Source organism: Saccostrea cucullata, unplaced genomic scaffold (assembly GCF_032062105.1).
Source record: "Saccostrea cucullata isolate Sc308-1 unplaced genomic scaffold, CSIRO_AGI_Scuc_v1 ctg1496, whole genome shotgun sequence".
NCBI lineage: Eukaryota > Metazoa > Mollusca > Bivalvia > Ostreida > Ostreidae > Saccostrea > Saccostrea cuccullata.
The window spans coordinates 22275-163490 of record NW_026919925.1 but is presented as its reverse complement, the minus strand read 5'-3'; the positions used below and the strand labels follow the sequence as shown (position 1 = coordinate 163490).

The window sequence follows — 141216 nt, the reverse complement described above, 5'->3', positions numbered from 1 at the left end:
AAACATTCCTTAAATATTCACTGTAATATGTGTCATTTTAACGTTAAATTTATTCCTGGCAGTGTGAACTAATACATTTTGGTAATCTGTATTTGCCCCACAACAGCATGCTTAAAGGATTGCAGAATGCATTGTTGATGTCATTACAGTGTATGTTTATGTTTTCAATGCTGATAAATATGGTGCATAGCAAATAAAATTATGAAACAAAATTTAGGTGGTTGTTAATTGATTGGGTTATGATTTATTATTAGTACAATTTTAATCCCTCAAAAATGAAGATCTAGGGAATATAAATCTTTTGTTTTGTCTGTTTGTCAGCAAAAACTTTAACCTTGATTAGAACTTTTTACGATTAAGGTAAGAGCATTCAATATTTTATGAGTATATTCCTTGTGATAAGCTATTTCTGTTGACATCAATTATTTAAAATTTGAAATAGCATTGTCCGTGAATTTTTTTTCTTCTGAATTCAACCTTGGCTTAAGCATCTAAAACATTTGTTGTCATTACTTTGACATTTTTGACGTGGGAGATTGACCTTCTTTTGAAATATTTAAACTTGCCACTCATCCAAAAGAGTGGGACAGATCAGGCATTCTTTAAAAGGGCTAGTATGAGATGCATCATCAATCCATGTTTTAAAAGCAGTATTTGTTTTTCAGTATTTTTCATTTATTTTTGGTATGTAAATAGAAACCCTTCTTATAATGCTTTCTATATAATTTGTTTGAATGCTGATAAATCTAAACTCTAGATATTAGCATTCAAAAATCTAAAGCGGGTCCAAAATGGCGGCTGTCTCTGTCAACGCCGACATTTCGCAATAGTGGTTTACGGAGGCAGCCGAGCTTTTGCTTGCACGAAAGTAACATAAGGATAAATGAAATGTATAGGAATACTTGGATTGTCACATCGTAGTTACGTTGCAGATCTGTGCCAAACTAACGTCTTCTATAATTGGTTTTGGCTGGTTCTCAAAGTAGAAAAAGAAAAGACTAAATGTGCAAATTAAAATTCGATACCTTCTATCTTTTGTGCACCACGGAAAAACAGATCTTAAATCATACATATAAATAAAACTTTCTGAAAAAAGAATATCAATTATATCAATATCAAGTATAAATCTCAACCACTGTTTTTATTTGCACAATTGTGTCATATTAACCTTATAATAAAGCAAAAATAAGAAAAAGATTTTTTAAAGATCGCTTCATGGAGTTTATTTTAGCATTCTTGTCTCAAAAACCTGATTCAAGTTATTGAACGTAAATGATATCTGATTCCTTGACCGTCGTACTTGTAGGGCGACCCATGTTTTTCGGCGAAACATTTCAACCTTTTTTCGATTAACTTATCGGGATAGTTCACATTGAGGATAAACAGGAAATTGAAAAAAAAATTCGTTTCATCGTTTTAGTGTCACATGCATATATACAATATGGAATTTGTAAAATGTGTTAAATATACTTTCTAAACTTCGAAACGTAGGCTATAAGAACGTGCTTTTTTTTAATTTCATTGAAGCTATCACACCTATTTATATAGAATATTCCAAAGAAAAGGTGCGAAGATTAACTCGTGGCGTTCGGCGCTAAATTTTAAATAGTGACCCGCCTTTGATAATTTTAAGAGAGAAGCACTGTTTCGTGAATATATATAAGTAGATTTAGAGTAGAGGTCCCAATAGCATAATATTTAGAGCGTTGGAATTTCATGCTGGCGACTTGCGTTCAATCCCCCTAGCCTTGTGTGCATTTTTTTTTTTTTTACATTTTCAGCTCAACTTTACGTTTTCTTTCCGGAATCGGACGGAAGACCTCTCGTTGCTCGCAACAAGTTTCTTTTCTAGTTATTATTAAGGTCTTCCGTTTCCAACGGAAGACCTTATTGTTTTCGTTCGGTTTCTTTTTCCCTATTATTATTATTATTTTTTTTTTTTTCTTACCGATTTTTGTGCAAGCGAGTTCTCGGAAACGGCTTGGTCGATTTTCACGAAACTTTCAGATCTGATAGATATTGGTCTGAACCTTATTGGAAATTTTTTTATAAGTACGTCGTCACTTCCGGTCGGGAGATATGGACGATTTACTGATTTTAAGAGGTCAGCTTGTCCGGGCAATCACTAAAAAACGAATGAAGATATTGACTTGAGATTTTCAGTGAAGGTAGAGGAAGGATTGCTAAATTGCTTTTTTAGTCTATATCTTTCCAGCGCAAAAGGCGTTGAAGCTCGCCTGAGCTCATTATAATTATAATATTTCTGACCATCAAATTTTGTGCACGTGATTTCTCAAAGACTACTGCCTGGATTTTTATGAAATTTGCAGGAACAATGTGTTGCTGTCTGCAGTTACTATATCCTGGAGATTTTTTGGAAATTCCTTTCTGGTGCCAAGTTACGGACAATTATCTGATTTTAAATTGACATTTTGTTCGTGGATAATCTAAAGAACGGTTAAAGATATCACTGTGGAACTTTCAGGGATTATAGATCGTGATAAGAACTATCGAAGACGCGATCTTTTGTACGTCGTCTCTACTTCCTGTCGTAACGGCATGCAAAGAAAAAAAGTCAAATTTTTAAACTTTTTTGTTTTTCAATATTTTCAAATCATATTAGTATGGTTGATAGAAACATTTCTCATTAGGCTGAATATATAATTTGTTTGTAAATTGATGAATTCGAACTCGAGATACTAACTTTAAAAAGTCTGAAGCGTGATCTTAATGGCGGCGGTCTCTGTCAATTCCGACATTTCGCAATAGGGGTTTACAGAGGCAGCTGAGCGTTTGCTCGAACGAAAGTAACATAAGGAGCAATGAAATGTGTAGGGATACTTTTATTGTCACGTCGTAGGTTCGTTGCAATTCGGTGTCAAACTACATTTATTATCCAAGGTCTACTTACAAGTCTTCTTTAATTGGTTTTGGTTGTTTCTCAAAGTAGAAATAGAAAAAAATTAATGTGCGAACGAAGTACAATTATATCTATATCTTTTGTTTTGCATAACGGTAACACATAGCTTAAATCATAGTTAAAATTAATAGTTTTTCAAGAATGTAGTAGGTAAAAAACGTGACCACTGTTTTCCCATGCACACTTGTGTCATATTAAATCAATAGAAAGGACAACTGATACAATAAGAAAATATTTTATTTTTAAAGATAACAATTTTTCAAAGACCGTTTGATTGACCTATATAAACATTTTATTTTCTCAATGCAAGTTATTGAAGATAATAGAATCTTATTTCTTGACCTTCGCAGGGCGATCGAGGCATTTTTTTTCGGTGAAACATACCACCTTTTTCATGAAAGTGTAAGTAATCGGCATAGTCAACTTTCGTGATTGAAAATTGAAAAATTACCAATTAATAGCTGTTTCGCTGCTTTAGTGTTATTTGCCTATATACGATTTGTTTCATGTGTGTGTTATACTTTCCACACCTCAAAATTTAGGCGATAAGAACGCTCTTTTGTTATTTGATTGAAGCTATCTCACCTATTTAAATGAACATTCCAAGAGAAATTCGCTAAGATTTACTCGTTGCGTTTGGCGCGAAATTATGAATAGTGACCCTTCTTTCATAATTCCAAGACAGATTAACTGTTGCAGAATTATATGTACATACAAGTGAAGTAAGAGTAGTTGTTCAATAGCGTAATCGATAAGCGTATTGGATTTTCACGCTAGTGACCCGTTTCAATTTCCAATGTGTCCAAAATATGTTTAATCCATTTTCAACTCGATTTTATGGGTTATTTTTCGGAATCGGACGGAAGACCTACTCGTTGCTTGCAACGAGATCGTTTCTAGTTCTTATTATTATTCTTTTTTTTAAACAAAATTTTGTGCAGGCGATATTTCGAAAACTATTCAGCAGTTTTTCATGAAACTTTCACAAAATATGTGTCATTATATGAAGTTGTTACATTCGAAGAGAAATTTGGAAATTCGCTTCTGGTGCCAAGTTATGGACAATTTCCTGATTTTAAAATGCGATTTTGTCGCGCTCTTTTATCGAAAATGGCTGTGGATATAAACTGGAGACTAATTGGAGATGATAGATCATGACTTTGTGGTTTGCAGAATCACCTTTTCTTGCGTCGTCAGTATTTCCGGTCGGTATGAGATCCAAAGTTTAAAAAATCGTATTTTCTAACTTTTTTTCAGTATTTTTCATTTATTTTTGGTATGTTAATAGAAACCCTTCTCATAATGCTTACTATATAATTTGTTTGAATGCTGATAAATCTAAACTCTAGATATATGCATTCAAAAATCTGAAGCGGGTCCTAAATGGCGGCTGTCACTGTCAACGCCGACATTTCGCAATAGGGGTTTATGGAGGCAGCCGAGCGTTTGCTTGAACGAAAGTAACATAAGGATAAATGAAATGTAAAGGAATACTTGGACTGTCATGTCGTAGTTACGTTGCAGTTCTGTGTCAAACTAATGTCTTCTATAATTGGTTTTGGCTGGTTCTCAATGTAGAAAAAGAAAAGACAAATGTTCAAATGAAATTCGATACCTAATATCTTTTGTGTACCACGGAAAAACAGATCTTAAATCATACTTATAAATAATATTTTTTAAAAAAAGAATATCAATTATATCAATATCAATATCAAGTATAAATCTCAACCACTGTTTTTTTTTTTTTGTACGCACAATTGTGTCATATTAAACTAATGATAAGACAAAATAAAAAAAAACAACTTTTTTAAAGATCGCTTCATGGAGTTTATTTTAGCATTCTTGTCTCAAAGACCTGATTCAAGTTATTGGGCATAATTGATATCTTTTTCCTTGACCGTCGTACATGTATGGCGAGCCATGTTTTTCGGCGAAACATTACAACCTTTTTCGATTAACTAATCGGGATAGTTCACTTTGGGGATAAACAGGAAATTGAAAAAAAGTTAAAAATTTATAAACGTTTCATTGCTTTAGTGTTACATACATATATACAGTAAGGAATTTGTTAAATGTGTTAAATATACTTTCTAAACTTCGAAACGTAGGCTATAAGAACGTTCTTTTTTCAAATTTCATTGAAGCTATCACACCTATTCAATAGAACATTCCAAAGAAAAGGTGCGAAAATTAACTCGTGGCGTTTGGCGCTAAATTTTGATTAGTGACCCGCCTTTGATAATTTTAAGAGAGAAACACTGTTTCGTGAATATATACAAGTAGATTTAGAGTAGAGGTCATTTTAGCGTAATATTTAGAGCGTTGGAATTTCATGCTGGCGACTTGTGTTCAATCCCCCTTGCGAGCAATGTTTTTTTTTAGCTCCATTTTACGTTTTTTTTTTATTCCGAAAACGGACGGAAGACCTCTCGTTGCTCGCAACGAATTTCATATCTAGTTATGTTCCCCAAACGAAGTTGGGGAACATATTGTTTTTACTCTGTTTCTTATTATGTTCCCCAAACGAAGTTGGGGAACATATTGTTTTTACTCTGTTTCTTATTATTAAGGTCTTTCGTTCGGTTTCTTTATCTTATTATTTAATTATTATTATTTTTTTATTATTATTATTCCAACCGATTTTGTGCACGCGATTTCTCAGAAACGGCTCGGCCGATTTACATGAAATGTTCATATGTAATAGCTAATCAATCGATCTTGATAGCGTTTTTATGACGTCACTTCCGGTCATGAGATATGGACAATTTTCTGATTTTAAAATGCAATTTTGTCTTGATTTAGTAGCGAAAACTACTTAAGATATGAACTGATGATTAATTGGAGATGATAGTTCATGATTCATAGCGTTGCAGAATCGCCTTTTCGTGCGTCATCAATACTTCCGGTCGATACCGGAAGTGAAATGATTTGGGTTCCACGACCCCTGGTAAAACCTCACGAGATTTTTTTTCTAATTTTTTACTGAATCGAATGATCTTTATGAAAATAATTTTATACATACCAAGCGAAATGAATTTTGGATTCCCTGAGATATACAACTGGTGAATAATAATATTGCATGTAAAATCTTCAGTTATATATTGATTAGAAGAATATCAGTTTCCAACATGTCATATTGATTTTCACTCTAATTACATTTTGAGCATTATCAGAAAAATTTTGCAGAGTCAAAAATGTGTTAATATATAAATTTGTGTCTCTTAAATTTTTAAGCAACAGTAAAAAAAAATCAACGTTCATTGTATATTCAGGTATTCTTCTTTTATTATTTTTCATGCATCAGTTTAAGAAGTATTACATTCTAATTTTATCTTTTTATGCACTAGTTATAAAAGATGCGGGGGTTAGAGTTTTTGTCCTGTTCATCCGTCCATCTGACTGCTTGTCTGCTTTTCTGCTTCTGTGACTTAAGAGTTTGTCTAGCAATTCACTTTGAGAAAATTTAGCTCTCTCTGAAAGCTGCAATGCAGGGCATCAGTGTTTCACAAACACATCTTGTTACAAAATGGTATCCGGTTCCCTAACTTCTTTAGCAGCAATGAATACAAAGACGGTGCTGTTACTTGTTGCAATTTTGTACATGATCATCATAACCAGAGGTGACTCTCCAAAACCAAAGACTTTCCGCCATGACTACGCCACCTACAAAAATGTTTGCCGGGAAATGGATTGGGTGCCAAAGTGTGATTGTCAAAAGGAAACCAAGAAAGGTAATAAATTTTTAACAAAATCATGTTAGGCAGGTTAGGGCTAAATTATATAATTATAAATATGATAATTATAAATGTAATATTTCGGCGGATACATTCATAAACTATACCAAGACCTGTCTCTTTAAGCCAAAAACGTGATATTTGATGTCTAGATTCTGACGTCACATGTTAGTACTATTTCATTATCAAATTAAACCGAAACATTAATGTACAGTTCTGATTTTAACAAAAAACGCTTTTTTTTTAATTTTATCTGTAATATATCTTTTAAATCAAGGCGACTTATTTTTTTTCTCATTTTTACGTCGATTGTACGCATGTTTTTGTTAAACGGGCTGTTTCTCGGACATGGCTGCGTGAGAACGCAGGCACGTAGCATCGTTTTGGAAAGTGGGGGGGGGGGGGGCCATCAGAGAATTTTTTTACTAACCTGAAAAAGTTGACAAGCAAAAGAAAAAAAAAGAAAAGAAAAATTAAAAGTTGCCCAACCTCGACAATCCTATTTTGTGTGTGTGGGGAGGGGGAGGGGGTAGTGGCCAACTTTTTCAAAGCCAAGTCACTTTCAATTCCAATTTTTTCCTACAATTCTTTGATACAAATATAGTATAGGAAAAAAAGTGGGGGCCAACAATCCATTCAGTGAACATTTTCTATAGTAAAGGTAATGTTGGGGCTTTGAAAAAAGTTGGCCACTACCCCCCCCCCCCCCCCCACACACACACACACACAAAATAGGATTGTCGAGGTTGGGCAATTTTTAATTTTTCTTTTTCTTTTTTTTGCTTGTCAACTTTTTCAGGTAAGTAAAAAAAATTCTCTGGTTGCCTCCCCTTTCAAAAACGATGCTACGTGCCTGCGTTCTCACCAGAATAACAAACTAGAAAGGCTGCTATTGCATGCAATAGCATATGTCACCCCAAACTGGACAAGACTCATTTTTTTCATCACTAAAACAATACCAGCTTTTTCAAAGCCAAGTTCAATTCCAATTTTTTCCTACAATTCTTTGATACAACTATACTATGGTAAATCAAAGTACTGAAAGTACTGAAAAGCGGTTAGCATGCTTTCATGGAATTTGACTGTACAGTGTAAAATAACAAAAAAATGCATTGAGTGATGCTATTAAAGTAAGCATGCATATCTTTGTCCAATGTCATCAGCGAAGAAGCAGACACACTGACTTTTGTAGTACTTAACTAAATGGAAAAACCAATAACATCCCAGACTGATGTCACAAATGTATGTTTCAAAATATCAACCTGAGATTTTCAGTTTGAAAGACAGGGAGTTCAATTTCAAAAATTTCTTCCTAATTGTCTCCATTGGTGGCGTCCAAAAGTGCTAAGAACGAAAAAAAATATGTTGATGTTGCAAATTTAATTGTCTTTCATGCTCTATTGATTCTGAAATTAGGTAACTGTAAAGCCTACTATAGCAAACAACTCAAAAAGAAAATAAAACAAGTAGAGCTTTTCAAAAAAAGCTTACCGTCTTTAGCAACATTTTCAAATAGTAAACAGATCTATACTTCTTTTTAATTTCTTGATTTTGTATTTCTAAATAAGCTTTTTACGGGCATTAGCCCTACCACGGTTGTCGCTCGGTCATCTCCGTAAACGTTGACTTGCCGAGAGCTTTCGGCAAACCTCAGCTGATTCCCATTCACTCTTCAAACAAGAAAGGGGAAAAGAATAATAACAAATTGTAAAGCCTGCAAGCAATAACTATCAAATTTTATTTATAATGAAATTAAAGAGACCTTTTTATTTATCGCTATAAAACATATCATGTTATTAAGAAATAATTACTGCTGATTTTGTTGTTCGTTTTGTCATTTTTTTAAGATTGGAAATCTTGCAAAATTGTTAAGTCGTACGAAAAATATATCATCAGAAAGTTATCTCCCTTGCCTTGAACAGCATTTCAACCAATGAAATAATTGAAAATTTTCTCATCATGCAATTTCTACCAATCACAAAATAGAGGAAGTGCATAGTCCGACGACTGTAAAAAACTTTAACTATACAATACCGTCTTCCAAGGAAGACGGTGATGATAATTCAAATTCTTAGGATTAATTTATTTGGAGTTCTGTACATAGATCTTTAGCTGGCTAGTCTGAGAAAAAATGGATGGACGAGCAGAGAATTTGTAAATTAATTTAATTTCAGAGGGCTTCAGTTTCGTAGGCTCACTGCGGGACAGCAGGTGTGACCTGTTATTGGAAATGCTTACTTCTCCTAGGCACCGGAACTTTCAAGGATCCGTTTTTCTTTTGAGACCGATCACTGTTCATTCTGTATTTTGATACAGATACTGAGTACATCTGTTTATTAATAGTATGAACTATTTCTCTCACAGGAAGAAAGACAAGTAAACAAGATAATAAAGTTTTAAGAAATAAGAAATGTACACTGTTGACTTTAAATACAATAAATGTTCAAATTAGTAAATGGTACATGACAATAATTCAAAAAAGAGTCTTGCAAGCACGATATATATAAACGAACATATACTGAGTATTTGGCAAATATTTAAATAATGTGATCGTTTATAATCGTTTGTAATAATTAGACTGAGTACAGTATTTATCCCTGGAAACAAAGCTTTCATCATCTTTTAAATAATTTCAATTGAGAAAAAAGGAGAAGAAAACAAACGTTTCATTATGGAAGTAATCTATAACTGTACAGCTTACAGATGCAGGGTTCTCCATGAGCTGTTTTACTGTGTTGCTCCCGACACAGCAAAATTTTCTCCGACACAGTAACGATTAAAATTTTATGCATGCGAAACGGTAAAAAATTTGCCGATACAGTAATATATGTGATAATCAGAAAATCAAAACATATAAATTCTCTCAAACTGAAACTTTAATCAAACATAACATTATACCGAAATCATTAAATTGATAAATTGTTTTGAATTTTCAAGGAACTCGTAAGAATATCATCCTGTCCTGAAGTTTCCCTATTTTTTCCTTTGCAATTCGGTAATTTGATAAAAAAAAAAAAAAAAACTGACAAAAAATTACAACAAATTTACTTTCAAAAGTGGTAATTAGTTTGATTGTATCGATCAGAATTTCCCCTGCTTTTCATAGCAGGTGCTTTAACTTTTATCAATATGTATGACGAAAATATTTGTACATCGAAATAGTGATTTATTTTAAAAAGTGTGCGCATATATTCCTATATAATTTAATGAAAAGTAATTCAGTTGCGAATTTGATCTCGAAAATAGCGCGAAATTTTAGTGCTTCACGTAAACTCTGCAACACAGTAAAATTTCAAATGATGGAGAACCCTGCAGATGTATTCAGTTTTTTTTTTATATAAAAGGCTTTCTTCATGTACTAGTATTACTTAGGTTAATTAAAGGGATGGCTAAATATTTTGGCAAGGAAAATGAAACTCGATCGAGAGATTCTCCGATGTTTTGCAGTCTGTAATAACCTTCAACCCCTTTAGCCAGTAATTAACCCGTCCTTTCTGTGCCAGTAGCATAATTCGATCAAATATTTATTGTTCATGTTCATGAGGGGTGCCTTATAATTAATCACAGGCATCAGTAAGTCTCTAAATTAGCCAAATATCGAAACATTCTACCCCTCTATATACAGTTTAAATACACAAGGTGTGCAACGCCATTTTGACCCCCTGTTCAATTCAGGCTTCAATTTAACACATAAATCGGATATGCCTACTGGTTTTCGTGTAGCATTGGGTTCAAATATGATATGTCTCGCTATATATTTCTTCCTTAAGTTTAAATCCAACGCGTTGATAATGTTATCAGCTAAACTTCATGCTGACTTCGAATTTCGTCACAGGGCCCGATCGCCATCAGCTGACGTCACGGAAATTTAATCTCGACACCAAATGCTCCTATACATAAAATTTTAAAATACAACAATTATAAATTTATTTCATTGACAAACAAAATCAGATAAAAATTAAAAACCGAAAGATTATGTTGTTTTGATAGTCTTGATTTTATTTAACATATGTTATATGTGTTAGAAACAAATCATAGGTAGATCTAGAGGCTTTGTTGAAGTTTCTGTTGTCGATAGGTAGCGCCTTATGGATGTTTCCGGTGTCGATACATGCCATAAAGCGGTTAGCGAAGCTAACCGCTTAAAAAAGTGGGGAGCCAACAATCCCTTCAATGAACATTTTCTATAGTAAAGGTAATGTTGGGGAAAAAGTGGGGGGAGGCCCGCCAGCCCCCCCCCCCTGTTGCTACGTCCCTGGAACGTAGCTTAATTAACAAGCGATGCATTGTGAGCTCGAGTCCAGAAGTAACTGCGGAAAAAATCATTTGGAACAATGTTCAATTTCGAATTTTTTATTCAGTGGTGAAGATCTTTCATCCATGATATCTAGAAAGAAATTTATTTCATTAAGGTATTACAAGCTTCATTGCGCCATATTTCAATATATTTCATGACTCGTTCGCAGAGAGTCAAGGTCTTCGAAAGATCTATGAGTTAAACAGGCTGTATGAACAAGATTGTGTTAGATTATTTAAGGATTGCATTCATTTCATTTTGAGATCGACATTGTAATTAAATCTGCAATATAATATCCTTGAACTATTCGATCTGTATATCGATTCTCTTATTTTGTGTTTTTTATGGATTTATGATCTTCAATACTTTTCGTTATCTCCATATATTTCTTCCTGACATCGTCTGCTGTGAGTCAGGTTTCAGTAGTTTGAGAAGGTAACTTGGAAAAGGTAATACCTGTTCCCTCAATCTCGAGTCCATAAATAATTCCATCATTTTCAAATTTAGAAGACTTCACCCATCCTGAAAAATCTCCATCAACTGTCAATTGAATTATTTCGATTTTTTTCTTGCACATGCATTTGTTTATTTACATAGTCACGCGGTGTAGGAATACATAGTGTGGATACGAAAACAATATCCAATGAGTTGTATCCACGGGATTAAGAGCTGCATTATAATATGTGATAGTAACATCATATGTTTAATCTCTATTTAGACATCTTTGCTAGCCAAGGGTTTCTGATGTTCTACTCTCATCATAAAAAAAAATTTGCATACGGTGTTAAAAATGTTTTTCTCAAGCTGTGATTGGGGTGATCAACAACGATCGACAAATCAGCAATTTTTTTGGTAAAAAACAATATCCAAGGTCAGGGCATATTTTGACTCTTTACGTTCGAGAATGAAGATGTGCACTTTAAAAATAAATACCTTCTTGTTAATTAATCTTCAGAAACTTTCATGATTTAAAAAAAAATTGAGAGTACCTGTTCAAATTTGAGATAACATGACAAAAACAATCCCTTTTCCTAGCACCATATGCCAAGGGTTTATGAGGAGAGCAGCGTATCAGAAACTCTTGGCAAACGAAGATAAAATTTAGTTAAAAGATGAAGAAGAATTGAACCGAAACATAAACTGTAAAATCACATATTTTCATGGAGTCAAATGCTCGAGGTTTGGGAAAATAATATTGGTTTGTGGGGATTTGACTTCGTTGTTGGAGAATGTTTAGGAGTTAATGCATATGAAATTATACATTTTGTGGTGGTCATGAATTCGTGGGTGTCTCCATACATCGAAAACAACGAAAATTACATCCATACAAAAGTTAAGTATGTCACAGTGTTCTGTACATATGAATTTACTTATCTGTTTTCTCCATTCGTTTTTAAAGGCAGTGTTGCATTTTCGGTTTATCAATTAGCTGCTAAAAGTTACAAAGAACACGAAACGTTGATCTATGATACAGTTCTCGTTAACGACGGGAATCATATGAGAGGACAACAGGAATCTTTACCGCACCTTCTGACGGGACATATGGGTTTACCTGGGCAACATTAACCGAGCCAAAAAAAAGGCTCATCATATCCTTAGGGTTAATGGTCAATACAAAGGATTTACAGCAATAGACAACTCCGACACGTCACAGAGACTTTGGAGTAGCGGCTCTAATACAGTTCTAGTTCAACTGAAGAAAGGTGACAAAGTCAGCATTGCTTCCGGATATAGGAGCTGCACGTATGCAAGAGAGAAATTTACCTCATTTTCTGGATGGAAGATGCACTAATTGTTTTGTTTGAAATGACTTCTCCAGCTGAAATTAAATTCTAAATGTAAAAAAAAAACAATTGTTGTTATCTTTAACGCTTCCTCAAATGCTCAATTAAGCTTCAAGTTAAGGGAAGATGCATTGATAACAAAAAAAAAATACTGGTTCAGTGATTGCTTAATTGCCGTTTGCCTAATACGTATAATGTACGTTGAAATGTAGTAAGAAAGACGACTTTTTTTAAACGATAGGTCATCTTTTGTAAGAAAACCTAGGTCATGGGTAGACATACATTCGATATTTAGAATGTTGACATGTTTATGCATGGTTATTGTTAAATAATTAGTCCAACATTTAATATTCAGCAAGAATTTTTCATGCATTATAAAGCTGTGATTAGCCAAATATCTCAGAATTGACAACATTTTTGAAAAAAAAGCCTTTGTTGTATCCTTAAGCAAGTCTTTGCATTTTCGCTTGTATATGTTTTTATCAATTATTAGTATGTCCATCAAAACTTATAAGAAGTGCATATATAGATAGTAGATTTGGCATTCTTGCAGACTGACTGTTGAAAAGGAGCGAAAAACATGATGTGTTCGTGAAACACTGATGTCCCCCGTATGGCAACATAGCAAAGACTAAACTTTTCTTCAATGCAAATTTAATTTATTGGTACCAAAGGTAGGGTATTTTCACTGGAAATACAATGGTGAATTATGAAAGTAGGCCAAGGTTAAAGTTTTTTCATAAGTACAGAAATTTCCAATGTCAAGGTCAAAAGATCAAGTTAATGGTATCCAATGAAAAGTCTTGCCACAACATACATATGTGAAGTATGGAAGCCCTACCCCTACCACTTCAAGAGTTATGGTCAAGGCTAAAAAAATTAAAAAGTAGGTCAAACTCCAAGGTCACAGGGTCAAAGGTCTTGCTATCAAATGAAAGGTCTTGTTACAAGGATTAAATATGTAATGCCGGATAAAATATGTATGCAATTATGAGAGCACTAGCCATCATTTAAAAGTTATGGTCGAGGTTTGTTTTATAAAAGTAGGTCAACCTGTTTTGTCCATAGTATTAGTAATTTATCTTTCTCAATATGGTCTTTGTATAAAAATTTTGGAAACTGGATTTAGCTGCAATACGGCCAACTAAATATCACGTTTTTGCGAAGAAAAAAATCATTTGATAATTTTCGTTAATACTGCTTACTATCCAGCTTCATTACACTTACTCTTTACATTGTACCCAATCCTAATAAAAACTGTGTTGGAATTGGTTGCACTGGTGCTTTATTGTATTAAATGTAACTTGTTCCTTACGTTAAGTGTTTTCCATCCAGTTTATAAACTGAACATAAAACATTATAAGGTTTTTGAGACTAAATTTCATGCAACTCAATTAACATGATTAAAACATTAGCATAAATATATTGTGCTGTCTGCACAAATACCCTTACCTGCAGGAAAACTGAATGGTATATGCTCCTGGTGTGTATTGTTTGTATATCTTAAATCATTAATTACGGTAATGTTTTCATCACATATCATAGAATAAGGAGTTCAGAGGTTATTGATTGTATCAAGAACCTTCTCTAACACAGATGATTTCGTATAAAACTATTTTAAAAATTATCACCTTTGCTAATTTTGAAATATTTAAGTAAAAAGAACATTTAAAATTCCACGGAAATATATTATGTTGTAATACAATCTTAAGTTTAAAAAGATTAATATTTTATTCAATATTATACAATTATTGCTGTTTTTGAGGTCAATACAATGATTTAGCCATCTGAGGAGTACAATATTCACCGAGCCCGAAGGGCTAAATCATTGTATTGACCGAAAAAACAGCAATAATTGTTTTATTATATGATACACTGATAAAATGATACAGCTCATTACTTTTTTGCATTTAATTAAGTCCTAGCCAAATACAAGAGAGAAGCAGAATTAAAATGTGAATGAACCTTACCAGTCGGTTCAATTTGAAATGTTTTTTAAAGCAATTTAAGTTACCATGAAAAAAAATATATAATGTCAGTCTTTTTTATAGGATAGATTTTGAAAGGAATGAGTATCATCAGGGAAAATTGACAGCTACAAAGTAAACCAAAAAAAATGTTGTTCAGTAAAAGTTTTTGGAGGGGGGGGGGGGTGCATCCCCTCCTACCACCCTCACCCTAAAATATATATTCGCTTATGTTTTGTTCACATAAAAAAATCATAGTAGTTTAAATAGCTTTCCAAAACAATTTGTATCAATTTGGAATTCCCCAATCTATTTTTAGATCAATGTGGAGGAAATAAATCCTTGTATTGACCTGGAACGTCACGTGCAGGTCAATACAACGTAGTATTTTGCTAACATAGTTGGATCTCAGCCAATCAGGGAGATGGAAATTATTCAATCATATAATAATACCTTGTATTATGCTGTATTTGTATATCTATACAAAATATATAGAGGATATTCAATGTTTTGTAGTTGAATATGGAATTTATTTCACGAGTGGGACAGGATTTTTGATATTTCCACGAATGCGAAGCACGAGTGAAAATATAAAAAAAAAATCCTGTCTCACGAGTGAAATAAATTCCATATTCAACTAAAAAACATTGAATTTTTCTGTTTATTACATTTTTAAAGAAAATATTTGATTTTTCCTTTTCCTCTGTCTTTTTGTAATACAGTTATATGCTACATGAAGTCATAGTTGAGCGGTTAAGACGTCATAGCTAAGTGAGGTGAAAACACTTTAAACATGGATTTATCAACATATTTTTTTGTAATTTTAGACAGTTTTATTCGCTGTCAGGATTATTTATTTATTCACATCTACCTTATATTAGGTCTACACAGGAAAAATGTCCACATGTGTTAAACATGTGTTTGATTTCACATGTGTTCAACACATGTAATACATGTGTGTAAATAAACACATGTAAAATATGTGTTTCATTTATATGTAAAACATATATAATATACACATGTAAATCACCTGTGAGATAATATATATGTAAAACACATGTTTTCACCACATATGTATAACACATGTAATATATATGTAATATGTGTGTGCAAAAATACAGATGAATTATACATGTTTAATTTATATGAAATATATATGTATTCATAGTTTTTTTTCTCATACGTGTGGAGGATAGAGCCAATTAGGTAAACTTATGCTTTAACTGTATTTTGTTATTATACATAGGCACATATGATCCACATTTGCCTTTCATATAATGATCATATGAGAATCATATGTATTCTGCATATGAGAATCATATGAATACCTTGACAGTTATCATAGTTACATCAAATATGAAACAGTGATCATATGAATCATCGCTTTGGTAGAGGAAGGGATAAATGAATGTTTTTAAAGGGTAGGACTGGAATATGAATAATAAACAATATTTTATCTCTCTGCATTGACACAAGCCTTTGTGATAAAATTCCTTCACTATTTAAAATCTTTTATTCAATATCAAGTTGTATATTAATACGCTGTAATAATTCTATCTACTTCTTCGAATTTTCATTTCTGTGGTTTTCAATGAGTAATGGAATCCGAGCCAGTGTTACCAGTTAACGCGAGGAGTGATGTCCCTTCAGGTACAGACCATTCAGGTTGGCTGCATGGCAATGATTATACCACCAAGCCCCTCCGTACGCATTTTGACAACCGTTGCTGTCTTGATGATCTCGAGTATCAAATGGTCGACCGTTATGTGTTGCCATAGAATCGCCTTATAAAATATATTAAATATAATTATTTATTCAAGGTTTGGATTATATATTGATAAATTACAAAATACATTTTTTTCATTTAAGTTTTCTTGACTATTCTTACTATACTGAAATAAATTTTCAGGATTATGTTACCTATGCTACTATACGGAAAGCTGAAACTCGCATTTTTAATACGAAATTGAGGACGAGAATCTTGAAAAGTCAACAAATAAACATGTGTTTTGAAGTGACACATGAATTTACAACCGTACAAGATGTCGGTTGCGTTGATTTATTATTAATTATTTTTGAATGATGCTTTATCATGAAATGGTGTTTTTAGCATACAGCTTATAAATTTTTCGTTGTAGTTATAAATACAAATACAAGGACAAGAAAACGTAGTGTAATATGTTTATATATTAGAGGATGTTAGAACGAGTTAGAATTTTGATTGAATTAATCATGGTAACTTTAAGGTCAAACATTGTTAAGATTTTTTAGCAATTTAGTGACTTATTCTCATGAAATAAATAAAAATAAAATTTTATTCACCTGACCACAAAACAACAAGTTCGATCATTGATCAAGAATATTTGTCTTATAACTACTATATCTCATTTCAAAGCAAAAAATGACGTTTTCAGTTTGTTTATGCAGAACTGTATAATTGGAGAGAAAAGTGTTTGTTCTTTTTTTTTTGAAACACAAATCAAATTGCCCCCCTCCAAAAAAAGCAGAGAAAAAAAACCCCTGCGGAACATACTTAGGCAGCAAGACTGGAACATGCTGCTAAACCAAATAGCATTTCAATTTGATACAATAAAACATACACACTGGATGAAAAACTGTGACTTGGATTGGAAAAACCATGCTGGGTGTCTAGTCAACTCAAGTCAATTGGACAAAATGTCATTTCGAATTCAAAAATGGTTCAGTTCACCACTTGGGAACAAAAATGAAATGGAATATATATATATATATATATATATATATATATATATCTATATATATATATATATATATATATATATATATATATATATATATATATATATATATATATATATATATATATATATATATATATATATATATATATATATATATATATATATATATATATTCCATTTCATTTTTGTATATATATATATATATATATATATATATATATATATATATATATATATATATATATATATATATATATATATATATATATATATATATATATATATATATATATATATATCTATATCTATATCTATATCTATATATATATATATATATATATATATATATATATATCAAATCAATGCCTCCTACAGTTTTCGAGCTATTTGGACAGATAGGTGAAGCGGTCCAAAATCTCGCTCTGCTCTGCATGCAAACATTTTTATACCGTCTTAGCTTGAAAATGATAAAAATGGTCTGGAGGGTATACCGTCAGGTTTTCAAAAAGTTAATCATTTTGAGAGAGTAGTAATGCTTCTAATTCATTGTTCTACAATTATGGAAACGACATTCTGACCGCCATGAGAGACACTGCAAAAATAGGAGATCAAGATTTGTATTGAAATAAGAAAATACAGTTGACCTTATTTCACTTAAGCTCAAGTTATGTAACATGAATACCAATTTTTCTCTATTTGAAATGTTATTATACAATGATTTGGGTATCACGACTCCTGGTAAAACCTCACAAGACTTAATTAAATTATATGTATCAAATTAATTTCCTAAACACTAAGTGAATGGAATTTTGGATACACTAAGATAAAGCGTGTTAATTATGATATTGCATGCAAAGTTTTCAGTTATATATTGATTTAAAGGATAAAAGTAACCGACATGATATTTATTTCAATTTTGATTACATTTTGAGCATTTGCAAGGAAACACAAAAGGGCGTCAATTTATCAATATGGGTCTCTTACTTTTTTAGCAATTAAAAAAATTAACGTTAATTGTGTTTCTAGGTATTCTTCTTTCTATTTATTTTCATGCATCAGTTTAAAACAATGTTTAAGGAAGTATTATAATATTATTTCATTTTTATACCTCTGTAATCAAAGATCCGGGGATTCATAGTTTTGTCCTGTCCATCCACCTGTCTTTCTCTTTGTCGCTAATCTGTTTGTCAACTTATCTGTTTGTCTGCAAATACTTTAAACGTGCCCATATTTTTTGAGTGGGTGGGACTATGCCTTTCATAATGCACAGGATTCTTGTAACAAAACCTTTCTGAAGGTACCAACAAATTCACCGTCTCAAGCCACGGTCCGGAGTCCGCATATAGCTCTCTCCTACCCGTGGCTGCTTGATCAGAAAAGGTTGCGTAATCTTGAATATTTACGCCTCTCTATTGTGACGTCATATTCAGTCAGTGACAAGCTTTGTTTCCATCGCAATTGAAATCAACAAATGACGTCAACAGTATACAAGAAATATTACCTCTACTGCGATTGGATATTGAAAGGTCGTGATCAAGTTCATCTTCCGACTATGCTTTACTCGCATTGGTCAATATTTTAATGAGCTACGAAGAATTCTTGCTTCGTTCAACCACGGCCAGAATGAGAGAGGATCGTATATTTTGGCTGTGGTTTGCGACGATGCAACAAATTTGACGTCCTGACCTTGAAATTAGAACCACTCTAATCGAAAATTTTCAAACTATAACATCTCTTATAACTTGTACAGTTGAAAACGGGGGTTTTATACTTAATATGAGTATTTATTTTGACAAGACCTTTTAGTGGGTATAAATATTTTTTTAACTTTTGACATCATGATTAGAGATTGACCCACTTTAAGAAAACCTTTATTCTTGGCCATAACTTTTGAACAGTTAGTACTAGGGGTTCATATTTCACAGGTATATTACTTGTGAAAAGATCCTCCTTTTGATACCAACAATTTTGACTTATTGTCCTTGACCTTGGATAATGTTTTGCCTTTCACTTTGAGAAACTCCAACCCCTCTCTATGTAAGCTGCCAAACGGGTCATCAGTGTTTCACAAACACATGTTGTTCAGAGTTGGTAATTAGTTCCCTAACTTTTTAATAGCAATGAATACAAAGACGGTGCTATTACTTGTTGCAATTTTGTGCATGATCATCATAGCCAGAGGTGACTCTCCGAAACCAAAGACTTTCCGCCATGGTTACGTAACCTACAAAAATGTTTGCCGGGAAATGGATTGGGTGCCAAAGTGTGATTGTCATAAGGAAACCAAGAAAGGTAACCAATTTATAACAAAATCAGATTTACATGCATATCAGGTCTACTTAGCGTAAGACACAAAGTACATGCACATTACAACTCCTTAGCTCCTGACCTGTATCTTGGCAAAATTTACATGCCGTGTTACAACGCACTTTGAAAAATTACGCACTTAGAAAAAAAATCAAAGTGCGTTAAATTTGGGACCAAATAAACGCACTTTGAATAAATAAATTTATTTTCAAAGTGCGTTAATATCGACCATATTAAAGCACTTTGAAATAAAATGTGTATAGTCGATATTCTTGCAAATCTTAGGTATGATAAATAATTGAACCTGTTGGATAACTTTTCGGTGATAAGGTCACTTCAAAATGTGAAAGTGAGCAATTTTGATTTTTCCATACTCGAAAATTCTTTCTCTCTCAAATGTTTTATTGTACTTATTTTTTTCAGTTTGCATGCATTTAGTTTTTGAAAGTTTTCAACGTCACACTATTTATTCAAATACTTATATTTGGGTGTAACATAGGCATCGGTACCGGAAGGGGGGTGGGGGGCTTAGTAGGCACACAAATGTTTTACAAAGATATACATAATAAAGGCATTGAAAATTTAGGCTTACCTTTAAGGGGGTGGGGGGTCCACTTTCAAATTGCTACCGCCGGCTATGTATAAAAAAGAGTTGGAATGAGAGACCCTTTACTGGTCTTCTCCTGGTTCTCAGTGAAGTTAAATCAATGCATGTAAATTAACAAGTTTAGAAACATATAATTATGACAAATAATACTTTCAATTATTAAAATGTTAGTCTAGAATTTTTGTTTTATACATATTTTTTTTCAAAGTACGTCAAATTTCCCATTGGTAAAAAGATATTGATCTACATGTACACTCTTAACGCACTTTGAAAAATTTTTTCAAAGTACGTTGAGTATGTCCCAAATTTAACGCACTTTGCAAAGAAATTTCAAAGTGCGTTGATTTTGTCCCCATTTTAACGTACTATGATTTTTTTTTTTCAAAGCGCAATGCCACAATGCCAGCATAATGATCAAGAAATCAAGTCTTCTAACTTTTAAAGAGTCTTTAATACAGAGAAAACAAGTATTAATGGAAATATTCAATCATCGTCGCTAACCAAAAGTTTCTGATCCTCTACTCTTCTCAAAAAACCCTTAACACGATCTTTAAAAAAATGGATTTTTTTTCCTCTTTATTTTCGAGAATGAAAAACGCAAGTAAACAATGATCACAAAGCATAGACATGGTGTCATCCAAGATATGTTCAAAATTTGATTAAGAATCTAAATTGAAGATTTGCACTTTGAATAACAAATGATAAATAATTACTTCCTTTAACTATTCTTTTAAAACTTTCATAATTTAAATACATTGTTTTTCTTTGCTGATGACGTAGTCTGCGTGTAACTGTTCAAATTTGAGATCATTTGATTAAAACAAATCCTTCAGCACCGTATGTCAAGGATTATGAGGAGTGTAGTGTACCATCAAAACCCTTGGCTAGCGAAGATAACATTTAGAGAAAAGAGGAGGAATCAAACCGAAATAATACTCTGTACATATGAATTTACCTATCTGTTTTCTCCATTCGTTTTTGAAGACAGTGTTGCATTTTCAGCTTATCAATCAACTGCTAAAAGTTACGTGGATTTTCGATACAGTTCTCGTCAACTACGGGAATTCATATGAGAAGACAACAGGGATCTTTACCGCACCTTCTTACGGGACATATGGGTTTACATGGTCAACCTTAACCGATCCAAATAAAATGGCTCATCCCTTCCTGAGAGTTAATGGGCACAATAAAGGATATATTGCATGCAATAGTTTAGCCGCTGCAAAGAAATTTTGGAATAGCGGCTCTAATACGGTACTAGTTCGACTGAAGAAAGGTGACAAAGTCAACATTGCTTCAGGATATACGAACGAGATTGCAAGAAAATATTACACTTCGTTTTTTGGGATGGAAGATGCAATAACTTTTTTGTCTAATTATAAAAGATTTTTATTAGATTATATAAGATGTAAATTAAAGAAATGTTTGTTTTAATCTTTAACACATCCTCAAACAAAATTTATTACCTCTGTTGTTGGCAGCTATCTAATTGGCTCAATTAAGATCACATGTCAAGTTTAAAAATTCTATAATTAATAGACTGGATGTGCCTCTTTTAAACGTAAAAAAAATTAAAGCTTAGATATTTGGTATTTCTGTGATTCAAAACGTTCCTCTATGAAGCAGCTGCTATTCGAACTTGTAATGTTACAATGCTTATGTGTATTTTAAGATATTTCTTTTTAAATTTGACTAAAACTAGAGGTACTGTGAAAATGAGCTCACTAAATGATACCCCCCAAACGTCCTATATGATTATAATGGAGTTGAAAGTATTGTTATGGAAACCAAAAATATGTATCAGATCAAAAAGTAAAAAGGAGGTGCACAATGGCAATATGTAATAAAGATTCTGTGAATGTTTCAACAAATTTCGTTCAGTGGTATGAGAGGAGTTGCGGATAAGAGATGGATACCCCAAAGAGTAACAGACAGACGGACGGACGTGAATACAGAAGGAAATACAGACGGATGGACTGACGGACATACCGATTACCATATTATCTTCGCCTGTTATGCAAATTATCCCTTGTTTCCCACTATTATTGATGTCCCTGACATACCCTCCTAACTAGACAGTGATTCCTTAAATCAACAATAATCTTTTTCATTAAAACATGTACGTTAATTTGATGTACAAGCATGCCTTTCAACTCGAGAAAAAGTAATCCACAGAATTTACAGTAACACATCTTTTTCATATTTTGATATAATTATATAATAAGGGACGTAAATGATAATCTCACAACAAGACTTATTATTTCAGTTTTTTTATCGTCAATATATCGTATATTATATAAATTTCTTTAGAAGGATAGTTGGTTGTGGGCGTTATTAGATCATTTAAGCCTTCTTATAATGGTATCTGTATAAAAATGTTAAAACAGTAATGTCATACAGTAAAACTCGTTTAATACGAACACAGATATTGCGAATTCATGGATAAAGCGAAGTTATTTTGGATCCCCAGCTATATAATTTAACAAATTCCTTATATGGATATAACGAACTACGGACATAGCAAAGTAATTTCATTGGTCCCAGTTACTCCATTAAAAAGGAATTTTTTAGACTAAAATTCAGAGTGCAACACGATAAAGATGACTTTATACATTTATTTCATGATAGTGAGAGAAATATGAAGACTTATTCAGCCAAGAAAAATCATATTCCTCGATGGCTTTGCCCGAGGGAAATATGATATTTCTTGGCTGAATAAGTCTTCATGTTTCCCGAACATTCATGCAATGAATTGTTTATTATACCGAAACAAGCAAAACCTTTGAAATAAATATAAACTTTCAAATTCGGAACCGCTCTCAAATTCACTTTCATTTTTTTATGTAAAGTTACCATGAAACCTACATTATCATCAGTTTTGTGACGTATACCAGGCTATTGTGACGTCTACTTCTCTCATGAGTTTTCGTTCAACAACGAGAACTATATTGCGGGAAAATACACTAGGTGTTCGGAAGAGTTGGAATATGATGAAAAGCGTGCCGACGGCCGGGTAATGTGAAGTTTTCCGGTCCGATCACGTGATAACATAGAACCAATCAGATAATGCGTTGTGTAGAATATTTATAATGAGGTATAATAATAACATTTGGTTCACATTTGTCCTTACCTGCAGAATAAATTATATGGTATGTGCTCCCGATTTGTATTAATTGTGTGACTTTAAAATCAGAATTACGGTTCGTATTCTTCATATTTCAAAGATTTATGACCTCAACACTTAATGATCATCAGATTGTTAATTAATAATATTTTGTTTAACGTCCCTCACGAGAATTTTTCACTCATATGGAGACGCCACCACCTGCTTGTGGAGAGCTACAAATTTTGTCCTATACTCGGCACTCAGGGCCATGAGCAGGTAGGGATTTTTTCGTGCCAGCACCTACTGCGACACGGGACCTCGATTTATACGGTCTCATCCGAAGGACCGGTCTACACGTCCCACACTTGGATTCGAACCCGTGACATAAGGACTGACTCCTTACTTCGCGACTCTAGAGCAGACGCTCTAATCACTGCACCACGCGGGCGATAATAATCGGTTTGTAGGTTTGTAGTCTGTTCTGCATCATAGAAAACTGAAACCCCTTGACAAGCGAAATTTCAGTAAATAAAACAAATATTTATGACATTTGTAATTTTCAAAGATCTTTTGACCTAGTTTCAGTTTTAAGGAAGTACAAAACACCCATGTATTCTATTAAAACCGCGGAACATTAACTAGCAAAATTTGAATATACAGCTTACGTCATTTCTATCTAATGCAATCAAAACATTCAGTGATAGACAATGAAATGGGCGGGTACAATTCGACGCGGACGTGCGGAAAACATCGGATTGAAATTACAGATCGAAATTCATTTTCAATCCACCTCAGCTACGCTAGAAGGCACATTATAACTGATTGACCCAGAAGACAAATAATTTCAATTTTGGTACAGTTTGAATTTTTTTGTCCAGTGTTTTAAATAAGTTAATATCTAAGGAAGAAATATTTCATTTCTGTTTGGTAAATATATGTATATCATTGTGTTTGGGGGAGGGGGGGGGCTGTTTAGCGATTTTTAAATAAAGTTGTCCAACAGTTTTCAATGAGAATAATTCTAAAACTCATGCACTCTTATAATCCTAGTGTTAAGCAATGACCTGACTCGACAAACCCCCCCTTTCTAGAATCTAATTTTCCTCAAAAATAATCTTTGTCTTCTATGATCTTTCGCGTTCTTAAAATTATAAGCTAAAACTCATATTAATTCGAACTTCAGACAATATGTATTTGGGATTTGAAACTAGTTGATTTTTGGATCGTACATTCACTCTTTGCTGTGAAAACAGCTAAGGTGGATTGAAAATGACTTTCGATCTGCAATTTCAATCCGATGTTTTCCCAACGTCCGCGTCGAATTGTACCCGCCCATTTCATTGTATATCACAGAATGTTTTGATTGTAACGGATAGAAATGACGTCAGCTGTATAATTCCAATTTCGCCAGTTAATGTTCCGCGGTCTTAACTGATTACTTAAAAAGTATTGGAGAAAAAAGAATAATTTAATATTTTGACAACAGTGAATGACCACTGTAAGAAAAATAGTAAGTTGTGGCATATTCTCGTCATATTTTGTGGAAAAAATCAGAGAAACCTGTATATTGGTCACTCGAGAGCTTACATTTTAGAATGTATTCATGCTATCTAAATGCAAGACACAAGCATAATTTTATAACAGTCTGTTATTAAATGCAGTGTACTTTTTGTTCCATACATAGAAGAGGGCTAAAAGTTGGACACATATATAAGGTCTCCATTCCTTATGTACTATAAAGGTCAAGGTCATATTAAAGGTCAAAGGTCAAATATTGTGACGTCATCTGTTGATTTTCTTTGTAAAAATTGAATCATACATTTTCTCGTAAGACAACTTAAAGCTGAATACGACTCGTAAATAGGCATACTCCATTTTCGATAGCATTATCTACGATACATCAATACTCGTCGCATTCGTTACACCTGACTGCTTTATTGTCACGGGTATCGGCGTGGAATGGCGACCCGTGTTCGTGCTGGTTATCTTGCATTACCTTTGTTTATATTTTATTGCAGTTACGTTTATCTGTGTTTTGTATGAATACTGCACTGACTTATACAACTACAATTGTAAATTTATTTAGTATCTTATTTTCCTGCATTAGACGAAGTATTACGTAATTATTTTCGCTACCGAGATCTGTATAGCACCGGTGTCGACTGATAACACTGAAGAGTGACTAAGTTCTGCCCTATTTATAGGGGTCTGCAGAGTAGCGAGACTCGGGAACAAAAATGGCGGACATATTCCTTTTACGAATCGTGTTCAGCTTTAAAGTGTAGAATTTACATGTGAATTTTCGATTCCGACGCTATGCATGTTCTATTCTTAGGTATAATTTTACTCAAATTTTCTAGTATCAATATATATCTTACTGAGTTTAAGTAAGAAAAGTTTATCTTTTTAAACAGTATTACACAAATTTGCAATAGATCAATTGATAATTTTAAAATAAGGTTCATAATCAAAATATCAAAGTTTCAGAAAAATTGAATTAGAGGAAAAGTTGGCCTTTCTTTTGTGTCCTACCTTAAGTTCAAATACCTTTTCTATTGCTTATAAATTTTATGACAATTGGATTTTTTTAAAAGATCTTTTAACCTAGTTTCAGTTATAAGTACAAATACCCTTTCTATAATTGCTTTTAACTGTTTAACATAATAAAGCTGTAATAATTCTATCTACTGTCTCCGAATTTTCATTTCTGTGGTTTTCAAAGAGTAATGATACCCCAACCAATGTTTCCAGTTCACACCGTCAGCAAATGAAGAATGATGTCCCTTTAGGTATAGACCATTCAGGTTGGCCTGGTGACAATGATTATACCACCAACCCCCTTTGTACGCCTTTTGACAACCGTTGCTGTCTTGACGGTCTCGTGTATAGAATGGTCGACCATTATGATATGTCAGAGAATCGCCTTTTGAAGATATATATGTGAGAGCGATTACTAAAACAAGCTTATTCTGTTAAACGTGATTTTTAGACATTTTTTTTAAGAATTTTATATTGTCTTGCATGAAAATGGGTAATTCTTTTTCTCAAATAGAAAAACTAAAAGTAATGCATCTTTAATTTTTTGGAAAATTACCTGCGTTTCCTTCATATTCCCCGACAGTCAAACGGTAGCTAGAGGCTTCGTTACCGAGAGAGAATGTTCGATAATAAGCATGTCTTCTTTGGTTTTTAAAGTCTGACAGATCCACTCTCAGCTCATACCAACCCTGAGATATCAGTTGATGTATTCGTTGGTTACCTGATTTATAACAAAGTAAATACATAGGGGAAAATATTACTAGATGTGCATGTTATTAAAATGAATACCCGGTATTTAATATTCATATTTAACATGTTTAACTTTTCACGTTGAAGATAAAATAACATTGAATGTGAAAAATCATTGACAAAAATGTAACAAATTAAAATAAAGAAAAGTTACTAAATTTAGAAATAATGTAAAGATGTTAAACTTAATTACATTAATTTGTAAATTATTATTACTAATGTAATAGATAAATCGATTTCAGAGAGAGAGAGAGAGAGAGAGAGAGAGAAAGACAGAGAGAGAGAGAGAGATTCAGTCTAAGGCACAAATCATATGGGACTTATGAATAAAAATTGTGATGATTTCTCAAGAAATTCTTGTTACATTATTTTATTTCATTCTCTCGTTTGTTTCGGTATCTATTTACTTCACCATTAATTGATTCTTATTACAGATTAAATTTTGAAGAAAAAAGACGTTAAAAAGTTGATAAATACATTTCTTTTGAAAAATAATGAAGATAAAACAGTGAGCGCGACCTCACAAAAAATTTAAACAGTAGAAATATAAAATTAGAGCTTAAAAGTGGACTCCTTGTACTTACCTATCCAATGTTCGTCACTTGGAACACCAAAACCATACTTGTATTCCTTCCAATATCTGTTGAATCCAATTTTTCCACTCTGTCGTCTTTGAAAAACCTAATATCATGAAAAAAGATAAACAAAAAGTGGTCTTTTTCAAGATTAATCTTTAAACAATAAAAATGTATAAAGGGGTATAATTTTAAATTCAAAGTTAACACCAACCCCTGAAAATTCAAGAGGTGGGATTAAGTGCTTATGGGGAGTGAGCGTCCCTTACTGACCGATCACAAACGCACTAATCCCTTTGTTGTATTGAAAACGTAGACGGAACATTCTATATTCACATTCAGTTCAATAAAATTAAATCAAATATTGATTTTACCGTCCAACCGCCACCAGAAGTCGTCACGTCACAATAAACTTGAAATCCACCGGTCCCCTTAGGATAAATTTTGTACACACCGCTTTTAGTATTATTCGACCAGAATAAATCTTGGCAATCCTTTGGTAAGAATGGCACTACAAATACATTTATCATTCAAATAGATTTTTCCCAGCAACTCTATATATTATCTGTTATTTCTTTTGTTTAACGACTTTGCGATTTCAATTTTTATTATTTGTATTTTTCTCCTTGAAATTTATGTTCAAGGTCAAGTACAATTCAAATTAATCAACATTCCTTTAAATTAAACAATCTCAGAATATACTTACAAGATGCCAAAGTTAAAATATTTTCCAGAATTATGAAAAGCCATGATAGAATACAGATGGCGAAAACAGAAACTTTTTCCTCACCGAAGAGAGAAAAATGAATTATTTTAATAATCAACACTTACATGTAGACGGCATGTGTTGTGAAGTGTGCTTTTGACACCTGAATTTACAGGCGCACAAAATGTTTGTTTTCATCCAGTTTTGAAGTATATTTAAATAGTGCTTTGTCTTGAAACACGGGAGTTGACAGACTGCAGGATTGAAATTTTGGATGTTGTTTTTATATATAAATACAAAAACAGTAGGACCTTGTCATAAATTTCATCCAGCTTAGTTTTAGGGTTGCAAAACAACAATAAGCATCTTACAACCACAACACCGAAGTAATAAAAAGATATTTTTTAATGATTTGTATGTTGTTTGTATGCTGCTCTATAATTAATCAAATTTAAATAAAACACACAAACAGTCAATTTATTAAGTATTACTTTGAATTAGAAATATTGATTTAATCTTTATATTATTGTAGATCACTTAATTTTCGCGACACCTTATTTTCGCGAGATAGTCATTGACTCTTTATAAGCGAGACAAAATTTTCACGAATTGTGGTCATTGCTCTATATAATCTTAAGGAATTCTATTATACGCGAGAATTAAATTTTCGCGAGCATACCGTCTCGCGTAATTACGCGAAAATAAAGTTCTCGCGAATAAAAAGTGTTTTACAGTATGTGTTCAGCTAATTAATAGACAAGTATGTGAATAAACAGTTGTGAAAAATTTTTATTAATTGTTTGTGTGTTTTTATTCCAATTTAATTTATTATATATAGTAGGTTAGGTAATAAAACACTTATTCAATGACTACTCGGTGAAACAGCCAAACTGTTGTCCAACAACAATTTGACTGTTTACCTCGTAGTCATTGAATAAGTGTATACTGTTAAATTAAGAGAAAATTACTGTTCGTGAAATTTACTGGAGATTCCTGTGTTCAGAACAGGTTAAAAAAAATGGAAGTTTACTGCATGATGGACAACTTTTAAAATAAATTGATATGTCAAGCATTTTAATAACAATATTTTTTGGAACTTTATTTCAATGACAAAAAAATGATGAAAAATTATTTTGATTTATCTCGATATATCACAAAGTCAATTTCCTTGAGTTAAATTCGAAAATGTCGTCGTGGAAATGCATCTGGGTTTTATAGTTTGCGTTTTATTATCATTTTTGAAGTAATACGAGTTCCCTGTTGTTATATTATTGTCTTCCATAAAATGGGGTTGTCAGAAAAAATTAAGTTTTTCATGGTTATATACATTGATGAAATTATTGAATTGCTTTACTTCAATCCTTTTAAGCATGATTAAAAGTGACAATACGGCGCATCTCTTCAAAATCAGACTTGTTTAAATTTTCCTATAGGATTTTGAATGTTTTTTCATACTCGTAAATGTATACACTTTCAGAAAATTACAAATTTCATTAGTAAATCATTCTGATTATTTCATTAAAATTAATAATTATTTATGGTCCATAAATATTTACATCGCAACGTGTTCGAGGTTCCACATGCCATGCTATCCATGCATGCGTATGATTTTCATAAACAAAACAGCATGGCAAGAGAGGGAAACCCGGTAGGCCTGCTACATTGAGGAAGTCGACCAAAATGAAAAACAAAACCAAAAATAGGGCTTTAAAATAAAAAGCAACTTTCCTAACAAAATTTTACTTGGGAAATTAATATTGTCATTGGATGACGAAGAAACGTGATCTCGGTGACATTCACGTGGGGCTCGCGAAGGATCTACCCTACATGTTTGTTGATACTTGCTATCATTTCTCGTATCTCCATGGCTTTCAAAGAAAAAATCAGTGTAAACTCAACGTAAAAATGCACTTATGACATATGAAAATTTTGCCATTTGAAGTGCAAATTGTATTGGAACTGCAGAAAGATATTTTGTTTGACATTTTGCCGCGATGACGTATGATTGGTGGATTTTCCTTTCCTGCATCCCAATACACAAAACGTCAACATTTGTACTTTATCATGTTCAATTCGTCTGAATGCAGACTAATATGTTAACTATTATTAATTTACCGGAGAGATACGATATTCCATTATAATTGTAAACCCTACATTGTATGAACGTGTCCGTGTCATTTTAGAATTCACGTGGTACAAGTAAACAGATCCAAGTTGTACGACCCTTGATTTTCCGGCAGATTCTAATTACGTTAATTTTGTATGAGGAAAGAATATTAATTTTATTTTCTCAAATGCTTACTTCAATTTTTTACCTTATTCCTAAATAATATATTGGGTAAATTTGAATGAAAAAGCACACGATTTGCAGCCCTATTGCCGCTTTAAGGACTGTTATGAAATAATTTGCTGAGAATATTTTTCACTGGTTTATTCAAGGAATGGTTCAGTATTCTATTCTATTCTATTCAGTCCGTGCTCTGCCCAAGCGAACACCCTTTTTATTCATGGACTAGTTAGCATGAGACTACATGGTGCTGATGGTGTCATAACAGTATTACACTTTGGTTCACGTTCACGTCAAATCATGGATGACGCAAAATAATCCCGGAATCTTTCCTTCCGATTCGGGCATTTTGATACGAGACTGGAGCTGAATTTTTTTATGAGATGAAAAACAACATGTAAACTTCCTGTATTAACCAGATTTATTAAAATTTAGGACGTGTTGATTTTTCTATATACTGTCAAGAGTGGGGAGTGATTAGGCCTTGGACTAGATTTTCAAGCACCTGCTCGACTTCGACCGAAACAAACTTGCGTGCCTTGCTGGATGGCTATGTATTTTTTGGTACTAAAATCTTTATAAAGAATGGTTTTACAAGATCTGAAAAGGAAATTTCTCAGAAGTTTGTTTTGAATTAGTTACATCTACTCAAACTTGCGCATTTTTGGTAAGAATATATAGCAGAAATTAATACTGTTGTGACACCTGCAGTAAAACCGAATTTTGTACTTAGAAATATTGTAGTCTAAGAATTAAGGTTTTAATTTGTGAGTTTAGACGGAAAATGAGAAATAATGGCATTTTTCAGCCGTCATTGCTGTTCGTTCATGTTTAATGGAGCATAGAAAATTAGTCCAGATTTCTTCTAAATAAATAAATTATGTTGGCCACACCACGGCCTGTTTTGGATGTATCGAGTGGAGAGAAATGCATGAAATTTAGAGGACAGCTTAAAAAATACCTTGCCATCACACTCGTTAACATTATTTACTCATAGTTTATTTTAAAATCTATAAATTAAAAAAATTTAGACCACACTCGGAGCAAAATAAAAATTCTGAATATGTGTAAATATCGGTTTATTTGGAACACATTGGTAACAGATAAAGAAATCCGGTCGGAAAAAAAAATTATTGAGGCAAATCAATCGTAATTAAGCAGAAAACGCCTTAATATTTCAATAATATTTATTAATTCGATGCCCATTTTAACCCTACCCCCCAACCTTATGACAAAAACTACTTCTTTCGCCCTGTTATAAAAAGCAAACTTATTTTGAACAAGTTTTCATCCTCATGTGAATCAGTATGCATCTATTAGAAAATTAAAACGAAAAAACCGCACAAGTTTAACGCGGAAGATCATTACATACAGTTCAGCTTTTGCCATATTTTTAGAAATCCGTGCTCACCGCGAAGCCCCCTGTCACAGAGTTTTGCCCGTAATTTTCCTATCTTGGGACGGATTTTTATGAAACTTGGTAAATACATTAAATAATCATCATAGATTGGAAAAATAGCAATATATCGGCAAGGAAAAAATTTAAGTTTAATTGCAGGTGTCATAACAGTATTACACTTTGGTTCACGTCAAATCATGGATGACGCAAAATAATCCCGGAATCTTTCCTTCCGATTCGGGCATTTTGATACGAGACTGGAGCTGAATTTTTTTATGAGATGAAAAACAACATGTAAACTTCCTGTATTGACCAGATTTATTAAAATTTAGGACGTGTTGATTTTTCTATATACTGTCAAGAGTGGGGAGTGATTAGGCCTTGGACTAGATTTTCAAGCACCTGCTCGACTTCGACCGAAACAAACTTGCGTGCCTTGCTGGATGGCTATGTATTTTTTGGTACTAAAATCTTTATAAAGAATGGTTTTACAAGATCTGAAAAGGAAACTTCTCAGAAGTTTGTTTTGAATTAGTTACATCTACTCAAACTTGCGCATTTTTGGTAAGAATATATAGCAGAAATTAATACTGTTGTGACACCTGCAGTCATTTCAATCCTTCCAATGTACTGAACAGTCATGAAATCAGACGAAGACTATTTTTTAATCTAAAGTAAATTTGAGAGGTTCAGATGGTGTTTTGAATACCTTTGAGCTGAAAGCTATAGAAAACTACAGAATTTTGATAAAAGGTTGGGAATTTGTCATAATGTTACATGTTATAGGATGATAGTTTGATGAGGATAAGTGTTGGATTCTTCTGGAATTTCATTTCCACAATACTTGGAGTAGTGCTTAAATTGGTAAAAAGATTGGCGGTGGTCTGAAAAACTAGCTCTAAAAACATTTCATTTCAAGATCTGCTGTAAAAACGGTGTCGAAAAATAGATGGACTGTCAATTCAGATGTTTTGGGAAGTACGCCGGAAAAGTATGAAACAGAGATCAACCTCGAACAATCTAAAGGGATTTACTGAATATAAGAATAAAAAAAATTATGTGAACAACGGGTAACAAAAACTGTATAATTTTTAGTATACATTTGCCAAAAAAGGCGTTTGAACCTTCAAGTAATAAAATATCAATATATTTACCACTGATTATTTTTACTACTGATGAAAAAAATAAGATATTTTCTCAATATATGAAGAAATTCTTTATAAATGAATCTTATAACACATTTAATAAAGATTATTAAAATAAAAATTAAATAGATTTACTGTCCATCCGCCTCCTTTGGTCTTTATATCACAGAAAACTCTGAATCCGCCCGTACCTTTCGGGTAGACAGTATACACACCATTAGCTGTGGTTCCTGACCATAGAATATCCTGACAGTCTTGTGACAGAAATGCTGAGAAGAATGTTAAAAATATGTAATTTGTATACTTCAGGGAGGCAACATTTAAATCAAAGTGATTATTTTAAGTTCCATCTGAATATTTAATAAAAACTTGCGGTGTTTTCAGAAAAAATTGCACAGTTTTTCAAGGTTATATAAATTGATATAACATAATTGCCTTACTTGAATTCTTTGTTTCAAGCATCAATGGGCTATTATGACGAAATTTCACGGAAAATATTATTCATTGATATTAAAAAGAGAAAGATTCATTCATCTTTCTAATGCTAAAATGTGTTGATTAATAAATTGTTCAAACATTCTGCTAAAACCAAGAGTGATTTTCAGAGAAACTTATAATTGAGTGACTGTTTAAAAAGTTAAAAATTAAAATTATCTGTCTTATTAAGGAATAATTCTTAATTTACTTTACCAAATTTTCTGAGAAATAGATCTAGTTAATCAAAATGGTGTTACAATTATCATATTTACTTAGTTTTCTTTGGTCTATTTTACTTGATATTGCGAGAGCAAAAACTGCTGCAAAGAAACAAAAATATCTAATTACCATAGTTGATAATGTGAGACAGCAATCTTTGAGTGTTGAAATGTTTTAGGATTTTGTACTTTATTTGTCAACAGCAAGAAATATAATCCTTGAATGTAACTTTCAAATGCACCATGTTGTGTATGCAACAGAAATGATAATGCAATTCTATCTAGATTAATTTAAAGAGAGATTTTTATCAGGATGGTATATGTAACATTTTATCCGGATGCATGAAATTAGTAGTTGTTAGCTATCTTAAAAAATCTAGAATTTTCAGGATGTGTCAGAATTAAAATGTTTCATATTACAAAAGTTGTTTTTTAAACGTGTACGTATACGTTGTAGTACATGTAGGAGATAATCTAAATTCGTCACCAAATTTAGTTTAAATTTAAGATTTCAATTTTTATATAATTGCTTAAGTAGATTTTTAAGTTGGTAAAAGCAGTGTTTCTTGCTAGGGAATCGTTTCAAACATTTGAAAATACACGTAGATAGAACAAAAATCATTTAAACTTAATGTTTTCCGATTTTCATTTCTTAAAAGGTAGGAGTTTGGTAATTTAAAGTACTCGCAAAAATGTCTGATTTTTCAGATTGATGTACATTTAATCATAGTATTTTCAAGAGAATTTTGATAAGTATGCATCTAATCAAATTGATTCTTTTTTTGTTTTTCATTTAAATACCTAATTACCCGTTGGCAGATGCAAATTGTTAAATTTCAACTAATCAGAATCAACGAAGATGTCCAAAGAACACAGTTGATGGAAAATACTTCTTCCACCAGTTATCTTACTGTACAGATCATTATCAAAACTTTGGGAAATCTGAACCGCAATTTTTCTAATGACTCAGTAGTCTATGGAGTAGAATGCAATCTATATGGACAAGTTTTTGTTGGTGAAACCAAAGGAGCACTTTATAAAAGAATCAGTTCATAGCTAGATTTCCTATTAATTATGGAGATCGACCAGCGGCTTTCTTACAAACATTTTAATTTACCTAATCATTTTATTTTGACAATGAAAGTTAGAATTCTTTAAAAGATTTATCCCCATACAAATAGTCCATCACTGAGTACACATATCCAAAGACAACAAGAAGAATTTTGGATAAGAAAATTTGGGACAGCCTTTTTCTATGGATGGAATGATAAAGTCGATATTGTTGGAAGTCTTTCCAGTCCACAGTGTGACAATGTGATTGTATTTTAGAAGAAATTTAATTCAATTCTACGAGTGGTAATTCAACTTATACTCAAAGTTCCTTTTCTGAGGAAGAAATTATTCCAAATCATATGTCGGTTTTCAATATTTTTAATATCCCAAAGAAAACAAATAAATTTGAAATACCATATCTTTATTGGATTCCAAAACTTATTACAAATCATTACAAACAAAGATACATTGCGGGTTCCAGTAAATGTTCAACCAAACCTTTACTCATTAAGAAGTGAAGGAGAAACTCCAAGAGTACTGTGCAAAAACAATATATTCAATATAAATCATATGTGCATACTAAAAAAATCCAAGGAACTTTTGGACAATTTGAAATTACAAGATGTTAACAAAATCAACAGCTTAATAACTTATTACTTTTCAACTTTACACATAATCATTCCAAGTCCAAACTTTTTGATATTGTTTAAAAAAAAGTTATTGTGCACATAAATACTCTGAAATTGACATCAAAAAGATGCTTGAGTTTCTGATTGAAAATATTTATGTGGTTTTTGGCGACCAAGTCTACCATCAATCTATTGGAATAAAGTGGGAAATAATTGCACACCGTTTTAAGTATACCTATTTTTTATTCATATGAAGCATTAATCGTGCAAAGTCTTATGGCTGAAAAGAAGAAAACCCTTGCTGTGACTTTCCCCCTAGACTTTATTAAATGTAAGCAAGTAAGTCAGCATGAATTTTTTAATGACTTAATGAATATACATGTATCAAGGAATTATATATTATAAAACAATTATTGCTGAATTTTCAGTCAATACGATATTTTAAAACGAGGTAAATTATTGACGAGCAAGTTCCTGAAACAAGAATATCAGGCGTTTCATTTAAAGTCATCATTTGGTAAATTCTATGATCGATACAATGACCTTGTCAGCAAATACGATTTATCATTGAGTCAAATACTAACTGACATTTTTCATACTAATTGTTACTGCAATATTTATACACGGAATTGACGACGGATTTCCGTAATTTTCCGTTATTTCCTGATCATGACAAGGAGCACAAGGCGGGTGTGACCGGTCAGCAGGGGATGCTTACTCCTGCATGGCACCAGATTCCACCTCTGATGTTTCAGATGTTTGCTCTGTTCTTATTTTGTATTGTTTTATGGACTTTGAGATTAAATACTATTCGTTATCTCCATATCCTCATTCGCCATCTGCAGAGTATAATTTTATCCGAGCTATTCGGTCTCGGTGAATATTGAACTTCTCAGATGGCTAAATCATCGTATTTATCTCAAAAACCACAGTAGTGGTATATTATATGATATATACAAAAAAAATTGATAAAAAGATAAAAACGAGATTACAAAAAGCTATCAGATGAAATTGTCGCAGATGCTTAAAGCGAACATTTTACAACAAAATTAAAGGAACTTTGACACAGATTTGAAGTTATTATTTTCTTTATAATATTACAAGTTACATATTTTAATAGCAATTCATACAAAAACTAATTAAAAATCTGATTAAAACTTAAAATTTTTTTTGGCGGGTTTGATTGAGACATCCTTGCACTTTCACATATTTTAACTTTATTCTTAATCTGTGTCAAAATCTGTGTCCAAGTACCTTTTAAATTTGTTTATCTTTCTTTATCCAGCTGTCTTTTTTTCAAATACGCAGCAAAATAACACTTTTTATCTGAATAACCACAAATGGTTTGAAAAAATATCTTTTTTGAAACAATTTTTATATAAGGTATAATATGAACATAAAAATCGATTTTTTTTTTCAAAACTGTCACTCCAATAAATATTTTGAAATAACAAGTACTTTTCAAAAACCCTATGGGGTTAAAATTATAATGCCTCCGAAATGCAGTAGCAGAAACCTTAATTCCAAGATACTCTTTAATATTGTGTGCTTTGGTTTTGGTTAAATTCTAAGCTTTCTTTTCTTCACGACCACAAATGTTCTTTGTATGAAGAAATTTTAAAAAGAGTTACATGTAAGGTATTGATGATCAAGTTGATGAAACAAGAATATCAGCATTTTCGTTGCATGTCAACATTTCTTGAGTTCTATGGCAAATACAGTGACCCTTTCAGCTAACACAATACAATCTAACATTAGTTCAAATGCTAACTGGCGTTTTTTCATACATATTGTTTGACATGATTTACACACTTAGCTGTAAACGGATTTTTTTGCTATTCCCCGATCATGACAAGAAGCACACAACATCTGTAAACGGTTTGCAGTGGATTCTCGCCTCTCTATGGCACCTGGTCCCATCCCTGACCTTTTCTAGCTCTGTTCCATAATACATGTATCATATCTAACCTAAAGTGTTTTTGAACGTCTGTGCTCTGCACGCAATTTAATTTCTTAAAGGACTTTGGGCTTGAATACTGTTATCTCCATATTTAATTTTAAAAAAAAACGATGTGTAGAATAACTGGTATTACTGGTTATTCCTTAAATGTTTCATTTAAGTTAATGAATATTTTTTCTTCATTTTTTAAATAACATATTTATTTGCAAATTACAAAGTACATCTTTTTTTAAGTAAGTTTCCCTAAATGGCCTTATGTGACTTAACTTTTTTTCCCAGATTAATGAAAACTTTGCCACTATACAGATAGCCTTTTAGGCTTTTCTAAACATTAGTACTTTTCGCCAGTTTGAGAGTGAAAGATTTTAATACTCAAAAAACACTGAACATGTGTTTTGATTGATTAATTGATTGTATATAATGTAATGCACCTCTCGAGAATTTTTCACTCATATGGCTTATGGAGACACCACCACATGCCGGCGGAGAGCTGCAAATTTTGCTTGTTTTTGTGTGACCTCAACGGGTTATTTTTAGAATCAGATCAGATGCTAAGAGATGTACTGCTCTGTTAGATTATGTTAGAATGAGCTACTTTTTTGTAGTATTTGTTAAGTCAAACATAGTTTGATGACATTATCATTAAGAACTAAAAAATTTTATTCATATGAACACAAAAGAATAACTTTAAAAAAAATAAGAGCGGGAAAAAAGAATGTGATATAATAAAAACGTTTGATGCTGAGACAATGACATGGATAGGAACAACCCTACCCTGGTGTCGGATTAAATCTTTGGTTGATTGGATAAAATGTCATTTTGATTTCAAAAATTGGGTCGGTTCATAGTTTGACACCAAAATTGAATTTGATTTTTTTCTTTTATAGAGGATTATCAATCCCCGTCTTATTCATGAGAGCAAAACCACTCATGATAATTTTTTTCTAACTAATAGATAATTGTTGTTTATCTACTATCATCTGTAGAAAAGAAAAAAGTTAATTTCATTTTGAAAATGAGTAAAAAAATGAAATCAAAAGTTTTTTCTTTCAATATCACTGTATTATTTTAAAATTCTCTATATATCGTTTCCTAAAATTTATCATTTTGATTTTTTTGAGTAAGTACTGAACTATAAAGCATATAAAATACTTTTACGTGCATTCAATAACTATGAATAGATTTTTAAAAGATATTTTACACTTTTAAAGAGGAAAACTTTCCAGTTATGCTTCTTTCATATTAAGTGGCAAAAAAATTATTAAAATTGATTTTGCATTATCAATCTGAAAACGCATCTGTTGCAAGTGTGTCACATTTCATTCCAAATTAGTTTAATATTTTATGCACCAATATAAATAGAGGAGACGAAATGAAAAATCATATATATTGTAATGATCCTCTCATTGAAGGTGAAAACTATTTTTTTAAATGTGTATTATAATTTTAAAATTTATTTTTCATCTTTAGTTATTTTGGTTATGATATTTTTATGTTACATGTGGTTTATTTTCAGATTGCGAAGGAGATGAGAAACTTTATAATAATTGGTTCCATTCTGGCCTTCCATATAGTTTCTGGAAATATGACCTTCTTAAAATATTTGAAAACTCAGGCGAGCAACATGGAGAAAGGCCTCGACCTTGTTATCAAAGGAGGACTTCCTTCAAATAGTAAACAGTTTGAGGAAAAAAAACCTTTTACAATATTAGGATAGGATTTTTTAAATAGATAGTTTGATAATTATATTTTTTTCTCTTCAAGTGCGTGCGGATTTCAACTTTTTCCGTATAATGCAAATCAAAATTTTATCAGAAAACTTTATTTTTTAAATATATCATCATAATCATTTGAAATAAAAATGCTAGTGTATATGAGACTTGCAACTTTTCTAAAAAAAAAAAAAAAAAAAAAAAAAATATTTTAATGCTTAAATTAACGAAAATTCAAATATCTTTAACTTTGCCATATTGTATTATATATTATATCGATAACAATATAAACAAGAAAAACGAGATAAACGAGAAAAACTTGAATGAGGAATTATACCGTTAATCAAATTCAATCAATAAAAAGGCAATTGCAGTTGCGATATTTTCCTAATAAATGATATGGTTATAATTAATTAAGTACAGCCTTGCATTTTAGTAAAGAAATCGTATTAACATGCAAATCATTATTTGTAGGGAAAAAGAAATTATATAATTTTTAATCTTTATTAAAAACAAATACTTGGAAATATTATTTTACTTAACAATAAGTGTATTTTCCATTCATTTTTACAGACATTGTTGCGTTTTCGGCTTATCAATCGGCTGCTAAAAGTTACAAAGAACACGAAACATGGATCTTTGATACAGTTCTCGTCAACGACGGGAATTCATATGAGAAGACAACAGGAATCTTTACTGCACCTTCTGACGGGACTTATGGGTTTACCTGGTCAACATTAACCGATCCAAATAAAATGGCTCATCCCTACCTGAGAGTTAATGGTCAATATAAAGGATTTACAGGATTCAATAATGCCGCCACGTCACAGACATTTTGGAGTAGCGGCTCTAATACGGTTCTAGTTCGACTAAAGAAAGGTGACAAAGTCAACATTGCGTCCGGATATAAGGCAGCATTTGCAAGAGAAAGATTAACTTCCTTTTCTGGATGGAAGATGCACTGATTTTGTTTCTAATCAATTTTTCTTGCTGAAATTAATAGTAAATTTTTTTTAAAAATATTGTTTTTATCTTTGACGTATCCTTAAATGCTCAATTAAAGATTGAAGTTGATGAAGATGCATTGAATACAAAAAATTACTGGTTCAGTGAATGCTTAATTGCCGTTTGCCAAATGCGTATAATGTAGAAAGAAAGACGATTTTTTAAAAAGTTCATCTTTTTTTAGAAAACCTAGGTCATGGGTAGACTTACATTCGATATTTAGAAGAGGACTAAAATAAAAGTAATCGTTTCCATAACTTCCTTGCCAGCTTTTAAATGCTGAAAAATACTAGTATGTACGTATGTACTACCAAACTGGGTCTAAATAATTAACAAATAGTAAAAAATAATTACTCCATAAATGATATTTTTTCTTGTGACTGACTGTAAATTCTTAATGATTATTAGAGTCCCATGTTATGGCATCCAATTCGATATTTTATTATATTGGATAATTTTTTATGAATTGACAATATTCCTACATGTACGTTGATTCGATGTATCCCCTTGAATACGATATAAGATACCACAGGTTCTTACACATTTTGGATATTTTATTTGAAAAAAAAAACAAAACGAAAACGCTAATGGTAAATAACAACAACAAAAATTTGTGATAAACATGATTTCAGCATTCCTCTTGTCATTTCATATATTTATAAAATAAGAGCATTTTCTATATGAGAACAGTTGTACAATATGCTCTTGCATATCGAATCATAGGAAGATACATGTATATATCCTTTATGCAAGAGTTTAAGATGTTTTGCTTCACATATATGGTAACTAAAGTACAACAAAACCTGTCAAAACATTTAGAAAACAAAGCATTTATAAAAACAAAGCATTTCAATTATTCAACAGAATTTATCATGTTGAGGATACACCAAAGGTTTCCATAGGGCAAAATTTAATTTGCTTATAATTCTTTAATTATCAAAGATATATAACATATAAAAAGATATCATTTAAAAACTTGTTAATTTTACTATTTAATGATCCTAATTTAAACTTTTATTTTTATCTAATTAAAAATCATTAATATTTTAATGTAAATATAAGTGAAGTTATATTTTTTAAATCAATATTTTTTTTGTATTCCATTCCTCGAATCATAATTTTAAAAAACTTAAAAAAGAACTTAAAAACCGTATCTCAGATTTTGTTTTAAATCTTTTAATTCAAAAGGTTCATCCAATTGTCTTTCAATGTTACCAATTTTTAAGGCTAATTCTACATTTACCCCAATAATTCGAGAACTAAACAAAATATCAAATATCTGTGATACGGTTTTATGAACACATATGTGAGCCGCAATCTAGCCATTTTTGAAGAAAAAGGTAAAAAAAAAAAATAAATAAGATAAGGGACCTGAGTCCTTTCAAATAATACCAGCAACTGTCTGATCTTACTTTATATCAGAGGGCAAAAACCTGTTACACAACAAAATCTGCAAAAGCTAGAAATATATGACACAATGGAGATTAAGCTTTGGATAGCTGTCACTTATCCGTATTTCCTATGCATCCTAAGTAAAATATTGAAAAGAATGGGATGTTTTTTTTCTATATTTAGGTTTTTTTAAATGAAGTAAATCAAGAAAGGTTTCCTGGCGAAATGACAAAAACTAATGTCTACCTCCTGTTTCATTGTCATTGGAGACCTATGTTAGATTTCCATCCCTAAATCTAGAGTCCCTATAGTGTAATTACTGATAACCTCTGTGTGAGTAATGAAGAATTCCCCAAGTGGTCACAGTGATTTATTGCATCTTCATGAGCAAGAAGTTACAGTTCAAATCAGAAACTTCAATAACGGCACATTCACATGTAGTAGTGTTTATGTTTGGTTATTGTTAATAAATAAGTCAACCATTTAATATTCAGCAAGTATTTTTCATGCAGTATAAAGCTGTGATTAGCCGAAAATCTCAAAATTGACAACATTCTTTAAAAAAGCCTTTGTTGTATCCTTAAAAAGGGTAACTCTTAAGCAAGTCTTTGTCTGTATTTTCGCTTGTATATGTTTTTATATCAATTAGTAGTATGTCCATCAAAACTTATAAGAAGTGCATAGATAGTAGAATTGGCATTCTTGCAGAATGACTGTTGGAAAGGAGCGAAAATCAAGATGTGTTCGTGAAACACTGATGTGCCCCGTATAGCCACATAGCAAAGACTAAACTTTTCTTCAATGCAAATTTAATTCATTAGTACCAAAAGTAGGGTATTTTCACTAGAAATACAATGGTGAAGTATGAAAGTAGGCCAAGGTTAAAATTTTTTCATAAGTATAGAAATTTCCAATGTCAAGGTCAAAAGATCAAGGTAATGGTATCCAATGAAAGGTCTTGGCACAAAAAATACAGATGTGAAGTATGGAAGCCCTACCCCTACCCTTCAAGAGTTATGGCCAAGGCCCAAAAAAAGATTAAAAAGTAGGTCAAACTCCAAGGTCAAGGTCAAAGGGTCAAAGACTTTCCTATCAAATGAAACGTCTTGTTACAAGGATTAAATTTTTAATGCCGGATTAAATATGTATGTAATTATGAAAGCACTAGCCATCCTTTAAAAGTTATGGTCGAGGTTTGATTTTAAAAGTAGGTCAACCTGTTTTGTCCATAGTATTAGTATCTTATCTTTCTTAATATATTTTTTGTAAAAAAAATTTTTGAAACTGGATTTAGCTGCAATACGGCCAACTAAATATCAGGTAAATGTGAAGAAAAAAATCATTTGATAATTTTCATTAATACTGCTTTAATCCAGCTTCATTACACTTACTCTTTACATTGTCCCCAATCCGAATAATAACTGTGTTGGAATGGGTTGTACGGGTGTTTTATTGCATTAAATGTAACTTGTTCCTTACCTTAAGTGTTTTCAATCCAGTGTATAAATTGAACATAAAACATTATTAGGTTTTGAGGCTAAGTTTCATGCAACCCAATTAACATGATTAAACATTGATCACAAATATATTGTGCTGTCTGCACAAATACCCTTACCTTCAGGAAAACTATATGGTATATGCTCCTTGTGTATTGTCTGTATATTTTAAATCATTAATTACGGCAATGTTTTTATCACATTTCATAGAATAATAAGGAGTTCAGAGGTTATTGAATGTTTCAAGAACCTTCTCTATCACAGATGATTTCGTATAAAACTATTTTAAAAATTATCACCTTTGCTTATTTTGAAATATTTCAGTAAAAAGAACACTTAAAATTGTTGTTCAGTAAAAGTGTTGGAGGGGTTTCCTGCATCCCCTCTTATCACACTCACCCGAAAATATATATTTGATTATGTTTTGTTCACATCAAAAAAAGTCATAGTCGTTTCAATATCTTTCTAAAACAATTAGTTTTAATTTGGAATCTCTCGATCTATTTTTGTATCAATGTAGAGGAAATAAATCCTTGTATTCACCTAGTATAGAACGTCACGTGCAGGTCAATACAGCGTATTATTATACCTATATTGATAATACTCAAATTTGATTGGCTGGAAAGAAAACTTTAAACTCCAAATGGTACTGTTTACAGCGATTATGACCTAGGAATCATTGCACGTGGGATATATTGACCCGGTCATTATATTTAATGACCGCTAAAAATGACCGCTTAATCAAAAATTCCTTTTTTAGTGAAGTTAATGCATGAAATAATTATTATTCGAGAAGAACAACATGTTTTTAAAATTGTGCATGGTGTGTTTTGCATTACCATACAGAATACGGTAAAATTTTATCGTTACAATATATCGTTACAGTTCAAAATAATGTAGAAGCGGCTCTTTAAAGAGTTGAATTCTGTGTTAGATTTTGACTGTGTAGAGAAAAAGTAATCGTTAGTTATAACAATGTATGTCGCTATCAACCAGATGTGGTTTTAATCAGTAAATCATGATGCAAAAACTTACACGACTTGCAGACGTCAATGTAAACAACTTAGCGAATCCCGATCCCGATCAAAGAAAGAGTTGGTAACGGTTAAAGATTCATACTTTTCAATATATATCGGTATAATAAAACAATTGATTACCCCTTGTGAGATCAACATGGTGAAATAAGGACCCTCGACCTGGCCCACTCGATGACCTGCCCTGACTTCGGCCGCTACGCGGCCTCGGTCAGGACAGGTCACCTCGTGGGCCAGGTCTCGGGTCCTTATTTCACCATGTTGACCTCAAAAGGGGTAATTAATTGTATAGTATTTTTCTAACATAGTTGGATCTCAGCCAGTCAGAGAGATGGAAATCATTCAATCATATAATAATGTATATTTTCATATTCCAGTCCTAGCCTTTAAACACATTCATTTATCCCTTCCTCTACCAAAGCAATGAACATTTAAAAAAAAAAAACAAAGGTATTTGATATTACATGTAAACATAAACTAGGTTAAATGATTTTTCAAAATAAATTGAATTTGTCATAATATTTGTTTCATTCAATAAGTGTATTATTTTTCTGTATAAACAATGATCTAATTAACAAACATTTTCTGCAGAATATATATCTATATAATATAAACTTTTATTATATGATTGAATAATTTCCATCTCTCTGATTGACTGAGATCCAACTATGTTAGAAAAATATTACGTTGTATTGACCTACACGTGACGTTCCAGGTCAATACAAGGATTTATTTCCTCTACATTGATCTAAGAATAGATTGGGGAATTCCAAATTGATACAAATTGTTTTAGAAAGCTATTTAAACGACTATGATTTTTATTTTCATGTGAACAAAACATAAGTGAATATATAATTTAGGTGAGGGTGGTAAGAGGGGATGCGGGGACCCCCCCCCCTTCTTCCAACACTTTTACGGAACAACAATTTTTTTTTTACTTTTTGGCAGTCACTTTTCCCTGATAATACTACTTCCTTTCAAAATCTTTCCTATAAAAAGACTGACATTATATATTTTTTTCATGGCTACTAAAATTGATTTTTAAAAAAATTTCAAATTGATACGACTGGTAAAGTTTATTAACATTTTCATTCTGCTACTCTCTTGTATTTGGCTAGGACTTAATAAAATGCTAACAAGTTATGAGCTGTATCATTTTATCAGTGAATCATATAATAAAACAATTATTGCTGTTTTTTCGGTCAATACAACGATTTAGCCATCTTCGAAGTACAATATTCACCTCGCCCTTCGGGCTCGGTGAATATTGTACTCCTCAGATGGCTAAATCATTGTATTGACCTCAAAAACCAGCAATAATTGTATAATATTTTATCTCTCTGCATTGACACAAGCCTTTGTGATAAAATTCATTCACTCTTTAAAATCTTTTATTCAATATTGAGTTGTACATAAGTACGCTGTAATAGTTATACTGTCTTCAAATTTTCATAGCCGTGGTTTTTAATGAGTAATGGAATCCGAACCAGTGGTACCAGTTAAAGCAGTCAGCGAAAGAGGAGTTATGTCCCTTCAGGTACAGACCATTTAGGTTGGCTTCATGGCAATGATTATACCACCAATTCTCTCTGTACGCTTTCTGACAACCATTGCTGTCTTGACGGTCTCGAGTATAGAATGGCCGACCGTTATGTGTTGCCATAGAATCGTCTTATAAATCGGAGGGCGGAGGATAGTGACCAACTTTTTCCAAGGCCCACTTCTTTTTGCTTTAACTTTTTTTAATTTTAACTTTTCCTTTTAATTTTTTGGCATACAATACTACAGTTCCTTCATATCACTATGCTGTGGAAAGAAGGGGGGGGGGGCAACCAACCTTTCAATGGACAATGCCCCCCCTCCCCGGTTGCTACGTGCCTGTTTAATTTTTTGTTGTAGTTATAAACACAAAAGCAAGGCCGAGGAAACGTAGTGTAATATGTTTATTTATATAGAGGAAAATAAAACAAATATGATTTTATACACGTTTATTTCGATATTGGCGTTTGTTGGTCGTGGCATATTTAAAGCAGCAGGGGGTCGCCAAGCGTAAAAGGGCGACCCAAAATAACAACAAGCAGCAGCAAGCAACATGAAAGCATAATATCACATGTACATATAATAAGCATAATAAGCATAATAATGGCCGTTCCGGGTATGCCGCGAACGGTAATTAACCTTACAATTTAATTTTATGTACATGTATTTTAAATAAACTTTACAAGTTTACATGTATGTTGTAGTTATCGTTCCGGGTTATCAAACCGCGAACGTTACAAAGGATATTTTAGCAAGCAAAGCACTGTGCATGAAGTTTGTTGAAAGCAGTACACATTTTGCACAGCAACTGAGTTTGTTTCAAGTAAGCAAAGCAGACCAATTCATGAATTTGTTGAAAGCAGCACACATTTTCACAGTAAATGAGATTGTTTTAAGAAACAGCAGCACAATGAATTATAGCATCAGTTGAATGGCTCGGCGCAAACGCCACATGGCCGAAACCTTTGGAATCCATAGGTTTCGGTCACCCCATAAAATGGGGAAGCCGCATTCAACTGACCCACGACCAACCGCCCAAATTTTAACCTATTTACTAGGGAAACTGTAATAATCCCCTTGAAAATAACTCGAGACCCCCCATCCCTCCTAAATTTAATTCTTCTGTATAATGAGTACTCAGACAGAAAATTTTGATTCAATTGATGTTTTTAAAATGTGTAAAGTTTTGAGAACTTAAGCAAAATTTCATATATTAGCTTACACTGGATTATTTTATAGCAAAATAATATATATTAAAGATGAAGAATTATATGTGCCAATATGTTAAGAAAAATTTATGTGGAGACAAAATATTGTCCCATCACAAAAATGGCAGATCCTGATCATACAACCCCTCTCATTTCAACAGGAGCATGTATGAATTTACTCTGGCTGGTTTCAAGCAACACTGTACTAGATAAAACCTACTTTACTTACCGTGCAAGATTTCTTTGGGAATAAATCATGTTAATTGTATTATTAAAGGTTATCTTTAAAAAAGAGTTTTAAAGAAAATTACCTCTCCAGGCTTATAGTGCTCACATGTAATATGTAACTCCCAACAATGACTCCAAATGGGATCTTGAAATTATACTTGATATTAATACTTGATATGCCACTGGCTGCCATCTTTTAAATGTTTATAATAAAACAGAAAATGATCCTTCTCATCATATTTTAATTCTATTTTTAGCAGTTCTTAACTCTATTCTATTATAATAATATATTGCTTTTTCAACCAAACTAATCTGTATAACTGAGCAGCCTGTACATCATAAATGGATATTTCTAGCTACTTAATTATATGTGCCAGGAATATAGTACTTTTTAAAGTTGACTTAATGTCAATTACATATAATTTATCTATTAAGATAATAGAGTAACTTCTCTACCTAGAAATATGACAGAAACAGGACAAATATTACTAATAAATGGCTCATACACAGAGCAAAACCCCTTTCCCCTATCAGACTGGCTTGCAAGAATACATGATTACATGTGTATTTTAATTATCCCTGTAGTTAAAAAATTAAATAGGAATTATTGTGTTGACCTTGCCTGACAGTACATTCTTCCTAAATTACAAACAGTACTGTATATCACTTCCTAAAAGGTATGGAGAATGAAACAAATTAAAAAAATTTCTTAATTCACCAAAATTGAAAGTGTGATCTTAAGGAAGACCTTTCTTGTTAATAAAGGTTTAATCCATTATACACTGAACCAGTTATACCTAAAAGTACTGTTCAATCAATGTGAATCATTTTAACTTTAAAGCCTGTGGCTGACAAATAGAATTTTGCCTATTGATTCTGAATGAATGATATGTTTAAATGGCATGAATCTAATATAATTAGTGGAAAAATTTGACAAATGCTTTAATTTCCAATTCATTAATAACAAAAGTTTTGTATTTTCCTACAATTATTCCCTGACTGAGGCTGTTGGTGAAATTCCAATAGGTTGGATTTATGAATGTTTCTACATGGGGATCTTATAACTAGGGTTATTTTGTTGAATACAGGATAATTAATGCAATTAAATTTACTCTCTGATTGATGTATCTTGAATGAAATCTATGAGCTTATATCATGCTTATCAAGCTAAGATGTCTGATCACAATACTTAAGACCAAAGAAAATTGCCATTGTAAAATACATTACCTTAATTGGCCTGATCTTTGTATATTAAAACAGGTGGTGCTAATGAAATCAAATCCAAAATTAAAGTCCTTTAAATAATTGCCTTCTGGCTTATCAATAATTTGCTTCTTGTGAAAATACTGAAACCGATCCAAAATTATGCCTAAGTCATAAAAATACCCATACTACATGTACGATTAGTTTATATTTATGTGTACTTGACTTGATAGCCTTGGTACACTGGATCTTGAAATAATAAATCTTATTAATACATGTAAATACTCCCAAATCTGTTATACTCCTGTGTCATGATAGCCCCATAGCAGCTCTCCCTAGTAAGTGCATAATACAATTTTCTACTCAACATCCTATCCAATTTATACTTTTCTCAAAGACTTCAATTTCCAACCTAAGAGTCAGACACTAATTGTCTAGCAATAAAATTCCCCTTTATTCCCCAAAATTGAATGAATTGCATGTTTCTCCCCTATTTATGTGTTATGAATTTGTATGTCCTAAGTTAATTTCAGCAATATTTTCAACCCTGGTGTTTTAGTATTCTATCTGATGTAAATATTAAATAAACTTTAAGCTCTAAACAATAAAATAAAATTATTAAGAATAGCTTATATGAATTATTTTAAGTAAAACTACTTATGTAAAAAAAAAATGCTTTAGCTGAAAACAGGCAATCCACTGATAAACTTAAAATTCAGATATGTGTAAAAAGGCAGACACACTTTCAAGTAAACACAAGTATTAAGGCGCAATATTTTTACCAGTATATTTTGTTAATTGTCGAATTCCTTTTATTTAAAGTGGCTTTTATTTATTAACCTTGACAGTAGTTGAGAGAATTAGAATAATTGATATTACATGATCCAGTTACTTTTTTCTGGGTCACACAGAACACCTACATACTTACCATAGCTAAAAGAAGAGAATTACTTTTTTAAGCAACTGGTTATAGAATACAGCAGATTTTTTTTTTTATCATGAATTGAGCAATAATTAGTCATTTTCCTTAATATACAAATCTAATTCCCTAATTTACCCAAACCCCAGATAAATAAAATTATCAATTCCTTTTTTTCTAATGGTTATAGCCTTAGAAGTGAAGAATGTGTGAACAAGAATAAAATATCCCTAAAATGCTAAAGCGAGTACCCTCGAGTCAGCTTATACTGTCAAATTTATTGTATGACTAATTAAAGAAAAATAACAAGCATATAGCTCATCAAGAGCAACTGAGCTACCTTTGATAGGCAATAAATTTGATGAAATCTATGTGATTGCCAAAAGGAACCAAGTGGCAATTAGTTATTATACACTCGAGAAGCACTGTATTTAATTTCAAGAGTGCATTTTAAGTTTGAAATAAAGCATTGGCTTGTCCTATAGGTTGTCCAGTTGATTGTGTTGTTTAAACTCTGGAGGGCATAATTTCTGCCAAATAGGAAATAAGCTTCTTCTGCATGATAATAACATAAAGCCTGATTTATGGCCAACATTACCCTTGTAACTTATAATATTTGATGTTTCCCTGTTAATCATCAAAGCTGTGACTGTTATAACTTTGCTTCTGAGCCCCCCCCCCTTTTGTGTTTTAAAAACAAAATTCATGCACTTTAATGCAAAATGCATTTTAAAAATACCGTTGTTGTATACACTGAGAATGCTCAATTGAATAGACTGCCAAAATTGAAAGACACCGATTATAATGTTTTGATCAGTTTGACTGCCATATTAAGCCATTCTTTTTACATAGGATTTTTATTGTTCAATTGATGCACGATTTATAATTAATTTAAAAACATAATTAAAAATATTCCTTAATCTGGTATATGTTTGCTTGTTAAACTAAAACATAAACAAGTTTTAATACAAATTACGCCACATGTATGCCGACATAGCAAATTTTGGAAAATTCAATCCAAGAAAATCTCGCATTTTTCCAAAAAAGAATAATCCATCCATGAATCTAATCATCAAATCAGATATTTGCCGATAATATTCAATTAAATATTTTAGAACCAATCGTGATTGAAAGCATATTTTTTAAAAGTTCTGTCTGCTACAAAATTCGTGTACCTTTCGTTTTTGGATCAAGGGCAAAGAGGGAGAATTTGAGATATCCCGATCCCGATCTAATTTATATTCTAGCTAACCCAACTCAAATAGCAGCAACAAAGTTTTCCTCATAAAATAAGTGCATCTATTCTTTAAATTAATAGATGCTATTATATGTTAGCGGATGTTAGAATGGATTAGATTTTTGCTTGAATTAATCATGGTAATTGCAAAGTCAAACATTGTTAAGATTTTTTTAGCAATTTAAGGACTTATTCTCGTGAAGAGAACAAAATAAAATTTTATTCGTCTGACCACAAAACAACAACTTCGATTATAATTGATCAGGAATATTTGTCTTATAACAACTAGAACTCATTTCAAAGCAAAAATGAAATCTTCAGTTTGTATACGCAACAATGTATAATTAAAGAGATGCGTGCTTGTTCTTCTTTTTGAATAATTGAGATATTTAAATAATTCTTCTCTATAAAATATCAAATCTATACCTTCTACAGATTTCGAGATAAAAGTTATGCTTTTCGGACAGACAGGTTAGGCGGTCTAAAATGTCGCTCTACTTTGCATACAACCATTTTTAGGGATAGGAGGTTCTCCTTCTATCTCGTACCGCCTAAGGTTGAAATGATGAAAATAGTCTGGTAATACACCGTCTGATTTGACAGAACGTGTACAGTGTAATCAAATGGCCCAATGGTTCTTGAGAAGAAGATTTTTGAAGAATTTCATTAATTTTTCACTAATTCATAATTATCTCCCCTTGGACGAGGGCGTGGCCCTTCATTTGAACAAACTTGAATCCCCTTTTCCCAAGGATACTTTGTAGCAAGTTTGGTTGAAATTGGTCAAGTGGTTCTTGAGAAGAAGATGAAATGTGAAAAGTTTACAACAAAAACGATGACGACAACGACGACAGACAACGGACAAATTTTGATCAGAAAAGCTCATTAAAAAAGTATTTGGCTCAGTGAGCTAAAATGTTTTGAATTGATCGAATTTGTTAACTTTTGAAAATTGACTTGGAGGTACGTATAGGCGGGAGAACAATACTATCATTCGCAGTTCTTAACAATATTTCTTTGGCATTAATATTCAGACGTTTATTCGATGCATTCATTTGAACTCAAGATGAGATACTACAGAATCTTTCGCATTTTTATCCATATTTGGATATTTTGCTTAAAAAAACTAATGGTAAATTAACAACAAAACGTGATAAACGTGCAGTTTCCCTATTATCAAAATACTTTTATTCATAGAATAAGAGCATTTTCTATATACAAGCAGTTGTACAATATGCTCTTGCATATCGAATCATTGGACAATACATGTATATATCCTTTGTGCAGGAGTTTAAAATGTATAACATCTCATGTAAAGCAACTTAAGGATAGGAAAACCTGTCAAAATATTTTTAAAAATACAAGCATCTATTAAAAAGATCGAAGCACTTACAGTTATCCAACAAAGTTTATCATATTAAGAGGTGGTAACCATAAAGCATATGTTTGTACTTTCGCCTATATAAATTTATATCAATCAGTAGTATGCCCATCGACACTAATTAGAAGTGTATATATCATGAAAATTTTCATATTTGCTGACTGACTGCTGAAAAGGAGCAAAAAAAAAAAAGCGAATTTTCATTGTTTTCCCCTGAAATTCCACAATTATCAATTAATTCTTTTATTTTACGACTTCATTTTTAATTATTTGTATTTTTCCCGAATTTTATGGTTAGAGAAAAATTAACATACAATCTTTAAATCGTAAACGATCTCGGAATGCAATTACAGGCCGCAGTAATTAATGGATTTTCCGGTATTACGGAAAGCCATGCTACAATACAGATGACGAAAACAGAATCTTGCAATTTCTAACAGTTCATCTCTTCTCCGAGGAGAGAAAATAGGATTTTAAAAATCAACACGTACAAAGCATGTGTTGTGATGTATGCTTTTTGACACGTGGATTAACAGGCGTACAAGATGTGTAATATCATCGAGTTTGAAGTGTTCTTGAATTGTGCTCTATCTTGAAACACGGTGTTGACAGACTGCAGCAAATTATTAAATATAGTTATAAATAAAGAAAAAAAAGTTATAAATTGCATCCAGCTTGGTAGTTGGATTGCAACACAATCATAAGCATGTTTCAACTGCATAATGAATTTAAATTTATTTTCCTCAAATAATTAGTACTTTGAACATAAAGTATTCTGATATAGAATCTAAAGCTAAGGTGTTTATAAAAAGAAAATAGTTATAATGTGTTAGACGACCACAGCACTTTACGCAATGATGCTTCAAAACGCGAGTATCGATGTTCTTGTTTCATCAACTTGTTTGTACATAAGTAACAAGAGCAGGTTTTAGAAATCGTTCATATGCAGACATGCTCTTGCAAATTAACTTCGAGATACATACTCCGTACGTAGGTAAAAAAAGGATATTTTTGCATAAGTATGGGAAGCTGAAGATTGAAAAGTTAAAATCATCACATATATCATAAAGCTTTGTTGTTATATTACCATCAAAGTCTTTTTCTAGTAAAATATCAAAATGTGAAACAGATATGTCAGCCACTGTGATATCTTTTATTTCTAGCTCACTTGGATATATCGATATATCGTATCGATATATGAGTGAAAATAACAATTTTTGATTACCAAGGCAATACTTTTATACCTACGTTATCCGAAAAAAAATGACCGTCATAAAAGTAACATGCATTTATTAAAGTAATCCAAATAAAATTGCACTATCATAAATGTTGCATGTACAATATGGTGCCTTTAAAGTAGACAAGCAAAGATTATATTTTTTGCTCTCAGTAAATAAACATGAAATGAGAGAAATGTCCTAGGAAACCGTCGACACTCACAAATTTCATTCTTACATTGTCAACTATGGTGATTAGACATATTTGTTTCTTTGTAGCAGTTTTTGCTCTCGGAATATCAAATAAAATAAACAAAAGAAAACGTAAGTAAATATGTTAACTGTAACACATTTTAATTATTTATTTCTACTTTTTAATTATTTGTTTTTTCAAAAATTGTCATCTGATGAAATTATGAATTATACTTTATAAGATGGATAGAATACCTTACAAACATACTCCATTATTCTTCTTCAATAAAACCGAAACTGTTAATAATCAGGTAATTACAAGTTTGTCTGGAAATCATTCTTGGATAATAAAGAATTTTGCGACATTCCTTAATTACATTTTTATGTAATCAAATTGATTGCTAGGCCTCAACATTAGGTGTTGTTGAACCAACACAAAAATTTAATGAGTGAGAGCTATCTTTATAATAATAAGTATATAATACAAATAAAGCTTTGAACTTTATTATTACTTTTTATTATAACAAATTTTTAAATGTAAAAAATTCTTTAATTTTCCATTTGTATACTAATGGAAACCATTCTCAGCAAAATTACTTCAAAATGCAAAAATACTATTCGCCCCGTCTTTTATTTGCGATTTGTCATATTGAAATATACCTGCAACGATTAATTTTTGCAATTAAATAAACATTTTCTGCCAATATAATAAATAAACCTTAAGAATATAAGTGGTTTTCATGACAACCCCTTTCTATGTTTTTTAACGAAACGCTCAAATTAAACTCTGCCTTTAAAATCAGAAGAAAGAACGGACCTCTGCAAATTATGAATGATACGGGTTTTTTCAGCATTCCTCTCAGCATTGCTGCCACAAGACTGTCAGGATATTTTATGGTCAGGAACCACAGCTAATGGTGTGTACACTATCTACCCGAGAGGCACGGGCGGATTCAGAGTTTTCTGTGATATGAAGACCAAAAGAGGCGGATGGACAGTTATTCCTTTTTTTTTAATTTAATTTAGATTTGAATTAGATTTTGTAGATTTGTAAAAAGAATTGTAAAGAATTATATGTCCTCTATTTTGTCTTGATTATCTTTATTGAATTATAGTCATTTATAATGGAATAATACATGAAATATTGGAATGAAAAACCTTAAAAAAAATAATAAAGACACATTCTTTAGTACCCCAGCAATGCTGTTTGAGAATTTTACGCTATGTATGCATAAAAGTTCATGTCCTTGACGTTATGTATGCGCTTTTCGGCACTGCACTTAGGCCTATATTTTTTGCACTCTTTTCTTATCTAGCTAAGTTTGTAAAAACTTTGCTATGCTTTCATTTCTTGTATATTTTTTAATGGATAATACAAATGTTGGGGAAAATATATAATGTCAAATATTTTTGTTTCTTTAACTTTGATTGACGGCGTATTTCAAATAGAATGATATTACCTAGAAAGCTTGAATGTAAAAAAGAATATTGGGAAAATTCTTTTTATTAAATTGAAAGTAAAACTTTTATACATGGTTTAAATCGTTTTTCTTTGAATATCGCCAATTTAATATTTACGTAAATATAGAAATGACTAAGGTTTTTAATTCTAATTTAAGAAAATTCATTTTTGAAAAAAAAAATATTTTTCTATGTTTGCAGAGAGAGAGAGAGAGAGAGAGAGAGAGAGAGATCTGTATGATGGTGTGTGTATTTTATGTTTTTATTTAGTTTTGATAATTTCTTTAAAGACTCTAGGAAGAATACCAGAATCTTGTCTTCAAGTTAGATATATAGCTGAGCTTTTAAATAAACATTGTATCGTGTTTTAAGTTAATTTCCAATATTCATTGGTCTTTATTTTTCACAAGATATTCCAAAAACGCAAGGATGGAAGTGTGGGATTCAATCGTAAATGGGAAGATTATACATATGGATTTGGAAACATAAATGGAGAATATTGGTTAGGTACGCGCATTCGGTTTTTCAATATGTATTTTAAATATAAAGCAGTGTTTTCAAATTAATTCGAGTATTTAAGATTGATCTTTCAACAAAAACCATATCTAATGTTCTAATTGTTTACAATCAAGGCATTGTCGTTTGCTTCTAGGTCTATTTAACAGAAGATAAAGGACAAATTGTTATTAGTTGTTTATCCATCTTTTCGTCTGTTAATCAGTTTTTTTCCGTAAACAATTCAACCTAGCCGATATATCTGATGATTGAAGATGTAGTTTTCATATTTCATAGATGTATTTCTTATGATAAGACCATTTTATTAACCTCTTGATTTTAAAGTTTGCTTCTCTTTTGCAAAACTTTCAAGAGTATAACACTGGTCATTACCAAGGTGTATTTTTATGAAAAGATCTCTCTCTGGAATAAATATATGCCCTTTTAAAATTTAACCTTGGTTTTTGATTACTAAAACAAAACCTAAACCTTGTTCATACCTTTAGAAAACTAGTACTAGGGCTTTTATATTTCACATGTGTTTTCCATGTGACAACACTGTCCATTCAGCATTATTAATTTTGACAATTGGACCATAACATTGTACTTTGGCATTCTTTGGAAAACTTTAAACTTGGCCATAACTTTGCAAAACATCTTTTTGGATGTCATTGATTTTAAATCTTGACATTGACTTTGGAATTTTTCTTGCATTTTAGAAACTTTACCTTTGTCATGAGCTGCTTTGCGGGGGCATCAGTTTTTACAAACATTTGGGTATTTAAAAAGTGTAGATAATATTCTCGAGTAGGTGTTTCTGTATTTGCAGTAAACATAAAACTATGAAAAAAAGAGTTCATTTGATTTTTTATGGTTGTATGACGTGATTTTTTTTATATAAATATTGTTCATAAATTATCTTATGGTTTAAGTTTCATAATGAATCGACTGGAAGTTATAATTCTAATTGAAATTACATCTCATATTCCTTATAATTAACATTATAAATCTTTTTTTGTTTGAAAATGATGTGCTTGTGAAACACTAAATAAATGCAAATTTGCGGCGAAGATTAAGGCTATTTCTGTTCAAAAGATATGACTTATGTTAAACTTAAATAAGGGTCAAAAGCTAGGCTAATGTCAAAATGGTTCATAAGCTATTTAAGGATTTGTCACAAGAAATATGTTATTAAAATATGAAATCCATAGCTTTAACCGTTCAAAAGTTATGGTCAAGGTTTACGTGTGGTACAATTTTGCAATTGTGTGTTAAACTCCAAGGTCAAGAAGTCAAAACTGTTGGTTCGCAATAGGAAACGCCTTGTTACGTGGAATACACATGCATGAAATAAGAAACTCATGGCTCCTATGCAGAGGTTAATGTTTTTGACAAAACAGACAAAAAGTTAAACAAACAGTCATATTTAAGGATAATCGAAGCAAAATTTACATATGTATGTCCCAAATCTTCATAAACGAATTCATATAAACATTGATTACACCTAGGTACTCGGAGAATACATCAATTGACGTTGGTACGAGCTAAGAGTTGATATGTCAGACTTTGGTGGAAAGAGGAGATACGCAGAATACAGGGTGTTTTCTGTTGGCGACAAGAATAGTGGATACAAACTCACTGTAGAGGAGTATCACGGAGACGCAGGTAATTATGTTACCAGAACAAAGTTTATAATCATGTTTTTTCTCTGTTTCAGTCCTTCTGTTTTTCTCCTGTTTCTTTACAAAAGACCTTATAGTGATACTATTGTATCCTATTATTATAATCGTCTTCCGTATACAGCAGAAAGAAAAGTTATGATTCGGTTTCTTAAACTGTTTGGTAATGTGCATCATTACCTTTAACTTGCTGAAAAGCGTTAACTGCGTATTGATTTGTTTTGATTTTTTTTGGTGAAAATGTTGCATTTGAAACCTGGCTTGGAGAATGAACAGACTAGATGAAAATCCATGAAACTTTTTGGATCAAAGAGGTTTTTCCTTTTAATCTCTAAAAAGAAACCTCTTCCAAATAGTCGCTTAGTGCATTGGTTTGATCGTTTGCTTTAATTATAGGAGTTGATTCTTACGTACATCGCAGATTCTAATTCACCTGCTTAAGCTTATGGATACCAATGCTTCGGATGCTACATGTAGAATTAATCAATATATTCACTAATTTATCAGATATTTAAGTTAGGGTTAGTATACTATTTGTAAATTTTATAAATGATGGTTGTAGAAAGGTAAAACCTTGAACATTAAAATCAAAGAAGGTTTTAAATGTTTTTAAATCTATTATTAGCATCATTTGCAAAAAAAATTGACCTAGAAAATTATATGCCCCACATGCAAAGTTTCCGGGGAGGGGTATATTGATTTTTCCCTGTCCGTCCGTCCGTCTGTCTGTCTGTCTGTTGGTCCGCAAAAACTTTAACCCTGCCCATACCTTTTGGCTTGCTGGGTTTTTGGCTTTCACATGTGTATTTCTTGCCACAGGATATTACTTTGGGTACCATCAAACTGACCTCTTCACTTGACCTTGTATTTTGATACACTTTTACAACAAAAATTAAAACTTTTAGTTTGACCATAACTTTTGTTAGTGTGGTTAGTGCTAGGGATTTCAATAATTACAATTGTAATTCCTATGACAAGATCTTTCATTGGATACCAACAATATTGACCCTTTGACCTTGGATTTTAATCTACTTTTTAAAAACTTCAACCTTGGCAATAACGTTTGAGCGGTTGGTGCTAGGACTTTCATGCTTCAAAAATCTATTCTTTGTGGAATGACTTTCCAAAGGATACCAACAACTTTAACCTTTTGACATTGGAGATTAACCAACTTCTAAAACACTATAACCTTAGCAATAACTTTCGACGGTAAAGGCTAGCGGTATCATACTTCACATATGTAATTCTTGTGACAAGACCCTTCATTGGATACTAACAACATTGACCCTTTGCCTTTGTCTTTGGAGTTTTACTTACTTTTTAAAACTTTAACATTGGCAATAACTTTTGAACGGTTTGTGCTAGGATTTTTTTATACTTCGCATACACCTGATTCAAGGCTGCATGTGTTCCTTTGACCGTGACTCAGGACTCAGGAGTTATGCCTACTTGAAAAAAATTAACCTTGGCCATAACTTTTGAACAGGTGGTACTACGGTTTTATATTCCACATTTAATTACTAAGTAATTTTTTTGTGAGACAGCTTTATATCGGGTATCAACATATTATTTCTTATATCACTGAATTAAAGTTAATGATTTCTTCACATATTTATTCATTACATAATGTCATCATGCACTTCCTATTTTACTTTTTTGGTCGACCACTTATTTTGAGTCTTTAAAACAAATTATGGATTTTTGCCATTATAAACATAATTATGGTAGACGGGGGCATCATTAAAAAAGCTCATTGCTGACAGTAAAACGTTACAATATGAAATTTGATTTCTATAATTTTTCATTTTATAATGAAGCGGATTGTGTCAAAGTATTCAATTTACTAGTATTTGACCGAATAATTTAAATCACTATACTTACATAGTTAATTCATAAAACTTTTTGTACTTAACTTTGCATTGTGCACACATAAAATGTTATCTTCCATTGAGTTCATAAAGAAGAAAAGCAGTAAGTAGCTACATGTAATATATATTTGCAAATTTTGATTTCAGGCGATTCCATGACTTATGTTAATGGTCAACCTTTTGTTACAAAAGACAAAGATAGACACGACTGTTCAAAAAAATTCAAAGGAGGTTTTTGGTATAAAGCCTGTCATCATGCTAACCCAAATGGACTCTACCTTAAAGGACAACATGCGACTTTTGCGGATGGTGTAAACTGGTATCACTGGCATGGTTACTACATGTATTACTCACTGAAAACCATTGAGATGAAAATCAGAAGGCTCTAATATATGGTAATGGTAAAGAGTGTTCTCAAATAAAAATGCACTGAAAATATTGCCTTTCTTGACAAAATAAATAATTCAAATATATTTTGATATTACATGTACTTTAACATGTCAAGCTAGGTTGTAATATAGGTTGTTTACGATCGACTTTCGTCTTTGAAAAATGGAAAGTCTTTGAGCAGAGAAGAAAGAGGAAGCCTTCTTGTGCCTGAATGGATCCGTAATAACACATAAACTGATTACCACGCATCGACAAATAAAGTTCCAACTAAGGTCTGACAGTGGTAGTACTCGTCCTTTATTTCTTTGAAGTCAGTGCTTGATTTTTTTTAAAAGTTTATAACGTTTTCCCAGTCAGTACTTTCTAGGGAATTCTCTGAAAAATTGATAACCTTGGGATAGACAGAATAATAATCATTTCGATGTATATGAGTGAATCTATGCACTGAGTTTTTACAAGCTGCAATACACAATAATTCCTGATAAAAAATCAGAAAGAAAGGAGAGTAAACGCTTCCCGATGAATTTACATGCGAAAATTTCTCCGGCTGATGTGACGTTAAAATGTAGTGATTGCTGCTCAAGGTCAAAAGACATGTGCATGTTTATCATTTCACCGGAACTTATCTAGTTAACTTACACTGTATAAATTAGAAAGCTTGTAAAATTATTTTATTCGTTTTTTATAAACCGTTGACGAATTTTCCTGAATTTGTCTCTGTATGTCCTTTATGGAGTAAAAGTAAATGTCCCAATAAATACCGAACAGCCCTCGTTTTTCATTTTTTTCGTTTACAAATTTTTTCTGTATGCATGTACAACAATATTCAAATAGGGTTTTATTCATTCTTTTTTGTAAACAAGATTGTTAGGACTGAAAAAAAGAGAACCAATCATTTTTTCCAATTATTAAAGCTGATGATGAATCGATGACATACTGCAAATCACTGTTGCGACGTGTTTCTTTAATTTAAATAAGTGTATTATCTCAGATTCCCTATAAATCAAACAGACAATATGGATGTTATTTTGCTTGTTTAATATGCCGTTTCTGGCAACGGTGATCAATTTTCTGGGGTTACCACAGGGCTGCTACACAATCAACAATCAATACAACAAATATGACGACCCAAATCGGGCGGATCATGCACTGGGTAGGTCACAAGTGCATGAAGGTCACCAATTCATGATCAATAATCAATCAAATTCATTCAATCAATTACTAATCAATCAGTCAATCAATCAATCAATTCAAATATCAATAAGGTCAATTACTTGTCAATCAATCAATCAATTATTAATCAATCAATCAAGCCAATAAACAATGGAATGAGCGTAAGACTATGTGTTGCACTCGTCAAATTGCGTTGAGGTGTGACGGAATACGCAAACACTAAGAATTCCAACCACGATAAGGCTGAAGTTGACGCTGTCCCCAACAGGCAGTCATCACGGGATAGGTAAAACGGAGACTTCATCACCGCGACATTGGTTGATGTGGACGCTGTACCCAACAGGCAGTCTTTTCATCATACAGAATTCACTAACGCAACACAAGCTGCTGAAAAAGCTAGATTAAGCAGGGTACCATTAAGGAATATAGGAGCACACAATTACCACTGCGACATAGGCTGTTGTGGATGCAGAACAAAGCAGGCAGTCTTCATCTACAAAAACAAAACAAGAAGAGAAGTATTTGTTATAAAAACAAGAGGAGGGTGAGTGGGAAAAATTAAAACATTGCCACAATTCAACTTCATAAAAATTTCCATGACCTTACCGTCTTATGGATTCATCGAGAAAGAAAGAGGAAGTAAAAAAAATAATACCGGTACATGTATTAGACTATATACAAATGGACCTAAATTATCCGAAATGATAGGTTGTGACTAAGAGTGAATATAATTATATATCTGAAAGGACTCAAGATTTCTGGAATGGAGGGAAATAGGGTTACTGAAATAAAACAACTTATCCAAGACCAGGCTCGTATAAGTGGTGATATTTCGAGACTTGGGGCTAGATTTATATGCTAGACGGGCAAATTAACACATTTAAAATGATGGATTGAATTTAAATTGCTACAATTTAATTGCCTATCATTGCCGCATCTCCCTATAGGCTTTGAAGCAATAAAAAAGTACAGACTAAAACAATTACAAAAAAAAAGATTCATGTACAAAGTGCATGTTCAAACAAACACAAGAACAAAATAAAAATCAGGTTACAAAAAATCTCAAAATATGTACATATATCACTGGTATTCGTTACCAGAATTAAGGATTTTCTTAATACCTTTGAAAGACTTTCGCGCATTTGCGTCTTTTTACCAACAAATGCATTATGCTTATCGCGTTGTAATGTCTACAAAATATTGAAGTATAGCTCATGTGAACAATTCTTAACATTGTGAATGTACCCCATACTATCTTTTACATTATTTAAATTAGATACAGATTCAACTTTCTTCATTATTCGGATAGCTGAGAAACACTTCTTAAATGGAAGACCAAGATTTTAAATGAAAAATAGAAAATGTACTTGACCTTACTTCACTTGACCCTGTACATACTCAAGTAACATACGAGTTTATAAATCTACCATTTTTTTTTTCTTTTGTTGTGTAATGTATATTATACCATGATTTGAGTATCACGAGCCCTGGTAACACCTCATGAGAATTATTTCTAATTTTCTTACTGAATCAAATGATCTATATGAAAATAATTGTATACATACCAAGTGAAAGGAATTTTGGATACCCTAAGATATACAGCTGGTAAATAATGATATTGCATGTTAAATTTTCAGTTATATCTTGATTAGAAGAATATCAGTTTCCAACATGTCATATTAATTTTCATTCTAATTACATTTTGAGCATTATCAGAAACATTTGGAAAGAATCAATCACAAAAAGGTGTTGATATATAAATTTATGTCTCTTACATTTTTAAGCAACAGTAAAACAAAATCAACGCTCATTGTAAATTCAGGTATTCTTCTTTCATTATTTTTTCATGCGTCTGTTTAACAAGTATTATATTCTAATTTCATTTTGTATGCACTAGTTATCGAAGATGCGGGGGTTTAGAGTTTTTGTCCTGTTCATCCGTCCATCTGTATGTTTGTCTGTTTTCTGCTTGTCACCTCATCTGTTTGTCTGCAAAACTAACTTTTATCTTGCCCATATTTTTTGAGTGGGTGGGACTATGGCTTTCATATTTAACAAGTTCCTTGTAACAAAACCTTTCTTACGATTTCACCAAATTTGACGCCCTGACCTTAAACATCAAGTTTGATCCAATCTTATCAGGATTTTTCAAACTGTAACATCGCTTATAACTTGTACAGTTGGAATTAGGGCTTTCATACTTAAGATGAGTATTTATTGTGACAAGACCTTTAAGCTGGTATAAATAATTTTTGAACTTATAAATAGAGTTTGACCCACTATAAGAAAAGTTTTATCCTTGGCTATAACTTTGGAACAGTCAGAATTAGAGCTTTCATTTTTCACAGGTGTATTCCTTGTGATCTTTCTTTCGAAAGCAACAATTTTGACTTGATGTCCTTCTATGACCTAAAGGTTTGTCTACCAATTCAGTTTGAAAAACTGTAGCTCTCTCTTTAAGCTGCAATACGGGACATCAGTGTTTCACGAACACATCTTGTTTAGAATTGGTATCCAGTTCCCTAACTACTTTTGTAGCAATGAATACAAAGACGGTGCTGTTACTTGTTGCAATTTTGTGCATGACCAGAGGTGACTCTCCAAAACCAAAGACTTTCCGCCATGACTACGCCAATTACAAAAATGTCTGCCGGGAAATGGATTGGGTGCCAAAGTGTGAATGTCATACGGAAACCAAGGAAGGTAATAAATTCATAACAAAATCATGATTGGCAAAGTAAGGGATACATGTAGGTAATATATAAAAAGATATAATTATTATTAATGTAATTTTGGAGAGCGCAGATAGCGTTTATAAACTGTACCAAGACATGTCTCTTAAAGCCAAAACCGTGGCATTTGGTGTGTCTAGACTCTGATGTCACAGACGTCATATATTAGTAGCATTATCAAACAGAGGCATGGATGTACAGTGGTGATTTTAACAAAAAACTTTTTTTTTATTTTATCTGTATTATATCTATTAAATCAAGGCGATTTATTTTTTTTTTCTTCATTTTTGTTATTCTAGTGAGAACGTAACTTAAAAAGCGATGCATTGTAAGTACAGAAGTAACTGCGGAAAAAATCACTTGAATCAATTTTCAATTTTGATTTTTTTATTCAGTGGTGGAGATCTTGCGTCCGTGATATCTAGAAAGAAATTTATTTTATCAAGGTACTACAAGCTTCATTGTGCCATATTTCAATATGGAAAAGATGATGAATTAAACCGAAACTGTAAACTCACATATTTTCATAGGGTCAAATGTTCGAGGAATGGGAAAATAATATTGATTTGTGGGGATTTGATTTCGTTGTTGGGGAATGTTTAGTAGTAATGCGGATGAAATTTAACGTTTTGTGGTTGTCATGAAATCGTGGATCTCTCCATACCTCGAAAACAACGAAAATAAACCCCCTACGAAAATTTAGCATTTCACATTGTTCTGTACATATAAATTTACCTATCTGTTTCTCTCCATTCGTTTTCAAAGGAGTGTTGCATTTTCGGCTTATCAATCAGCTGCTAAAGTTACAAAGTACACGAAACGTGGATCTTCGATACAGTTCTCGTCAACGACGGGAATTCATATGAGAAGACAACAGGGATCTTTACTGCACCTTCTGACGGGACATATGTGTTTACCTGGGCAACATTAACCGATCCAAATAAAATGGATCATCCCTACCTGAAGGTTAACGGTCACTATAAAGTATTTACAGCTTTCAATAATTCCGCCACGTCACAGAGATTTTTGAGCAGCGGCTCTAATACAGTTCTAGTTCGACTGAAGAAAGGTGACAAAGTCAACATTGCTTCCGGATATGCATGGAGCTACATATGCAAGAGAGAAATTTACTTCATTTTCTGGATGGAAGATGCACTAATTGTTTCGTTCTAATCGACTTATCCCGCTGAAATTAAATTCTAAATGTAAAAGAAACCTATTGTTGTTATCTTTAACACTTCCTTAAATCCTCAATTAAGATTCATGTTAAGGGAATATGCAATAATCACACAAAATTACTGGTTCAGTGATTGCTTAATTGCCGTTTGCCTAATACGTATAATGTACGGTTACATGTAGTAAAAAAGACGACTTTTTTAAAAAAGATATGTCACCTTTTGTAAGAAAACCTAGGTTATGGGTAGACATACATTCGATATTTAGAATGTTTACAGAGAATTTATGGTAAAAAAATAAAAGTAATCGTTTCCACAACTTCCGTGCTAGCTTTTAAATGCTGAATTATACTAGTATATATCCATTTATATATTTTCAACATAGCATTTACCTATACCAGATTGGGTCTAAGTAATCAACAAATGTTAAAACAAAATTACTATATAAGTTATAAATAATGGTATTTTTATCTTCTGACTGTAAATTCTTAATGAGAAGAGTCCCATGTTATGGCATCCAATTCGATATTTAAATATATTGGATGATGTTTTATTAATTACATGTAACAATATTCTTTTGACATCAATATTCATACGTTGATTCGATGTATCCCCTTGAACTCGAGATAAGATACCACAGAATCTTACACATTTGGGATATTTTATAAGAGAAAAACTCTAATGGTAATTAAACAACAAAACATGGTAATGAACATGATTTCAGCATCCCTATTGTCAATTCTTTTATTTATAGAATAAGAGCATTTTTATGAGAGCAGTTGTACAATATGCTCTTGTATATCGAATCATAGGAAGATACATGTATATATCCTTTATGCAAGAGTTTAAGATGTATTGCTTCACATGTATGTAACTAAAGGACAGAAAAATCTGTAAAAATATTTAGAAAAACAAGCATCTGTAAAAACGAAGAATTTATCCAAAAAAGTTTATTATGTTGATGATACACCAAAGGTTTCCAAAGGGCAACATTTGATTTGATTGTAATTCTTTCATTATCAAAGATTACATATTAAAAGTGTATCAATATCATTTAAAAGCTTGTTAAATTTACTAATTAATGATCCTAATTTAGACTTTTATATTTTATCTAATTTAAAATTATCAATATTTAATGTAAATATAAGTGCATTTCTATTTTATAAATCAACTTTTTTTTGTTTCCCACATCTCAAAGTCATTATTTTGTAGAAGGTAGAAAAAGGATTGAACTTAAAAATAAATCTTGTAATTCAAAAGTTACATCCATGTGTCCTTACCCTATCCTCAGTGAAATTCATGAAATGCACTCCACAACCCTAGGTAAGTATTGGGTAAAATCGGCAGTAATTGGGATGCGAAGAGCATTTTGAATTTCAAATATTTGGGAGGGAGGGTGGGAAATTTCACCCTCATGCAAACAAATGAATACGTCAGATATACATGTGTGTATAACAAAGAACGTTACTTGAATGGTACTAGCTCATTTCCTCAACTGCAGTAGAATCGAAAGTGAGGCTTGAGGCTTTGCATTACAAACTATCACTGAGGATGTTACCCTATCCTCAGTGAAATTCATGAAATGACAACCCTAGATAAGTATTGGGTAAAAATCGGCAGTAATTAAATGTTAATCGGACTTATTTGAATATATCCGTGACACGATTACAGAAAAATCATACATCTTCTCCCAATACTCAAAAATAAAATAAAAAATAGAGGAATACAAATGTTCACATATGATTTAATAATAAAAAGGAAAGTACAGTTGCATATCATTACAATATAATTTCTCACACAAGAAGAAAGACATAACCATGTCATGCGGATATGTGACAAAGATACTGAGATACTGACAATGTATACTTTAAAGGAATGCAGGGTGAAGGGCATCGAAATCGGCATGTTTATTGAAGAAGGAATTTACATTTTCCAGGGTCTTATCATCGGCTGCTTTTACCAAATTATCGGCCACCTGACTTGCATCTTTAATGGCACATGCCCTAGTGTAATAATGGGCTGTTATCTCTGATGACCATCCAACATGCTGCATAATTCCACGCGTATCAGTTTTACTTTCGGCATACGCGAGGGTTACGGCGCAGCCTGCTCGCATGCTGTGAGGAGTTTCTCCCTCAAAAATTCCTAAGGTCACTAAATAACCTCTGAATCTATCGTAAATTGACGAGTAAGACACCGGCTTATCAAGAACTCGTCCTGATTCCGTAATGACCCTAAACAAATATCCCGATTCTAATGGGATTCCGTGTTTTGATGAGAATTGAAAGTACGATTCAAGACCATGGACAGGGCAAATTGTCAAATCATTACATCGTTTAAGTACAAATGTGTTTGATTTTGTGGGACCACCCCTTAACGTTTTGCCGAAAGTGTGCATGAAGACAAATCCGCTATTGTCAGTTAATCTTTTTACCTCCTGTGATAATACTATCGCCACGTCACTCGCTCTGTCGCCGGCAAAAAATTGTAGCTTGATCAATGCTTGATCTCTCTGTAAAACATATTTTTCTCGCAATGATATGTCATCCCTCTTTATTTCTCTATTTATGTATTGTGCAATAGAGCGTATTTTATCTACGAAAATAGGTTTTGCTTGTTTTGGCACTACGTGAGCTCGTGCTTGTTCCTCTTTAATAGCTTTCAAGTAAAGCTTAACTGTATCCGAAGCCGCCGGGTTTCCCACACCGAGAGAAGGGTTCCATTCTCGACCTCTTCCCGACATGTCAAAAATATCAATCAGCTGTTGAATAATATTAGATTTTTGCAAGATTTAGAATGAATTTGTGTTTTGCCAGTTCTATCTTTCCACACTAAAAATCTCTTAATGTCATTTGGAGATGCACTAGTTAGACTTGGTTTCTCGGGTAGATGTTCGAGAAATGTTTTTAAAGTACTGGCGAGGGAGGACTTTTTCTTCTGGTGTGGTGAATTGATGTTCTGATTATGAAGTGTAGATAGTCTTTCATCAATCTGCTCTAGATTAATTACTTCAGCCTGAAATAATATTAAATAAAGCATAACCTATGTGCCATTAAAGTCCATTTCAAACCTTTTTTATCCAGAACGAACCCATTTTTTGAGGGAATTTCTAGAACACCCGTTTGACCCTTTACACCTACTGTGGTTGATGAAATGATAAACTGTTTTAGTATTGGGTACCAAATAGGGGTTTCTTCAAGAACCGGGGCGATAAAAGTGCATTGCTTTACGTGCTGGTCTTTTAGAAATTTTAATAAAGGAAGAATAATATTAAATGGCGGATTGACATAGGGGTTTTCTTCCTTTATAATGTCCTGTGCAAAAACATTCACACCCGCTGAAAAAGGTGATGGTGAGGGTGTAAAATGTCTCAAAGGAACACCTTCGGGTGTTTTCATTGTATTGGAATCTAATGACATAAGATCTACCGTATGTGGTCCGAAAGCCATTTCCACTAATGCCCATGATTTGTCACTAAGTTTTGAGTCCGTTAAAGAAATCGAGCGGGATGGCGCATCTGCTTTATTCTGATTTGAGGCAATATAAGTGAGATGCAAGTCAATATTATGATTGTAAGTTAGCGTAAACAATGATTTCATTATATCATTGAGAGGTTTGTTACGGGCCCCCTGGTTTTCCCATGCGGCAATGACGGAGGTGTTATCTGTCATTATGTCGACCCGGTGATTGTGAACAGAGCTGTCCAACGATTGGAGCGCCTTTATCAATGCTTCAGCCTCTTTGAGATGAATCGGTCGTTTATCATTGCTATCCCAGAAATCGCCAAAGGTTAATGTTTCTTGCTCTGCTGACATGACCGAAACGCCGTATTTGAAAAGAGACGCGTCTGTGGCGAGTGTAATTTGTTTATGCAGTTCTCGTCGCCATGGCACATATGTGCCCCAGTTGTCTATAAAATTCCAATGCTCTATTTCTCGTTTAAGGTCACCTGTAATTGGAATTAGACGAGAGTTCTTTAGACCACGCGATATAGCTGCATTGACCTCTCGGCAGTACAACCTTGCAGCTGGCACGACTAAGTTCATCGATACGCATTTTCCTGCAAATTTCTGCAAAGTTTTGACATCGACTGTCTCAGAATTTAAGATATGGTTTCTGAGCGTAATAAATGACTGTTTTTTATCGCATGGTAAGATGAAAGCCTGCTTGGCGGAATCGACTATGAAACCGAGAAATTTCAATTCTGTAGACGGAAAAAGTCTACTTTTTTTCAAACACAATGTATACCCTAGACGGGTTAAGAGTTCTAGCATGACACAACTGACTTTGCTTATATCACTTTCAAATGAGCCCCTTCTGTTAGAAGCCACTAATAAACGATCATCTATGTACTGCAAAGTGATTATGCCCAATTCCCTCAAAAACGTAGTTACTTGCATGCCAATAGTTTGGTAAACAAAAGCGGAAGCTTTCCACCCAAAAGGTTTACGCAATATGTAAATACCCAACCACCAAACTGGAAACCGAAGTAAGTTTCTGAGCCCTGTGTTAGCCTGACGTGGTCATAACCAGACTTCTCATCGCATGCGACCATAAGAACATCTTTTTCAACGAGGCGGGGAACATGTTTAAGATTTTCTAATTGAAATGGGCAATCTTTTATCCAAAGATTTAGATATCGTTCGTCATGACACAATCTTGGTTTGCTAGGTTCTATGGTTAACGGCATGACTACTTTCGGCAATTCACACTCACCCAGTTTTCCCCAAAGACGAATCGAACCCGATTGCAACCGATTCAGAATTTCTTTTGATATGAATTCTAAGTAATTTTTACAGGTTGTGGAATTGTTGAAAAAGGCTCTGGGGGGTTCTGCAGAATTATAAGCTTTCCCTTTGAAATTTCCTTTGAAGGTTTGAAAGAAATCTTGCACATGTACACCTTCCGATATCCACCTTACGACGTTTTCCGGTAAATGTTTCGGAAGCTTTAACCACTCATCTTTACACACATTAAGACCCCCTGCTACGAAATTATCGGGGTCACGTAAGGGTAAACTTCCAAGATTAGTTGGAATACTGTTCTTTAACTCTTTTGAGGGGTTGGAGCGGACTGCAGGTGTGGGCTTGTCCTTGTTTAATGTCACCCAAGTTGGATGCGTCCTTACATCTTTCAAAGCAGCAAGTGGGTTAAAATTAACATTCATCTCCCATTCTGGCGCTGATAATGGTGGAAGGTTATGAATTTCCACAACGCCCTATAATACAAAATGAATTATTAGGCTCTTGAGGAGCATCCAACCGGGTCAAAAACAAGGGAACAAGCCACACACCTGCAGTCCACGTGAACAAAAGTTCACTAAGGAATCAGTGTCCCCGGACTGCGGTGAAGGCTTGGATATTAAAAACAAAATTCATATTTCCACTTTTATTAAAGCAAATGAAATGTATTTACTGCAAATACAAATTCAACAAAATTTACTGCGGTGTTGATACATGTATGACAGAAAAGTTTTTTTTTTTTTTTTTTTTTTTTTCTAACGCAGACTGAAAATGAATGGTCTATTTGTTTTTAGCAATTTTCATTTTCTCACAATCTTTGATAGCGTGTTCAGTTGAATTGCAAAAATAGCATTGACCTCGGGGTCTCCAACGGTTCTGCCTGTTGCCCGAGAATCTACGATTAAACTGGTAATGGTACATCCCTGAATTAGGCCACCCGGTCATAGTTTGGGGCATGAAGTACGGCATTTGAAGCGGAGGGTAAAGACTCTCAAGAGGCGAAGCCGATTCTGCGGTTTTGGCCGAGGAAGTCGTCGAGAGTTTATCCTCAACTTGTTTTTCTTTCAGGCACTTCGCCATAGCTTTAACCACGATGTCGGATGCCTTACCGCCGAGTACGCTGAGAGTTAGGGTGGCTATATTAACCTCGCCCTGGTGCCTATTGGCTTGCCTGCACAACTCTTCGTAAACGTCTGACTCAGGGTCGTTATGCTTTCTAGCTTGTTTTGATAGCTCATCGAGGGTTAAAAGTAGCAATGCCTCATTTGGTTTAGATTGTAGGGCCAGACTTCTCACCTTTTCCTTAAGGTCTTTTACGGTGTCCTCTTTGATTTTCTCTAGGTTTTCAATCCTCTGTTTAAGAGTTGTCCTCTTTCTTTTACTCGTCGACGGCCCCTGTTCATCCTCCTCCTCCTCCGTGTCCTAATCAAAATGAGACTTGAAATTAATTTGGAATCATATTGTATTTCTTTCGCTTTATTTTCATTAATGACATATTGAACAACTTTGTTTGGGGTCACACCAAAATCGAATCTCGATGGTTTAACACGCTAAATTTAATGTGTAACACGTGTGTAGGAATTTTTCCTCCGTTAGCCCCTCCCTTTTCAGAGTGCAAAAGGTTAAATTAATTAAATACACTGACCTCTTTGTCTTGGAGATCATGGCCTTGTGGTTGACCAATCTCATTGGCCAAGAGAATGGCAACGTGTGCCAGTTTCCTCATTGAGTCTTCACATACAGGCGCTCCCGCCAAGTCAAGCAGTAGATCCGCGTCATCGTCTAGTAGATTTTTCAGATGTCTTCTTAATTCTTCTACTGACATTTCTTCTATCCTTTCATTGGACTTAAATCTTGCATACTCCATTCTTTGGCTCACTTTAAGATCTTTGAATTTTTTCATCAATTTCAATGTTACGTTTTTGTTTCTAAGGTCATGACGCCTTTTGAGAATAGTAGGTGGCATCTGCAAAATACATTTGAATGTCTTTTGAACAATTTACACAATTGAAATGTAAGGCGATGAAATAAGTCACAATATACTAAGAAACTTGAAATAAACTAATGTATCCTGCATTTCTTTCTGGTGTTCAACATGGCCGACCACATGTGTCGCGAAATTTTCAGACAAAAGATATGGCAATCAGCCTCAATCAAAGAAAGTTGTGACTTCATCAAAGTCTAAATGTCATTGCTTAAATCACAAGCTAATAGGACTAATCAAGTCCTAGGTGTGAACACATCATGTTCTAACACCCACTTTAAATGAAAAAATATTTACCTTGAGTGATATGCGTCCGTCCGGGTCGGCAGTAGAATCGAAAGTGAGGCTTGAGGCTTTGCATTACAAACTATCACTGAGGATGTTCAATGTTACCAATGTATAAGGCTAATTCTATATTTCCCCAATAATTCAAGAACTAAGCAAAATATCAAAAATCTAAGATACAGTTTTGTGAACACACATTTGAGACGCAATCTAGCCAGTATTCAAAAAGGTCAATATATAAGGAAGCTGAGTCCTTTGAAATAATACCACCAACTGTCTGATTTTACTTTACAGTAGAGGGCAAAAACCTGTTACACAACAAATTCTGCCAAAGCTAGAAATATATGACACCATGGAGAGTAAGCTCTGGATAGTTGTCACTTATCCATATTTAATATGCATATTTTAAATTACACGAATGGGGGGTTCTTTTCTATACTCAGTATTTAGGTGCTTTTAATTAAGTAAAATAATTACAAGAATTGGATGTTCTTTTCTATATTTAGGTTCTTTTAATTAAGTAAAATAAGAAAGGTTTCCTGGCAAAATGACAAAAACTTAGTCCCACCTCCTGTTTCATTGTCGTTGGTGACCTGTTGTATTTCCTTCCCTAAATCTAGAGTCTCTGTAGTTTAATTAATGGTAACCTCTGTGTGACTAGTAAAGAATTCCCCAAGTGGTCACAGTGATTAATTGCATCTTTCATGAGCAAGCAGTCACAGATCAAATCAGAAATTTCAATAACGGCACATGCACATGTGGCAGTGTTTATGTTTGGTTATTGTTAAATAATTAGTAAACCATTTAATATTCAGCAAGAATTTTTCATGCATTATAAAGTTGTGATTAGCCAAAAATCTCAAAATTGACAACATTCTTGAAAAAAACATTTGTTGCATCCTTAAAAAAGGTAACTCTTAAGCAAGTCTTTGTCTGTATTTCCGCTTGTATATTTTTTTATCAGTTAGTAGTATGTCCATCAAAACTTACAAGAAGTGCATAGATAGTAGAATTGGCATTCTTGCAGACTGACTGTTGAAAAGGAGCGAAAAAAACAAGATATGTTTCTGAAACAGTGATGCCCCCCGTATAGCTACATAGCAAAGACTAAACTTTTCTTCCATGCAAATTTAATATATTGGTACCAAAAGTAGGGTATTTCATAATTTTCAATGGAAATACAATGGTGAAGTGTGAAAGTAGGCCGAGGTTAAAGTTTTTTTCATAAGTACAGAAATTTCCAATGTCAAGGTCAAAAGATCAAGGTAATGGTATCTTAAGAAAGGTTTTGCCATAAAAAATACATATGTGAAGTATGGAAGCCCTACCCCTAACCCTTCAAGAGTTATGGCCAAGGCTAAAAAAATTAAAAAGTAGGTCAAATTCCAAGGTCAAGGTCAAAGGGAAAAAGGTCTTGCTATCAAATGAAAGGTCTTGTTACAAGAATTAGATATGTAAAATATGAAAGCACTAGCCATCCATTAAAAGTTATTGTCGAGGGTTGTTTTTTAAGAGTAGGCCAACCTGTTTGGTTTTGTTCATTGTATTAGTATCTTATAAAAATTTTGGAAACTGTATTTAGCTGCAATACGGATAACTAAATAACATGTTTTTGTTAAGAAAAAAACATTATGAAAATTTTCGTTAATACTGCTTACTATCCAGCTTTATTACACTTACTCTTTACATTGTACCCAGTCTTAATAATTACTGTTGGAATGAGTTGTACGAGTGTTTTATTGCATTAAATGTAACTTGTTCCTTGCGTTAAGTGTTTACCATTCAGTTTATAAATTGAACATAAAACATTATAAAGTTTTCGAGACTATATTTCATGCAACTCAATTAACATATTTAAACATTGATCACAAATACCAGGTATATTGTGCTGTCTGCAAAGATACCCTTACCTGCAGGCAAACTGTATGATATATTTTCCTGGTGTGTATTGTTTGTATGATTTAAATCATTAATTATGATAAAGTTTTCATCACATTTAATTTAATAAGGAGTTCAGAGGTCATTGAATGTTTCAAAAACCTTCTCTAACACAGATAATTTCGTATAGAAATATATTAAAAATTATCAACTTTGCTAATTTTAAAATATGACAGTACTACTAAAAAGAACATTTAATATTCCACGGAAATATATTTTGTTGTAATACAATCTTAAGTTTTAATTGATTAATTTTTTGTTCAATATTACCTGGTATTATGTTGTATTTGTCTATACAAACATACTTATATTCTGCAAACAATTTTTGTTCTAAGATCATTGTAGAAACAGACAAATAACAAACTTATTGAATTAAACAAATATTAAGACAAATTCAATTTATTTTAAAAACCATTCAACCTAGTTTGAGCTTAATAACAAATACCTTGTCTGGTTATTTAAAAATTTTCATTGCTGTGGTAGAGGAAGGGATAAATGAATGTTTTTTTAAAGGCTAGGCCTTGAATATGAATAAAAACCAATTTTTTTTCTTTCTGCAGTGACACAGGCCTTTGTGATAAACTTCATTCACTATTTAAAATCTTTTATTCAATATCGAGTTGTACATAAATACGCTGTAATGCTTCTATCTACTTTTTCGAATTTTCATTTCCGTGCTTTTCAATGAATAATGTGACCTAAGCCAGTGATACAAGTTAACGCCGTCAGCGAAAGAGGAGTGATATCCCTTTAGGTACAGACCATTTAGGTTGGCCGCATGGCAAAGATTATACCAACAACCCCCTCTGTACGCTTTCTGACAACCATTGCTGTCTTGACGGTCTCGAGTGTAGAATGGTCGACCGTTATGTGTTGCCGGTGAATTGCCTTTTGAAGATATATATGTCAGAGCAATTACTTAAAAACAAGCTTATTTTGTTAAACGTGATTTTTAGTCATTTTTTAAAGAATTTTTTATTGTCTTGCATGAAAATGGGTAATTCTTTTTCTTAAATAGAGAAACTAAAAGTAAAGCATCTTTAATTTTCTGGAAAATTACCTGCGTTTCCCTTATAGTCTCCGACAGTCAAACGATAGCTGGAGGCTTCGTTACCGAGAGAGAATGTTCGATAATATGCATATCTCCTTTTGTTTTGAAAGTCTGAGAGATACACTTTCAGCTAATACCAACCCTGAGATGTCAGCAGATGTATTCGTTGATTACCTGGTTTACAACAAAGAAAATATAATGCATAGGGGAAAATATTACTAGATGAGCATGTTATTAAAATGAATATTTAAGATTTATATTTAACATTTAATTTTTCCCGTTGAAGGTAAAATAACATTGAATTTGAAAAATCATTGACAAAAAATGTAACAGATAAAAAATAGAGAAAAGTGACTTAATTTAGAAATAATATAAAGATGTTAAACTTAAATTATTACAACTAATGTAATAGATAAATCAATTTGAGAGAGAGAGAGAGAGAGAGAGAGAGAGAGAGATTCAGTCTAAGGCACAAATCTTATGGGACTTATGAATAAAAATTGTGATGATTTCTCAAGAACTTCTCCTTTCTTATTTTATTTCATTCTCTCGTTTGTTTTGGTATCTATTTGCTTTACCATTAATTGATTCTTATAACAGATTAAATTTTAAAGAAAAAAGTTGATAAATACATTTCTGTTGAAAAATAATGAAGATAAAACACTGAGCGATCTCACACAAAAAAACTTCAAACAGTAGAAATGTAAGATAAGAGTATAAATGTTGACCTCTTTTACTTACCAATCCAATGTTCTTCACTCGGAACACCAAATCCATACTTGTATTCATTTAACTATCTATTGAATCCAATTTGTCAATTCTGTCGTCCTTGAAAAACCTTATATTATTAAAAAAGATAAATAAAAACGATTCACGAGGGTTGTTCGAAAAGTTCGTGGACGATATCAATCTTCGTTATATTACTCACTAGAAATTTTAAAAAAGCACAATATGTAAAAAAAAAATGTTTTGTTGATGTGTAAAGCTTCATTCCATTCGTTTTAACAGCAATCAGTTTGCTTCATTTTAAAATCAACATGTTTTTACCCGCGGAGCACACTGAACGGCAAAGCAACGTCAAAACATATTGTCAATATTTAAAAATTATTATATCTCTATACATTTCACACAGCATAATCCAATGCCCACTCATTAATTCCTTTTTCTAATACTTGAAATATATTTTTAAAGAATTGCTCTCGTGGTATATCTTCCTATGTTAAGGTTTTAATTTCTTTTATTTCTTAACTCTGCTTTCACAGGATACACAACTCTGAAGCGCCTATGTCTTGTCTTGACGTTCCAACGTTTTAAAGTTTTTATTTAGATTTTTACAATTTAACCGTAGCTTCATAGATTGTCGTCGTCCGATATAGAGTCATTGTCACTCAAATACTGCCTGTACTATGGGTGTTTCAAAATATACGTCACAAATCTAAATGGGCATAATCTGAATATTGAGTATGATACCAAAATTACCAATAGGTAATAGGTAAGCATATTGATCTAAAATTATGATATTGTAAAGTTTTGGGGAAATTGTGATATATACCATTAAGTAACTGACAATTTAATCAGTGATGTCATAATTCCAGCTGTCCTCAAAATGGGGTACAACTCGAAGCAAAAATTTGTTGTAAACTTTTATTCTAAGAACGATATCCTAAATATTATACAGGGTGTGATGATGAAAAATATCCAGACCAGAAAGTGTTGTCTAGTCTACATATATTAATAAGGAATAATTAGAGAGTTTGAACTCAATTATAATGTAAAAATGATTAAAGACAGTTAAATCCTGCCCCTACCAAAAATCAAGAAGAGATGAGAACAATATCAAAGTGAAGTCAATAATTGAGAAAACCTCATGAAAGATAAATCCGAGATTCCTCTTAGTCAAAGGAATCTCAAGTTACATGTTAGATCCGATTACAGGGAAATGGATTGTAACAATTCCGGTAAGTATATCTTATGTTCATGTTTTTAGAAATATAAATTTGAGTCTAGTGTGTCTGCATACAACATTTCAGCATCTAAAGCCAATTGACGTTCAGAGCCTGTTAAAGTTTGCAAGATTGACTGAAAGGAAGGGAGAAAGAAGTGGACACTAATTAACACGTACCAGCCACAATTTTATTTAAATGCAACTTTCAATAAAAATAGATATGAACTTTGGGGGATCTAAAAAGCCAAATGTAAAACAAGAAATGCCTCAAGTATCCTGTTAAGCTTACAAAACAGTGGTCAGAAATTTATAAGCATTAATCTCTTTTTTAGTTATTTAAGACAATGTTTTGAAAGCACTTGGAGAATATTATTTTTAGGATTTGTTGCAATAGTAACCGAAGTGGAGAATATTAGTTACATAGTCTTTTAGTGACAGGGTATGGGATGATACCTGGTTAGTAAATTTCATACCTGGCGAGGCGGAGCCGAGTCAGGTATGAAATTTACTAACCATTATCATCCCATACCCTGTCACTAAAAGACTATGTAACGAATTTACCCCACCGATGTAACATTTACGTTTTATCTGTAGTTTTTAGATGGTTTTCTCTGTTAAGGTCAAGATCTAGTAAATGAAAGGTGCCTACAGATTTATCAAACTTGAGAAATAAATTCCTTTATTGATGCTTTACAACTTTAGCTTGGTCAACTAAGGTGTTTCGGGGCATAATTTTTAGGTAAACAAGATGAAAAACTGTACATTTCACTGTCATTTTTAATGAAAAATTAAGAAAACTGGTCAAGAAAATGGGAGTTTTTTTCGTATTTGGCAAAGGAAATGTATCAAGATTGCCTACAGTCTCTCAGAAAATGGAAATTAGTATGTTCATGGCCTCTTCTTTAAATCAATATCAAATTTAATATAAGTATCCGGTTTACTTTTCATATGATTTCAAGTTGAATGACTTGAAAATACCATATTTTCTACATAACTCTGCTAAAGCCGTAAAGTACGGGAAAAAGAAAGTTGAAATTGATTATGACGTCATAATGGATCTTGCACCAAAAAATTAGTCTAAAATTATTTACTAGATCTTGACCTTAAATCCTTCATCACGCTTATACTGTGCCTATTCTGACGTCACGTTTGTGTTTGTGACGTAATACATCGACCGGGTATAGATTACAACTGACCGGGTATGGATTTACAACTGACCGGGTATAAGAAATCCACCGCTTTCACGTGACAGACTTCAACCAATCGTAAGCCAGGATTTCACGGAAAAATCGGCAGAGGTGGGGTAATGCTGGATACTTCTAACTCAAAAAAAAATTTGACTATATGCTGATTAAAATGAAAATAAAATGTGTATGTAGCTTTTGTTGTCATTTATCTATTTGTATGTAGATGTGTGACATATATTATGAAACACCCTGTACATGTACAACTCGCTTGTGACATATTTTCTTGATTCCTCCAACATTGTTATAGTTTATTCAGGGTTTTTCCTGAGTAAAACACAAAATTGCTTCGTTATCTGCTGCTCCGTGACGTTCTAAAACGTCATCGTTTTTGCCGTTTTCAATATGGACTACCTATCTTCTCAAGTTGATTTCTTTTCAAGAAAGTAAAATGTAAAGCCATAGTTTGGTATACGAATCGATGTAACAATTCTTGATTTGAATGTTTAGATTGTCTTTCGATTTTGCTCCATTTTACAGAAAATATTATTACAGACATTATAAAGTGTATTGTCTGTAACTTACTAAATTTTGACCTGCTCCGCTATCCGATTTTTGAATTTCTAAAATCTGGATAAATTTTGAATAAATCGTAATATTTTGGAACAAATTAATATTAAAAATCATTTGGATTTATTGTAAAAATATCTCTACCAAATTTGGATAACATATGACGTCAAATAAAAAAAAAGATATGATAGCTGTCCACAAACTTTTCGAACAACCATAGTGTTTCAAAATTAATCGTTGAACAATTAAAATATGATATAATTTTAAGGATTTCCATCCCTAATGGGACCAATTTCCCTACCTTTAAATGTCCGTCAAGTACATAATACTCTGATATTATATTTAAGCATTTTATAGTGGAAAAGGATTGACGCGAGAAAATTTAAAAAATTTCATTAATTAAGCAGTACTTAATTAACAAAGATTGCATTGAAGTCTATGGGGAAAAGCATTTTTTTTTCAAAATAAAAATTCAAATACTTCGAATATCAATAATGCATAGAAAGTTTAGAAATAAAATGACAATTGAAAACAAATTTTTTTTACCGGCTACAATTTTTTAAATTGATTTTTGGCTCACCTGAGCCGAAGGCTCAAGTGAGCTTTTCTGATCACATTTTGTCCGTCGTCCGTCCGTCCGTTTGTCCGTCCGTCTGTAAACTTTTCACATTTTCGACTTCTTCTAAAGAACCAATGGGCCAATTTTAACTAAACTTGGTACAAAGCATTCTTGGGTGAAGGGGAGTTTAAATTGTTAAAATGAAGGGCCAAGTCCCCTTACAAGGGGAGATAATCAAGAAAAGACAAAAATACGGTGGGGTCACTTAAAAATCTTCTTCTCAAGAACCACTGGACCAGGAAAGCTGAAACTTATGTGAAAGCATCCTAGGGTAGTGTAGATATTGAATTGTTAAAATCATGACCCCCGGGGGTAGGGCGGGGCCACAATAGGGAATCAAAGTTATACATAGAAATATATAGAACAATTCTTTTAAAATCTTCTCAAGAACCACTGGGTCAGGATTTGAACTTATGTGGAAGCATCCTTGGGTAGTGTAGATATTAAATTGTTAAAATCATGACCCCCTGGGGTAGAGCGGGGCCACAATAGTGAATACAAGTTTTACATAGAAATATATAGAACAAATCTTTAAAAATCTTCTTCTCAAGAACCACTGGGCCAGGAAAGCTGAAACTTATATGGAAGCATCCTTGGGTAGTGTAGATTCTAAAGTTTTAAAATAAAAAAAGGAAGGGGGCATGATAGGTAGAGCAAGAGGGGGGATCTTGTAAAGATCTGCATCACCCAAGTTACTCAGTTGAGCGATGTGGCCCATGGGCTTCTTGTTTATTTTTATTAAAAAAAATTTATATTTATATTATATTTATTTTAAAAAAAAGGAGATAATTCTTGCCAAAATTCAAGGTCATGAATTAGGATACATCCCACTATACATACTAACAGTAATAAATAGGAAGTATGTCTAAATAAACTGAGTATTCAATGCCTACTTATCTGTTATGTTTTCAATTTCAATGGATTTGTTCCTATTAAGTATTGAATATCTTAAATTCAAAGTGAACACAAACCCCTGAAAATTCCAGAGGTGGGATCAAGTGCTTAGGGGAAGTGAGCGTCCCTTACTGACAGATCACACACGCCCTCTTTGTATTGAAAAGTAAACAAAACAGTCTATATTCAACCTCTTGTTTAAAGAAAGGATTACGAATAGTATTTATCAAAAATTAAAAAAATAAATATTGTTTTTACCGTCCAACCATCACCGGAAGTCGTCATGTCACAATAAATCTGAAATCCGCTGGTTCCCTTAGGGTAAATTGTGTACACACTGCTTTTGGTATAATTGGACCATAGTAAACCTTGGCAATCATTTGGTAAGAATGGCACTAAAAATACATTTATCAGTATTATAGTTTTCCCCCTGCAATTCTATATATTATTTGTTATTTCTTTTGTTTAACGACTTTATAATTTCATTTTTTATTATTTGTATTTTTCTCCCTGAAATTTATATGTTCAAGGTAAAGTACAAATTAAATTAATCAACATTCTTTTAAATCAAACAATCGGAATATACTTATAAAATGCCAAAAGTGATATATTTTCCTGAATTATGGAAAGCCATGATACAATACAGATGGCGAAAACAGAAACTTGCATTTTCTAACAGGAGTTTTTTTTCCTCACCGAGGAGAGAAAAATGAATAATTTTAATAATCAGCACTTAGAAGGTACGTGTTGTGAAGTGTGCTTTTGACACCTGAATTTATAGGCGCAGAAGTTGTTTGATTTCATCGATTTTTGAAGTATATTTGAATGGTGTTTTGCCTTGAAACACAGAGTTGAAAGACTGCAGCATTGAAATTTTGGATGTTCTTTGTTACAAAAATACAAAACAAAAAACCACTAAGACCTGGTTATAAATTTCATCCAGCTTAGTTTTTGGGTTGCAACACAACAATAAGCATCTTACAACCACAACACCGAATTAATAAAAATCTTTTTTGAAGTGATCAGTATGTTGAACATAGATTCTTTTGAAATGGAACCTTAAAGATGAGTCAGCTTATAATTTAAACTGTTAAATTAAGTTATTATTGTTCGTGAAATTTATTGGAGATCCCTGAGTTCAGAAAAGATTCAAAGAAACATGGAGGTTTACTGCATGATGTACGACTTTTAAAATTAATTGATATGTCAAGCATTGACAATATTTTATTGGAACTTTATTTCAATGATAAACAATGATTAAAAATTATTTGGATTTATCTCAATTTACCACAAAGACAATTTCTTTGAGTTAAGTTCGAAAATTTCGTCGTGGAAATACATTTTTTTAAATCATAGTTTGCGTTTTATTATCATTATGGAAGCAATACCACTTCCCTGTTTCTATATTATTGTCTTTCATAACAAGGGGTTGTCAAAAAAAGTTTTTTTCATGGTTATATACATTGATGTTATAATACTGTTGCCTTACTTGGCTCCTTTTAAGGATTTAAGGATTGTTACTTGTATGAAATAATTTGATGTGAATATTTTCACTGATATATGCAAGGAATGCTTCAGAATTCTATTGCACAAAAAATATAAATTAACAAATAATGCAATAATTAAAAGTTACAAAATTATTCTTAAACCAAGAATGATTTGCAATATTGACTTTTAAAGTTTCAGTTTCTTTGAAGAATGCAATTAAGGCATTATCATCCAACTTTGAAAAGCACAATTCATAAGTTACACTCCATATTTCATTTTAAAAAAAATAATCAAAATAGTGTTACAATAAACATACATGTATTTTCTTACGTTTTCTTTTGCTTATTTTACTTGATATTCCGATAGCAAAAACTGCTGCATACAAACAAATATGTCTTATCACCATAATTGACAACGTTAGAATGCAAACTATGGGTCTTGATATTTTGTCATGACTGTGTCTTATTGCATTTTTCATGCATTTTATTGATCGACAGCAAGAAATATAATCTTTGTTTGTCAACTTTAAAGGCTTAATATCGTGAATGATAGACTAAAGTGCAATTTTCTGGATTACTTAAAACTATACTAGCAATTTTTATAATGGCGATTTTTTCCAGATTACTAAGGTTTAAAAGTGTTTCCTTTTCAATTATCTCCAAAACATTATCCTAATAATGTTTCCACTTTTAAAATGTGTTTATAATCGAATTATTGAATTTCTTAGCTGGTAAACGTATTCATTCTTGCAAGTCAAAATTGTTTCCAATCTTATTAGAAAATAAATCAATCATAAAATTCTTTCAAGGCTCAAAAATTAAATAGAACAAAAGTCTACCTAAAAGTTGTGTACCTAAAAAAATGTAAATCTTTATTTTAGCTAGAAAAAAATAAACCATGCAGACATTACTCTACTTAAATTGCTCCTATATTATAACACTACTGGTGGTTTTTATTTTAATCTAATCCTAACTTCTTTTAGAGTGTTGAATTTTGATGACAGGGAGAAAAAAATCATTTCTCTGAATTCACATCATAGCTTTGTCTTTACGATTTCCTTTCTTAGAACAATTAGAATCAATAACTACAGCAAAGCTTGTTGCAAAGCAACGGGTAGGTCTTCCGTCCTGTTTGACCAGAAATCTTTTTGATTTTGAAATAAAAAAAGTAGTGCCGTATCTTGGGATTTAAATCCTCCAAACCAGCGTTGAATACTGCAAAAGTAAGCCATTTCTGGCTACTTCCAGTATGAACCGAAGTGACGTCGATGGACAGAATATTAAGTTCTATGCTTCCAGTGACAGATATAGCATTACTCGAAAACGTGTCAATAACGGCAAAAATATGCATTTTTACTACTACCGGTTTTTGCCAGAAGTGACGACAGCGGACATATTTTAACAATCTCAATAGATAATACTTGACATTTTAAACAACTTTGCTTCTTTGATGTATTTCAACTTCTCAATACTTTTAAAAATATTAGGAAAAATAATTCTATCCCCATCAGATCCCTTAATTTAGGAGCCAGCCCTTTTTTCGAAATATAATTCGATAAATGTAAAATTTTGTTCTATATGCTTCAACGACATATTTTAAAGTAATATGATATCGCTGAAAAGGTTTTAGAAATTTTAAAATTCTCCAAATGCTTTTTTCGGACCATAGCGAACATCAGCGTGCAGTTTTTTCGGTGAAAATGAAATTATAATAGGTATGTCTTATCTCCATTTAATGTTCTATTATTGCTGTAAAACTCAAGATTCTATCCTCAGTCGTTGTTGAAAAAAAGAAGAATTTTGAATTCTCCTTTGTTGTATTTAGAGTATGCTTCACTGACAGCTGTGAGTAATTCATTGAACTGCATATTAGTATACAGGGATGTAACATCATAACTGACCATTATGCAATCAGCATGGGGTCTAAGTTTTTCTATTTTTACAATGAAATCAGAGCTATCTCTGATGTAAGTGGATTGTGTTTTGACTATTGGTATTAGGAAGTAATCAACGTATTGGCTGATTCGTTCCGTCACCGACCCAAATTCATATTCAAAATTCCTTCACCACCTACAGAAGATCTTCTGTGGTTGTTACAAACAATATTAGAGAATAATGTCTTTGAATTTAATTCTAAGAAATATAAACAAATCATAGGCTGCGCAATGGGTTCAAAATGCAGTCCTGAAGTGTGCGACATCAGAATGTATGAAGTCACTTTGGAAATTATAAACAAATTTCCATTTGAACAAAATATTGTGTATCACGGTCGATATCGAGATGATGGATTTATAATCTATCAAGAGAAAACGGATGAAATTCATCAATTTTTCCAAATAGCTAATTCACATCATCCTCTGTTAAAATTCACATACGAATTTTCTGACAAAGAAATGAACTTCCTTGACATCTCCCTATTTAAGGGAGAAAGGTTTGAATTAGAAGGGATTCTAGATGTTAAAACTTTCATCAATCCTACTAATACATTCCAGTATCTGGAACGCAATAGTACACACAGCCCTTCAGTTTTCAAGGGCATTATAAAAGGCGAAATCATTCGTCATTTACGCAATACAAGCGATTCTAAAATATTTTACGATGCTGTCGAGAAGTTCAAAGTTTCTCTGTTGAAAAGAGGATACAATGAAAATGAGATAAATGACTCAATGAACAATGTTCTGGAAAATTACAAAAGAGACCATTTAAATCAGAAAAAGAAAGTTAACAGTAATTCCGATATACCATTTGTCATGGTTACAAAATATAACCCAGCCATTTGTAATATCAAAAAGAAATTACTGAAATACTGGCACACTCTATGAAGAGAACCCGATCTCAAAGAAATATTCAAAGACAAACCAATTATAGCTTATAAAAAACATAAAAATTTAGGAGATCTCCTAACTAGTTCCAAACTAAAATGAATGTTTTTTTACTGGTCAATTACAATGTAATAAACCAGATCATTCACTGATATATTAACTTGTTGTAACATTCCTGCATATTTCTGCAAACAACTTTCATCTATGTTTATAATATAAATAAACATAGCATGACCTTGGGAAATTCCCTAACCGGTTCTACGATTGGAAAAAAAAACTTACCGGTATACAATAAATCAAACAGAAAAAAATAAACAATATTTGATTTACATATATAAGTGGATTCCTGATGATGGCGGACTTATATAACTAATTATATAGTTATTTAGAATATTCATTTATTAATTGGCCTGTTATCACACCGCCGAAACACTAAATTAGTGTCGGAACTAAGTGAAAACGGGGTTCGTGGCTTGATGGGAGTCACTTTTTTTTTAATAACATATACCACTGTTTTTATGTTTGGCCATTAAATATTTGTTTTTAACTTGGTGTTGCTTTTTTCATCACAATATTAAAAAAAGATTAAGTTCTGACGTACTCCATGTATAATGTTAGTGTAATTGAAATACATTTATATTCACAGAAAAATTTTATATAACAAACCTGTTAGCTCTTTAAAGGATGCTTTGTTAAAATCCACATTCTATCAACATTGATATTATTCCTGCCAAACTGAAATTTTCATAACACATGGGTAACGGTGCGAATTAAGGAAAAATATATTACAAATTTGAAGACTGTGAGCAGTGAATTATATGAATGATCAACCGCCTCTAATATGAATATAATGGCAGTGGCCATGTTTTCCAATGGGAAACCCAAAATATGTGTAGGATGAAAATTAAAGTAAAAGAAGGTGTACAACGGCAATATGTAATCAAGATTCTATGAAAATTTCGTTCAGTGGTGCAAGAGGAGTTGCGGATAAGAGATGGGTATACCTAAAGCGTAACAAACAGATGGACGGAAATCCCGATTAATAAATATCCTCCCGCTTTTCAAGCAGGGGGTATAAAAAAAAGAACTAATGTAGGCAGGCAAGCATTTTGGCCCATGTATTTTTTTTTTTTTTTTTTTTTTTTTTGCTATTTAATGTCTCTGAATGTCTTTTTCAAGATTGTTGCAACTCAAAAAATCTGAAACAAATGTCTGTATTTGAAATAATAATATTGTTCACTTATTTAACTACCCGATCAAAGATTTTATTTTACACCATGTTCAACTCCCATGAGTGCTTTCAGTACTTTGATTATTGCTAGGGGTTTGAATCTCATGAATATAATTTTAAATACTTTTAAGAAAAAAAAAATTACGATATTTTTCTCTCTGAGAAAAAGTTTTTTCCTGATAATTTCAATTATGAGATTTTGATTTAAATACGTAAGCTGGCATTTGGCAAGCTCCTCTAAGTCCTGGTCGATCCATCAAAGACGACGGTACGGTTTGAGCTTTATTATGCCCTAAAAATTTTATGTTCTAAAAAAGTTATGAAATTGGGTTTAACAATAGTTGAGTAGATGAATATGATAGATCATTAAAGAATATGGCATGAAGGAGAGCCTTTCTTAAAATATGACGTCATTAATTTGGTACATTTTTACGTTTAATGAAGAAAAGCTTAAAAATGACTCGTTTTCTGCTAATTTTCCTTAAGAAAATAGTGTCTGCCACTGTCGCCCGCTTTAATTTTTGGATATATATTGTGCAAACAGCCATGAAAAATCAAATATCTCAAAATCTTTCCGGGTGACGGTAGCAGAGTATGTTTTCTGACAGAAAATTCCACTGAAAATTGATGTCTTCTACAACTTTTTAAGACAGTACGGGAAAATGCACAAGTTAATGACGTCACAATTACCATTTAGGAGGTCATATGAGAAAATACATTTGTGTATTCTTACTGCAAAGAATTCCTATGGTTCAGAAAGAATGAATTTTAATTTTTTATATCACTTTCATATTTTAGAAAAATATAGTGATTTATTTGTATTGAAACTGTACCTTCTTCTTTACTAAATTGAATAATTATGATTTCTTAATATCCGAAGCTATATATAGGCATTCTGCCCTCCTTGTTCCCCCATCTTCTTACATGTACCTATTTTAGTGTTCCTCTCAGCATTTCTGCCACAATACTGTCAGGATATTCTATGGTCAGGAACCATTGACAATGTTGTGTACACTATCTTCCCGAGAGGCAAGGGCGGATTCAGAGTTTCCTGTAATATGAAGACAAATTGGACAGTAACGTTTTAAATATTTATTTTAAAATTGTATCGGAAAACTGTTACAAAATACATGTACCTTATTTTCATCTGACAAATAAAATCTTTGTTAAATGAAATATGTGGAGATAAACGAACCTAACTCATTTAAAAGGGAATCCTGCATAAAATATTTAAACGAAAAATCCTGAAAAAGATCCTCAAAACATGTTGTTTTGACCTTTACATGAAAGTGTATGTCCTTTTTATTAATAATATTAATTATTGAAATAAAAAGTGAAGATAAATACTTTTCTTGCTTTATGGTGTGCATGAAGCTGAATTTCTATCATTTTCTAAGTCAAGGGTTTTTGATCCACTCCGCTCCACATAAACTTCAGGGGTTTTTAATCTGCTCCACTCAGCATAATCAAAAACTTGGGAAGATGACTTATTTAAACCTTGATACACTTGCATGTTTACATTTTAAATGTTTTTGATTGATAATGACTAAACTCAGAAAATGAAGAAAATGCATGTTTTGAACTAATTTGTCTCCTACTATTGATTGAGAGCGTATTGTAAAAGAGACGATATATCCGAGAAAGCTGAGTCCTGAAAAATAAATGTTTTTTGATTGATATGTGTTTACCTTTTGGCTGTGCAATAAGCTGCGCAAAGTTTGAAAAAAAGTCAACATTTCTAGAGTGGGCCCTTAGGGAAAAGTCAGGAAGTAGCTATAGTAACGTTATACACTACTTAGATGACTTTTTATTAGCCGTTTGAGCATGCTCTCAGGACTGTGCAAATCTTATGTCGTGCTTTAGCTCAATATGCTCAGACCTAGGTGTTCCATTAGCTCAGGAAAAACAATAGATCTAACTCCAGTTTTGACTTTTCTTGGGTTAGAAATTGATACTTTTAAGATGACAATAAAATTCCACTGGAAAAATTGTGTCAATTTAAAGCTGAACACGATTCGTAAAAGTAATGTGTCCGCCATTTTAGTTCCCGAGTCTCGCTTCCCTGCAGACCCCTATAAATAGGGCAAGAATTAGAGACTATTCAGTTTATTCAGTCGACACCGGTGTAGACGGAAGTATTCTATACAGGACTTGGTAGCGAGAATAATAACGTAATCCTTCGTCTAATGCAGGAAAATAAGATATCAAATAAATTTACAATTATACATGTAGTTGTATAAGTCAGTGCAGTATACAAACAACATAGATAAATGTAACTGCAATAAAATATAAACAAAGGTAATGCAAGATAACCAGCACGAACACGCGTCGCCATTCCACGCCGATTCCCGTGACAATAAAGCAGTCAGGTGTAACGAATGCATCGAGTATACCCTCGTATTGATGTATCGTAGATAATTCTATCAGAAATGGCGTATGCCTATTTATGAGTCGTGTTCAGCTTTAAGACTGAGTTAAAGGCTATGTTGGCTATAAAGAAGGCTACCCTCACAGAATTACAAACACTAAAAAGGGTTATTAATTTTTTGTGTTCGGGCTATACCATCAGGTAGGGCAATTATTCGTAGACTGTATGATGCTACACGTGGCTTGACAAGGCATTATCATTGACGTAGAGTTTCAGCTAAGATGAAAAAATACATTCACACATAGTTGTTATTTCTAGATTCATTTAATGGGGTGACTTCTTATCAGACAGTCGACTGCACTGCAGACTCTGACCTTCAGTTATTCAAAGACAGTGCTGGTCATGCAGACTTGGGGTGTGGGTCCATCTTTGAGTCTCATTGGGCTTACATGGTGTGGCCACAGAAATGGAGGCATTCAATTATTTTAAAGCAGGTCACATTTTTAGAGCTAGTACCTATTGTTATGGCAATTACCATTTTGGATGAAAAATTTCAAGGGAAAAGGGTAATTTTACACACTGACAACCAAGCCCTGGTATCAATATTGAATTCCAAGACATCGAAATCTAAGCAAATCATGCAATTACTTAGACCCTTAGTATTACAAGGATAATTGAATAACATTACATTTAGGGGAACACATAGATGGTGTAAAAATGTTAAAGCTGACTCTCGTTCCCGACAGCAATGGTCAAGATTCAAAAGAGTCCTGTCCAGTGTAAAGACGAATAATGTCCCCCATCAAATAATGACCCCCGGTCATTATTCGACGTCGAAAAATGACCCTTTTGCCCGTAGAAAAAGTGTCACCACCCTAAAAAATTTGCAGAACCTACGTGAAGAAAAATGACCCCCGTAGAAAAATGACTCCCTGTAGATTAAAGCTGAAATTGTTAGGCTGGCAAAAAAAAAAATAGATAAAGAAGCATATCGGCCAAAATGCTCACCTGACCTAATTGTGAATAAGTTGATGATATGTTGATCTCATAACATTATACAATTATAAATTAGAGCTATATATTAAGGTTAATGCGATGATTCAGAATCAAAAGGAGTAAAAGATTTATCGAGCCTAAAGGGTTATGTAAACATTGCTTTTCGATGGTGGAAATGATCGTACTGACAGAAAAAATCAGCAGTATTATATATTATTATTTCCTCTGCTTGAAAAGCGGGAGGGTATATACTCAGTAGTGATCGGGATGTCCGTCCGTCTGTTACGCTTTGTGGTATCCATCTCTTATCCGCAATTCCTCTTATATATAAAAATTAAAAAGATTGTTTGTGAAACAGCTGTGCCCCTGTATGGCAACATAACGAAGATTAAACTTTTCTTAAATGCAATTTAAATATATTGGTACCCAAAGTAGGGTCTTCTCACAAGAAATACAATTGCAAAATAGGAAAGCCCTAGCACCACTTGTTCAAAAGTAATGGCTAAGGGTAAGTTTTTGAAAGGTATGTCAAACTCAAAGGTCAAAGGGTCAAAGTTGATGGTTTCTTAAGAAAGGTTTTATGTAACAATGATTACATATGTGAAGTATGAAAACACTAGCCCTAATCCTTCAAAAGTTAAGACCAAGGTTAAAGTTTTTTCATAAGAACGGAAATCTCCAAGGTCAAAAGGTCAAATCTGGTGGAACCCAGGTAAGGTCTTGTCACAAGGAATACACATATTAAATATGAAAGTCATAGCTCCAATAAATGAAAAAGTTGTGGTCAATGTTAAAGTTTTTGCGGACAAACAGACCGCCAGACAGACAGACATACAGACGGACACGATAAAACTATATACCCCCGAATCTTCGATTACGGGGACATAAAAAGAAATGGTCTTCAATTAACTTTTCATATCATGATACAGTATAAAGAAGACGTTACAAAAATGAAAATGTTTGTTCTGATTTTTATATCAAATTCTCAAATATATTCTCAGAACTGATCTGAATAAAAGGGTCGAGTAAAACAAGAATTAAGAAATGTAATGAATACTGTGTGCTAAATCAAAAGGTTATGTCTATATGAATAGATTTTGCATTAGAATGTATATTTTACACTAGCCCATAGGAGCATATTTTTAAGTGTTATACCCACCCCACCCCTTACAATGTACTTATTTAGGAGGAAGTCAATTATCAAAAAAAGCACCAAAAAAAACTACCATACCTTTATTTTTCTATAAGGAGTGACTTAAAATAAGCTTAAAATAATCTACTATTCTACTAATTTTCAACTGTTACTTTGCCACAATACTTTCAAGTATACCCCCACCAACATTTAAAGTATGCTTTAAGGGACTCCGACCCTCAGACAGGAAGAACAACTCTTTAAATTATAATTTAATTCAAAAAGTCTTTAAATGAAGCTTGAAAAATAAATATTTTCATGCAACAATTTTCATTATATGCCCCTCAATGCGCTTCAAGGTTCTTTGCAAAGCTCCATTCATCACTTCTAATTTCATATCATGTTAATTAACATTGGTATCTAAAAATGCTTTTACGGGATAAAAATTTCTACTTTTATTTCTGAGAAGTTCAAAGAGCCTTGAAGCACATTGAGAGGCGTATAATGAAAATTGTTGCATGGAAAGATTTAATTTTCAATCTTCATTTAAAGACTTTTTGAATAATATTATATATTAAATAGTTGTCCTTCCTAGCTGAGGGTCGGAGTCCCTTAATCATGGCGAAGTACATTATGATATGATAGACTTCACACAAGTACTAAGTACTTGTGTGAAGGCTTAACTTCATTTCAATATTTTATCTAGAGCCTCTTTCAGTATCATTGAAAGGTTTAGAGCTTTATTTATATTTTTGTTTTTCATTTATTTATTTATTTGATTTAACGTTCTTTTTGGGGGAGGGGGGGGGGTAAAAATTTCATCCTCTTTCATTGTCACATACTAGTAGGATTAATTCGAACAAATTACTTCTTTGTACGCACCGATATCATTTCTTCTGCTACAAATTTCTACTTTTTCCAAACAAATATTTTTTTTCTGAAACAACGTTTCAATGGAGTCAGTAAAGAAAAAAAATTATAAATTTCATCTCCAGCGTGCGTTTGATCCATTTACATGTGCCATCTTTGATTTTCTAGGTTTGCTCCTTTGTCAGAAAAATGAAAATTAATTGATTGATTGTTAATTGCTTAAAACTAATTTGTCATTATTTCGGCAGAGAAAATTGAGGAACTTTCACTACTGGCTTTTAAAACCCCTGTCCGTATGAAAATTCCCTGTCTTTCTCTGTATCCTACAGCATGTTCACAGTCATCAACAGTATATTTACAGTATGGTACGGTATGCCAGCTCTGTATATATAGTAAATCTCTGCATGCCACTGTATGTATCCCCAGCATGCCACAGTTACATACAGTAGGCCCCGATACGCCTTCAGTATGTCACCGTATAGCTACTGTTTCCTACAGACATCTACAGTTAACCCCAGTATATACCCCAGTACGCCCCTATATATGTTCATTGAAGCAAAAAGATTGATTGATTGATTGTATATTGTTTAACGTCCCGCTCGAGAATTTTTCACTTCATATCGAGACGCCACCATTTGCCGGTGGAGAGCTGCAAATTTTATCCTTTACTCGGCACTTAGGGCCATTGAGTACGGAGGGATCTTTTTCGTGCCAGCACCTACTGCGACACGGGACCTCGGTATATACTGTCTCATCCGAAGGACCGGTCTCCACTTCCCGCAGTGGGATTCGAACCCGCGACGTTAGAATTGACTCCTTACTTCTTGACTCTAGAGCAGACGTTCTAACCACTGCGCCACGCGAGCGACGAAGCAAAAAAGAAGATGTATACACACTCCCAGAGCACTGTTTGGTTACCTAAGATGTGGGATTATCAATTTAGTACACAGAGTTATATACCTGTGAAATTTTTAATAAGATTTGAAACACATGGTAGTAATTTTTTGCAGCCCGGAGGACCGGGTTGCTCTATACATAGAAGTTTAACTGTTGGTGTATGGGGATTGAGGTGGGAGATTGATTGATTGATTGTATATTGTTTTACGTCCCTCTCGAGAATTTTTCACTCATATGGAGACGCCACAACTTGCCGGTAGAGAGCTGCAAATTTCGACCTATACTCGGCACTCGGGGCCATTGAGCAGTGAGGGGTCTTTTTCGTGCCAACACCTAGTGCGACACGGGACCTCGGTTTACACCGAAGGACCGGCCTCCACGTCCCACACAGGGATTCGAACCAGCGACGTAAGGATAAACTCTTTACTTCGCGACTCTAGAGCAGACGCTCTAACCACTGCGCCACGAGGGCGACTTGAGGTGGGAAAAGTTATTCAGATATAAAGGTTTTCTAAACATTTAAAAGATTGGTTATCAGAATGTTCCATTCCTTTATAAATTACGAGATACATAATATATATACTTCCATATAGTGAATTTGTACAAATATATATGTTTTTTTTTATATTTAATATATAAAGTTGCTTGTTATTTACTATAGAAGAACGACAGGTCCCTTTTTTGGAACATCGAATTTTACTTATCGCATAAAAAGTACTGTACACAGTTCATGTTTAATATTCTTCAACATGTTCAAGTGAAATGCATTTTTAAAAATAGATGATCATCAGATGCATGAGTCTAGTTTCAATTTATATTTGATGTAGCCAACATTTACTCGAGGAATTTATAAAGTGTAAAAAGGGTATCGTTTTTTGTTCGATTTTAATCCGACTATAAGTTTTCAAAATATGCTTGGCTATCGTCTCCATCATTTAGACGCATGCCTTTTCACACATATCGAAGCGGTTTGTTGATCAAGACCCATTTCCATTGTTTACTTATATATTTCGCGGGCGACAATGGATGGTTACATCAATGTTTTCTTGTTTTATTTGTGAAGAGACTTATTGAGTTCTGTCATAACTCTGAAATATAACTCTGAAAAATAATTAATAAATCATTGCTTCAGAAAGTATTTATTTATCTATTTTTTCATAAATTATTTAATTATTTTTTAAAGTAATTTATTAATTAATCAATTTATTTCCATTATTTTTTGCTAACACCTGCTTAATCCATGAAATACTTGGAGTGACTTTGTATTTTTAAAATAAATTGGTTTTAAAATCCAGGAGTGTTTATTACCCCAACGTGATCAAAGATCAAATCTATTCGAACAAATGCATGAATTACTCGAGGGAAGAACAATTATAATATACAGCATATTTTTTCCCTTTTACCTGTTATAAATTTTGTATAACTTTAAAGGGGTCATTTTTCAATGGGGTCAATTTTTTAAAGGACTAACATATAAAATAATGATCCCTAGGACTCTTTTTCTACAAAAAATGATTTTTTCTACGGGTGGGGGGTCATTTTTTGTCGTTGAAAAATGACCCCCGGTCATTATTCGGTGGGAGTCATTCGTCTTTACACCGGATGCCCATAAGCAGCAAACAGAGGTACATTTACCCCTCGCATTTCAGCAGCAGATCTACAGCATAGATCTTAAGTCCTGTTAGGGGACCACCATTTGATTCTGAGGGGGGAGGGGGGGGGTGCTGGCAGATTTTGGAAATAAATAATCTGTCCCTGAAAATGTTGAAAATAAATTATCTGTCCTCCACTACAAAGAAAATAAATTATCTTACCTTGACTTATGATATTTAAATATTGTGAAAAATACATTTTTATTTACGTGTAATTTAATCTCAAAAATCCTCAATTCGAAATTTTTTTTTTTGGCTCACTTCGCTCGCCATTTTAGAACCAAATAGTATTTCAAATCAGATTACCAGACTGGATACTTGTAGTCAGTTTATCAACATAACAATGTGCACTTAGTAGGTGTGATGAATTACTTTAAATACAAGCCAATTCTTATACACCGCGAAAGACGAATTTTCTTGTCAAAGAATTATTCTTCCCCGATAAATTATTACAAAATATACATTGGTGGATTTAAGGGGGACGTACATGTGTACGACCCCTCCCTAAAATTTCAAAGTATAATACGAATAATAATGCCATACTTTGGTACAATACCAATATGTTTATGCCTAGTTTTTCTCTTAAAATACACAAAAACCCAAGAGCTTTAGGGGGCTTTGCCGGGTCTCTAGGCCCTTTTTATTCAAAGTATGATATGACTAGTATTAATAATGACATCCTTTAGCACATAACTAACGGTAACCAATTTCTACACAATTTTGTTTAGTTTTACTTTTTTAAATACAAAAAACCCCACGAGCTTCAGGGGGCTTCGCCGCCTGAACACCCTTCATTCAAAGTATGATTTGACCAGTAATAATTATGTCATACTTTGGTTCATAATAACCAATGCCACTATGATAATAGTACCTGGTTTTACTCTTAAAATACACGAAAACCCAAGAACTTCAAGGGGGGGGGGGGGTGGGGTTACTCCCTTTGCGTCACCCATGACCCATCGGGGGCTTTACGGCGGCCCCAGACCTCTTTCCCAAATCCCGTATCCGCCTATGGTGTATAAATGATTACCGTAAATCTGGAAATTTTTGCTGTATTTATATTTTTAGCAAATTTGCGAGTTCATTGCATTCGCAAAAATAAATTGAAAATAAAGCACCAATAAGAAAATGTAAACAAAGCAGTGGTCATTCGCAAAATTTTGAAACGTAAAAATTAATCAACAGCATCTTGACCTGAATTCGCAAAAGAAAATCGACGTAAAAATTTCCAGATTTACGGTAGTCCTTTAGAATCAATTGATCAAGATACCGTAAGACGAAGAAGAAAATGAATAATCTGTCCTTGATAATCTTGAAAATAAATAATCTGTCCTCGACAGGCATGAAACTAAATAATCCGTCTCAAAAAAATTTGCCAGCCCCCCCCCCCCCCCTCAGGACCAAATGGTCGTCTACTTAAACCAATCCTTAGCTGATAATACAAAAAAATGCACAGCTCAGCGACACAATGTGTAATGCATTCAGAATGACTTACAACCATCAGATATCCTGGACCCCGACCACACAACAACTCTCTCAATTCATTGCATTTTTGTCACTTCGTCATTACAGCTCTAGTACAGTTAGATCATATTGAGCAGCAATTTCTAACTACTGTAAAATATCAGGCATTCTCAACACCCAGTTTTTTGTAGTTCAGAAACACTGTCAGACCTTTGTCGCTCCAAGAAACAGTTGGGCAATCGCAAACACATTACTAAGAATATACTACACAAAATGCTCGACAGGCTTCTGGTAGTTTGTCCATTACACTACGAGGCTACTCTTTTCTCCGCTATCTTCACATCTGCATTTTTGGTACTTTAGAATGAGGGAGCTTGTCCAAAACAGCTGTAGGGAAGTAGGACATGTTTTTCAAATTCATGATGTTAAGTATTCAGAATCAAGCGATTGCATTCAAATCTATCTTAGTCATTCAAAGACTGACAAAGAGGGCAAGAGTGCAATCATAAAATTAATTCCAACATCTATGATTATATGCCCAGTTCAGTCACTTAAAACATTTATGAGAGTTAGACCACAGGAACTTGGCTCTTTCTTTTGTCATGCCGATGGGACCCCAGTTACAAGATATCAGGTCATATGTCAGTATTTTCAATGCTTATTGCCGATTAAGGGTTAGATATCCAAGCATACAAGACACACTCATTTCGCATAGGGGCAGCTACAGAAGCTTGGGCTCAAGGCAAAGGGGAGAATCAAATAGCAAAAGGGGGCAGGTTGAAATCTAGGTGTCTGTATAAACACAGAAGGTTTTTACTAGGATAACCCGTTTCATTAGGTGTTAGTATTTTATAACTGGACAGACATAATCATTTTTTAGTCCCTTTTAATGAATCATGCATGTCAATGTAGATCACTAGAGAATTTGGATTGTAGTTTCCTCGGTAGTTAAGCATGCCTTTATGCATGTCGGCTCCTCCTCATTTGGGTCAAATCTCAAGTTAATTAGACACAATTCTTCGGTATTTTGGCAAGGGAAGGGGTGGGTATGAAATGGAACCAAGTCTAAACCAAAGTACGGACTTTATTGAAAATTGAGGACCCGCCTCACTTTCTTGTAATACACTGTGTGGGGAATGATATTGGACAAGACGGTAAGTGTGTATTGCTTCGCAATAGTATTAAAAGTGGTCAGATAAAAATACAAAAGCTGTTACCCAAAACTACATTAGACTAGTCGCAAGTCCTAGTGGGCTACCCAGGCTACACTGGCGTGGGGAAGTGGACCATTTAGCATTAGAGCGGGCTAGAGTACGTCTAAATAACTTTGTACCAACTCACATTCTTAAACTTTGAGCGAAGTATATTTGATACCCGGAGCTCAGATGTGCATGTCCAAATCTCTTCAAAGACAAAGTTCACCTAGACTTCTCGGGCAATAGGCTGTTTCTTCATAGAATGCAGCAATCGTTTCAATGTTTCTTAGCCAACACGCCCCGTGGGGATCCGGGCTAGAATAGGTCCTCAGTACCCCCTTGCTTGTCGTAAAAGTCGACTAAATAGGGGCAGTCCTTCGGATGAGACCGTATAAACCGAGGCCCCGTGTCACAGGAGGTGTGGCACGCTAAAGATCCCTCTCTGCTCAAAGACCAAAATGTGCAGCCCTTCACCGGCAACGGTGACGTCTCCATATCAGTGAAATATTCTTGAGAGGGAAGTTAAACGGTATACAATCAATCTTAGCAAACACAGAAATATCAGTAACCCCAAAGGTAGGCGAACATAGACCATGGCTGCATTATTCTTGAAGTCCAAATCTTTATACATATGCTACGGTAATGGTTAATATCACAACAATTTGAAACAGGAAGTATATCAGTTATACTTTGATATGTTGTTTATTATTATTATGGTTTAACTTAAGGGGCAGCGACCCTCTGATAAGAGAATTAACTTTCAAAGTACAAACTATGAATACTAATCACAGTTTTCTTAATCAGAGTTTCCTAACTGCGACCACTGAGTAGTCAATTCGATGAAATCTTACATATGATGGGAACAATGCTTTCTATTTCTTTTGCCAATTTCACAGAAATTGTTTTATTATATTTAACAATAAACCATTTAAAAACAACATTAAAAGCCTGATAAATTGAATAAGTTATATTTTTTTAAGGACAATTTTAAAAATGGTTTAATGTTTCAAGTACTTAATTCAGCAAATTTATTAGTATGTTTTTTTTTCACATGAAGAAATACTTAGAAGAAAGATAACTCTTCCTCACGGATGTATTTCTTTCTTACAACCAAATACAACATTGTGATTTTCTGACTTAGGAAGCATCGCTTCATGATGTTTTCTAACATGATTTTCATAGGTATGATACTAAGTGTTATTTTCATATGCACCTCACATATATTAAATTTAATGTTGGGATAATATATCGTTAATCTTTCTATTCTCTGTGTTCGATTTCTTCAAATCATGATCTGACATAAAAATCATTTCTGAGAAAATAAGCAGCGCTTCATACTTCAAACTATTTTCCATGTTGCTCTAATGTTATTGTTGTTTATGAAAATCAATACTACAAATTTTAAATTTTCTAAAGTGAAATTTATAGCAGAGGGTCGGGACCCCTTAAGCGCATTCAGGGCATGTATTTGGTAGCAAGTCTTCCTTCTTAAATAGTTGGGATACTATTATTGTTATTAATGTATGCTGCTGTTTTATCAATGTATTTTTTCTAGGAGGCTATATTATTAGAAAAAAATTGTTTCTGGCTCCTAGGAAGTTTTCGTCGATTGACAATTTGTTCAATAAATTCGCTAAGACAAAGTAAAATTGTTGGTCTCCATTTGAATTTGTGGTATGGTATGGCAATAATGTGACACTTTGTCTGTTTGATACCAGGCTTAAGTCAAATTGTTGCGGGTTTCCATTCGCGTTTGGTGTTTACTGATTGATGATGTGACATGAGTTTTATTTTGGGGAGAATTTTTAGTCCTCAGTTGCATTTTGTGTGTTTGTGTTCACTGATTGATGACGTGACACAAATTACGTTTTAGGGAGAATGCTTGGTTCCCATTTGAATTTTGTGTGCTTGTGTTTGAACTGACTGATGACGTGACACAAACTTTGTTTTGAGGAGAATGTTTTGCTCCCATTTCTAATTCGTGGTTCGGTGTTCACTTATTGATGATGTGACACTGTCTTTGTTGGGATGCCCTAATAAAGCAACTTTGTTGCTGGCTCCCATTTGTGTTGCCGCAAAGTGTTCACTTACTGATGATGTGTTCACAGCGTTTTGTTTTGTTTTCAGACCCTATAGGTATCAAATAATGTTTTGTTTTGGTCAGTGGTTCATAAAGCTATTTTTGCTTACAGTTTCATCATGTGAGAGGTTTGGCGTGTAAGTTATAAGGAGGTTAGCTCTACTGGTGGCGCAGACTACGCAGCTAATGCGTAGTCTAGTGGTGGATATTCAGCTTACAAGTAGTGCTCACCTGGACTTTTCAATTAAATTTATTCAAACGCGTTAAAGAACATGATCATTAATTTCATATCCGGTTGTTCCCAGGGTTCACCTTGGAACTGTTTCCGTTTTTATATTTGCAGTAATTATGAGTGCAGCCAATAAACCATTATAAAAACTTAAAATATGTGTCAGTTTTCTTCGTATGTTGATTTTGATATTGCGCACTAGTATGCATGTTTTGTCTTTGATAATAGGATTTAACTCATTTAAGTTAAATCGATGTATCAACGCTAAACAGCATTAATGTCACTTTCGGGGTTTTAGCCAACCTTAGCTCATCAGCAGGGATAAGCGTGAAATGTGACTTCACGGCCACCCTGCAGTCTCCCTGCATTGTTGCAACCACTATTGAAATAACGACCACTATTGAAATAATTATATCAGTAGTGGTTGAGAGTGCATTTCAATAACGAATAGACTCGGAGGTAATAACCACTATGGAAATGCAACCACTATTGAAATAATTATTTCAATAGTGGTTGAGAGTGCTTTCAATAACAAGCATAGGTAATAAACACTATTGAAATACGACCACTATTGAGATAGTAGGTGAGAGTGCATTTCAATAACAAGCAAAGTTTATAAACCCTATTGAAATACGATCACTATTGAAATAGTAGGTGAGAGTGCATTTCAATAACAAACATAGATAGTAACCACTATTTAAATACGACTGCAATTGAAATAGTTATTACAATAGTTGGTGAGATTCATTTCAATAACAAAAATAGGTTGCAACCTCTATTGAAATAATGTTCTCTTTTGAAATGAAGATTTCAATATGGATTAAATTATTGATTTCAATAGTGCAGTAATTGAACAATGAATCCAATATATATTGAAAAAATTATTTCAAAAGTTTCTGACGAGGTGAAACTTTTCTTTCAATACTGGTAGTATTTCAATAGTGTTTGAAACCTATAGTTATTATATTGAAATGCACTCTTACCCACTTTTAAAATAACTAGAAAACTGACCAGTCAGCAAGGGCCCCGCTGAGGGGTAGAAATATAAGGATGTAGCTCATTACTTGATTACATTTCTTTTTAAATATATGAAGATAATAAGTAAAAACTGTATTTTTAGATTTTCAAGATAATTCCTGAATGTCCAAAAAACCTGTAAATAGTAACCATGTATTTAAATAAAACCTCATTTTAATAAAAAAAAAAACTAAATTAAATATGTTTTTAAAAAAATATAAAATAAATTAATGAATAATTAAAGAAATAAAATAGTAATAAAAATAAATGATATCTTAATATATATCTTAATTTTAGAATTCAATAAAATTATCATAAATCGTTGTGTACAGTATTTTGACCAAAATAAAGTATGAGCATTATTTCAAATCAATTTTTCAGAGAATGTACACTTCATTTATAATTGACCGTAACTTCAAAACAAAGTTCATTTGCAGACAGAGGCGTTACAATTATTAATCTCATTGTGACAGATAAAGATAATGCTTAGGATTTTCTTCATGTGGGAGGTTAATTAATCCCAAAGGACAAATTGCACAGCCTTCCCAGTTTACAATGGTAACATTCTCAGCAGTTATCTCTCTTTACCCATTCATTCTTATGCATAGTTAAGGAATCTACCCCACCACCCCAGCTCCAAACCAAAAGACATAGAGAACCAAACTTAGCATCAAAATATATATTTCTCCCTTCTGAACTACCATACCAAATTTAAACTTGATTGAGCAACCATAAAAAAGTTTTTAGAAAGAAACAGAAAATTTGTGGACGGAAGAGTGACAGACGGACAGAGAGACGGACGGACAGACAGTGATTACTATAGGGCACCCGCAAATCCTTGCGGGGCCCTAATTATTTCAATAGTGGTCGTATTTCAATAGTGGTTATTACCTATGTTTGTTATTAAAATACACTCTCAACCACTGTTGATATAATTATTTCAATAGAGGTTATTAACTATGTTTGCTATTGAAATGCACTCTCAACCACTATTGATATAATTATTTCAATAGTGGTCGTATTTCAATATTGGTTACTAACTATGTTTGCTATTGAAATGCACTGTCAACCACTATTGATATAATTAACTACATGTAGTGATGAAGTGTCTAACACATAACCGACACTACCTATGTTTGTAAACAAAGCAAGAAACACCTTGTACAGATGGTCGAAGTAAATCAAATATTAATCTGAAAGGGAAGAAATGAGCTGTACCAGCTGATAAAAATATTTTGTTATGTAAATGTTATTACTTCATGTGAAAACAATAAAAGAACCACTGTCTTCCACAATTTAGATCTGTATCACAGCAATATTTATATACAGTAAGTCAGTAAAGGTCACTTAACATGCCTGTGATTCTTATTCCATTAATTGTCGATGCTACTCTGGAGAGAGAGTTCCTTTACTATATCCACCTGTGTCTTACTATCAGATGCTGATAGACAGTAAAAAATAATAACCCCCCCCCCCCCCCCAAAAAAAAACCCCGAAAAAGATTAAATCGGGTGTTATTCATAAATAATATGTGAAATGTTTTCATAAATGTGAATCAAGAGACTGAAAAATCAAATATACATGTTTATTCAAAAGTAGAAAGATTATGTAAACGATTAATATACCATGCCATTGTGATAAATTTTTAGTCTTCGGTCAAAAAGCCAAAAGAAATTGAAATATTAATCGTGCATAAATTTATCCATGAACGTCATGTAAATGAATTACAAAAGCTAAATTGAAAGAAATGTAATATTACATGTACGGTGTACATATCAATTGAAGTTAGATATATTTCAAGAGTGAGTAAACCAAACGAAAAAACATAAAATTAAAATGCTCATTTCAATTAAAAGTCAAAATGAGTTGAATTTCAAGAGCAGCTAAATCTGGAGAATTGGAGTATTTATTTTGCATAATTCAAGGAGTTAAATTTCAAGAGTGGATAAATGAAGAAAATATCAAATATACATTCAAATTTTGAAAGACGTGGAGCTGAATTTCAATAACCATAGTAAGCAAATCAAGGATTTTGAATTTTGTAATATGCATATCAATGAAAATAGAGGATTTGAAATTTAAGAGTGGATTAATCACTAAAAATGAAACATATTGACGTGCACTGAAATTGTCAAATTATTTGTCAATTTATGAAAAAAGTAAAATATTTGATGTTCATATAAGGAGACGACCGTTTGATCCTGAGGGGGGGGGGGGGCTGGCAATTTTTTTTTGAGACGGATTATTTATTTTCATGCCTGTCGAGGACAGATTATTTATTTTCAAGATTATTAAGGACAGATTATTTATTTTCTTCTTCGTCTTACGGTATCTTGATCAATTGATTCTAAAGGACTAATCATTTATACGCCACTGGGTGAAAAAAGTGGTTTCCCATCATGGGAAACTTTATGGAAACCACATGGAAACCTCAAGTTTACATCATGTTTCCCAGTGGTTTCCGTAGCGGATGCTAGGTTATTCCGCCAAGTTTCCGTGACACGGAAACCCCCTACGCTCCGATTCCATAAGGTATCCCGAACCACGGAAACCTCTGTAAACCTGAAGTTTCCCGAACATCCATGTAGTTTCCCGTAATGGGAAACCTGAAGATTCCACTGGTTTCCAGAATCAGGAAACTTGATGGAATCGGAGCGTAGAGGGTTTCCATGGAATGGAAACTTGGTGGAATCTTTAGGTTTCCTTTTACGGGAAACTACATGGAAGCTCAGGAAACCTCACGATTCCTAAAGTTTCCATGACTCAGGAAACCATATGGAATCGGAGCGTAGTGGTTTCCGTGGAATGGAAACTTGATGGAATCTTTAGGTTTCCTTATACGGGAAACTACATGGAAGCTCGGGAAACCTCATGATTCCTAAAGCTTTCTCGACTCAGGAAACCATATGGAATATGAGCGTAGTGGTTTCCGTTGAATGGAAACTTGATGGAATCTTAAGGTTTTCTTTGATGGGAAACTACATGGAAGCTCGTGAAACCTTATGATTCCTGCAGTTTCCTTGACTCAGGAAACAATATGGAACTTGTGTAACACTTTCTGTGTGGCGGAAACTTGGTGGAATTATCTGGAGTCCCATTCCTGGTGGAAATTACTGGGACACTTCAAGATTCCCTAATTTTTCTAAAGGAAGCAATGTGAAATAATGTGTATTCTTTTAAAAATCTATCAAAAAAATTTATTACATGTAAAAGAAAAAAGCATTTCCATTTTATATGTTTAATAATTCATTTGATGTACAAAAACTGTAACTGATTTTTTCAATGATATCAAAATATTAAATAAATTCATATATCTTAGATAAACAATGGAACAGTCTTTCACATTTAAGTCCATTCATAAGGGTCATTAAGTACTTCTTTCAACATCAGTTTCCTGGTTTTCTTCACATCACCTTTGATCTGCAATATTCATACAAAATTATTATATGATGTCAAAATTATAATGCTTGAATATAACTTAGAAATCTGAAAGATCAGTCAATGTCCTTTAATATACCAATATCAATATTTACTTTCCATGACCATGATACATATGATTTCAGCATTTAATGTATCTCTTTAATATTAAATGCTTTATGATAAGTGAAACAAAAATAACATAAGGCCAAGCTTAAAAAATTCTTTGTTTGCAGTGCCGACCTATAATTTTTAGTCTGAGTAGGTAGGTAGGCAATTTTTTTTTTTTTTTTGAAAAAAAAATATTTCCAGATCTTTGTTAGATAACATAAAATAAAGTTTTTCATAGGCCTACTTTACATGAATAAGCTGCACTCTTGGTATGATTGATAAAGAAAAAAATTGAAAATGAAACAGTTTTAATATCCTGAAAAATTGGAGAGAAAAAAAATATTACAAAATGGCTAAAAAAAGTTTGGGTCAGGTGCATTTTCAGTGGGTCGGTCGGCAACTGCAAACAAACAATATTGTATTTTAGGCCTAATATAAATAATGTTTTCAGCCTTATTATGTCATTGAGAATATATTACTACATGTATCTCATACTAAGAACCCTGCTTTAAGTTTGATTAGTTTGAGAGAAAACATACTCTTTATAATAACAAAAATATTTGGGAGAGATTTTTTTTTATTTTGATATTCGACCTAGAAATTGGTTGAAAATCATTGCAGACCCTCCACCCAATTGCACAAAAGCTAGATTACACCAGGCAGGGGAGAAATATACTCTGGACTACGATTTTAAATAAAGATATACAGTAGATTTTGATACTGACCTTTGACCTAGAAAATTGGTCTAAGGTCACTCTTCATCCACTATCCACAGGCTCTCTGTAGTTTAAGTTTGAGAGAGAAATATGCTCAGAACAAGTGATATCAGATGGAGTGATGGGTAGACACTGTCTTAGGGCATCCACAGAACAGGACCTAAAAATAATGCAATATATATGTATTACAGTATAGATACACATGTACTTGACTGTATGTTAATGACTTATCATATGCTGCATTGGACACATATGATTTTATCATGGTTTAAGTATACATGCATCTTATGAGTAATTTTATACCGGTATTGCATGTACGCTCAGTTTATTTAAGAAATAAATAACAAGTTTATAAACTTCAATGGGAGAGATACCACAAATGTATATGTAAACAAGTAATTAAATTTTTTTTTTACATATATTGACCAACATTATTTACATCCATTCATCATGTTCATAAATTGGCTGGTCAAAATTCAGTCAGTTTTAGATCTTTATGATATACCATAAACTTTGATAAAGTATTTTCACATTTACAAAAGTTATTCCCCTTCGCAGGGTCAATCTGGGGTCAACCGGCTTAAAACGCTGTTTTCCCTCTTTAACAGTATCAACTTTGAGGGACAATATCTTAGAAATAAAATCAGTATGAACATATTCATTATGATTTTCATGTTGCCCCCATACTCTGCCAATACAGATACAGATTGTAATTGTCCAATATTTTTGAAGATTGAAAATATTAACAAGTAACTTACAAAGGACAAAGTGGGAAAAATGAGCGATACGCCAACAATTGGAGAAAACTCTTAGGAATGTGAAATTCGTCTATTGGTGATGACAATTCCTGTTTTAATGTCACTCAAAAATTAAGAGACATTAAAAATTTAAGCCCTATTGTCATACACGCATGCTGTTTTTTCATCCATATAACCTTTTAGTATCATAAAATTTACCAAAATATAATACTTCAAATAATTTCATTGAATATCTTTAAAATAAAGGAAACTCTAAAAACTTAGTGACTTTCAGAAATTATTCCTTGGATAGAAAAAAATCTATCATATTTCATATAAATATGTGCATAATGAGCCTTTTTTATTCATTTAGAACATATGGTATGTGCCTCATTTCCCCAAGAAATTTTCAAAGACAATGGACTATCTGTAAGCAGAAATCATTGCTGTTTACTTACATTGGAAAAATTTATGAAAATAATTAATTTCCTATTTTTTTTATTTTAAATAATTCTTAAAATAATTTAATCTATTAAAAATAATCTAACTGACTGTAAAATAACATTTTTCATAATCTTAATCTATGGGCAGATCACTCTAACTTCATAAAACTAACTGATGTTAAAGTAGAACTCTTTAGTGTGCAGTTTTAGAGCTTCCTTTAAGTAATCAAAATACTGACCAGCAAGAAATCAGTTAATAAGCATTTCCTTTTTTTCATTCAAATTTTTGGAGAGATCTCAGAGTTTTTTCCTGTTCAATTCAGGTTCGAGACGACAAAGTTTTATTGAAGTGTATGTATTAGAGAACTGATTGTATGTCAATCATAGCAATACACACATAACATGGAGGGGGCAAATTGTTTCAGCCCTAGCTTTTACATAAAACTTCTTGTAGCTCACAGCTAATATACCACAGTTCAGTATTTAAATAAAATTTAGAATCTTTTTTTTTTTTTCAGGCAATTGTCATATACATACGAATCATGAATGAATTACCACTTACCAAATGACCACATCCTGAATCATCATACATTTTCTATGATTTTATCTCACTGGTTGTCTTTTAAAGTCACACAGTTTTCTTCTCTCTGAAATGATAAATTATGTCCAGGTACTATTGCATTCTAATTTCAACTAATTATGAAATAGCATTAGCAACAACCGGGATGGAAGAAAAAATTACCAGAAGTCTCTGTCGAGACTGTAGCTCTACTGGTTTGTACTTATCAACAAGAGGCCCATGGGCCACATCGCTCACCTGAGAAGCTTTGACCATTCTGTTCTTTACCAGATTTCATCCTTGTTATACATAATGCATCTCCACCCTACCCCACTGATCATAATTTAGACATTTTGAAATCTACACTACCCCATGATTCTTCCATGGGCACATATGTTTCAGCTTTTTTTTGGCCCAGTGGTTCCTGAGAAGAAGATTTTCAAAGATTTTTCCTATACAGGATTTGGGAAATAGGTCTGGGGTCGCTGTAAAGCCCCCGATGGGTCCTGGGTCACGCAAAGGGAGTAACACCCCCCCCCCCTTGAAGCTCTTGCGTTGTTGTGTATTATAAGAGTAAAACCAGGCACTATTATCATAGTGGCATTGATTATTATGAACCAAAGTATGACATAATTAATACTGGTCAAATCATACTTTGAATGAAGGGCGTTCAGGCGGCGAAGCCCCCTGAAGCTCGTGGGTTTTTTTGTATTTAAAAGAGTAAAAATAGACACAATTGTGTAGGAATTGGTTAGTTATGTGCCAAATCATGACATTATTAATACTAGTCATATCATAATTTGTATGAAAAGGGCCTAGGGACCCGGCAAAGCCACCTGAAGCTCTTGGGTTTTTGTTTATTCTAGATCTAAGAGAAAAACTAGGCATAAACATATTGGTATTGTACCAAAGTATGGCATTATTATTCGTATCATACTTTGAAATTTTAGGGGGGGGGGGGTCGTACACATGCACGTCCCCCTTAAATCCACCAATGTATATTTTGTATTAATTTACCGTGGAAGTATAATTCTTTGACAAGAAAATTCGTCTTTTGCGGTGTATAAGAATTGGCTTGTATTTAAAGTGATTCATCACACCTACTAAGTGCACATTGTCATGTTGATAAACTGACTACAAGTATCAAGTCTGGTAATCTGATTTAAAATACTATTTGGTTCTAAAATGGCGAGCGAAGCGAGCCAAAACAATTGTCGAATTGAAGATTTTTGAGATTTAATTACACGTAAATAAAAATGAATTTTTCACAATATTTAAATATCATAAGTCAATGTCAGATAATTTATTTTCTTTGTAGTGGAGGACAGATTATTTATTTTCAACATTATTTATTTCCAAAATCTGCCAGCCCCCCCCCCCCCCTCAGAATCAAATGGTCGTCCCCTTAATGATCTTTTTCATTTGTGCTTTCTCCAAGTTATAATTCCCTACTTGTAATATTGTTGAAGGTTGGTCCTCTTAGTCTGAAATATTTGTGTGAAAAGTTGCTTTATTTATTTTTTCACCACAACACATAACACATATAACCCAAATATGGATCAGAGACCTCAACTCATTTTAACATGTATGGCGCAGTAGTTAGAGCGTCTGCTCTAGAGTCGCGAAGTAAGAAGTTTATCCATACATTGTGCGTTCGAATCCCACTATGGGACGTGGCGACCGTTCCTTCAGATGAGACCGTATAAATCGAGATCCTGTGACGCAGTAGGTGCTGGCATGAAAAAAGATCAATCAATGATCAATGACCGTAAAGTGCCGAGTATAGGGCAAAATTTGCAGCTGTACACTGGCAAGTGGTGGGGTTAAAGTCATATGAGTAAAAATTCTCCAGAGGGATCTTATACAACATACAAACAATACCATCAACTCGTAGCAGTACTTTCAGTACTTTGATTTTTTTCAGGTAAAAGCCTACCATGAGAGCCAACCCCTCCGTCGCGGCTCCTTATCTCTAGAGTGAGCGGATATTCAGCTTACCAGTAGTGCTCACCTGGACTTTTCAATTAAATTTATTCAAATGCATTAAAGAACATGATCATCAAATTAATATTAATATAGTTCATCTGTTCCCAGGGTTCACATTGGAACTGTTTCCGTTTTTGTATTTGCAGTTATTATGAGCGCAGCCGTGGCCTTAACCGCCGATAAATCATTATAAAAACTTGAAATATGTGTCAGTTTTCTTCTTATGTTGATTTTGATATTGCACCCTAGTAAGCAAGTTGTCTTTTTATAATAGAGCGATACCACAAATGTATATATACATTCACTTATATTTACATTCGGTGTATCTGTGGGTTTTTTTTATACTAAGCAAACTGTGATATTGATTTGAATACCATTTTCGTGTATACGCACGCGTAGAAATATACAAGGAGGAACTCGCTCTAATGTGAGAACAACAGTGACGTACAAAGACATACTTGTATGGCAGAAATTAATAAAATTTAAATATTGAGTATTTTTAGGTGCTTACAAATATGCAAAATGTTAATTAATATAAGAAATTATTTTAAGTCTAGTGAGCTTCATGAAATATGTCTGTGCGATTACACATAAATTATTCACACAAAACTTTAAAACATTCTTTAATTAAGGTGTTTCCACTCTCACAATTTTAATGATTCAAAGTACAAAAACTGCATTTATTTTCATTTAATATACAGTCGTTTGGCCAGTTCCGGATTTTGGCCAGTTCCGAATAATTAGTAATATAAGGACTGATAATTAATAAATTCAACGGTGTAAAAATAAATTGTTTCTATGGTAAGAAGGCTCATTTATTAGTGTTTGAATTATGCGAAGTTTAGATTTTTTTGCCCTCGGTTTGGTTTCGTTATCGTACTCGAAACAGTCGACATACTTTTACAACGCAACAAACGTGAATCACAACGACGCGTAAGTCTGCAGAAACACCTCTGTAGATTTATAAATTTTTCACATAAAACCACGTTCCAGGTATAAAAAGTAAGTTTGATATGTACTCTAACATATACTAAAAACTTGTGAATAATAAATATTTAGAACACTGGAAGATATCGAAATATTTTTGTCTTCTTATTTTACCAGTTCCGAATACCCATTTTAAACACTATTATAAATTCACTCTTCGTTGTTTTCTTCATTGTAAACCTGATTTATTATACCCCCGCTTGAAAAACAGGAAGAAGGGGGTATATAGTAAAGGGATGTTTGTCCATCCGTCCGTCTTTATGTCCGTCCGTGCGTCTAGCTGTACATCCGTCTGTCTGATATGCTCTAGGGTATCCATTTCTTATCCGCAACCCCTCTTCTACCACTGAATGAAGTTTAATGAAGCTTCACAGAATTTAATGAGTCTTCCACAGAATCTTTGTTTAACAGCGCCAAAGTAAAACTATTTTATTTTTGGATCAGGCACATAATTTGGGCTCCCTGAGAAAAACATAGATACTGCTACTCTTTGTAATATTGAAAGGTAAATCCATCTCTAATCCGCAATTCCTCCTATACCACTGAATAAGATTTAATGATACTTTCACAGATTCTTGATTACATTGTGACATTATGACCTTTTATTTTACTTTTTGATCTGACACTAATTTCGGGTCTCCAAGAGCAAAACATGGAATTTGTCTTAAATAATCATAAAGAAGGTGTGGGGTATCATTAAAATGAACTCAGTGCCCAGAGTACCTCTAGTTTCTCTTCAACCTTTGGAAATACATATGATTTATTGGTAAGCAATTAATTTAACTTTAATTAGGCATGCCAATGGATAACATCTGGGACGTATATTTTTTAATTTAGGGTTGAATTGAATAAGAATCTCTGGGCTATCCGGAACTCGTCGGCTTATTCGTAACTGGTAAAAATGACACCTATGGTAACTTGCGAAATAAATTTGTTTGAAGGCAGGATGAACTTTTATGAAACAATATTTAATTCCACAAGTCATCGAACTACCTTGACAAAACACTTAAATTTTGAAACAATGTCTAGTATATTTATAGCTCAGCCGAATCGGTTTCTTATTCGGAACTGGCCAAACGACTGTAGTTTAAAATTTCCAATTATTGCAAATAATGTTTAGGTCGCCATATTATATAAAATGCGAAACATAAATAAACAGAAGTATATGTCAACATTAAAAAAATCGCACATTTTTTGTAAACAGTATTATGAAATATATATAAAAACTAGTTTAAATGCATAATTCTGATGCTAAATGTTCATAAGCACTTCCAACTTATAAGATACTTTTGAATTGTGAATATCAGGGAAACTATTTTACGTTAGAAGTACAATAAAGCAATTGCCTGAAAGAAGAGACCTTAGAAGGAGTTATTGCCCTTGTCAACATTTTTAAAAGATTGAATAATTGATTAAAGAAAGAAAATATGCATATTTAAAATCTTTTACTTAATATTTATGAATATTTATTATTACACCTATTGTAAAGATATTGTTCTATTAGGTATGAATTTAAACTAATTACAGGTTTTCCAAAAACCTAGACATTATAGGAGGGTAAATGAGGCGCAGAGATAGAGATTTACAGTTCATCTGATAATATTTTAGCGCTTATTATTTATGTACAATTATAATGGATACATTCTATATAAAAGGTACATAATCAAAAAATTTAAAATAAATTACTTTTAAAAGTTTAGTTTTGGTTTCAACAAATTTATGAAATATTGTTCTTTGGCTTTCCGTTATTGTTCATTTTCCTCTTTTACTAAAATTTTTAAAAGGAAATGAATAACAAGAGGCACATTTTAAAACATTTTCCTTTTAAAAGGAAATAAATAACAAGAGGCACATGGACCACATCGCTCACCTGAGTAACTTGGGTGATGCAGTTCTTAACCAGATTTCTCCTCTTGCTATACCTATCGTACCCCACTACCCTCTTCCCTTTTATGATTTTAATACTTTAGAATCTACGCTACCCGGGGATGCTTCGACACAAGTTTCAGCTTTCCTGGCCCAGTGGTTCTTGAGAAGAAGATTCTAAAAAGATTTCTCCTTAATACAGTGTATATCTATGTAAAACTTGGATTCCCTATTGCGGCCCACCCTATCCCCGGGGGTCATAATTTTAACAATTTAATATCTACACTACCCAGGGACGCTTCCACAGAAGTTTCAGCATTCCTGGCACAGTGGTTCGTGAGAATAAGATTTTTAAAGATTTGTTCTATATATTTCTTTGTAAAACTTGGATTCCCTATTGTGGCCCCGCCCTACCCCCGGGGTCATGATTTTAACAATCTAATATCTACACTACCCAAGGATGCTTCCACATAAGTTTCAGCTTTCCTGGCTCAGTGGTTCTTGAGAAGAAGATTGTAAAGATTTGTTTTATTTATTTCTATGTAAAACTTGGATTCCCTATTGTGGCCCCGCCCTACCCCCGGGGGTCATGATTTTAAAAATCTAATATCTACACTACCCAAGGGTGCTTCCACATAAGTTTCAACTTTCCTGGCCCAGTGGTTCTTTAGAAGATTTTTTAATGACCCCACCCTATTTTTGTCTTTTTTTGATTATCTCCCCTTGTAAGGGGACTTGGCCCTTTATTTTAACAATTTAAACTCCCCTTCACCCAATAATGCTTTGTACCAAGTTCGATTAAAATTGGCCCATTGGTTCTTGAGAAGAAGTCGAAAATAAGAAAAGTTTACAGACGGACGGACGACGGACAAAATGTGATCAGAAAAGCTCACTTGAGCCTTTGGCTCACGTTAGCTAAAAAGTCCTTTGCCGCAGGATTAAAAGTGTTCACTATATGGCTTGATTCTTGTGGTCAGATCCTTAATCTGTTGCTTATTCACGCGAACACGGTCTGCTAATGAACATTTTCGGAATCTCGAACACCTGACAACGTACTAAGAACTGAGGACTTTACATGGAAGGGAACATTTCAAGAGCGTAATTTAACGAATATACCTCTTCGTATTGCATTTCTTTTTTTAAATTGATAATTGCAATTCTACTATTCGAGTAGAATATTATTTATTTATTAATTATTTTTAGGAAGATACAATTAATAACCTCTTGCAGACCTACAAAAATCTAGAGTATTTAAGCCTTCTTAACATTATTTCTTAGATAAGCATGCATACTGCTTATTGTTTATCTAATCCAGAATATATTTATTTTCCAAACTTCTAAATCATATTTTTAAGTTAATTTCTCAATAACTTAACTTAAAAATATGATTATCATGGTAAATTAATGATGGTATATTTCACTAAATTCTATTTTAAATTGTTGAGTATATAACTTATAAGTGATTTTACTCATTAAGTGTATTAAGGTAGACAGTGAATATCTATCACCTGAATAGGGTGTGTGTGCATGTGTGTGTGTGTGTGGAGGGGGTGGGGTGTAAGACTAAGATCAGTTTATAGATATTTATTTAAAGAAAAACACGTATTAAAAAATGCACCTTCTTTTATCTAACCAGTTGGACTAAAATGAGTAAAAAGAAGCATTTTAGAAAACGATTCGTATTAATCCAAAACTTACCAAGAGATAACATCTTATTATCATTAAAACGTTCTATTTCTGTGCGTGTGTTAGAGTTTTATAAATATCTCCAATTCATTATCATTCAATTTTATGCTTTAAATTTTAACAAAAGTTCTAAAATTTGCGTACAGAAGTTGATATAAAGTGATTTTAGCCCCCCCCCCCCCTTTAATGTAAATCCTTGAACCTAAGAGTTACGGGCCTTTTTATTCACGAAATCAGTGACTGAATTAGATATCATTTGGAAAATACTAAAATTATTCACTAGTTTACAGGGTTTGTGAAATATTTGACAGCGATTCTAGACTTTCAAAGTCCGCAGTCCGTAGTACGGTGTCAGGTGTATGAGATTCCGAAAATGTTCAATTTGGTTCCTGTTTGTCCTATATAATTTTCATCACATGTAGGACACGTCATACAATACATAAAGTTTTTATATTTATACATCATAGAAGATTTTACATCAAACTTAATTTCGTTTATAAATATCATGATTGGCCGGTTTGATTTAGTACACTTGACAAGTTCCGCATCGTGGATCCTCGCACTTTGAAACTATCAGTTTTTCAGGGTTTGGTGTAAATTGGTTGGAGTAAGTAGGAGTTTGACGCCTGCCGTGTAGTATTTCCTTAGATTTAGTAAGGTCCGTTAATTTTTCTGATTGTTCAAGAATAGTAAAAAAAAATTTCAGTTTTAAAGATGTTGTAATTTCTTGGGTTGATTGATTGATTGATTAATGTTTTACGCCGAATCTTCCGTTGCTTTCCTCTACGTGATGTTTAATACATGCAGTACGTAATTCATTAATGGATATTCCATGACCTTAGCCTTTTGTATAGAGACTTCAATTAAAATTGATGGACATTTTTGTCTGGAAAGAAATATTCTCAGTTCAGACAGTCTTATATTTCTGCGATCCTCATCTATAACGATAGTACAAATTCGCCTCTCCATTTTAGAGGGGATGTTTCATTCGGCATGGGAGGAATGACACGAGTTGAAAATCAAAATTAATATTGATGGGAGTCTGTGCTCTTGTAGTATACATGTATATGATATGACACTTTACTGGTCCATGATCTCCTCTCTGAATGTATAAAGTTTGTTTTTGTTTGGAATTGGTAGGTGATCTAGAACTTCATTTATTGGAGTAACTAAGCAATACCCATAGCTGCTTACACCAATTATCATCCCTATGCAAACTAAGGTAACATCTGCTGATGAACTGCATGACTCAACTTGGAAAACAAGAGCACCAGAATCGCCAGCCGTTGCGAAATAATGATCTGCTTGTGGACGAATTTCAAACTGTTTGTGAATGAAAAATTTTTGAGATTGTTCTATAAGGGTATGTGAAGAAATTCGGACACAGGCACTATTTAAATGCAACACTCCCTTTGTTAATCCAGATGAGGATCCTACTTTAACACAGTTTTTGAATCTGTGCATCCTTGATAATTCTCCTCTAAGGTCTCTTATCTCCCCGCTTCTATATTCTAGTGGATAATCTTTGCTAAATCCTGAAAATATAAATCTAAAATTTATCACATTTTTATTACATTTTAGTTTTTTTTTTAGACAATGATTAAAATTTTGATATCACCAATTAAAACGATTATTAAATTTAAAAAAGAATCGCGAAAATGCATTGATTTTACATTCAAAATTCCGTTCACACGTACATTTAAATATAGACTTGCATTTAAATTGTTTAAATTTCATTAATACTAAACCATCCGAAGCATTGCAAATGACATCATTTAATGCTTCCACATCCAGAAAACGTTTTAGTTAATATGTATGAATTCGTTCATTTTCTTTCCAAAAAAGATTAAATTCTTTAAAATTCTTTCAATTTTACATGCATAACCTTCAAAGTGGAATGATGTCAAAATCAACACAAGAGACACTGGGGTCACATTGCTCACACGAGTAACTGGTTCGGTAAAAACAGATATCGAAGTTTAAATGTAAAATTGGGTTCAGGGGAGGGGGTATTTGAACAAACTTAAATCTACACTTCCAAAGGACGATTTTGCATTAATATGACACATAATTATGGCGCTGTTGTTTAACATATGAAAATTATAATTGCTAAAGTCTTTATATTCATTTGTTAAGATCAACTCTGCTACATGTAGCTCTTTTATTCTCCCAATCAAGTTTAAAACATTTTTTTATGCTTTATATATACGAGAAGATTAGAAATAGCAACATATTCAGCGAAATTGAATGCATAAAAGATACATACATGTAGCTTATGAATTGTCGGTATGAGTAGACATAATTCCAATTAATGACTATTAGCATGTAAGAGTGGGATGTGTCCTTATTAACGACCTTGAATTTGATAAGAGTTATTTCCCTTTATTTTTAATTGATAAAAGATCAATTTTAAAATTTTATCCCGTAAAAAAATTGTTTTAAATTGTCATTCTATTTCTTATGTTTAATGCCCATCTTTCCACCACATTAATATTTTGAAATTTTATTTAGAACAAGAGGCCCATGGGCCTTATAGGTCACCCGAGCATTATGCAACAACTTTCCAGTGATTGAATTTGATTCATGTTTTAAGCCAGATGCTATGGCATTCACAATTTTGAAAGAGGCACCATTGATCATCAAAACAATACACTTAGCAATTGCTTAGTTTGTTTACTTAATGCCCATACTCAGGGAAGGGGAACAAAAAATGCATTTCAACTAATCAGTAATATTCAGCAATAATCAGTAGTGCCCCTACCACACATGAACCCCTGACCCTTAGGCCTTGATATTTGATTAATACCAAGCAGCAGATTTCAAACTATTCATTCATTGTCAGTATATAAGTACACCCCCCCCCTCTATGGTACCTTTGACCCTGGGGCCTTGAAATTCACAATTCTGGAAGATTAGGGCCTTTGTCCATCATAACTATAAAGGTAGTTCATCTGCTTAATACCCTGGAGCAGAGAAGAAAAAATTCAAAGAATTCATGTATTTTCACTATATAATCAATAGAGCCCCACCCTAACACCAGAACCCCTGACCCTGGGGCCATAAAATTCACAAATTTGGTAGAGGCACTCTTGCTCATCATAACTATATACTTATTTAGTTTATTTAATACCCAGGAGCAGAGAAGAAGATTTTCAAAGAAATAATGCATTTTCACTACCTAATTATTTAGCCCCGCCCTAGCACTAGAACCCCTGACCCTAGGGCCATGACTTTCACAATTTTTGCAGAGGACTCATTGCTGATTACAGTCATGCAAACAGTTTGACTGCTTGATGTCCAGGAGTAAAGAAGAAGATTTTTAAAGATCGCATTAATTTTAGTGGTTTTGGCCCCACCCCTCAGGCCCAAGGGGGGCAGGGATCATGAAATTCACAATTTCTGTTCCCCTTTACCCATAAATGCTTGTTGAAATTGGGTCAGTAGTTGCAGAGAAGAAGCTGAAAATGTTCAAATGTTAACGCACAACGCACGACGACGGAGGAAAACGGATAGCAATTGGTCACCTGAGTTTACTCAGGTGACCTAAAAATCGCTTTTCCCTATATACTTCAATGTTATCTTTTTTTATTAAGTACTTCTTAATGTTTTTTTTTATTTCTCGCGGACAATCCCATTCTACTATGAAATACTTTTATTTAATATCCGATTATTATGTACTTGATGGGCATATATGGATAGAGAATATGGTCCTATTTGGGATGGAAACAATCCTTTAACCGAAGCGATGAGGAAAAGCAAAAGCAATTTCAATTAATTACCGAACTACGGAAAGTTAACAGAAAGAATGACTTCGTTTTGTACACGTAGAAATTCCATTTGTTGTTACTCACAATCCAAAAAATCACGTCTTCAACACAACGAAACAGCGCTTGCCGATACTTCAACAAATCTGAAAGACCTTATCAAGGAGAAGGATTTAATTCATAGTAGAAGAAAAATTCACTTCTACAAAAGAAACATTTACCGTTTCTAAATGTGGCGATCTGAGCTGTTGGACTTGTGATTTCACACAAATTAGAAAATCATTCACATTATAAAATGGACTAAATTTAAAGTTCAGCAAAACATGAACTGCAAATCTAATAATATCATATATTGCATGACCTGCCCTTGTTGTGGAGAACATTACATTGGCCAAACAGGAAATAAAATATCCGACCGTGTTAGAGTACACAAGCAGCAGATAAGGAACACTTCCGTACGGAATATTCCGTAAAGCGGACATTTTGAACAATGCCGCAAGGGACTTTTTAATATTTTTTCTTTCTAGAAAGTTATAAAGGAAAATGAACAGTTACGGAGGACCAAAGAACAACATTTCATTTATATTTAATGAATTTAAGCCTAAACTGATCAAATAAATATCTTTATTATATAGCTAATAAATAGTCTCTAATAAAATACTAACAAAAATCTAGAAAATTTTGGCGTTGAATATCTTGACGTTTTATTGAACGCTGACTTTGTATTACGTATAAAGGTATGCCCGAAATATTCCGAATACGAGCGTTCAATATCGAACGCCCCGTTGTAAACAAAAGAAGTCGTCTAGTCAAATTCTCAAAGCAAAATTAACGGAATGAAGTGGCATCTAGGTAAGATGCATTTGAACAGCCAACTCGTGCCAATATTCACCGATATAAGTTCAATAACCCTATATCATTGAATCAATGACTTTTAATATTGTGTTATATTTCAATTATTGATTACTATTGTGTAAAATTGTATATTTTACGGTTTCAAGTCTATTTATTGTGGTGCTTTCTTTGGATATTTTTTGCGCATATCTTAGACGTTGTCTTTGAACTAATGACGTCATGATAACTGACAGTAGAGCTGTGCAAATTCCATCGGCATCGAAGGCAAGTTTTTTTTACTTGCCTAGATAGCTGGGCGGTCTCACGGGCTGTTTGTATCCTTACAGTTGTATAATACGCCTTTTTTAGAAAGACGTTATTACGCCTTTCTAAAAGGCATTATAAAGCCTTTCTTAAAGGCGTCATTGCGTCTTTCTCATAGGCGTTATAACGCCTTTGTTGTTACGCCTTACCAAAAGGCCACTGTGCCAGAAAAAAGGATATTTATAGGGAAACATCCTCAGGCAGTTTATATTCAAATTCGTTCAAATCCTAACCCCGAGGTAGACCACAAGGGATTATCAAGGTTTTACAAAGAATTACATAGAAAGAATCATGATTAGTCATATTTGTATGGAAGCATCCTTGGGTAGTGTGGATTCAATTTTGTTCAAATCATGACCCCTGGGGTAGGCATAGGCGGAGCCACAAGTGATGAGCAAAGTTTTACATAGGAATATACCGGTATATCGGGAAAATCTTCTGCACAAACACAGCAAAGGCATGATTAGTCATATGATATGGAAGCATCCTCAAGTAGTGTAGATTCAATTTTGTTCAAATCATGACTCCGGGGTTAGGATAGCCATATTGGAGGAGAAAAGTTTTACATAAAAGTATTTTACAGAAACTAAATGATATATTTTCCAAAAACAGTAAAGCCATCATTAGTCATTTTTTTAGAATATTGGAGCATCCTCCGATAGTTTAGATTTAGAATTGTTCAAATCGTGACCGGAGGCGGGGGAGGGGGTATGTGACAATGGGTAAACAAGACGGCCAAATTAAAACAAGAGGTCCAGGGGCCACATCGCTCACCTGAGCACTGTGGATAGGAAAAAAGCAAAAATCAATCCAGTTTTGAAAAGCTTAAATGCATGTGGTCCCAACCTACCGTTAAAAGACAGAAGGGGATGATTTGAATTCACTTAATAATTCTACAGAGATTGCTTACATATTTCTTTGACTTACTGATGTTTTCCCTGTAAGTTTGTTGAACTTTCATTTTTGCCCCACCCTATCCCTGGGGATCATGATTTCAATACACTTGAATCTACACTACCTGAGGAAGCTTCGATATAAATATGACCAATCATATGGCTTTGCTGTTCGTGAGAAGAAGATTTTTCAAGATTTTTTCCTATATATTCATATATAAAACTTTGGTCCTCCATTTTGGCCCCGGCCTTAACCCGGTGGTCATGATTTGAACAAACTTGAATCTACAATACCTGAGGATGATTCTATATAAATATGATCATACATGACTTTGTTGTTCTTCAGAAAAAGATTTTTAAAGATTTATCCTATATATTCCTAACTTTGGTCGTCCATTGTGCCCCACACTACCACCGGGGATCATGATTTAAAACATCTTCAATATTCACGACCTGCTTCCACATAAGTTTCATCTTTCCTCACCCAATGGTTCTTGAGAAGATTTTTAAAACATGCCACCAAATTTTCACTATTTCTTAATCATATCCACTTGAAGAAGGGCGTTACGCTTTATTTGAACAAACTTGAATTCCCTTCACCCAAGGATGTTTTGTGGCAAGTTAATTTGAAACTGGCCAAGTGGCTCTGGAGAAGTTGACAATGTGAACTTCCTTAGCTAGTTAGGCATTTATAATTCATTTTTAACTTTTGCTCACTTAGCTGTTATGGGTTGATGCAATGACTTATGTAATACGTGTTTGTTAAAAAAATTATTTTTTACCTTTATTTTCCATGTCTTCAACTGAAAGACCAGCGAATAAGCCTCTTTCTGGCAGACGCTCTTTAGATATTTTCACAAGGGCAGCATCTACTGTTGTTAAGTGAGATTGAGCCTGTGTCATCGATGGACACAACGATTGGATGTGGACACCACATTTATTGTTTTTCAATGCAATGCCAAAACCAGGTTGTACTACAGAAAATGGCTCTTTCATCTGTTGATTGTTCAATGGAAGGGAAGAATGAAGAACATGTGCACATGTGATGAAACCTATTTCTTCATTTCCAATATCCACAAATCCACCAAGAGTGCCAGTTTTTGTAAGCCCTACAATAGTAAGATTTGAAATATATTCAGATTTTGTTGAGAATACTATGTTTGAAAAGAGCTTTTGATGCAAATTACAATAATTTTTTCGTTACAACTTAACCTTCTTGTCCTATATTGCATCCCATTCTCAACTGATGATGTACATCTTTTGAACCTCTAAAAAAATCATCACCATCTAAATGGGCGAAATAAAAAAAGCCTTCTCGGACGTCAATTTTTAGTCCTTCTAAATATCTTGGAAATTCCATTTCTCCAAAAGGAATTATGCCCTTGTGTGAGCAATACAGGACGATGCATTCTTTTACTATTATTTCAGAACCCATTTTATTTGATTGTACAGGAGAAGCACTAATAATTTCTAAATTTGAATGATTGTGCATTAGCTTTTCACTGTTCTTTTCTATTACATTCTCAATCTTTGATATCTTTTCATCATTTAAAGGGTTGTCGATTGCCTGTCGACAGTAAAGTGCATGTGTACTTTCATATGGTCGATCTTTCCACCTTCTGCAGTCTACAGGATATCCCTCAAAGGTGTCTTCTACACTTAAGATGTCACCATCAATGACTGCAGCAATGACTTTCTGGTGTTTTTTCTTCTCGATTCCTAGATACAATCTTATGATTTTGATTGATGAATATTTTACTTTGAATCTTCCAAGTAGAGCTTCCACGCTATCCATTTTCTCCTTCCAACTGACCTTAAAGATGATAAGAGAATATGATGTTAACTTACAGGAGTCTAAAACGCCAACAGTTTATTTTAGATTTCATTACATCCCCACTCATAATGTAGATGTCAAATATCCAAATGGAGGTATTAATATCTTAAATATTTTATTTCAGGTTTATCCTCAATAGAATTGCAGAAATTTTCTGTGCCACGTGATGGACATTTTCTTTAGACATGTATATAAAAATGACAATAATTCATAATTTATAATATTATTTTTATTAGTTTTCTCAAACAAGAGGCCCATGGACCTGTACAAGCGTTTTTTTTTCGCGATGATCTATTTTTTGCGTTTTTGGCGACCATTTTTTTATTCGCAAAATATGAACCACGCAGAAATTATGTCAGCTATAATGTGACATTAAACATTTCCATTTCAAACAAAAAAAAATTAAATCGTAAAAAATAACTTACGCAATATAAAAACTGTACCAATTTACCCCATTTTCGCAAAATTTCCAACACGCGAATAAAACCGGATATACGGTAGGTCACCTGTGTATCATGTAACAACTTTTTTGAACGTGGTTCGTTTTAAACCAGAGGCCATGAAATTTACAATTTTGAAAGAGGCACCATCGCTTACTATAACTATACACTTAGCATGTTACTCTGATTACTTAATACCCAGAGCGAGGTAGATCAGAGTAAAAGAGAGAAAATGCATTTCCAATTCATAACCAGTTGTGCTACCCACCCCACAGGAACTTCCGACCCTGGGGCCACATATTTCAAAATTTGGAAATTTTCTCATAAATTTTATTTCATCACAAATTCTTAATTACTAATAAAGACCAGATTTCAAAGCATTCATTTATTTTTCAGACAATGCATCCCCCTCCCCAGTATCAATGACCAAGGGGCACTGAAATTCAGCATTTTAAAGAGGCATTTTTCTTCATCATAAATATGCACTCAGATTATTTGCATAATACTCAGGAACAAAGGAAAATGTTTTGAGTTTTGAAAGAATTCATGCATTTTCACTATATAATAATTAGAGGCCCGCCCTAACACAAGTACCCAAACCCAGGGGGCCATGAAGTTCACAATTTTGGAAGAGACACTCTTGTTCATCATAACCATGTACTTACAGTTTATTTTTTTTTAATACCGAGGAACAGAGAAAAGATTTATAAAGAATTTATACACTTTCACCATATAATCAACAGAGCCCTACCCTAACACCAGAAACCATGACCCTGGGGTCAGAAATTTCACAATTTTTGAAGAGTTTTATTTTTAATCAAACCTCTTCGAAGATCGGGGTTGCATCATTTATTTGTCAGGCACCTGTGATAAAAACTCCAAAAGGGAATCCTTAATTAACCGTACGTAAAGGAAAACAAATATTATACCTTTTTGAAAAAATACTGTTTTACGCCATTTCGCTTAATAAAATATATTATCTAGCAATCTAAATGTAAGACTCTTTTTTTCACAATTGCCGCACGAGGAGAAACGACAAAATATTTGTACGATCAATATATAGATGTTGATTGGATCGTAAATTGTTGCATATGAAAAAGTGTACGTACAAAATTTGCACGATCAAAAGCGACTGCTGTGCAGTGAAAACGCACTCCATTTCGATATTTGAGCTACATTGCATACGAAAGTTTTATAATAATAGTGGAATGTACAACTTTCAAGTATAGATGCATCAAAGTGTAGAAAATGAAAAAAAATTAATTTACTTTGTCTTGCATGTATTTGTGAAACACAATACCTTGGAGGAGTTGAAGTCAGAGAAGGACTTCCAGTTTTCTGAAAAGATTGAAACATACAATAATGTTTTGATACGATTTTCCTTACACTTGCCCTCGCACAATAACAGCAACATCTGGCGCTTAATGTAATAGCAATAAAAGAATTATAAATTACTGTGTATGAACTCGCTTGGGCAGCTTTTCTGTAATTCAAAAATGTTGATACATATATCATGACAGACAAAAAACAATTGTAAGGATAATACTTTATTACCTTTTTTTAATTTTATACTTTAAAAAATGACATTTAATGTGCAATTTTTATCTGAAAGGGTTTTTTCGAAAGCAATGTCAAAGATGCTTTATAATCTTTACTTATCGAAAGTTTCTGTCAAAACTTTATATACCAATGCCTTTGTCTTTTTTACATTACAATTGGTCCTAAAATGTCAACCAGAAATATGCAATATTTAAAAAAAATATGAAAATAAATACAGCAAAGGGTCTTGTCTATCGTCGCATGGCAAGGATTATTGTTCCGACGTCAAATCAAAGTACTCAGAAGTACAGAGAGCCGGGCTCATTTACAGAGTAGAATGGATTTCTTACATGAATCACGTTTATATTTTGATGAAAAAAAATATTTTAAAACTATCAATATTAATGATAAGACACCGACAGTGAGTTTTTCAATCCAAATACCACGGTCCGATTTTGTCAGAATCAAAATTAATCTGGTACCGCAGCTGAATGTAAACAAACAGGCCAGTCTGGTTCCCTCCCCTGCTTTACCTCGTATGTGTAGAGAACTACGGTAACACTGATTATCAAAAATCCTTACGCTAATGAACTATGTTCTTTGACTTATGAAGTTTTCAAAGTCATTACTACTAATGTAATATATAGATAAAACTTCGTTTAATTTTTGTTGCTTTATTTAGCGTTTGTATTATCTCAAAAGTGGTTGAGAGTAAGAACTATATTTATGCACGTAACTTTAAAATGGCGACTATGGGGTCAACATCCTGCATTGAACAGGATCACATAAGCCGGCAATTGCTCTTTGGGCAATAAGCCCGGCTAAAAATCATTTGGAATCTGAGTGCATGAAAGATGTGCGGAAAAAGAATTGGATTTAGGGAAAAACATTTTTACACCTCAATACAAGACGGCTTATAGCAAAATGGAGGCAAAATTAAATTCAAACTAGATGCACTGTAAGCACTTGGCTCCCCTATGATTATAATGGCAAGTCCATGTTTTGCTCAGGTAGACCCGAAATGAGTATCAAATTATCATAATGTAATAAAGAATCTACGAGAGCCGTTCAAAAATTACGCGGACTTGTTGTACAGAAAAAATATTTGAAGACATAATCGGGCAAAATGTCACATATAATATAAAAGAATCTTTACTTATATGGTCTTCAAAATTTCATATCAGAATGTTGTAAATTGATTTCAATTTTTATTGATTTTTCAGGACATATTATCAAGTCAGGAGCAGCAAAATTTTCAAAGTCACGGGCATTCTAAAAAATGATATGAACTTCCATTTTCTCAACATTTTCTCTGTACAGTTTGAGTTACTTTTATTATCTACTCAACATCAATACACCATTTCTTGTCAAGATTAAACTCTATTAAACAAGTAAACATTTTTTTTTTGTTTTAAAACTAAAAACTACAGGTACTAATTAGATAATTTGTTACATTGGTCACTCTAAATAACGTTCTTTAAAGTCCTGATCAAGTTTTCATCGATAATCTTCTTCCTTCCCTCCCGTTAAGCCTTTTTATAGAAGTGTAATGATTTAAATTCCTATTTGCTACTTGTAGACATATGTCAAAAATATCCCATTTTACCTCAAATTTTGTTATGCTTATTTGGATCTACGTTGGTGATATCTCGAACATTACACATTCAACAAAAATTTGGTGATCCGTCAATTCAGGACACGACATTTTCACAGTCATTTTCAAAGGAATCGTATCAGACAAAAACAAGAAAACATTGATGTAACCATCAATTGTCGCTCCGTAAAGGCCGTGTCACACTGTCACGATTTCTGCTAAGATTAACCACGAACTAATAAAAGTTGAAAATCGCCGTTCATCGCCAGGATTGTCTTGCGATTTTTCTACATCGTGTGGAATATTTTGCTGCTAGAATGGTGTGTCTGCGATGTCTGTGCGACAAAGTACGAGGTTTCTACGATTTAAGTACGAACTGAGGCGACAGCGTTACGAACTGGTTACTAGAATCCCGACCCTAGGGCCACGAGATTCACAATTTTGTTTTTATTCGACATAACTATGCACTTGGTTAGTTTATTTTATGCCCATGGACAGAGAAGAAGAATGTCAAAGAATTTATGCATTTTCAGTTTTTCACTTTATAATCTTTTGGAAGAGGCAGCTTTATTTAACACAACTATGCACTTGGTTAGTTTTTTAAATGCCCATGAATAGAGAAGAAAAATTTCAAAGAATTTATGCATATTCACTATAAAATCTATAAAGCCCCGCCCTGCCACTAGAACCCCTGACCCTGGGGTCATAAAATTTACAAATTTGGAAGAGGCAGTCATTTCAACTTAACTGTGCATTTGGTTAGTTTATGTAATAGCATCTATTTGTGTATACAAAATAGATGCATTTATTTTACGAGAAAAGTATATTTGAAGGGACCTATATATATACTAGTTTATAGGTCCCAAGTATTTGTTATTTGAACATTGGCTTTAAAGGGTCGGGTGTGGTTGACACATCAAGTGTAGTATATAAAAGGTCGGGTTTATTCTTCACATTCCTTTCTCCCGAACCTTTCGAAGGTAAAGACGCATAACAATTGCAATAAAATACATGAAATGTTATTTTGTAACTTTAAAAAACCGTATGATTTTCCATTTATGCATTGTTCTCAACCATTTTAACGCTGTTATTACTATTGATGTGCATTAATTATGACGGAAGAGATTGGATTCAAACATTTTACAAAGCAGACGACGCGCACGCAGTTATACTAATCAAAGTACTGAAAGCACTCTTGGGAGTTGAACATGGTGTTAAATAAAATCTTTGATCGGGAGGTTAAGTGAGTAAACAATATTATTTCAAATACAGACAAATGTTTAAGATTTTTTGAGTTGCAAAAATCTTGAGAAAGACATTCAGAGACATTGAATAGCAAAAAAAAATGCAGGGCCATAATGTTTGCCTGCCTACATTAGTCCTTTTTTATACCCCCTGCTTGAAAAGCGGGAGGGTATTTATTAATCAGGATTTCCGTCTATCAGTTTGTTACGCTTTAGGTAAACCCGTCTTTTATCCGCAACTATTCTTACACCACTGAACGAATTTTCATAGAATCTTTATTACATATTGCCGTTGTACACCTTCTATTACTTTTTCATCCTACACATATTTTGGGTTTCCCATTGCAAAACATGGACACTGTCATTATATTCATATTAGAGGCGGTTGATCATTTATATAATTCACTGCTCACAGTCTTCAAATTTGTAATATATTTTTCCTTGGCACCTTTACCCAAGTGTTATGAAAATTTCAGTTTCGCAGGAATAATATCAATGTTGATTAAATGTGGATTTTAACACAGCATCCTTTTAAGAGCTAACAGGATTGTTATATGAAACTTCTCTGTGAATATAAATGTATTTCAATTACACGAACATTATACATGGAGTACGTCAGAACTTAATCTTTTTTTAATATTGTGAAGAAAAAAGCAATACCACGTTTAAAACAGATATTTAATGACCAAACATAAAAACAGTGGTATATGAGTTTGTATGCGTACAAATTATCAGATATGTAAATGAGGTTTTCCTTTTATTAAAAAAGATATACTTCATTTTGCTGTTTTTAATCGCAATTTTACAGAAACATCGGTGTCCGTATTTGGTTTTAACATTTATAACAGAGTACTAGATTTACCGCTTTTGGGAGGTGGTACTGCTGATTTATTAATAAATACGCATGTTTCCTAAAGTTTTTATGCATTAATGAATTAATTTAAACCAAGAAAATATTCATGACAAGTTTGAATAAATTCTGTGCACCGGTAAAAAAGAAATCCGGGACCGACAGGCATCGGGACGACTAGATTTACCGCTTGCCGTTAGTATACAGTAGAGTTGTCGATCGTATGATGCCACACAAAAAATGAGTTCCATTACGAAAAACTTTTGATGTTCTTTATAAATTAGTTTTACTTTGAACGAAATCTAATATTCAAAATAAGATTACTTTATCATTAGTACATTTACTTACATTTCAAATTATGAAAATTAGATCAATTCATGAGAAAATGACATGAACTATTTGTGGCGGATGTTTATGCATGTTTTCTGTTGAATATCATGAGAGTAAATCAGCCGACACAGTAGCCTCGCTTTCGGTTCTATATAAGCAACACAAATTACTGCGCATGTTAAATACGTGATGACCATGGGAGATTGAACATAGTTCAACTCCCAAAAATCGTTTACTTATACATGTACCTTTGTATTGTTTTATAATGATTTAATGTTGGTTATAAACATAAATAACTTTCTTTTTGTTTCATACTGCTTCGAAACCCGGCAAATGCAAACTAGAATAGGTCCTATGCATGTGGACAACAACAAGGAAACTCGGTCGGAGCTTCTCATGTACATGGACCCAAAAACAAGACTACAAGTCAAAGAAAAGCATAATAAATTATCTTTAAATCGTTTGGAGAACCAGACATTGAATATAAGTACAGTGGACCTTCAGATATCCGGACGCCAGATATTCGGATGCTTCAGTATCCGGACGATTTTTCATCGGAACGAAATTTTTAAATGTTATTTTGTCTTGTTTAACTGGTGATTCAGATATCCGGATGTTTCAAATATCCGGACAAATTGACTGGGAACCAAAGTGTCCGGATAAATGAGGGTCCACTCATCATCACAGATTCACAGTCCAGTACATCAGGTACATCAAATCACCTTTGTATTGCATTAATTAGTTGAGTGAATTTACATGTATACTCGAATTGTCTTTTTCACTGTAGATTGACACCAAATTATAAGCAATGTCTGCCAGCATAGCTTTTGATGTTGCTTCTATAACTATTTGTTTAATAAATTTTAACTTAAAAGATTAGAGGATGAAATTAAAAAAATGACTTTGGAAAAAAAATAAAAGAGAAGAGGGAGGCTAACTGGAAAAAACTAAGTACCAGAAAGGTGAAAATTAAATATAACAACCAGTAAATTTTACAAATTTTTAGGTTGCAATAAAATAATCTCCCAATATAAAATTTAACATTGATTTTTCTCTAAATAAGGACTTGCAGTTGTCGGAAATTTGTTTAAGACTACGGTCAAAATAACCCAATAGATTGTTTTGATATGCTCTTGTAATGTTAGATGCAGATAATACAGCAGCGTAATTTTTTCATATGTAACATACGAAGAATGTTCCAGACTCATTGAACATTTTCATTAAATTTCTATTTGTGAGATTATATTCAATTTTTTTTTTCTTTTATAGATATTCAGGTATGTAATGTAAACAGTTTCTACGTTTTGTTTGATTGCAGGAATAGAACTTGATGAGTCTTGTAAATCCAAGGAATATTAGGCATGGCTAAGAACTATTAGGCTTAAGGCATTATTTAAAATATGGCTCAGAACAATTCGGCATTAATGACAGCCTGGCTGAAAACCACTAGGCATTACCTACAACATGGCTCTATGTGGCTCAAACTATTGGGCATTACATGCAACATTGCTCAGAACATTTAGGCATTTACTACAATATATCTGAAAACTACTAGGCATAACTAATAACATGGCTCAAGTTGGCTCAGAACTATTGGACATTACTTACAACATGGCTCAGAACAATTTGGCATTAATTACAACATGGCTGAAAACTACTAGGCATTACAAATAACATGGCTCAACCTGGCACAGAACTATTAGGCATTACTTACAACATGGCTCAGAATTATTAGGCATTACTTACAACATGACTCAGAACTGTTAGAAATTTCAACATGGCTCAAAACTATTAGGCATTAATGCCAACATTTTTCAGGCTGACATAGTATAAATCTCAAGTTTGTGATGAATCTAAATAAAAAGGAGAATGAAGAACATCTCTTTTCCAGGGTAGAGTTTTGTTTATTTTTCTTGAGTTAAGTTCTTTGTATTCATGAAATAATACTATCTAATGTTGTGAAAGCCCCTCATATTTATAAGGCAAGTGATAAGGTCAGTTGCATATCATAAATTTTATAGATTTACACTGAAATTGGGCATCCTACTCATTATAGTTGACTTGAAGAAGAAAAGAGATCTAAATTTGGGGTCGGGGAGCAATGATCCTCTGGAAATTGCCTTTCTCAAGTCTGTTTTTGTTGGAGTTTTCTCGTCATTGATTCCATTTGCTAGCTATTCAATTGGAAACAAAATGGTCATTGAAATATAGTAATACAAAGGTGAAAATGAGAAAGGGGGGGGGGGGGGGCATCTTCATTGTTAAACAACATAATGTATAAATTCATATTAATTCTTGAATGAAAATGAAAATACAAAATACTTATATATAACCATAAGCCATCCATTGCCTAAGACTGGAATTACGAGGATAGCTTTGTTTTGATCCAATATGTGGAAATGAAATGTTGGAAATTGCAATATGTAATCCTAGAAATGTCAAGAATGTTTTGAAATCAGTTATAAATGAATATATTTTGGTTTTTAATAATTAAAGCAAAAAAGAAATAGTCAAATCTCGTTTTCTTAAACTTTTGGGATCAGGAAAAGCTTTCAGTAGAGATATTGGATAATGAGATGTAGGTAGACATGACCTTCCAGATCAGTTCAGGTAACATAAGATAACAGTGTCAGAAATACCAGGTTAAATTACAATTACTTCTAGAATCCAAGTAAACTTATAGGACATGTAACAGAGTGTATGTTACAAATAAAATATATGGTCTATTTGGTTATATTTACACACAAGAAGTGACACAATTAGACAAGTTCCTTAAATCTCTAACAATGTATCAATTAATTTTCGGAAGAGTTCTCACAGGAAGTTTATACGTTTTTGGAATTTTATACAGATTGCTCAACCTTGAATGTGCATTTGGCTTCATTTCTAAGATGTTCGGGCTATTAAAGTCACAGGGTGCTTATATTTTGTAACTCTTTTCTTATTATGCGGACTTTAAAATTTAAGACTGCGCATTGTCCCTTTGGTTTACATTTAAACGAGTTTCACTTGGTGTATGTTTTTAGTCAAAATACTATTAAGAAGGATCAAGCACATATTGATGGCAGTACATGTACATGTGATATGTGTATTCAGGCTCATTGCATATAAAAAAAATAATAAATAAAATAAAATATTTAAATTTGATGTAATTGATAATCAAACATCTATACCTTTAAGAATTTTAGACCTTGCTATGCATTTTTGGCTAAGCAGTGGAAGAATGTGATCATATAGAGCTGAAGAGCTCAGATGCATATACATGAATCACAGGCATTATTGATATTTATTGAAAGAATCTATGTAAAAGGGACTGGGACTTAGTCAATTGGCACTTAAAAAAGATTCGTCGAGTACACGAGTATTGTAAGCATGGGTAATGAAATTGCAGGCAAAAATCCTAGTTTGAAAATGACAGCTATGAAGTGCCAAATATCTTCATGGCAGCTTAATTGGTAAGTATGATATACGATTTGGAATACTAGTAAATTTGTAACATGTATCACTCAGGTAATGTATCTTTTGTAGGATTAGGAATATCATTAAACAATTCCAGTAATGAGTATGCTTCCAAAATGATAGTATTGTCTTTTACAGGCATTTGTAACCATCAGTAAGTAGTGTTGTACCTTCTTGTAATTGAATATGATTAAGAATTTCAAAATAGCTCTGCTTAGATTGGCTATAAAATTCGTTTTTTTAAACAGCAGGACATGGCTTTCCTAGCAATTTTAAACAGAAATTATGATATAGGTATTTCTCTTGAGTGAAACTCCCCCTATTTGGTTTAAAAAAACCTCAGATCTAAATTTTGATTAACTACTACCATTTATATCTAACTTGCCTTGAATAATGGAGAAACGAAAAACAATGGTGGTAAAGAACATTGCAAGGTTGCTCAGACATTTCAGAAGGAATTAATAGACATGTAAGTTTCTACAAGACAGAGCTTTATTAGGCATTGAGGAATTAGGTGAGATACACCACATTTGGTAAGGTTTGATTGCCTTATGTGTTGTAAAACCTTTTCTGAATGAAGGGTAATTCAAAATACTTTTATCTAAGTCTGCTGAAGGACGTGCATATCTAGGAATCAAGATGTGTGCAAGTATCTCTCTGGGAAGGTAGGTCTTGGCAGTATTGGTCGTGGTGCAGTTGACTTGCTTTGCTGAATGATTTATCATTATAACAGTAACATAAAGAAGTACAGCAAAAATCTTCTTGTCTTTATTTTAAATCCCCTGATTCGTTTCTCAATGAGTACAACCGCAATTTAATGGTGTTGGTTTTATATTACCAAGATTGAAAGAACCTTTATGAAAGAATTCTCTCATAAGTAGACTTTAATTTATATTTTAAATGCAAACATATCAAAGAACAAAAGACCGATCATAAAACCAGACTTGGATTAAATTGAACCACACCTCTGAAACTTAAAAGTTGTTCTTCCAACTGAATACCCGATTAAGAAGATTGAACCTGCCTGTGTATACCATTCCATTCTATTTCATAAACCCATGCTCCTTTAAAAACATCATTAAATCCATGTACTTCCAAATAGGTTTCCTATAAGATATTTCTACATAATTTGATTTTGTTTGTATTCTGGTCTCTTGTTGGTTGAATTTCAAAAAGGAACGCAAATTATTTCTCAATAACCAGGTTTGGTATGGGGACACACCCCGTTTACAACCAGCTGAATCATCTGTATCCATGCAATCCCCTCATTTCCAGTCTTCGAAATATTCCAGATTTAATAAATGTACCTTTAACTTCAAACAGAAGCTCGATCTTACCTCATGGAAACAAACATCATGGCTGCTAGATCTGTGTATCAGATATTCCCTCCCCTTGTTTCTCATCACTTCAGTTACTAAGGATGTATTATTGAGCGGCAAATTTGAACTCGTAAAAAGCAGTACAATTTTACGCCAACAATAACTGTTGTTTAATTATTTTGAAAATTATAAGGCATGACTTTAATTCTTGGCCAAATTATCCGATTATAACACTTTTTTTTATAATCCGCTTCGCGGATATAATCGGATATAATCGAATAAATTTGCCAAGAATTAAGAGTCATTCCTAAATTACCAGTATGACACCAAACACAAAAACAATAGATCGAATCAGGAGTCGAACTCGAAACCAAAGACAGTGAGCTATCACCTGGTTCCACCTTGATTGAGAAGAACTATTAAGTTATTAGAACTTGTTTTTTATCCTTTTGCTTGTCAATTAAATATGTTCAAAACAAAAACCTGGTTTCAAAACTATAAACTTAGAAGCAACTAAACTCATGATCAAAATTTCAATTCTGCACACTTTTTGAAATTATCAATAAAATGAAACTATATTCATATTCAATGTTGTATATCAATATTTTAGAAAACTGCAACTTTCAAACATATTCGTTGAATTCAAATTCTATGATAAAAATCTAAATTTTGACCTAATTATATTCCCAGTTTATAGTTATGGGACCCGATTAAGTGAGAGAAGCTATATAGGTCGAATTGGGATCTTGCATTTAACCTGTAAACATTTGTACTTCTTTTAAAAGTTTATTTGTGTATACTGTATACAGGGACATTTTCGCCCCGTGTTTTTTTCGCCCTTTCACATTCGAAAACAAAATTGCCCCGTTTTTAATTCGCCCAGAAAGATTTTAGTTTAATGCCCTGTTCACACGGAGAGTTTAATTCGAATTAAACGTAAAGTTACTGCAAATTAGCTTCGCTTAGCGTTCACACGGAGAATTTAAAGCGAATTAGTTTAATTCGAATTCGTTTACTTGACAAAAAATTACTTCGCATTAGCTCCGTGTGAACGCTAAGCGAAGATAATTCGAATTAAATTTTGAGGCATGCGTAATGACAAAATTAGGTCAAATGCCACATGTCCGTGGTCACCTTGAAGTACTTGTACTATTTTTGAGTGAAAAACTATGGAAAATTGTGTTAATCGCTAAAATGTGTGTACAGACACAGTAACATTATGTCAAATGCATTTGCTCCTGCAGTAGGTGACGTGATTTGCAAATGACGTCATAATAACCGTGCTGACGCCGGGCTGCAGAAGTAAAATTTTAATTCGCATTAGTTTACTTCGCATTAGCTGTCGTGTGAACGCTATTTAATTCGCATTAGTTTGATTCGCATTAGTCAACTTCGCATTAATTTACTGCGAATTAAACTCTCCGTGTGAACAGGGCACTAGATATTATATCGTTTACTTTGAATTGGCCCCGTTTTAAATTCGCTCACTCCCAACAAGGGCGAATAGGGTGAAAAATAAAAGAGGGTGAAAAATTCCCTGTATACAGTATTCTGATTTTAATTTTTTTTAGTGCTAGTGCTTGTATTTTTTGTTTTTATACCTATATAACTCTATGTGTATGTTTATGTACAACGCTTAATAGTAAAAAATTTTACATTATATTTAGCGTTTTATCAATTCTGTATAATGATTAATTTTGAGTTTCTTGACCAATTTCAGATCTTACAAAAACTATGTTCACGTAGAAGAAGGTTAAATTTTTTTTACGCAAGATTGTATCAATTCGGAAAATATGTAAAGTGTAGAAGGAAATCAATGTTGTGTATATCTGAAAGGTCGGATAAGGGTAGAGAAAATAACTTCTTATGATAACTACAATTTTTTAATCTAGAATTTTCGATTTTTCGAAAGGTCAATGCAGAAATATATGAATACATGGCTAATCCTGAAGGTCCTGATGCAGGTAAACACAACTTTGTCTTATACCTTCAGTATTGGTTACACTAGATACTCAAACTTGAACTGAAAGTCATTTAAATTCAACAAGAATAAGAAAAATGTCCGGAAAACTGATTTATCCATGACCAAATTAGTGACTATATTAAGGGGTCCCAACCCTCTGCTATAAATTTCACTTTAGAAAATTTAAAATTTGTAGTATTGATTTTCATAAACAACAATAACATTAGAGCAACATGGAAAATAGTTTGAAGTATGAAGCGCTGCTTATTTTCTCAGAAATGATTTTTATGTCAGATCATGATTTGAAGAAATCGAACACAGAGAATAGAAAGATTAACGATATATTATCACAACATTAAATTTAATATATGAGATGCATATGAAAATAACACTTAGTATCATACCTATGAAAATCATGTTAGAAAACATCATGAAGCGATGCTTCCTAAGTCAGAAAATCACAATGTTGTATTTGGTTGTAAGAAAGAAATACATCCGTGAGGAAGAGTTATCTTTCTTCTAAATATTTCTTCATGTGAAAAAAAAATCATACTAATAAATTTGCTGAATTAAGTACTTGAAACATTAAACCATTTTTAAAATTGTCCTTAAAAAAATATAACTTATTCAATTTATCAGGCTTTTAATGTTGTTTTTAAATGTTTTATTGTTAAATATAATAAAACAATTTCTGTGAAATTGGCAAAAGAAATAGAAAGTATTGTTCCCATCATATGTAAGATTTCATCGAATTGACTACTCAGTGGTCGCAGTTAGGAAACTCTGATTAAGAAAACTGTGATTAGTATTCATAGTTTGAATATTGAACGTTAATTCTCTTATCAGAGGGTCGCTGCCCCTTAAATGATATACTTGACCAAAATGTCAAAAAAAATTCCTCAAAGATCAAAGATATACTGGAGTGTAAACAAAATAGATAGGCTAGACAAGATAAACTGACTACATGTAATTAACAGTCGGCCATGAGTAAAGGGTTCTTGAACACGACGTGCCGAGGTTGCATTACAGTACAGGCACCACAAGATCTTAAGTTCAAAAATATAATTGACATTAATCTAATCTATTTTACAACTTAAAAACCTTGATAACTCAACGTTTGCTCCGTAGTCGCAGAATAAGTTATAAAATATTACCCTTGTCTGGCATATGTTACAAGAGCAGAGACTCTAAATTATTGAAAATCGTGTTTTATTTTAATTGGCAACATAATCCCAATTAAAACACAATTAAAATTAAAACACAAGAGGCTTATTGGCCACATCGCTCACCTGAGCAATGTGGCTAGGAAAAACAATTCAGTAAATGCCTAAAAGTACAAATGGTCGCGATCCTAAAAGAGGGGGGATTATGATTTGAACAAACTTGAATATGTGCAAACTTGATTCTACACTAAGGGTTATAAATATTTTTCACTGTGGCTTTTTTCCCAATAGGTTATGTATTTTTGTGGTCCCAATCAATCCTGGGGGGTCATGATTTTAACAAATCTTTATCTAAACTACCTGAGGATGCTACCATTTTAACAATACCAATGAACATTTTTACAGAATTTTCCTATAGATTCCTATGTAAAACTTTGATCGTCTATTGTGGCCCCACCCTATCCTCGGAGGTCATGATTTGAACTAACTTGAATCTACACTACCTTAGGATGCTTCCATATAAATATGACTAATCATGGCTCTGTTGTTCTCAAGAAGAAGATTTTAAAAGATTTCTTCTATATATTCCTATGTTAAACTTTCATCATTCATTGTCGCTCAGCCCTACCCCAGGGGGTCATGATTTGAACAATCTTGTCATATCTACAGTACATGTTTGGAAGACCATTAAAATGACGACAAAGCCCATGACCAATCATGGCTTTAATGTTCTCAAGAAGATTTTTAAAGATTTTTCCTATATATTCCTATAATTTAATTTTCTTTATATTCTCGCCTCTCATTGGTTGATTTCCAAAAAGGAACGCAAAACATTTTGTATAATCTGGTTTGGTATGGGGACACACCCCCCTGACGACCAGCTTAATCATCTTATCCATGCAATCCCCTCATTTTCACTCCTCGGAATCCATGGAAAATTCAAGATTTAATAACTGTATATTTAACTTCAAAAACTTACTCGATCTTACGTCATGTAAACACACATCATGGCTGCTAGATCTATGTATTAGTTATTACCTCCCCTCGCTTCACTTCACTTCCGTTACTAAGGTTGTATTATTGCGCGGTAAATTTAAACTCGTAAAACGCAACACAAATATACATCAATTGTTGTTTAATTATTTTAAAATTAAATTATAAGGAATGACTCTAATTCTTGGCCAAATTATCGAGTATAATCTGGTTTGGGTCAGTTTACGCTTTTTTATAATCCGCTTCGCGGATTATAAAGCGTAAACTGACCCAAACCAGATTATACTCGATAATTTGGCCAAGAATTAGAGTCATTCCTTAAATGTTAAACTTTGATCGTCTATTGTTGCCCCGCTTGGGGTCATGATTTGAACTTACGTGAATCTACACTACCTGAGGATGCTTCCATATAAAATCTGACAAATCATAGCTTAACTGTTCTCAAGAGGAAGATTTTACCTATATATTCGTATGTAAAACTCTGATCGTCCATTGTCGCTCCGCCCTACCCAAGGGGGTCATGATTTGACCTTGAACTTGATTTGAACTTGAATCTACACTACCTGACGATGCTTCCATATAAATCTGACCAATCATGCCTTTGCTTTTCTCAAGAGGAAGATTTTTAAAGATTTTTCCTTTAATTTCTAATGTAAAACTTTGATCATCCATTATGGCCCCGCCCTACCCGGGGGTCATCATTTGATCAAACTTGAATCTACACTACTTGACGATGCTTCTACATAAATTTAACCTTTCCTGTCCCAGTGGTTCTTGAGAAGAAGATTTTTGAAAGATGCCATTGATTTTTCAGTAATGTTCAATTATCTTCCCTTGGAGTGGGGTGTGGCCCTTCAATTTGAACAAAGTTGAATTCCCTTTACCCAAGGATGCTTTGTGGCAAGTTTCGTTGAAATTGGTCCAGCGGTTCTTGAGAAGAAGTCGAAAATGTGAAAAGTTTACGGACAGACAAACAGACAGACAGACAGGCGGACGCCGGACAAAATGTGATCAGAAGAGCTCACTTGAACTTTCGGCTCAGTTGAGATAAAAAAAACTTTAGAGACTTCTGTGCCTCAAAATAATAGAGATAAATGTATATTTTAAGAGGGGAAAATTAAAAAAAAATAACAGAACCTTCAAATTAAAGAATACTTTACACAAACCATCAAACTACTAGTATCTGAAAGTTTTTAATGTTGCTCAGAGAAAATCTTACCTGCATTTTTACACGTGTATTCAATGGCAATTTTTATTTCTCTAAAAGTTGGTCGTTGATCTGGGTCTTGATGCCAGCACAACGTCATCAAATTGTACATTCTATGAACATATCAATAACATATATTGGTATATCTTTCTCTCTTCATAATGAAAAGTATAGTACCTGGGACATGTTCTGCATGGAACAGTTATTATGCGTGTTCCCTAAAGTATACTTGATAGAAAAGTGTATTAAACATAATTTGTGAGCGAAACAAACTACAAATTATACCCTATAGTCTTGGTAGCAGTTGCTATATCATGTATAATTTGAATAGGTGATATAACCAAATGAAATCAAATTCTATGTTAGTTGATATCATCTATTCGAATAGAGGCGATATCACCTATTTAGAAGCTGAGTTGGAGATATCACTCATTTAAATAAGTAAAATCATAATGTAATAAATAAGTAATGGATAGGTTATGTCATCTTTCAAATAGGTGATATAACTTTTTGAAGTTACTACTAAAACGGCGCCTCATATTTAACTAATAACTCTGATATGTCCCGACAAAACCGCAGGACCTAGCCCAAATCACCAAACTCCACCAAAGAGTTAATCGAAAAATAAACGAAATATTGCTTTATCCCTGAAATGATAATAATTTGCATCTGTCTAATACTAATCAGTTATTAATTGTAAAGATTTGATTGCATATGGCTGATAAGTCTGATTGGAACAATGTAAAAGGATTCAATATCTACTTTTATTTACTATGCCTAAAATATTTCTTTATGTATTTTTTTTCAAAACGTTAATCATTATACCCCCCGCTTGAAAAGCGGGAGGGTATATAGTAATCGTTAATTCCGTCCGTCCGTCCGTCTGTTACGCTTTAGGGTACCTATCTCTTATCCGCAATTCCTCTTATACCACTGAGTGAAATTTGATGGAACTTTCACAGAATCTTTATAACATATTGCCATTGTGCACCTCCTATTTTACTTTTTGATCTGACACATATTTTGGGTTTCCCGGCCATGGCAAACCATGGACTTTGTCATCAGTTATAACCATATGGGAGGCGGGGGTATCATTTAGTGAGCTTATTGCTCACAGTACCTCTAGTTTTCTATTACAAAATTTAAAATACAATAAAATATCCGTAATTTATAAATATGGAAGCCTCAATAAAATATGTATGTATCTTTCAATCACATCTTACTCATTTCGGAGTAATACCCACGCGCGTTCATGAATCGTTCAATTAGAATCTGGTTTCAAGCAGAAATCCAAAATTGCATTAAATTTTGATTTTCTTTTAAGTTATGGTATTATCTACAAATACTGCAGTCACCAAAAAAATCATATTCTACGAATAAGTAATTTTCCATCCGCGATTTTAATCTTAACTTTTAGCATAATTCATGTATTTGAAGGGGTGCATCCATGTATGAACTTCAGCTTCTGAATCCTCAGTTTTTCGTCATTTTAATGGTCTGCCAAACATTCAACATTTGATAACATGCAGTGCAGATATCATTCTGCCTCTTTTATCACGTATGAATCATTATTCGAGACAGGTTTTGTGCTCTTCCGTCGTTTCTATCTTGTCAGTATCGAATGAAAATTTGGTGCGCCTCAATATCAGCTGACAACGGAAGCCCAATAGTACAAACCAAAAATAAAAAAAGAACAAGAGGCCCTTGGGCCACACCGCTCACCTGAGAAGCTTTGACCATTCCATTCTTTTCCAGATTTCTCCCTTGTTATGTCATATTGTGACCCCACCCTACCCCACTGATCAATTTGAAATCTCCACTACCATAGGATGCGTTGATTCCCCATTGTAAAACTTTGATTTTCCATTGTGGCCTCGCCCTACCCCCGGGGGTCATGATAAGAACAATTTAGAATTCACACTACCCCAGGATGATCTCACATAAGTTTCAGCTTTTCTGGCTCAGTGGTTCTCGAGTAGAGGATTTTCAAAGAGTTTTCCTTATAATTTCTATGTAAAACTTTGATTCCCTATTGTGGCCCCGCCCAACCCCGGGGGGTCATGATTTGAAAACTTAAATTCTTCACTACCCCAGGATGTTTCTAAAAAAAGTTTCAGCTTTCCTGGCCCAGTGATTCTTGAGAAGAAGATTTTGAAAGATTTGTTTTATACATTTCTATGTAAAACTTAGATTCCCCATTGTGGCCCCGCCCTACCCCCGGGGGTCATGATTTGAACAATTTAGAATCCACATTACCTTAGGATGCTTCCACATAAGTTTCAGCATTTCTGGCTCAGTGGTTCTTGAGAGGAAGATTTTTAAATATTTTCCATATATATTTCCATGTAAAACTTTGATCCCCCATTGTGGCCCCGCCCAACCCCTGGGGGTCATGATTTGAACAATTTAAAATCTACACTACCCCAGGATGCTTCCACATAAGTTTCAGCTTTTCTGTCCCAGTAGTTCTAGAGAAGAAGATTTTTAAAGATTTTTCCAAAATATTTCTATATAAAACTTTGATCCCCAATTGTGGCCCGCCCTACCCCCGGTGGTCATGATTTGAACAATTTAAAGTCTACACTACCCCAGAATGCTTCCGTATAAGTTTCATCTTTTCTGGCCAAGTGGTTCTTAAGAAGAAGATTTCTTAATGACCCCACCCTATTTTTGTCTTTTCTTGATTATCTCCCCTTGTGAGGAGACTTGGCCATTTATTTTTACAATTTTAAATTCGCTTTACCCAAGGATGCTTTGTACTTAGTTTGGTAAAAATTGGCCCAGTGGTTCTTGAGAAAAAAACGAAAATTTGAAAAGTTAACAGACGGACAGACAGACAGACAAACGGACGGACGACGGACAAAATGTGATCAGAAAAGCTCACTTGAGCCTTCGCCTCAGGTGAGCTAAAAACCAAATAAATAAACAAAAGACCCACGGACCTTATAGGTCACCTGAGTATCATGTTACAACTTTCTAACAATTAAAGGTTCGTGTTTTAATGGTTATTATTATTAGCTGTATCGTATGTTGTGTGTGTAACAGTAAGTATAATACACTGGACAAAATTGCTAACGCACCACCTAAAAAAATAAAATTTATATCCTAAAAACTTGTTTTAGATGTATTTAATGTTTAAATAGGTGGCCTTAGTTATAAAAAAGACATTTAAATGCCCAAACGGATAAACGGATGCAATGTTAACTGAAGTGTAGCTGGTCTTTAGAAATGCTTAAAAATCGTACTAACGCTTTTTGGAAGAATAAATCGTTACTTTCTTTTTTATGTTATTATTGTTGCATGCAATCATAAAACCTCACAAAAAACCGACGGGTTATGCGGCGTTTGACCACAGAGGAGCGTGGCAGGGCACATGGTATAGTGTCTGCAGGGTGTTCCTTTAGAGAGGTAAGTTAAATTCTAAATAATTTAACGATTGCCGATGATATTGGCTAACACATGATGCAGCAAGCTTATTTAATGACAAAAATATCTTTCTAGGTAGCTACAGTGTTCAATAGGCACCACACATCAATTGCAAGGTTGTACCGGAAATTCGTGCAAACCGGAAGTGTGGGGGACCGAGCAAGACTTCCAAAGCGCCGGGTAACTAATAGGGGACAAGACAGACACATCGCATTATCTCACCTGAGAGACAGAGGCACCACAGCTGTTGCAACATCAACGATGATCATTGGTAACCATCAATGCAACATCAGTGCGCAAACAGTGCAAAATCGGCTTAAAGAGGTTGGTTTGCGGCAAGACGGCCATTTGTTGATGTTGTATTGACTCAAAGACATCGACAGGTCCGACTGCAGTGGGCAAGACGACATTTGAGATTTACTGGTGCTGATCGGGCAAATGTCTTATTTACCGACGAGATAAGGTTCAATTAATGGCGTTCAGATGGAAGATGGAGAGTCTATCGCAGGAAAGGCGAAAGTTTCACCTTGTGTGAAAGCGAAGGGACACTTTGGAGGAGCGTCTGTAATTATCTGGGCGGGGCAATTTTATTTTATCATAAATGGTTGATTAATACCAAAGAACAGAAATCAAAGCATTAATTTATTTTCAAACTATGTAACAACCCCCCCCCCTCTTGCCGATACCCTTGACCCAGGGGGCATGAAATTAACCATTTTGGTATATGCACCTTTCTTCACTGTTTCTTCGCCATGCCTTCGGCACTTTGAAGTGAAAGTTCCGGGTCCTTCGGATGAGACCTTAAAAACCGAGGCCCCGTGTCAGCGGCAGGCGTTGGCACCATAAAGATCCCTCACTGCTTAATGGCACTGAGTGCCGAGTAAAGGTCAAAATTTGAAGCCCTTCACCGGCATACGGTGACGTCTCCATATGAGTGAAAAATTCTCGAGAGGGACGTTAAACAATATACAATCAATCAATCAATCTTCAACATAAATATATATACTTAGATCATTGGCATAATACACAGGATCAAAGGAAAGGATTTCTACAGAATTTATGCATTTTCACTTTTTGGGAGTTGAACTATGTTCAATCTCCCATCGTATTTAACATGCGCAGTAATTTGTGTTGATTATATAGAGCCGAAAGCGAGGCTACTGTGTCGGCTGATTTACTCCGATGATATTCAACAAAAAACATGCATAAACATCCGCCGTAAATAGTTCATGTCATTTCTCATGAATTGATCTAATTTTCATAATTTGAAATGTAAGTAAATGTAATAATGAAAAAGTAATCTTAATTTGAATATTAGATTTCGTTCAAAGTAAAGCTAAATTACAAAGAACCTCAAAAGTTTTTCGTAATGGAACTCATTTTTTGTGTGGCATTATACACTGAAAAAGTTACGATTGAGAATACTACATACTAACGGCAAGCGGTAAAGCTAGTCGTCCCGACGCCCGACGGTCCCGGATTTTTAGCAATTTCTTTTTTACCGGTGCACAGAATTTTTTCAAACTTTTCATGAACATTTTCTTGGTTGAAATGAATTCATAAAGGCATAAAATTGTTGGAAACATGCGTATTTATTACTAAATCAGCGGTATCACCTGCCAAAGGCGGTAAATCTAGTACTCTGTTATAAACGTTAAAACCAACGGACACTGATGTTTTCGTAAAATCATTTCGTAAAAACAACAAAATGAAGTTTTTTTTTTAATAAAAGGAAAACCTCATTTACATACCAGATAACTCGTACGCACACAAACTCTCACAAATACCACTGTTTTTATGTTTAGTCGCTAAATATTTGTTTTAAACTTGGTATTGCTTTTTTCTTCACAATATTAAAAAAGATTAAGTTCTGACGTACTCCATGTATAATGCTCGTGTAATTGAAATACATTTATATTCACAGAGAAGTTTTATTTAACAAACCTGTTAGCTCTTAAAAGGTTGCTGTGTTAAAATCCACATTTTATCAACGTTGATATTATTCCTGCGAAACTGAAATTTTCATAACACATGGGTAAAGAAGCCAAGGAAAAATATATTACAAATTTGAAGACTGTGAGCAGTGAATTATATAAATGATCAACCGCCTCTAATATGAATATAATCGCAGTGTCCATGTTTTTGCAATGGGAAACCCAAAATATATGTAGGATGGAAAAGTAATAGAAGGTGCACAACAGCAATATGTAATAAAGATTCTATGAAAATTTCGTTCAGTGGTGTAAGAGGAGTTGCAGATAAGAGATGGGTATACCTAAAGCGTAACAAACAGATAGACGGAAATCTAGATTAATAAATACTCTCCCGCTTTTCAAGCAGGGGGTATAAAAAAGGACTAATGTAGGCAGGCAAAAATTTGACCCCTGCATTTTTTTTTTGCTATTCAATGTCTCTGAATGTCTTTCTCAAGATTTTTGCAACTCAAAAAATCTTAAACAGTTGTCTGTATTTGAAAATTGAAATAATAATATTGTTCACTCACTTAACCTCCCGATCAAAGATTTTATTTAACACCACGTTCAACTCCCATGAGTGCTTTCAGTACTTTGATTAATCATTAAAGCCCCGCCCTAAAACCAGAACACCTGACCGATGGGCCATGATATTGATAACTTTGGATGAGGCATCCTTCGTCGTTATAGTTAATTGGTTTAATACCCAGGAACAGAGAAAAAGTTTTTTAAATCCATAATTAAGTTTTTCATATAATATAATTTTGTTTTTCTTTATTTATTAATTTCATTTTCTTTTCTTGATTATTTCGATGTTCTTTATTGAATAATTTCGTTTTGTTTTTTAATAATATCTTTTTTCCTTAAAAGTTATCATGATATTATCGTGATAATTTTTTTTTTTTGGGGGGGGTGATATATCGCGATACGAATTTTTTTGGGATACCCATACCTACAGAGGAAAGGGAACCGCATGGTTTACATTACTGTC

The 141216-nt window shown here is 33.1% G+C and overlaps 2 protein-coding genes, 1 long non-coding RNA gene and 2 pseudogenes across 3 annotated transcripts; 2 read left to right on the top strand and 3 right to left on the bottom strand.

The window, feature by feature from the left end:
* Positions 1 to 26126: 26126 nt before the first annotated feature.
* LOC134240242 (ryncolin-4-like) lies at positions 26127 to 33304 on the bottom strand. The gene is made up of 5 exons (XM_062722336.1): positions 33283 to 33304; positions 32978 to 33111; positions 27315 to 27411; positions 26537 to 26701; positions 26127 to 26365 (listed from the first exon to the last, which is right to left on the bottom strand). The coding sequence occupies exons 1-5, from the start codon at positions 33302 to 33304 to the stop codon at positions 26127 to 26129; spliced, it is 657 nt and encodes a 218-aa protein (XP_062578320.1).
* Positions 33305 to 38701: 5397 nt separating this feature from the next.
* LOC134240277 (cerebellin-2-like) lies at positions 38702 to 39868 on the top strand. The gene is made up of 2 exons (XM_062722379.1): positions 38702 to 38852; positions 39465 to 39868. The coding sequence occupies exons 1-2, from the start codon at positions 38708 to 38710 to the stop codon at positions 39854 to 39856; spliced, it is 537 nt and encodes a 178-aa protein (XP_062578363.1). The 5' UTR covers positions 38702 to 38707; the 3' UTR covers positions 39857 to 39868.
* Positions 39869 to 52996: 13128 nt separating this feature from the next.
* Positions 52997 to 58914, top strand: LOC134240267 (fibrinogen C domain-containing protein 1-like; annotated as a pseudogene).
* A 14596-nt stretch (positions 58915 to 73510) lies between these two features.
* LOC134240231 (fibrinogen C domain-containing protein 1-like) lies at positions 73511 to 81965 on the bottom strand (annotated as a pseudogene).
* Positions 81966 to 101852: 19887 nt separating this feature from the next.
* On the bottom strand, positions 101853 to 104618 carry LOC134240253 (uncharacterized). The gene is made up of 4 exons (XR_009986399.1): positions 104555 to 104618; positions 103571 to 103673; positions 102822 to 102972; positions 101853 to 101988 (listed from the first exon to the last, which is right to left on the bottom strand). It is a non-coding gene; the product is annotated as an uncharacterized LOC134240253 (long non-coding RNA).
* Between the last annotated feature and the right edge of the window lie 36598 nt (positions 104619 to 141216).

Coding starts and splice junctions, on each gene's coding strand:
- LOC134240242 (XM_062722336.1), bottom strand. CDS start 33,304: ATGCTTGAAACAAAGAATTCAA. Junction 33,112..33,282: donor GCTTGAAACAAAGAATTCAA/GTAAGGCAATTA, acceptor CATTCTTCTCAG/CATTTCTGTCACAAGACTGT. Junction 26,702..27,314: donor AAGTGACGAACATTGGATAG/GTAAGTACAAGG, acceptor GTTATAAATCAG/GTAACCAACGAATACATCAA.
- LOC134240277 (XM_062722379.1), top strand. CDS start 38,708: ATGAGAAACTTTATAATAATTGGTTCCATTCTGGCCTTCCATATAGTT. Junction 38,853..39,464: donor AGGAGGACTTCCTTCAAATA/GTAAACAGTTTG, acceptor TCATTTTTACAG/ACATTGTTGCGTTTTCGGCT.